Source organism: Dipodomys spectabilis, unplaced genomic scaffold, assembly GCF_019054845.1.
Source record: "Dipodomys spectabilis isolate Male_0828 unplaced genomic scaffold, ASM1905484v1 ptg000069l, whole genome shotgun sequence".
NCBI classification, from domain to species: Eukaryota; Metazoa; Chordata; class Mammalia; order Rodentia; family Heteromyidae; genus Dipodomys; species Dipodomys spectabilis.
Genome location: NW_024870746.1, coordinates 2981959 through 3122663, shown reverse-complemented (window position 1 = coordinate 3122663; position 140705 = coordinate 2981959). Strand labels below are relative to the sequence as shown.

Genomic DNA, 140705 nt, shown 5'->3' with positions numbered 1-140705 from the left:
TGCATGGGACTCAAGCTGCGTGGGATGGATGGGGAGACGATGAAAGAGAAAAGGACATCTACTTAAATATCTGCAAGCTCAAAGCATGGTGAAGACAGATGCTATCAGAAGTATTTTGTTGACCCTGCAGACCTGTGGCAGAGGCTTAAAAACTGAGCAAGTGTTTTTGCTTACATAATAAGGTCTATGCTAAACTTAGATAGTGAAACAATAGGCTTTACAGGTTCATTGTGGTGAGAAGGTAATCTTTCATCAATTGTTGGAACAGAGAAGTTAGTTGAGTTGATATTGTAGAAGTTGAACTTAGCTATTAAGATGAGTAAATGTAAGGGAAGAAATACAGGGTAAGGGAAACTGTGGGGGATTGGAGTGGAGTGTGCCGATTGCTGATACAGTACCTAAAATATTTGTGTGTAGGTAGGTATATAAGGGTGATATCCTCAGGAATTGCAAAAGGAGGAGAGAGCAGAGGTATACTGTAAGCTCTATACTCCAGGTACAAGTATGATTAGGGCAGTCAAAAGAAGCTACAAGTCATGGTAGGAATGAGAGTCATGCTTTATTCATAAGCTCTTAACAGAATCCTCACTAGATAAACATGGCAGTTGACCTCAAGGTGACATGAATAAACTGAATCACAGGACTTTGGAAGCACAGTGCCAGGGCCCTCCAGAAATTCTACTGAGGGAGACTATTTACTGACCACTGCTTCAGCATTTCTTACCACACAATCCATACATCAGCCATTGGCAAGGAGGAATGACCCCTGAACCCACCCACCACTGTATCAGTACAAACTACAGCAACATGCTACCAAGAGACAGGCCCTTCTCCCTAAGCAGCCAGCAATTAATGCTAAGAGGACCCTAAATTGACTCATACATCTTCCTGGGCCATAATAAGCAGATCTGGGGCCATGTGGTCTTGCAATGATACATTCTGCATTTGATAAACTTCATGCAATGAGGTCAGTGTCTGGTGGTATTATGTGCACTGAATGTTCCCTTCAAGATCTACAACCCATCCTCAAGGCCTAGGGGAAAATAAAACTTGCAACATGGCAGCCGGGGGTAGAAGGAGGGGTCAAGCTCCTGTTACCCAAGAGGTAACCTGTAAGTCCATTTCTAAGTATTTTATTTAAGGGGCTATTAGTGCCACCTTTCACATATGGGGCACTTTAACTTTCCAGGCCTGTGTCCATGTGGATCTGTAGCTTCAAGACATTCCATCTAGGCTTAGCAATAAGAGTTTCAAAAGGATAACTTTAGTTGTTGCTTGAAGCTGGATGAGAACTTCAGTACAATGCAGCACAGCTTTCACCAAACAAAGCCTCCATTTTGGTCTTTCAGTTAGGGCACACATCACCGGTCATAGGTGCTTTGTCCATCTCTTCATTGATGGAGGACACATGGCAACCCACAGTTCCTGTTTCAGCAATATATTCTACCATTCTATCATCCCTGCTGCTTAGAAATGATAGAGCACATGCAATTTCTATTCAGTCTGCAACTGCTTAGTCAAGTCTTCTTACCCAGTGAAGTGTGTCCCTTGATTACTTTTTATCACTAGGGACTGCCAATACCGAGTCAGCATACTGAGTCTGAACCATAGCCTTTTGATTAACAACTTGACAGGTAAAGACAAAAACAATGCAGTAGCCATATATAAATGACTGTAAGTGCCTACCCAGTACCATTGGCCTGGAATGGGTTCCACTATAATCTTCCTGACAGCAGGTCAGTGAGATTCACTCCCTAGTGATCTGACCCTCCTCCACTCCCATGCTCATAGGAGCAAACAGTACACTTCTTGCAAACCTCCTTCCTGTATAGCTTCCCAAGTAGTGGGCATTCTCCAGGTTTTCATAGTAGGCCACATGGTCTTTACTCCAGCATGGATTAATTGGCAGTGTAACCACATGGCCACATCTGTAGAAAAAGCCTTCTCCAACCACTGAACTCTCACAACCATACCCACCTTATTCTTTACCTGGACTAGCTTAAAGCACATACCCTGTCATATATGCATCACAGTTATTATCTTCTGGTGTCCGAACACTCATAGATCTTGTCACAAGGCTTGTCCCTATAAGGAACAATATCATACTGTCCAATTGCCTAGTTTCTATGAGGCTATCCACATGGTAAGACCTTAATCTACAGCTCAAAGATCTGCATGAATTGTCAAAAGGCGTTTCTCATTCAAGGAAAGTATACAACTCAGTTTATCAGCTGCTTTGTCCTTGTCCAGTATCATACCAGATAGTGTCTGTGGAAGGCTGGATTGTAGCAGCTGTCCAGTGCACCATAGTACCTGAGCTAGTCCCAGCTCTACCAAGCATCAGCAGGTCCTGGAGGTGTCCCATCCCTAAATGGAAAGGCTTCTGGTTCCCCATTTGTGTTCATATGGAGGGAAAGGGCAGCATTACCTGCTATATACCGTACAGGTCCTAAGGCTTATTTCAACAACTGTGGCAATGGACTGGCAAGAGTGCTTTTCTCTATTTCAAGTATGTTCCATTTAGTTGGAGTGGGGGGTCTAGGTCACCACTGTGTAAGTTGCCTTGGTCCCATTTGGTATCCATCCCACTATGGGGTAGGTGGTCCTTTAGCAAAAATAAATTGTTTCTTACTCTCAGGAGACGGGTTTGGAGAAGAAAGGATTCGCCAAGTCTCAAACATAGTGGTAAGTTTCCAACCTTTAGGTAGCTTTCTCCATCAAGTCATGTACCAGGAATAGCACACTGTGGAGCAAAGGTGACTCTTCAATCAATTCTCAAGAACCCACTGTCATTCTCCAAGTGGCATTTTTGTTTCTGTATGACTTTTTCATCAGTCACACTGGGGAGTTGCGCAGGCACAGATAATACTGACCTTCAACTCACAGACAGCCACTGATAGTCCTTCATGTCTGAAGGGCAGTTGGTACAACGTTACTGTAACTGTCAACTACAGTGTGGGTACTACCTGGGGCCGCAGCTTAGCATACCTCTGTGCCTGGCTTGCACTACCCACACTCATGGGCAGAAATCTCTAACCATCATGGCAGCCACTGTCCCTGGTATACATTGATATCTTCAGCATATGTTCAGGTATAGGAAATACATACACAGTGTATTTTATATAGGTTTTTTATTGTAAAAATACTGTAGAGAGGGGTTATAGTTACATGAGCAAGGTAATATTTCCTATCAAGCATTGTTACTTCCTCCTTTGTTTTTCCTCTACCATCTCTTCCCTCCCACCACCTCCACAACTACATTCACCCTGCTTCCCCACCTAAATTGTAAAGTTCATTTTTCAACATACTGTCTTGTATATCTCATTGTTACAATGGGTCAACCTGTATCCTTATTTAAACATTTTGCTTTTTCCTTCCTCTCCCCAAATTAGAAAAATTTATATACAAGATTCAGGGCACCAGAATCAAATACAGTGAAAACAGGGATTATACCATGGAGGAAGAACATACAAGAGAAATAAAACAAATCACATAGTACATAAGTACATTAAAAACAACAACAAAAAAGGTAAAACCTCTTGTGTCCCTATCTTGAGGTTCATTTCACTTAACATCATTTTATATGGTCATATATACGTAGCTTTTGACCTTGTCTGCTTGTCCCAGACATATACTAATTATTGCAAATAAAGGAAACCATGGGACCTATGTTTCTTTAGGCCTGGCTTACTTCACTTAATATAATTTTTTCCAAGTCTTTCCATTTCCTACCAAATGGGGCAGTGTCATTCTTTCTGATGGAGGAACAGAATTCTTGATTCATTCGTCTACTGAGGTGTATCTGGATTGGTTCTATATCTTAGCTATGGTAAATAATGCTGCAATAAACATAGTTGTGCTGGTAGCTTTAGTATTGCCTTATTTGTGATCATTTGGGTAGAAGCCCAAAAGTGGGATTGCTGGGTCAGAGGGGAGCTCTATGTGGAGTCTTTTGAGGAACCTCCATACTACTTTCCAAAGTGGTTGAACAAGTTTACACTCACACCAACAATGCAGTAGGGTTCCCTTGTGGCTACATCCCCTCCAGCATTTGTTGTTATTAGAGTTCTTGATTATAGCCATTCTAACTGGGGTTAATGTTGTTCTGATTTGAATTTCTAGAGAGGTTGAGCATTTCTTCATATGTCTATTGGCCATTCGTATTTCCTCTTCAGAGAAGTTTCTTTTAAGTCTTTAGCTCACTTATTTATCGGGCAGTTGTTTCTTTGAGGATTTGTTGCTGGGGGAGTTAACTTTTTTGAGTTCAAGTATATTTTAGGTATGAGACCCTTATCCATTACATGGCTAGTAAAGATTATTGCCCAATCTGTGGGCTTTCTATTCATCTTTCTAGCTATGTCTTTCCCATGCAAAAGCTCTGCAGCTTCATGAAATCCCATTTGTGCAACCTTTCTTTTATTTGTTGTGTTTCTGGGTCTGTATTAAGAAAATTTCATCCTGTGCCAAGGAGACCTAGAGTTTCTCCTACTCCTTCCTGTACTGTTTTCAGGGTATCTGCTTTGACTCCGAAGTCTTTGATCCATTTGGAATTGATTCTGGTGCAAGATGTTATAGATGGATCTAGCTTTATTTTCTACAGGTTGATTAACCTGATTTCTATGGCTTTGTAGTAGAGTTTGAAATTTGGTATTGATATTCCTCCAGCACTATTCTTTCTGTTAAGGATCATTTTTGCTATTTGGGGTCTTTTATTGTTCCGTATGAAATTTTGGATTGCTTCTTCTATTTCCTTGAAGAATGAGGCTGGAATATTTATAGGTATTGCATTGAATTTGTAGATAACTTTGATACTATTGCCATTTTCACGATGTTAATCCTCCCAATCCAGGAGCATGGGAGGTTTTCCTACTTCCTAAGTCCTGCTTTGATTTCCTTTTTCAGGTTTTAAAATTTTCATCATAGAGGTCCTTCACTTCTTTAGTTAAATTAACTCCTAGGTATTTTATTTTTTATGAGGCTATTACAAAAGGAGTTGCTTTTCTGATTTCAGCCACACTTTTCTCATTGTTGGCATACAGAAAAACCATTGTTTTTTGAGGGTTAATTTTATACCCTGCTACTTTGCCAAGGTTTCAAATCAACTTGAGTAATTTGGGAGTGGAACCCATGGGATTCTTTAAATACAAGATCATGTCATCTGCAAAGAGGGGGAATTTTACTTCATCTTTTCCCTATTTGGATCCCCTTTATGTTTGCATCTTGTCTTATTGCTGTAGCTAGGCATTCTAATACTAAATTGAAGAGAAGTAGAGAGTGGACATCCTTGTCTCATTCCTGAGTTAAGAGGAAATGGCACCATTAAGTATAATGCTGCTGTAGGTTTGTCATATACAGCCTTTATTGTATTGAGGAATGTTCCATGGATTCCTAGTTTTTCCAGAACTTTCATTGTAAAGGGGTGTGGGATCTTGTCAAATGCTTTTTCTGCATCTATTGAGATAATCGTGTGGTTCTTGTCCTTGCTCTTGTTGATATGATGAATTATATTAATTGATTTTCATATATTGAACCAGCTTGGCATCCCTGAAATGAATCCTGTTTGATTATAGTTTATGATTTTTTGATGAATTGTTGAAGTCTATTGGCCGAAATTTTGTTGAGAAGTTTTGCATTGATGTTCATCAAAGAAATGGGCCCATAGTTCTCTTTCTTTGATGAGTGCCTGCCTGGTTTTGGGATGAGGGTTATAATGGCTTCATAGAAGGAGTTCAGCAGTGAACTTTCTCTTTCAATTCCATTGAAGAGTTGGAGAAGTATTGGCCTGAGTTCTGCTTTAACGGCCTTGTAGAATTCCACTGTAAATCCATCCAGTCCTGGGCTTTTCTTAGGTGGGAAGTCTCTTATTGCTGTTTCTATTTTGATGCTTGATATTGGTCTGTTAAGTTGGTTTAACTCATCTTGGTTTAGTTTCAGCATGTCAATATTTGCTAAAAAATTGTCCATTTCTTCCAGATTCTCAAATGTATTACCACAAAGGTTTGAGAAGTATTCCCTTATAATGTTCTGAATCTTGGTTGTTTCTGGGTGATGTTTCCATTCTCATCTCTGACACAGTGTATTTTCATGGGGTCAGATGTCCAATATCCAATGGTATTGGACTTGCTTTCACTTTGATGAACTGTTCTCTATATTCATCAATACAAGCATGAGGTCCCACAAATTTCTTCAGATTGCCAAAAAAATTAGACTTCACTCAGCCCTGTGTCCCCTATGCCAACGTGTGTTGAATGTTTTCAAGGAATTAATAGATTGGCAACTCCCTATCCAGCCTCCAGTCCCTGCTGTCCTCTGCTAGGTCTTCAGCACCCTTGGACACAGGTTTAGTCAAATTTAGACAAAAAATCTTCCTCCCGGGCAGAGGCCATGTGGTCCCCTGGACATGTTGCTCATACTGCAGAGGTGGACTATTTGGAGTCTTTGGTGTGCTTCTCCTCTGGCCTCAATTGATTCCATAGTTCTATTGAGAATGCACTGGCTTGTCAGTTGGTCTTTGCCTGGTCTACTCAGCTGCCTTCAGGTCCTGATGTATCTGGGCCCAGGCCACCCACTAGGGGCCTAGTCAAGGCTTCCTTTGCTCTCCCCTTTGCAATCCTTTTACTACATGTATTCCCTTCCATTGCCTCAAACTTCAGCCTCACTTAGGCTTGCCACCATGTTGTTTATTTCATTTACGGGGGGCCACACAGCTAAAATGGCTTTTAACCACCCCAAAGATGACACAGAGGCATTTTGCTATACTAGATCTCTTATGCTTCCTGTGAAATGCTCACCCATTGAGCTTTCAAATATTTGGATTGAACACAGTCTTCCAAACACACCCAACTCATGGGGCACTCACTCCAGATTGGCATATGACTAGCATTTACATGCAGTCTATGGTATTTCCCCTGCATCTGTCTACACTGCTCAGAGTTACCCCAACAGATAGTGGATGCCCTGCCCATGGCTCCAACTATTCTGCACCCCCTGCCACAGTGAGGGATACAAGATGAGAAAGGCTAAAGTTTCCATTTATTGTGGAGTACAGCAGCACTTTGAGTCTACTTCTAGATCCATAGACATAATAACGTTGCAGCCATGGTTCTGCTTCTGGTGGGATTGCTTTCTTAGGCCCACCAAATCAGTCTATCTATGTGGCCACCATACTGTAAATTCAGTCACACACACATGCCCAATAAGGTTCCCTCTGGGGACTGTGTATGTTTTATTTTATGTATGTCATTATGTTTATATATGTATTTATATATTATTTATATTATATAATATAATTACAATATAATATTATATAATATCTATATTATTATGTGGATGTTTATGTATTATTTTCTGATGTGTTCCTAGCTATGTATTTAAGGGTTGGACTTCACCTTCATCTTCTCAAGTAGCTGACCCATGCATGGAAAAAAAAAAGAGGTAGCCATTGTAGAAATTTAGGTGGAAATTTTACAAATAATAGCTAGCTCATATGGCATACTTACTATTTTGTGTGCTTTTCTCACTCATCTCTCACCAGAATGCTTTGCAAAACATTTGATTGTCCTCATTTTGTGGATGGGAAAGACAAAAAGCAGGAAGATTAAATGAATAAGTCATGGACTTTCAGAAAAATTAGTAATACAAAAAGTGACTAAGCCAAGGAGACAGGTCTCAAAGTGATGTGTAAGCATTTTGCAGTTCATGTCTGGCATAAAAAGACAGTGCTACGTAGAAAACGGCAGCAGACATTTTGCATTTTTTTTGTGTATATATGCAGAACTCAGAGCCTGGCTTGAACTCAGAGCCTGGGTGCTGTTTCTTAGCTTTTTCCCTCAAGGCTGGCCCTCTCCCACTTGAGCCACAGCTTTAATTCTGGGCATTTTGTGGGGAGGGGCAGGGGTTAATTGGAGATAAGAGTCTCATGGACTTTCCTACCTGACCTGGCTTTGAATTCTGAGCCTCAAATCTCAGCCTCCTATTATAGGTGTGACCTACTGGCAAGCAAATAATGGCATGTTTTGTTTTCTTTAATTATTTTAGGACTATGAAGTTCATCCTTTTTTTTTTAATATAGGAAAACAAATCGTCAAAAATATATAAGTTTTAAATACATTAGAAACAATAGCAAGAAAGAAAAAACCACTGTGTCCCTATCTTGGGGTTCATTTCACTTAACATTATCTTATATGGTCATATGTACATAGCTTTTGACTTTTTCTGCTTGTCCCAAACTTATACTAGTTATTGCAAATAAGGGAAACCATGGGACCTATGTTTCTTTGGGCCTGGCTTACTTCACTTAATATAATTTTTCGAAGTCTTTCCATTTCCTAACAAGTGGGGCAGTGTCATTCTTTCTGATGGAGAAATAGAATTCCATTGTGTGTGTGTGTGTGTGTGTGTGTGTGTGTGTGTGTGTGTGTATACACATTTTCTTGATCCATTCATCTACTGAGGTGCATCTGGGTTGGTTCCATATCTTAGCTATGGTAAATAATGCTGCAATAAACATAGTTGTGCTGGTAGCTTTAGTATTTCCTTGTTTGTGATCATTTGAGTAAATGCCCAAAAGTGGGATTGCTGGGTCATAGAGGAGCTCTATGTAGAATCTTTTGATGAACCTCCATACTACTTTCCAAAGTGGTTGAACAAGTTTACACTCCTACCAACAATGCAGTAAGGTTCCCTTTTGGCCACATCCCCTCCAGCATTTGTTGTTATTAGAGTTCTTGATGATAGTTGTTCTGACTGGAGTGAGGTGGAATCTCAATGTTGTTCTGATTTGCATTTCTTTTTTTTAATTTTTTTTTATTGTGAAAATACTGTACAGAGGGGTTACAATTACATGGGCAAGATAGTGAGTACATTTCTTATCAAGCATTGTAGCCTCCTCCTTTGTTTCTCCTTCCCATCCCTTCCCATCCTTCCCTCACCCCCCTACCCAATTCTCCCCGCCCCCCACCAAAGTTGTAAAGTTCGTTTTCGACATAACAACTTGTGCTTCTCATTGTTGAGCATTTCTTCATGTGTCTATTGGCCATTCATATTTCCTTTTCAGAGAAGTTTCTCTTTAAGTCTTTAGCCCACTTATTTACCATGCAGTTTGTTTCTTTGAGGATTTGTTGTTGGGGGATTTGGTTTTCTGAGTTCTAAGTATATTTTAGATAGGAGACTTTTGTCCATTGTATGGCTAGTGAAGATCTTCTCCCAATCTGTGGGCTCTCTATTGGTCTTGCTAGCTATGTCCTTTGCTATGTAGAAGCTTTGCAGTTTCATTCAATCCCATTTGTCAAACCTATCTCCAATTTGTTGTGTTTCTTGGTCTTTATTAAGAAAATTTTGGCCTGTGCCAAGGAGCCCAAGAGTTTCTCCTATTCCTTCTTGTAATGTTTTCAGGGTGTGTACTTTGACTTCCAGGTCTTTGATCTATTTGGAGTTGTTCTTCCCCCACGATATAACCCTGTTTTCACTGTATTTGATGTCAGTGCCCTGAAACTTGTATATACATTTTTCTAATTTGAGGAGGGGAAGGGAAACAACAAAATGCTGAAATAAAGATACAAGTTTGACCCATTGTAACAATGAGATGTACAAGACAGTATGTTGAAGACGAACTTTACAACTCTGTGGCAGGGAGGGAGGGGTTGAGGAGGTGCAGAGGGAAGGGATGGTAGGGGAAAATCAGAGGAGGAGGTAACAATGCTCGATAGGAAACGTATTCATTACCTTACTCATGTAATTGTAACCCCTTTGTACAGTATTTTTACTCTCTCTCTCTCTCTCTCTCTCTATATATATATATATATATATATAAATAGACTAAGTTTTGTTCAGAATTGCAGAACTAAAAGGTGACAAAACTTGGATGTGGGAAAATGTATTTTCCTATTCTCTTTAGGGTATTCAGATTTCACCCATCTGGGCCTAATGCAGACACTTCTTTCTTTGTTGTAATTGTAAACTTGAAGTTGCTTAAGCTGGAAGGAATGCGGGAATTTCCTCCAGTAGTTTACTTTGCAGACAAAAAAACACTAAGGAAGTCCTGATAAGGTCACACAGCTAGCTGGACTGGATTAGACAATGATTCCACATCTCTTTGTAGCAAGCAGAATTATTTTATATGTACTATAGCCAAGCTGAGATAGTTCTCTCTTGAAAGAATGCATAATGACTATAAATATATTTTTCAAAATGATAGTTACTACTATAAATCAGAAAAAACAACAATTGATTATTGAACAAATATATAACACTTTTTATAAAGAGGGGTCAAGATTTGCAATGGTCATCTGTCTCTGTCAAGCTTTAGTAGGTTTTAGCACTAATAAACTGTGCATCCTTTGGCAAGGCCTCCTAATTCTCCCTCATCTCACCCATCAGACAAGCAGAGAGAGGAACTAAATTATTTCAGTAGAGAAACTAGAGGGTGAGCCAGGAAAGAAAGGAAAACATGGACAAGGTTAGGGCTTCAAGTTCCCATTCATACTTTCTATTTGTTTCCTTTCTGCATTGCACTTGCCTATTGTATATCTATTATTCTTCTAATGTTTGCTTATGTGTCTGTTGGTCAAGTTTGGATAATTTCCAAGATGTCTTTCTGTCTACCTCCTGCAAGGGATCACAATCTGCTTCTTGCTATGGCTATGTCATAATAGCTGAACCAATGTGAAGAAAAAACATTCATGGTTTCGGGAGATCTGTAACTTATGCTAGCACGGATATGTGTGCGCTCTGCAAAGGTTTCCCTTTGAAAAGAATTAACAAGACTCAAGCTAAGGGGCTAAGGCTCTGAACCCCAAGGCTTGGAGATGACCTGGCTTAAAAACCCTTGTTAGTGGCAGAAGGCAATACATTTAGAAATTGTTTGGCTCTGACAATTTCTGGGTCTAGTATCTTTAATTGAATCTCCCACTTATTGCCTTGTATATGTCTTCTTTACCATCCACTCTGGGTCATTAGTAATTATAACATAACTTTTTCCATTTTGTTGATCTGGAATGTGCTTCTATTCTAATCACCCATGCTTAAACACTAGATTGATTCTTTGCTCTGTGATCTTAGACTGATCACATAGCCTTTCTGAGTCTTGGTTTCTTTCATAATTATAACCACCTTAGTGGACACAATAAATAAAATTACTATTACTGTATAGTTATTGCTGGTAAATATATAGATACTGAGTTAAACTCCTGATGGTTGGTCTGAATGGGCTGAAAGATGGGTAATTTTGGATACTATTTTACCTAATCTTAATTGAGAAAGGCTTACAAGCCCCCTTTATTCTCTGGTATAGGTAAGCTAGGCCTTTATTTGGGAAAAAATGGGGAACATTAACCTGTGCCCTGTCCTGTCTTGCCTCGCTGAAGAGGTTTCACTAAAACATGGTGTTTGTTGTAAGTAATGAAAAGCTGCAGCAATGTATATAGGTCCTGTAGAAATTCCGTACATGGGGAGGAGAGACCAGAGGCATGGACCCCTCTGCTCAAAGGCTCAACAGACTGGGAATCTTTGTTCAGTCTTAAAATTTTCTTCCTTCTCAGATCTCAGGAAGTTGCATAGAACTTCACCTAATCAGTTATTTCCTTTTGGCCAAGAAGACAAATCACTAAACTATCCCTGGGGCACATATCCTCTGTGTCTCACAAGGGAGCAGGAGACCCAGACTTACACATCTAAGGAAATCCAGTCACAAAACTTTATTTCTGAGCAAGTCAGGGGAACCAGAGCTAAGTCTAAGAAGTTTGCTAATGAGAAGGCAAACAAGTTGCTTAATTGAGCTGGGGAAGCCAAACAGAAAGGCAAGGGAACTGTTCCCAGGAGGGAGCTTGGGCCTTACTTAATGACACACAGCCTCAACTTCAGCAATTACCAACATTTTCTCTTCGGAGACCACCGCGTTCTTGAGTTATGAGCGGGGAGCTTGGGGAGTTTAGTTTTCTCCAATTGCCTCTTTCAATTAACACTAATTGGGAACATGGGAACACAGACTAAAATGTCAAAGACATTTGTTCTAAATAGAGAGCTTGTAGGTGTTTCTTCCTGGGCCTGGTCAGAAGACTGCTGGACCATGCATTCATTTCCTGTACCCATAGAAGGCATTGCAGAAACTCCTTTGGACTCAGACTTAAGCCTGGGTTTAACTGTGGCTCTACCACTGATCTGGTACACAGTGATGTACAAACTCTGTTTTAAGCTTTTAATATGCAAAATAATAAGATTACATTTCATGAACTTCATGATTTCCATGATCTGTACTTTTTATGAACTTTGAGAAATGATATAGAATAGGACATAAGCTAAGTTAAAATGATGTTTTTTAATATCAGAGTAATAGAATCAAAGGAGGCAAACCAAGTGTAGTAGATTGAATCCTGCTTTTAAAAAAAAATCATTAAGCCGGGCACCGGTGGCTCACGCCTGTAATCCTAGCTACTCAGGAGGCTGAGATCTGAGAATCGCGGTTCAAAGCCAGCCCGGGCAGAAAAGACCGTGAGACTCCTATCTCCAATAAACCACTAGAAAACCGGAAGTGGCGCTGTAGCTCAAGTGGTAGAGCGCTCGCCTTGAGCTGAAGAGCTGAGGGACAGCGCCCAGGCCCAGAGTTCAAGCCCCATGACTGACAAAAAAAAAAAAAAAAATCATTAAGGGAAAAACTGGGAGAACAAGGGAAGAGGTGACATTGTTAAAAAAAAGAAATGTACTTTTAATCTAACTTATATAACTGTAACTCCTCTGTATAGCATATTTACAATGACAATTTTAAAAATACATAAAAAACAAATAAATATAAAGACTACACACACACAAAAAGAGGAGTATAACTGTTGTTGGTGGGAATGTAAACTTGTTTAACCACTCTGTAAAGCAGTATGGAAGTTCCTCAAAAGCCTAAATATAGAGCTTCCCGATGATCCAGCAATCCCACTCCTGAGCATTTACCCAAATGCCCAAAAACAAGACCACACTAAAGCTACCAGCACAACTATGTTCATTGCAGCATTATTTGCCATAGCTAAGATATGGAATCAGCCCAGAGTAGATGAATGAATCAAGAAAGTGAATTGAATTCTGTTTCCATCAGAAAGAATAATAACACCCCATTTGCAAGGATATGGAAAAACTTGGAAAAAATCATATTAAGTGAAGTAAGCCAGACCCAAAGAAGCATAGGGTCCATGATTTTCTTCATTTGTAATAATAAGTATATGTCTAGAATAGGTCTAGCAGAGGATCACAATAGCTCAATATATATGTACATATAGCAATATAAAATGATGCCAATAGAAATGAACTCCAAGATATGGAAACAAGAGGAGTTTTTAGTGTACTGTCTGCAATTATGTTTTTCTTTCATTTTTTTTCTACGGTTTATCCCCTGTTGTCACTGTATGTTGAAAATGAACTTTATGAGGAGGGGAATCTAGGGGAGGAAAAGCGGGAGAAAATAAGGGAGGGGATAACACTGTTCAACAAGAAATGTGTTCATTTCCTTATTTAAATAACCATAAGCCCTCTGTACATGATTTTTACAATAAAATAAAATTTTTTAAAGATGGTATATACTATGTGAATTCAGACAATTATTTCCATAATCATTTGTTCTTTAAGAACATGTAAACTATCATTTTTTAGGGAAACAAAACTTTAAAAAATCTGCCTATATATATTTCACACACACACACACACACACACACACACACACACACACACACACACACACACACACACACAGTACTGTTTCTCATGACTCTCATTACTACCAAAGACTAAAATCCACAAGCACAAATTTCAATGTAATAATAATATAACAGAGCATGAAGCTGAAAATAAAACCTTGGATTTTGATTCTAATCTCACAAATTGTAAAACTTACTTAATTTTCTTAATGCTTTATGTCTGATTTTGAGTAGACTGGGTAACTTTTTTTTTTTTTTTTTTTTGGTCAACCGTGGGCCTGAATGCTGGTCCTGGGTGCTGTCCCTCAGCTCTTCAGCTCAAGGTTAGCACTCTGCCACTTGAGCCACAACACCACTTCTGGCTTTTTCTGCTTATGTGGTGCTGAGGAATCGAACCCAGGGTCTCATGTATGTAAGGCAAGCACTCTACCACTGAGCCACCTTGCCAACCTCAACTGGCTAACTTTTTACATTTACATTTAACTGTGGGTAGTGTTACAGGGAACCTCATAATAGACATATGTGATTGACTCCACTTAGCATCATATTCCTACTTTCACTTGAAATACATGTACCAACACTCACAGAAGTCTGCAATTTGGGTAAAAGGCCACTTTGTATCTTGCTCATTCACTGTCTTGAGTTAATTGTGCGTGAGAGAGACAACATGAGGCCTGCCAGAGAATCACAACACAGAAACAAGAATGTACACGAGTATAGCAGAGATTACCAGAAAGGACATGTCTACAATCTTTGATGTCCAATCATTTACCAAATGGAGTGCATGTTAGAAATAACAGCCAACCACTAGAGTAGGAACTATCACAAACCCATTCTTCAAAAAGCTGCCTCTATCATAAGTCAGAATTTGAGTCCTATGATTTAAGTGGGATCAGGAATATTTCTTTGTTGCTTTGTATGTCCCTCCTCCACCGCATAACCCCTGTTTTTGTTGTATTTGATGTTGGTATAATTTGTGGAGGGGAAGGGAAAAAACAACTTTAAATAGGGATACAGGTGGACCCATTGAAACAATGAGATGTACACGTCATTATGTCGAAAAACAAACTTTACAACTTTGGCGCGAGGGTGGGGAAGGTGCAGGGAGCTGGGTGGGAGATGGGAAGGGATGGGAAGGGGAAACAAAGGAGGAGGCAACAATGCTTGATAAGAAATGTACTCATTATCTTGCCCATGTAATTGTAACCCCTCTGTATGGTATTTTCACAATAAAAAAAAAAAAAGAATGCGTCTTGGTATCTACACAAATATTATGACTGCACAAAGTCTAAAATACAGGCCTGACATGAGTCAAATAAAAAGTCCAAGTTAGACTGGTGCCAAAACTGGCCAAAATAACTTGACCAACTTAATGGAGTTTCAATAATGCACAAATGAGCCAGGTGCCTGTGGCTCATGCCTGTAATCCAAGCTACTCAGGAGGCTGAGATCTGAGGATCGCGGTTCAAAGCCAGCCTGGGCAGAAAAGTCTGCTCTTATCTCCAATAAACCACCAGAAAACTGGAAGTGGCACTGCAGCTCAAGTGGTAGAGTGCTATCCTTGAGCTGAAGAGCTGAGAGACAGCGCTCAGGCTCAGAGTTCAAGGCCCATGACCGACAAAAAAAAAATGCACAAATGCATTATTCAAATTAGGTGAAATCCCAACATTAAATGATGAATATCACCCATCAATTACCACAGTTAGATGTTTAAAGCTTCTCATTCAATATTTATAGAAAGAACAACAAAAAAAAAGTTAATCCTAAATAATCTTCATACCACCTTCAAACAGTATGACCTAGTTGTCTGTTTTAGAACACTATGCAAACATCTGAGGACAGCATGCTTCCCACTAGAACACACAGAATGCTCATCAAAGTGAAGTCAAAGCAGCAGCCTTCAGTAAGTTTCAGTAAAGTTCTTATCTAAAATTTTAGCATAGATTGCAGAACTATATGCTCAGTTTGAATTCAATGCTAAAATTTAAGAGAATTCTCAAATAGTTAAAATTATGTAGAACATCAAAATTATATATTCTTTAAAATGCAGGGCAAGGGCCATTACAGACAATTAACATATACCTCGCAAAAGAAAACAGCCTGGCACTGGTGGCTCACGCCTGTAATTCTAGCACAGAGATCTGAGGATCACGGTTCAAAGCCAGATGGGGCAGGTAGATCTGTGAGACTCTTAACTCCACTGAAACACCAAAAAAGTCTGGAAATTGAGTTGTGGCTCAAAGAGGTAGACTGCTAGCCTTGAGTGAAAAAGCTCAGGGAGAGTGCCCAGGCTCTGAGTTCAAACCTCACAAGTGAAAACAAAACAAAACAAAAAAACACATAACAAAACTTACAGAACATAGGAAACAGGAAACAATAATGTCTATAGGAGAATTAGCTTTAAGTGTCTATGCTAAAAGAATAAAGCAATTAGTGGTAGACATATAAATTAACATTTCATGAGTAAAGAAGATGAGAACAATCAGAAGATAGTATACTCAAATAAAGCTGTGAGCAAAAATCCATACCTAGAAAACCTGTCACAAATATGAAGGAAACAAATAGACTCAAAGTTGATCTTTGTAAAAGATAGAGGTAATTTGGTCAAAGTGCAAATCAACTGGTGAACTCTGGCTCACATACTAATAGATTTTGTTCTGGGGCTTAGACAAAGAAAGCAAGCATGGGTTTGGTTTAGATTATTCCCATTATACTCTATCTTCCGTTTTCTTCTCTGACAATATAGAGCACAACTCTCTGCTTTTCTCCCTGGTCTCATACATACATTAAAAGATTTGACTCCCATTTTTAAAATATCTTTTACTTATGAGTACAATGCATTTTAATCAATGTTATCCCTTTCATCATTATCTTCCCTCTGCCCCTGCCCTACCAATCCCCTCAATTTCCTCATTTCTTTTTTAAAATTAATTTTATTTAATTATTTATTTATTTTGTGGATATGGTTCCAAGGCCTCGTGCATGCTAGGCAAGCACTGTACTATTAGGCCACATCCCCAGCCCCAATTATCTTATTTCTTGATGTAATTGCTCTACATGGTGCAATCATTGTTTTTCTGCAGCTGTCCTCTTAGAAGACTCCAAGTGTCTTCTGGAATAAAGACACAGGATATCACAATGGGAATTCTTCACTGAGGACTTCAAGAGATCTGCTGGAAAGGAACTGGAGTAAATAGGAGATCATGAAAGTTGCCTTTTGTTTTTCAAACGTTTGTCCAATCTTAAGAGCTCTCTCTTTTCTTAGCTGCTAGCAAATCATCTGCACTATTTTAACAACAAAGACTTGCAAACCGTGGGAGAATATGGAGCCTCTAGAAATTATGGTGACGCAAATCACTCATTGTTTGGTTACTGCCTAAGAGTCTGGGGAAAAAAATCATTTAGTTTTTGTTTGGCCTTTTTATAAAAATCCTAACTTCGTAGTGTGAATTTTAAGGATACCATTCTGAGATCATTATTTTTTTGGGTTTCAGAAATATGAGTGTTATATCCTAGAGAACCAAGAGAAAAATATTTCCCTAAGTGGCTTTCTGAGAGAGGGGGAGGAGGAGAGGAAAGTGGGGGAGAGGTAGATAGAGAGACACAGGTCTGTGCATAGGGATCCTCTCTGATTTCCTTAAACCCTTACCTTTTAAAATAGCTAGATTAATCCACATAAGCAATAATGAAGTCGACTATAATTATGAAAACCACAGTCACTCCAGATCCTCCTTGATTTCCCTGACTTAATCCTCTATGGTCAAACAGTGTTAGAATCTAGATTTCAACATTCCCCTCTATGAATCTAGTTTCAGGTAACCCTTTCCAGTTTCCTTCTTCTCTTCAGATGAACTCAGATCATCTACTAATACTCTTCTTCCATTCATGACTTTATTGTTCCAGATCAACCAGTGGGTTGCCATAACATAATCTGCTGATGGACTCCATTTATTTGACATTGAGGTATGCTTATCTAAGATGGATCTATCATATTAAATAGTAACATATAATCCACAAACATACTTCCTGGGCTCTCAATCTTCCTAGATTTTCAGTGTTTTTTTTTCAAGAATTAAATAATGCAAGTTATATTGATATTTCTGTTCTGCGAGAATAATTCTAAGAGGTAGAAATATACATGAAATTAAGCCAGAGAAATAATGGATCTTAATCACAGATGAGAGAAAAGCTGAAAAGAATTTTCATATAAATAATAATTTTGCGCCTCTGTTATATGAACTGTGAATAATGACATAAACACCACATACTAGCTAATAGCAAAACAGCTGCACAGAAGACTTTTCTGCAATAAAGAGCTACAGTTAAGTTCTGTGAGTATGACACTTCTCTACCCAGAGCCCCTCCCAATCCTACTAACACTCACTCCATGGACAGCAAAGAGGGAGATATGACTGCATGAACTGTTTCCTTTCTCTGATTTTTTTCATCCTCATTTCAGTAAGTTATGTGTCTAATAAGTTATATATAGATCTATTGGATAAGCAAACTCTTATGTTGGAACTTCTCTTCTCTGTTAAGGTTTATAGAAAAAAAGATTTAAGTTTAACACAGCTCTAACTTTCCTTGGCAATGAGGATGTGGCAGGAAGGAAACTGTTCAGTTGCTACAGCTGGGGAAATTGAAAGCTATGAACAGGACCGGAAGGAGCCCATGATGTTACAGCACCCTTCTTCCCTTGGCAGATGACCAGCACTGCTCAAGTTTACTGATTCAACCTACTGTCATTTTTTTTCTTAACATTCCAGGAGATTCCAAAGCTCTGTTCAGATTCTGAAGTTATCTTCCCACTCAAACAAAACCAGTCCTGTTCCTACAGAGTGCAAGGTCTCAGGATCCTGACACTGCTGAAGATATCTCCAGAGAGGTGAGTCCTTCTGACATCTCAAAACCCACAAGGTCAACAAGGAAAATAAGCATTAATTCCTTAGATGATGGGAGCGGGGAGCAGGGTTCACATCAGCTGTACTGCCAGCTGTGAGTTACCCAGGATAGAAAAAGATCTCGTTTTCATAAACACAGTTATTCTAATATATAGTATCTTAATACTTTCATACCATAGGTGAACTTTGATGTGAGAGTTCATAAAAAAGAGGTAGTTAAAATCAATTAAATAAATATATCCATATATTAAATATGTATGTAGACTACATATAAATATTCAAAACAGTAGGTATAGATTATACCAAAATGTTAGGTTTAGATTTAACTGATTTAAATATATTGAATGCATTATAGTGAGTGTGTGTGTGTGTGTGTGTGTGTGTGTGTGTGTGTACACATATAAGAGTATGTATTGCCAGGCCTTAGGCTTGAACTCAGAGGCTGAGTGCTATCCCTGAGCATTTTTCTCAAGATTAGTGCTTTAACACTTGGACCACAGCTCCACTTTCAGCTTTTTGTTAGTTAATTTAAGGGTCTCATGGACTTTTCTGCCTAGGCTGACTTTGAACCACAATCCTCAGATCTTCTGAGTAGCTAGGATTACAAGCATGAGCCAACCAATGCCTGACAAATGCCTTTATCCCAGAGAAAATGAGAACCCAACAATTTCAGACAGGCTAGAAATGTGGAATATAGAGAGATAATTGACTTTATGAAAATAACTTGTTAGAGAAATTAAGCCTAGATGGAAGAAAGCTGAACAACGATTGAAAAGATTCAATCAACAAATGCTTTAATTCTGAATTAGGGCATAGCTCAGAATCTTGCAAAAAGACAGCTATATGGGCATTAAAAACATGAAAAAAGAGGCATTCGTGGCACCATGGCACTGTGGTAGAAGGTTATTTCTTACAAAGTGAGAAGCTGCAGCCCGTTTTTCACGTATCCCACCTAAGTCAAGATGTGGGAAGTTAGGAACTAACAAGGAAACATTTGAGCAAAGGCTCCAGGTCCCTAGAGGAAGGGAAGAGCAGCAGAGCACTTTGGCACACAATACAATCCATATTCTAAATACAACAATTGCCTATTTCCAGGCCTTCTTTCACCACACCCACCACTGACCCAGTCCAACAACCATCCTTAATAGGGAAGAATTTTTATTTTATTCCTAATGAAGCAATTCTCAAGAGTGATGACACTCCCAATTGGTCACAAGCACACTTGTGAACAATACTTGGACACAAGCCTTTCACTTCCATCAGGAGACATCCCCTTAACAAAAACTTTCTTTAGTCATGTGTAACACTGTATGCTGATTTTTCTCTTGTAGACTCATCAACAACTGGAGAGATGGTGAATAAATACAAGAAAATTGTTCTGCTGAAAGGATTAGAGGCCATCAATTATTATCATTTTAGCTTATTCAAGTCTTTACTGGTCGGTGATTTAAGACTGACTAGAAAAAGGCTAGTTAAATGTGACAGAATTGAGATTGCTGACTTGATGGAGGATGAATTCCAAAATGATGCTGGAGTGGGCAAACTGATAGCATTGTTCAAAGAGATACCGGACCTGAGAGAACTTGCTGAAACTCTTCGGAAAGAGAAGTTAAAAGGTAACAGGGAATAAAGAATAGCTCTCTCTGACACTATATTAGCCCTTCTATGCCCTTCCTAACCTTGAACTTCTCCTTTGTAATAGCTGATGCATTTTAATGTATTCCTCAGTGTCTATGACATCATGACATCTTTGTACTAGTTAAAGACACTACAGGTACCAATAAGATGTCGACTTGGAGTGTTCACCTACCAGTGGACAAGTGAATTGTTTTATATATATAGAACATGTATGTTTATTTAGTGTTTATTATTATGTATGTTTACATATATAAATATATAACATCATATATTATATATAGTTTTAAATATACATATTTATATATTTTGTGTGTGGCATATCTACAAATGATGAAAAGATGCGGCTTCAGGTACAATCTGGATTTTGTAAAATAACAAATAAAAATGACAGTGTACGGTTTTTACATTAAATGTAACCCATAGCCAACTGTTTTAACTATTCAATTAAGACTATACCTCTAGTAACAAAGACAAGGGAATACTTAAATGAAAACCCCTCTCAAAAAGGCAAGAAGGTCTTCCTCCCCAGTAAAATTACTGAATTAACAAAAAGTTTTAAAGATTCAAGATCAACAATCACCTATTTATGTGCCCACAAATCTATGCAATTTTCCTTTTCACAGGCTGCTATCATTATAATGCATCATATAGAAGACACAGCCAACCAATGACCATCATGAAAATCTTAGATTGTTAAAGAGGATGATGGGAAATAGGGGTGGGAGAAGACTCAACATGGGATTCAGAGGACAGGGAGGATTTGCTCACTCGTGGAGGTTAGGGAGGAAAAGCACAGAGGAACATGGAACGGTGTAGACACCAGCATAGTTACTCACACCCAAAACTGAAAAGAAATAGTACTGGAACTGCTTTAGCCCTTCTGGAGTCTGTGTGTTTTCTATTGATGTGTTCCTTTTCACTCTATTATGATAAAAACTAAACCCACCTCAGCAAAAAGGAAAAACTCCAGCAAAAAAATCCAAGCAAGGACAAGTAGGTTGTTCATCCATACCAACTGCCAGCAACACTCTCACATCTGAAGTGGCGGGCACTCCCAAGCCTCAGGTAAGCCTGAGGAAGACAAGCAAATAGGCGTTCATTCTACCATGGCTCTTCCCATCGCTGTCTCTATCAGGCATTTACTCCTCCATCAGTGTCCCTTCTGTGTGTGTGTGTGTGTGTGTGTGTGTGTGTGTGTGTGTACATGCTCACGTGTGTGCACACGCATGTGCACAGCTGCTCCTGGGGCTTGAACTCAGTGCCTGGGCTCAGTCTCTGAGCTTCTCTTGCTCAAAGCTACCACTTGAGTCACAGCTGTACTTCTGGCTTATTTTTTGTAGTTTACTGGAGATAAGAGTCTCATAGACTTTCCTGCTTGACTAGCTTCAAACCAGGATCTCCAAATATCAACTTCCAGAGTAGCTAGGGCTACAGTTGTGAGCCACCAGCCCTTAGCTCCCATCAGTTTTAGACTTAGCACACTGCATGAGAATTGATCAGATGACATAATTATATCTTCATTCATAATAAAGAGGTTATTGACTTGAGAATCAGATTTTTAAAAATCCTTTGCCCATATTTATTAGAACCTGTTTTTCCCAATTCTAAATCAGCCACACTTTGTCACAGAGACAACTACAGCATAACCATATGTGTAACAATTTCCTGCCTATATTTTTAATGAAGCTATTTGTGCCCACATCTTGCAACTGGCCAGGGAACAGGCACTACTCCTTAAAGTTTCCAACCTGTGTGTGTAAAATAAACCTGCAAGCAAATAATTAAGATGTGCTCTACTTCATTTCATACTGAGAAGCATTAACCAGACAATTAAACTACTTTCAGAAAAGATAAAGCACAAATAAAGGGAAGACTGTAACCAAAAAGAGAAAGGTGCTAGAGGAGCTGGCTCTCCCTCTAGGTCTTGAAGGAGCTGCAGATCCACCGCTACCAGGGGTGACTCCCTAGCTCCTCAGGAGCTCTGTTCCACCCAGCACTCCCTCTGCTCAGGTACCAGCTTCCTATTCTGTTTTACACTGATTCTTCAATCCAAATGGAGGAATCAGACCTTGAAATTCTGAGCTTTTCCTTAACTTGAAGGTAGTACCAGTAGTTACAATCAGGCAGACAGACACATATACATCCATATATATGGATGTGGTTGGGGGAGGAGTCACTGTATCTTAACATTTTGCTTCTATAGAATATTTAATGAGCATGAGATTACTACATTTTTTTTTTGTCAATCCACACATGGGCTTGAACTCAGGGCCTGGGCGCTGTCCCTGAGTTCTTTTGCTCAAGGTAGTGCTCTACTATTTTGAGCCACAGCTCCACTTGTGGTTTTCTGTGGTTAATTAGAGATCTCATGAACTCTCCTGTCTTGGCTGGCTTGGAACCATGATCCTCTAATCTCAGCCTCCTGAGTAGCTAGGATTATAGGTGTGAGCCAATGGCACCTGGTTTATTACATTATTTCTGACAGTAGAAAGTTCTTTGTCCTGTTCTGACCCCAGAGAGGCGGGAAGAGGTGTAGCATCCAGCATACACAGGTACAAACAGCAGTAGATTTGCTTTTGCTGATCCAAACTCTTTCACATCTCTTCCCTTTAGCGGACTAACCACACAGCATATTCTTTTCTTCTTCAGGGTTTTCACACATGATATATTATCTGTACTTGGAACACACTTAAGAGTTCAAGGGATTCCACCATCTGAATCCCATGGCTGAGAGAAAAAGAATCAGCATAACTCAGTCATTCAGAAATATCTGGGCATTAGGAAACATTTCTCTTCAAGCTGCAGATGAGGAATAGTGATTCAAAATAGAAAAACACAATATGGCAAATGAGGGAATGAAAATGGATAGGTTTGAGAAGGGACAGCGTCAGGTCCATAAGACCAAAAGATAATCATGACTAAAGGGAACAGTGTTGTTCTCTCCATTGTTGAGATCTCATGGTGTCTTTCTTACCTTTCTTTCAAGGTGGTCAAGGGTAAGAAGAAACCAGCCAGTTACTTCAAAATCTGGAAGTTGAGTTAAGAACTGCCCTCCAAATCAACTCACTGTCTTCAACAGTGATTCTATTAAAAAAGAGACGTATATAAATCATAGTGGGCATTATGCTTCTTTGTTTTATGAAAAATTCTTTTTCCTCCTCCTCCTCCTCCCTTCTTGTCTAAGATTATCATATTTGGATTTATGCTATTTATAATGCACTCAAACTTCAGTATATATCTTACAAAATTAAGGAAAGTAAGAGAAGGGATGTGTTGGGAGGGGTGGGTGGGAATGTTAAAAGGATTGACATTGATCAAGGCACATTGTATTCATAAACTGCTTTGTGAAGTGGCAGCTCCTTTGTACAGCTACTTAGAGATAATAAAAATATTTTTAAAATTCTGTTTTTAAAAGGATTTCATTCCCCCAAAGTGTCAGACATGTTTTGTTAAATCCAGTAGTGAGCTGAGGAGATGGCTGATTTGTGCAGTGTGAGGCACACAGGTGGAGGGCCTCAGGAACATTGTGTTCAACCTTCTGATTGATTCCTGGAGAGCAAGATCATATCAGGGTTGTTCCCCAAGTCTATACAGGCTGCTCAAGCCTATTGAAGAGTTTTGTTGGTCAAGAGAAAAGAATTTCTCTTTTGTAATCAAATGTTCTCCCCCCAATTATAGTAACTCAGTGATAGAAATTCAATATTTAAAGCCACTGTTTAAAATATTCAAAATGAGACTATATCACATTTACATATTAGATTTTTTTTGGGGGGGTCCGGTCATGGGGCCTGAACTCTGGGCCTGGGCGCTGTCCCTCAGCTCTTCAGCTCAAAGCTAGCATTCTACCACTTGAGCCACAGTGCCACTTCCAGCTTTTCTCTTTTTTGCTTATGTGGTGCTGAGGAATCAAACCCAGGGCCTCATGCATGCAAGGCAAGCGCTCTACCACTGAGCTACCTTCCCAGCCCTACATATTAGATATTTGACAATGGTTTTCTGTGATCCAAAGACCAGCACATGCATGATAAGCGGTTAAAAAAAATTATGAGAGTTTTCAATACTTGGAACAATAAGCAGCTTAGAATCCTTGTGAGGTGACAAATTCACAAAGCAAGCTATACAACTGTCCCAGAAACCTGAGTTGATTTTCAGATTGCCAAATAGTGTAAACTTTTCACCTTATGGCAGTCACCGTGAGCCTAGAGGGCAAGCAACACACTTCATGACACTTCTACAAAACAGCTGGATTCTTACGAGAAAGAAGATGCACCAAGATGGCCTCATTCATTAGCTGAATTCTTTTTTTTTTTTTTTTTGGGTCCGGTCGTGGGGCCTGAACTCTGGGCCTGGGCGCTGTCCCTCAGCTCTTCAGCTCAAGGCTAGCACTCTACCACTTGAGCCACAGCGCCACTTCCAGCTTTTTTCTTTTTGCTTATGTGGTGCTAAGGAATCGAACCCAGGGCCTCAGGCATGCAAGGCAAGCACTCTACCACTGAGCCACCTTCCCAGCCCTCATTAGCTGAATTCTTAAGGGAGACGAGGAAGCAGGAGACCCACAGAGAGCACTGCTTAGAGGTAAAAGAAAGAAAACAGTGCTGAGAATATTTATGTTATAGGATAGTAATCTACCTTTTAAACCATAGGTGTCTAAGTAAACAGGAAAGTGATAGCCTGAAGAATTAAGACCATGCAGTAGACAAATAGCTCATGTAAGCCTTTCCTAACAAAGCCTGAAACCCAGCCGCAATCATTTCTAAATTATGCTGTGATAATTGAGCAAGAGGATTTTCTTTAAGATTTAGATCAGCTCATCATTGAAAGAAAATTCCCAGAGTCATGGCACCTGCCCTGCAAAAAAAAAAAAAAGGTTTAAAACAAAAAACAAACAAATAAAACCAAAGTTTGACAATTGAGTAAGGGAAGAAGTGACATTGTGTAAAAAGAAATGTTCTCATTATCTGGCTAATGTAACTGTAACCCTCTCTACATCATCTTTATAATAGTAGCAGCAAGCCGGGCGCTGGTGCATGCCTGTAATCCTAGCTACTCAGGAGGCTGAGATCTGAGGATCGCGGCTCAAAGCCAGCCCGGGCAAGAGAGACCGTGAGACTCCTATCTCCAATAAACCATCAGAAAACTGGAAGTGGCGCTGTAGCTCAAGTGGTAGAGCGCTTGCCTTGAGCTGAAGAGCTGAGGGACAGCGCCCAGGCCCAGAGTTCAAGCCCCACAACCGACAAAAAAAAAAAAAAAAAAAGAAAATATAATAGTAGCAGCAAAAATTAAACATTTTTGAAGTCATAATTTTCCCCAGCTACAAAGGCCTAGGCAAGGGCTGACCCAGACTCCAGAGCCAGCTCTTTCGTTTCTATCATGATGTATCACTGTTGTCATTACTTCTTCTCTTCTCTTTTTGTTGCCATCTGGGCCTTCTCTTCTACTGATGAAGATCAAAAATAAGCAAGAAAAGACCACTCCAGAGAAAGAAGCCTTTTACTGGGCCTAATGTGACCTCACCAGTGCGTAGCACAGAAGAGTGAACAAAGTGAACTAAACAGTCTGCTTACTTACCCAGATCACAAGTGACAGGATTTCAGTGCCAACTACAGGAATTCCTTTCTGCAAATGCAGGACTGTGGTTCCACAAATTAATGGGTCTGGGGAGAAAAAACTTCAGTTTTCTGGAGTTCCCCAAGGCCAAACTGCTCATTTCTCTGAATCTCAGTAGTAAAGTCTTCTCAGGAAAAATCTTGTTTGAACGTATAGTACTTTTTCATTTCTGTTGAAAACTGTAATTCGTTAAGTAATAATTCTCTTCCCACTCTGAACACTTTAAAAATTGAAGTAATCTTTCTGCCATTTAAACTAATTTGTGCAATTGGCCAACTGACTACCTACCTCAGATAACACTTTCAATAAATTCAATATACCAAGGAAAGAATGAATAACAAGCATGAAGGTCAGAACTTACAGATGAAGTCAAACATGAATCATTGTTATTTAATTTTAAAAGGGATATTATAAATTGAGTTCAATTGTCTACTAACATATGCACAGAAAATACGACAGAAAAAAATAGGAGCATTAAAAGGTTTAAGGAAGTCCAGACAGAGGAAGACAGGATAGCAACACCCAGATCTACGAATCTCTGATTTTCCTTAGTATTAACATGCTATTTATATATATTTTTTACTATTTTATTTGCTCTTTTTAACTGTATTATAATCTTTCATGACTTTTATTGACATTGATCTTGGCTTTGATCTCTTGGCTTCTTTTTCCAAGCTGAAATGTTCTCTTTCTATTTATTGCTCTCTTCCACCTGCTTATAGACTCTACTCTTCCACCTTCCATGAAGTAAGGTCATGAGATGACCAGTATATACAGTATAGTACCACACTGTACATACTCACAACGGTTACGAGGAAAGAGCTCTCAACAGGGAATGTAAGATGAAACACACACACACACACACACACACACACACACACACACACACACACACAAGTGATTCCATACTGTATGGTTAGCATGAGACATAATTGAATTTACTATACCCAATGGAGGGCAGGATATAGGAGACCTGTAATGGAATTTTAGAACTAGAATGTAATGTATGGCAATGATGGCATCTTTGGTACACTACATGTAGTTACTGCCACCTCGTGTCCATCTCTGGAAACTACACTTTCTAGTCAGCTATCCAAGGGGGGAAAGGAGGTTGCTGGGGAGAATCTTTTTTTTTTTTTCTTTTTTTTTTTTTTCTTTTCTTTTCTTTTATTTGAAAACATACTGTACAGAGGGGTTACAATTACATGGGCAGGAAAATGCATACATTTCTTACCAAGCATTGCAGCCTCCTCCTTTGTTTACCCTTCACCTCCCTTCCCAGCCTCCCCCCTCCCCCCCACCCAATCATACCCCCCCTCCCTCCCCCCCACCGACATTGTAAAGCTGGTTTTGACATGACATTTTGTACTTCTCATTGTTGCAACAGGTCCAGCTGGGGAGAATCTTAAGAGTTGATCTTAAGATCTTGAAAGTGTTGTGTTTGGGGCCTTCATTTGGGAGAGTTCTTAAGTGAAATGCTACTTTGTTAACCAATTTTAATCATTCACAGAGAAAGTCAAAACTATCATTCTTGGGGGGGGGGGGGGAGTTTTGGAGCTTAAACAAAATTCAGGTACAAAGGAGATATTCAATAATATGAAAAAGATTTCTGTTTTGGGCAACTTAGAATGTCCTAAGTGTAGGGACATAGGAGACGGGAGATTCCCAGGACTACAAGGCAAGGGTCTTCCCCCTGAAGAAACGCAGACTGTCTGGGACTATGGCAGATTGCTACAGGAGTGGTCTGTCTTCAAGGTAAGCAAAAAGGGATGGAAGAAAAGACTTTCCAAAACTCAACATATGATGCCAAATATAACCAAAATATGAAACTTGGGATCTTCTTTACCCAGAAGGTGGGGGGAAGGAAGAGGAAATAGAAAGATAAAGGGGGACCAAATTGTGCATGGATGGAATTGCCGCAATAACCCCCCCCCCCCACACACACACAGAGACTCCTGTTGTTAAAGTATGCTAACTCAAAACTTAAAAATACTAAAAGATTACCACATTTCTTCCTCCTTCCTCCTTGTGTATCACTTCAGATCACCTGTCTGTCTTAGCTGCCTTGTGAGGGTCCCTTTCCAAGAACATCATCATATTTCTTGCACAGTAGCTGATAGGCTGATCATCCATTGACTGATGCCATTTCAATGTTTTTTTAAAAAGTTATTTTCAAGCACCTGACCTTTCTACAAGTCCAGTGCTGTTCCACAATTCTCTAGGCTTCAATGTTGTCTGGATATGAGCCAGCTTCCTGTGTGTGTCTACAAATAATTCAGGAAGCCTGAGAAATTGTGGCTTTAATGATTGAGGTAGAATAGCTTAGCTATGACTGATTTTCTTTCTATCTCTTTGATGCTGGAGCCATATGTTTGTATAACATTATGCTTTGACACATCCCAGGTTTGCTAACTATCAGCAATGTGTGGATCCTTCAAGAAATCACTTGCAGTGGTTTCATGGCCCACTTCCCCATTCTGTACTGCCTATCTCTACAAGGAAAAGGGAGAAAAGACTAAGGTGACCTGTTTCTCTCTTTAGATAAAATAGTTTCATTCAAAGGAATGTAGGCTTTTGAATTACCCACACGCTGTCTGTTGGACATGAAAGCTCTAATGTTAGAACTTCTTTTATGTGTGGTGATTTATAAGAAGGGAAAAAAAAACCTAAGTGTAACACATACTCTTGCCTTTTATTTGTGATCAGGATGTTACAGGAAGGAAACTGTTCAGCATCTACAGTTGGGGAAATCGAAAGCTATGAGTCTTTCTGGGAGGAGTCCAGTGTTACAACACCCTGCCCAGGCTCACAGAACAATGAAAGCTAAACATCCCTCTTGAATTATTAAGTGACCCAAATCAGTGCTCTTTTTGTTTTGAGTTTCAAGATATCTTCAGATATACATTCCAGGAGATTGCAACTGTCCTGTGGTTCATATTCTGAGAGATTGGCCGAGTTCTCTCTCTCCTCGCACCTAACCAACCCAGATTCATTGTACAGCTGAAGATCGAAGCATCAGGGCATTGCTGAAGAAATCTCCAGAGAGGTGAGTCCTGGCTATGTTTTCTGTACAGAAGATTTTTGACACTTCCTGGGAAAATCCACAAAATCATCCTGGGGAAAACCAGTGTTGGTTCTTTGGATGGAGAGGGGAAGGGAGGAGGCCTGGTATCAGTTGCCTTTGGAGATGTGAAAACTGCAATAGCCTGATTCTGTTGTTTCATGGAGGAAGATAACAAACACACACTGGTATTCTTCCACCACTGAGGCCTGGGCAAGGAAAATGCAGGTTGTCAGATATATTCTCTGGCTATGAATTGGCCCAAGTTGATAGTTATAGAAAGATTTTGGTTATCTCAGCTAAAGAGAGTATAAGAAGTTAGATGACTAGAGTAAAGGGCCTCAGGAAAAGAAAAGGCAGGATTGTGAAAAAAATCTTGAAATATTATTTCGTTAAAAAGTGTATCTTACAATGGAATTCTATGCCTCCATCAGAAAGAATGACATTGCCCCATTTGTTAGGAAATGGAAAGGCTTGGAAAAAATTATATTAAGTGAAGTAACCCAGGTCCAAAGAAACATAGGTCCCATGGTTTCCCTTATTTGCAATATCTAGTATATGTCTGAGTCAAGCAGAAAAGGTCAGATAAGTTGATGTTAGGGAAATGAACCCTAAGATATGTATTCAAATGTTTTTTTTCTTTCATGCGATTGTTTCTAATGCATTTATAAGATTATTTCTTTGTTGCTTTGTATGTCCCTCCCCCACGGTATAACCCCTGCTTTCACTGTATTTGATGTCGGCATAATTTGTGGAGGGGAAGGGGAAAAACAAGTCATTTAAATAAGGATACAGGTGGACCCATTGCAACAATGAGATGTACAAGTCGTTATGTTGAAAATGAACTTTACAACTTTGATGGGGGGCGGGGGCGGGGAGGATTGGGGAGGGGGGAGGATGAGAAGGGATGGGAAGGGGAAACAAAGGAGGAGGCTACAATGCTTGATAAGAAATGTACTCATTATCTTGCCCATGTAATTGTAACCCCTCTGTACAGTATTTTCACAATAAAAAATGAATACAAATTTAAAAAAAAATAAAAATAAAAAAGTATATCTTGACACAGGCCTGTATTTCATAGTATTATTCAAGTTTTGTAAAACATGAGAAAAAACTCACATACATAGTAAAAAACAAAAACAAAAACAAAAAAACCTTGCATTTTCCGCAAAACACTCTATTCACATAAAACTGTATTCACAAACTGTATTCACAAATACAGTTTTTCAAATATGTGGTGTTGTAATATTTTCCTAAGTACATTTAAATTTTTCATTAGCTCCACACTACATCAGATGGTAGATAAAGATATCACTTTGGGATCATGTTTGTCATCCTGAAAGTTATTTTAACATTTTTTTTATGGTAAAGATACTGTACAGAGGGGTTACAGTTGCATGAGTAGGGTAATGAGTAGGGTAACGAGCGTTGTTACCCCCTCCTTTGTTTTTCCCCTACCATCCCTTCCCTCCCCACCTCCCCAGCTCCTCCCTCCCCCCTCCAAAGTTGTAAAGTTCGTTTTTGACATAGTGTCTGTACATCTCATATTCAAAGAGCAAGAAATTTGGTTAAAGAAATTGCAGAAGAATTGAGCCACAGAACTTATAGAGAGAAAACTGGCTCTATGAATAAATAAGTGTTTAAGGTAATCACATCTAAAAGGAAAATAGTTAAGCAGTGAATGCCGGAAATCTAGCCAATAATCACTATGATTACACTAGACAACACCATGTGGGTGTTCAGCAAAGTGACAGGAATAGGGGCACAGGAGGATATGGAGGAAAGTGAGATGGCGATGCTAATAAGAGCATTAGGGAAGAGTCGAGCTGACAAGGTTTAGTGACACAGCATGCGGCAGACTGTCATTTATGTATAGGGTGAGATGGCGAGTTGATTTACACATAGGCCACTTCAGTCCTAAGAAATGTGAGATACATCAAGAACCCATTTGCCCTAGGCAAATGTCTAGGGCTAGGCTTCAGCAGCAAGAGGGATGGAAAGAATCCAGCACTGTACAGCTTGTATTTTATACTCTGCAACAATTGCCCATCTCCAGACCTTCTCCCACCACCCCTACCACTGACCCAACTGATCTACCATCATCCATAGGTAAGGATACGCTCCATATAGCAGTTCTCCTAGTGACCTATTTGGGTAATTAAGTTCCTCTTTTGCATACCTACACCTGTGAGCAAGCTTAGCCTGAGTCACCCACTCACATAGGAACATCCTGTTTTTGAAATAGACTATATATGTAATAGCCTATGCGGGTTTTCTTTTGTAGGCTCAGACCATTACTGGAGATATGGCAAATAACTACAAGAAAATTGTTCTGCTGAAAGGATTAGAAGGTATCAGTGAATATCATTTTAAATTAATTAAGTCTTTACTGACCAAAGAATTAAAACTGAATAGAAAAACACAGGAGAATTGTGATAGAATTACAATGGCAGACTTGCTGGAAGAAAAGTTCCCAAGTGATTCTGGAGTGGGCAGACTGATTGAATTGTTCAAAGATATACCAGGACTTGAAGATCTCGCTCAAACTCTTAAAAAAGAAAAGTCAAAAGGTAAGGAAGAAGCCCTTCCTAATTCCTAATTCCTTCATCACAGCTGACATGTGCCTGTCCCATTGTAATGACAGCAGTGAGGGTATCTCTGATGCCAGTAAGTTAACAGCTTAGCACCTTCCTATAGTGACTTCCGATCTGTGGCTGGAGGTGTTGGGGGGACGGAGGTATCTTTTAGGGGTGGTGGTAAAGGAAAAAGCAGAAGTTGTTGTGAAGAATAAGAACTTGTAATATATTGGCAAGATCAGAAAAATGACAATCTAAAATTAGAGAAAAGGGCATTTTAAAGATATTTAAGGGGACTGGGAAGGTGGCTCAGTGGTAGAGCACTTGTATTGCATGCATGAGGCCCTGGGTTCGATTCCTCAGCACCACATAAGCAAAAAGAAAAAAGCCAGAAGTGGCACTGTGGCTCAAGTGGTAGAGCGCTAGCCTTGAGCTGAAGAGCTGAGGGACAGCACCCAGACCCAGAGCTCAGGCCCCACTACCAGACCCCCCCCCAAAAAAAAATTTAAGGCCGGGTGCCAGTGGCTCACGCCTATAATCCTAGTTACTCAGGAGGCTGAGATCTGAGGATCACGGTTCAAAGCCAGCCTGGACAGGTAAGCCTGAGATACTCATCTCCAATTAACCACTAGAAAACCAGAAGTGGAGCTATGGCTCAAGCAGTAGAGTGCTCGCCTTGAGCTGAAGAGCTGAGGGACAGTGCCCAGGCCAAGAGTTCAAGCCCCCCAACTCACAAACTAAATAAATAAATAAATCGCTGGGCACCAGTAAGGTCATGCCTGTAACCCTAGCTACGCAGGAGGCTGAGATCTGAGGATCTCAGTTCAAACGCAGTCCATGAGACTCTTTGTTTTTTTTTTCCCATGAGACTCTTATCTCCAATTAACCACCGGAAAACCAGAAGTGGTGCTGTGGCTCAAAGTGGTAGAGCACTAGCCTTGAGCTGACGAGCTCAGGGACAGCACCCAGGCCAGAGTTCAAACCCCATAACTGACAAAAAAAATTAAGCCAATGAATATTACTGCTTCCTGAGGATATAGATTTCATTATTATTTTCCTCTCTGGGCCATACATATGAGACAGCATTTAAATTAAAAAGCCTCCTTTTAGAGATGTGAAGGGAATCACTCGGCTGTACCTAGGCCTGACTTGCTACTGCTAACTACAGATGCACAAACTGAGTAGAAATAATCCTGAAACTGCTTCAGCTCTCTTGGACCGATTCATCTGGACTTGTGTGTGTGTGTGTGTGTGTGTGTGTGTGTGTGTGTGTGTGTGTGTGTGTTTTCTTCACTATAATAGTTCAAAGGAAGTCAAAAGGGAAAGAAACCACTTCAGGACAAAAAAAGAAGCAGAATGAACCCAGTGGTACCCAATCTACACCTGCCAAAAATGGAGATTTGAAACCAAAGGTAATGTGACTAAGCTCCCATTGGCAAAGCTCCCTCTACCATCACTACTTCTTGTTATTTTCACGTACATACTTGGTCCTTTGTCCAGTTCAAGAATGTAATGAGATGGAGGTTCAGAATTAGCAAATCTATGGTTACTGTTCAGTTGTTTTGTTTTTGTTTTAGGACTCCTATGAACTTTATTGTATATAATTCCTTATCAGTATCCTTTCTTTAGACATGAACTAAACTAAGGATCAGCTTAGGAAAATGGCTTCTCAAAGCATGTTTAGAATCAAAATCCAAAACTGAACCTTTTAAATCCACATCTACTGCTCATCTATCACCACAGAACTGAGTAAAAGAATGACATGTATAAAGTGCCTGTACTCTTTTTTTACAAGGCAATTGTATGTGTCTACTTCTTGTCTTAGGGTAATTTATTTTTCAGAGAATGGACTGTAACTCCTGGAGCTTCTAAGGACATAAATGTAACTAGAATCTAGTACCAAAATGTAGATTTTTCTCAGTATTGAAAAATACCATATTTCATCTATGATTTAAAAAGTAGCCATTACCAAGGGCTGGGGATGTAGTTCAGTAGTAAAGCACCTTTGTAGCACACACAGTCCTGTGGGTTATATCCATAGCACTAGAAATAATAATATTTTTCTTTTAGAAAGCCAAAGCTATAAAAACTATAGACTCTGAAAGAATTAAGGAGCAGAGTCAGAATCCGGAACCTTCAATGACTGGCACACAGAAAACCCAAGGCTCTTCCCAGACTTCTCTGCCTCTTCCACCAAAATGCAGCTCCTCAATCAAGGTGCCAATTTCCTGTCCCAGTACTTGCCTCCACATCACAAAGTATCACAAGTACTGCCTTACAATTCTACAATATAGAATTAAATCACTCATCAAAAACATCTATCAAGACCACAGTCTTCTTGCTTATTTTGCTCTTTACAAGGTCTGCATATAGGAAACAATTTATAATCTAATTTCTAGGACTACTTTCAGGGCATGGCCAGACAAGCAGGCATAAAGCTAAGAGAATATTCATTACCCATATGTCAATTTGTTCTCATCCCTTTTGCCTTTCTCACCAAACTTGTAAGGTTACATTCCGTTTTCTAGGATCCTTCTATGCTGGATGTTTTGAAATTCATTATTTCATTATTCGTTATTCCTATCTCTTCCCCAGCCAAATGCACTGAACATTCAGGTGACAATATGAACCCTGTCCTCAAATAGGGCCTCATCAAAGTGCCCTCCCCAGAAGAGCAGATAAGGACATTCAACAATTTCACCATACCTGGATGTCTTTCTTCTCTACTAGACAATAAGTTCTGAAAATCTGTGGGCTTTCTTGAGGGGTTGAGAATACAAAGGTAGAACAGTGAATCCACAATTCTACTTATCAACTCCGATCATAATATGACTTGTTTTGACTTATTTTTTTTCTGCCTTGATGGGATTACCAGCAACCTGATGCTGTGCCATCTGTGTCTGGGGTAAAAGAGCAAGGAAAAGCTAGTCCACATCCACAAACGGTGAAGGTAGGAGCAAAGTGAATTTGCTATTCTCTAATGTCATTTCTAACTCAAGACCCAAGCTGTACTTTCCCCCCAGGCTACATCCACATCTCCAGCCCTCACACACTGGTGGAAGACAGAGTTGCTACACAAAGGGACTATCAATGTTTTCTTCTCCTTTTTTGTTATTGTTACTATTGTTTCTAATAATCCTTACTTCCTCCAATAACGTCTCCTAAAAGATCAGCTAAATGCTTGTTTTATTTTGTGGTACTGAGCATTGACATCAGGATATCCTGTTCTTGAGCCCTGATTCTAGCCTTTTTCGATTTTGTTTGTTTTTGATAAGGCTTTGTGTTTTTTTCCAGGCTGGCCTTAAACCATATTCTTCTTTCTCTCTTTTTTTTCTTTCTTCCTTTCTTTCTTTCTTTCTTTCTTTCTTTCTTTCTTTCTTTCTTTCTTTCTTTCTTTCTTTCTTTCTTTCTTTCTTTCTTTCTCTCTCTCTCTCTTTCTTTCCTTCCTTCCTTCTTTCTTTCTTTCTCTCTTTCTCTCTTTCTCTTTCTTTCCTTCCTTCCTTCCTTCCTTCTTTCTTTCTTTCTTCCTTTCTTCCTTTCTTTCTTTTTTTTTTTTTTTGCAAGTCTGGGGCTTGAACTCTGGGCCTGGACATTGTCCCTGAACTTCTTTTTTTTTTTTTTTTGGTCGGTCATGGGGCTTGAACTTTGGGCCTGGGCGCTGTCCCTCAGCTCTTCAGCTCAAGGCGAGCGCTCTACCACTTGAGCTACAGCGCCACTTCCGGTTTCCTGGTGGTTTATTGGAGATAGGAGTCTCACGGTCTCTCCTGCCCGGGCTGGCTTTGAACCGCGATCCTCAGATCTCAGCCTCCTGAGTAGCTAGGATTACAGGCGTGAGCCACTAGCGCCCGGCTGTCCCTGAACTTCTGTTCCTCAAGGTTACCACTCTAATCAATTGAGTCACAGTGATACTTCAAGATTTTTCTGAGTGGTCTCTTGGACTTTCCTGCCCAGGGTGGCTTCAAACCTGAGTTCTTAGATCTCAGCCTCCAGAGTAGCTGGAATTAAAAGGTGTGAGCCACCAGCACCTAGATCATAATCTTTCTACTTCTGTCTTCAAAGTACGTGGATTACAGCTGTGAACCACAGATTGTGGTTTTAATTTTTTTTTTTAATTTGAGACAGCATCTTGCTAACTTTATCCAGGCTGGCTTTAAATCATGAGTCTCCTATTTTCACTTCTAAAATGAATAATTGAGATCATAAGTGAATACCACCATGCCGGGCTTCCCCCAACCTACCCCCATCGCCCCGCTTTTTTTTTGTTTGGTAATGAGACTAGAATTTAGGGCCTAGATACTGTCCTTGAGCTTTCTAAATTCTTAGCCACAACTCTACTTCTAGTTTTATGGAGTGGTTAATTGAAGATAAGAGTCTTCTGGATTTCCCTGCCCGGGCTGGCTTTAAGCTACTATCCTCAGAACTTAGCCTCCTGAGTAACTAGGATTATAAGCATGAGCCACCAGCCCTGGCATCCAGCCCCTTTTGTTGTTGTATGCTTGTTTGGGGTTTATTTTTAGAGAACATTCTTCAGGAACTAATTTGTACATTTTCATGATAAGAAAGGCTAAAAAGCATAACAAAACCAGAGTTTGTTCTGGGATTTGCTTTTATTATAGGATGACACTATTGTTTACCAAAAATAAATAAATAACCCTAAATTTTGTGCTTGGCCAAGGTGTCATAATGCAATGAGCAGCACATGCAGAACCCCAATTTCACCCAAGCCGTGGAAATTTTAGATTGGCTTTTAGTATTTACAAAATGAGATTTTTTAATCCAAGTATGGGAGGAAAATAGCTGGTGAAAATATCTAAATGGGTGTCGCCATTCTTGAGAAAGTTGGAAGGAGCCATACTACCTGAAAAGCAATGAAGGAGGAATAGTGACATTCTATGTGATTTTGAAAATTATTATCCTGGGATAAAGGGGAAAAAATCTGCTTTCTTTTTTTTTTTTCAGAAAAAGGAAAAAACCACCAAAGTGAAAGACGGGGAACAAAACCTGCAATTTCAGAGGGAGATCTCGCTTCCAGGAACTTCAGCCACCAGCACACACTCAGCAAAGGCTCAGCCTCAGACCTCTCCCAAACTTCCTCCCCCTCCTCCCAGCAGTTCCACAGCCAAGGTACCAACTCTCCCTTCCCATCTTTTTTCTCCTTCTTCATAATTACAGCGCTCAAAATCTTGAAAGGAACACACATGTGGGCTGGGAAGGTGGCTCAGTGGTAGAGCGCTTGCCTTGCATGCCTGAGGCCCTGGGTTCGATTCCTTAGCACCACATACTGCAAAAAGAAAAAACCCGGAAGTGGCGCTGTGGCTCAAGTGGTAGAGTGCTAGCCTTGAGCTGAAGAGCTGAGGGACAGTGCCCAGGCCCAGAGTTCATGCCCCACTACTGGACCCCTACCCCTCCAAAAAAAGAAACACACATGTAATGCCCACTCATTTAAGTATTCATTGTCATAATTCATTTGCCAGACCCTGCTAGTTTTTAACTCCTTTGCCATGTGCAGTGTATGTGCTTATACAATAACCTCTGACTCAGGAGGACCACTGCCTTGTGTTGCTTTGAAAGAGAACAGGAGGGTGACCAGACATAGAAGATGAATAGGCATGGACTCATGGCTCTCATTCCCTCTTCTCCCTCCCCTTTGTTCTGGGCCCTCCTATAGGGCTCTTCTTATATTCCATGCTGTTTTCCCAGGTCAGAGATCATGGTGTGTGTTCTTTGTTCAGAATCATTTCCCCAGTGATTTAAATACTCTCAACCTCCAGGTACAATTCTTTTCTATATCCTATTCTAAGATGCATCAGACCTTCCTATTGTTTTCTTCCTTGGGTCTTGGTATGTTTCTCTGTTTGTAGTTACCGTTGTATTATGTCAATACATTAGATTATGCAATATTACCTTATGTTTATATTACACTGTTACACTATTTGTTTGCCTTTCTTTCAAACTAGACAAGAGTTCAGATATAGGTGCCCTGAGCAAGTGAATGAAAAGTAGAAGAAGAAAAATGAGTACATGCTGTAGATATTAACTCCTGTTCCAACTTGTCCCTTCTTCTGTCCATAAATGACCCTGTGCTCTGAGCTACAATGCCTATTTTGGCTGTGACTTCACCAGGGAGTCGACCGGAGCATGAGGCAAAAGCAGAAATTCTAATCATACTCTTTTAACCCAGTCTGCAGCCTCCAACACCCTACTTTATGAAGATAGATTTTCTTCTTTGGATTTGTCTGTTTCTTAAATTAGGTACATAGCTATTGTTACTAACTCTAATGACTCCTAACTCCTTCAGTAGGCTTTATTGATGGCACTGAGCTAGCAACATGTTTCGCTTTGCATCTTGGTTCTGCTGGTCATCACTGAAGCCTCAGCATGGTCATTGAATGTAGACTCAAACCCACTGTCACTTTGTCACTACAAAGATACATGAGAACATTTCACAACCCTCTCTTTAATTTTTTTTTTTAGGGATCCATGCTTGGAAGTGGTCCTTTCTATGGTCCCATTTGCTTAAATATGTTAAGCTGTTTATGCTAGTATGCTTCCCGGAATCACGATGAGTCATAGGATAAAAAGTTGATTCATCTGCTTCCTTGGACTCAGACATTTAAACACACCATGCAGGCATTCCATAACATTTCTTCCCAGAAAGGTTCCCTAGTCATTGTATGGCCTGCCATGGGAACAAATCATCCTTGCTTTTCTACAGCGTAACATTTCAAATACATTCCTTACCCTGTGATTTCTTTCACTTTCTGGAATCAAACCAGGAAGTAAATTACTGTTATCTTTGATGCATTGCTGCTACATTTCCCTGAAACAAGCAGCCTAAACTGGCATGAATCATGAAGAGGGCAGGATGGGGAAGTATCACAACCTGTGCTGTCATTCTGGAGAAAGCTGGAAAGTCATGATCCTGCATGAGAAGAAATAAGGAAAACATTGTGGTGCTCTCTGTGACTTTGAGAATCATTATCCCAAAATAATAAATGGAGAAAAAAAAGGGTTGGGGCAAATGTAGCCATAATATCACAATACTTCATGCGTATCCCATGAAATTAGGAAAACTGAAGGAATGGGGGAGACTGATGAAAGGTGTGATATTGATCCATCCACAAATATGTTGATTTGTAATTCCTTAGTACAACTACTCAAAGATAATAAAAATAGAATTTAAAAAAATCGATTTTTCTTCAAAGGGAAAAAGACCCACCAAAATGGATGACTGGGAAAGAAACTTGCTATCCAAGAGGAAGCTCTGGCTAGAAGAACCTTCAGCCACCAGCACACAGCCAGCACAGGCTCAGCCTCAGACCCCTCCCAACCGTCTTCCCCCCACTTCCAGCAGTTCCACAGCCAAGGTACCAACTCTCCCTTCCCATCCCTTCTCCCTCTTCACATAATTACAACATTCAAAATCTTGAAAATTTTTTTTGGCTCTTTGTATGTTTCTCCCCCATGGTATAACCTCTGTTTTCACTGTACTTGATGTTGGTGCCCCAAATCTTGTATATACACTTCTCTAATTCAGGGAAGGGAATGGAAAAAACAAAATGCTTAAATAAGGATACAGGTTGACCCATTGTACAATGAGATGTACAAAACATTATGTTGAAAACGAACTTTACAGCATTGGTGGGGGTGAGGGGGGATAGTTGTGAAGGTAGGAGGGAAGGGATGGCAGGGGGAAAACAAAGGAGGAAGCAACAATGCTCAATAGGAAATGTACTCATTACCTTGCTCGTGTAACTGGAACCCCTCTGTACAGCATTTTTACAATAAAAAATGTACAATAAATAAATATATGTATAGGAAACCAGAAGTTCAGAAATCATAATATTGCTTATTCCATTTCAGTTTCAACATTCAATACATAAACGAAAAATATTCTCAAAACAAATCTTGAAAGAAACATTCATGTAATCCCCACTCATTTAATTATTCATTGTCATAATTCATCTACCAGGTGTGTATTTTTAGATCCTGCTAGTTTTTAACTCCTTTGCCATGTGCAGTGTATGTGCTTATACAATAACCTCTGACTCAGGAAGACCACTGCCTTGTGTTGCTTTGAAAGAGAGCAGGAGGGTGACCAGACATAGAAGATGAATAGGCATGGACTCATGGCTCTCATTCCCTCTCCTCCCTCCCCTTTGTTCTGGGCCCTCCTATAGGGCTCTTCTTATATTCCATGCTGTTTTCCCAGGTCAGAGATCATGGTGTGTGTTCTTTGTTCAGAATCATTTCCCCATTAATTTAATTACTCTCAACCTCCATGTACAATTCTTATCTATATCCCATTCCAAGATGCATCAGACATTCCTGCTCTTTTCTTCCTTGGGTTGTTTTCTTGTTAGCACTTACAATTATATCATATTCATCCATTCCATTCCATTTCAGTGTACCACGGCATTGCATAACATATTACATTATACAACACAACATTATATACAAATGTAGTATATGTATGTCTTTCTTCCTGACTAGGAAATGTTGAGTTGCAGGAGAACTTAAGTACCATGCACCAGTCCATGAAAAGGTAGAGGCAGAAACATATGTTCCCACCATAGGTATCAACTCCTTTGATCTCACTGATTTTGAAAGATGTATGTGATGCCTTCACCAGTGAGATTAAAGTGGTTTGTGTTGCAGAAAAGAAGACAATGTTCTTTAGTGAAATATTTCTCATACTTCCTGTATCTGAGATTTCCTAGACGTACTCACTGACTTTATGATGACCAAAGTGTCACCATAAAGCAGTGATCATCTATGAGTCAGAAGGGAAACACAAATCTCCAAAGAGACCTCAAAATAACAATGCCCAGATTGGTATTTCTGTGCTGAGCATTTTGTGGTAAATTCTGAAGCCTGGCTCTTCAGAAACATAGTCTCATTTATCTCTACAACAAACATCACACCTATTCTAGTTCATGTGTCAGGAAAATGGCTTTCATTGACTAAATATTTTGTCCAAGATTGTGTACATTATAAGTGTTAAGAAACTGAATCCAGCATTACTGAACTCTGAAATTTGAGTGCTTGATAATGCAAATTGATTTCTCCCTAATCAAAGGTGAGATGTTTATAACATATATAAAATATAGATGTTATTATATATGGATGTTATATATTAACTATAGATGTTACATATATGTTATCTGTAATTTATGTTCATTAAATTTGTGAATAGTGTTATGTTTTGGATTTGTTTCCATTATTAAGTTCCATAAGGCTTTTCCAGATGAGCGAGGTGGTGTGTAACCATGTTGACATTCCTAATTTGTGCATCTATTTTTTATGATTTTTTTATTTTTATTTTTTTATTGTGAAAATACTGTACAGAGGGGTTACAATTACATGGGCAAGATAATGAGTACATTTCTTATCAAGCTTTGTAGCCTCCTCCTTTGTTTCCCCTTCCCATCCTCCCCCCCCCCCAATTGCATTTCTTTGTTTGTTATTAAATTCTTCCCCATCAGTGCTGGGCAGATTCTCTCTGAGTAGATCATATCTTCCCATTATTGGTCTTCTAGTGTCCTTTAACTACTTCATTAACACTTTGTATTGCAACTGGAATTAACATATGTCCTTTTTTATTAGACAACGAACTCAAATTATAGATTTCCCCCTGTTCCAGGGGAAGACAGGAGAAGAATGAATAGAATAGTGAGTTCACACTTGTGCTGCCAGCTTGTACCCAGCTTGGCTTTCTGTGTGACCCTGGTGGGTTCCTGTGTGTTCTGAAGCCAGTATAGGAGTTGTCAGAAATGACCATCCCACAGCAGCTTGGAGTATAGGATGTTAAAGTCAGTGTTCTCTGATGTGGTTCTCATCTAAACTTGAAGTTGTCTTGGACAGACTTTCTACACATAGATTTTCTAAACTTGTAAAATTATTCTTGCTGTTGTTAACTCTGAAAATTGGCATTTCCCTTTAGATTTCTTATTTGGTTATTTGGGAGTAAAGCGAGTTGCCTCTCCTTCTAGTCATTGTAGAGAATACTAGATTTGGATAAAGCCCTTGTTTAGACATTGTCACCTCAGGCCCTTGTGTCACTATGACTACAATGACAGTTTTGCTTTTATTTATCAGAGCTTCTCTTAAGCATTGTTCTTCATGTTATGAGTTCTTTCTGTGCTTTGTGTATGTGTGTGTGAGAGAGACAGAGAGTTAGGGGCATTCAAAACCTGAAACAGACTGTTCCCTTTGGTTTCTGTATGTGTGTGTATATCAACAAAACAGAACAGCATGAGTCATGAATAGGGCAGAGCGGTAGAGGATTTACTGGAACAGGAAATAAACTGCTGACAATTCAGAAATAACTGGGCAAAGATTACAATTTCAGTGTCAAACTCCTGCTATGGCAGTGAGAGCTTAAGATTTTAGATTTATTTCTAAAAGATAACAACAGCTCAAAACTGTCTCAACGAAATTGCATTGTTACACGTGGCAGACCTAAATTGAGGAGGGTTTCTTTTATGTGCTTCCTATGTGAGATTTCCATCAAGGGACCATTATAAATCATGAATCATCTATTCATCCAAACAGACATACTCTAAAACTATTTTTAAAAGGATGTTTCCTAATTGAGCATTTACTTAGTTTTTGGATTCAGAAACATATTTATATACATGTTTTTATAATGCCAAATGCAAGTGCTATTGTTTGTCTCAATCCACATATGAAACAATTGAAGATCATAGAAGGTAAAGACTCTCCCACATTTACACACACACGCACACACACACACACAGAGGTAACTGATATTAGAGCCAGGATTTAAGTCCAGCCTTGATGAGCTTTAAAACCTGAACATTTCATGGGCATAGAGTTTGAATCCAAGAAGTGTACAGATGCTAAAATGTCTGCAAGTCATCTTAAACCATTTGGAGCAGACAATGCTATGTTTGGGATTTGTTTTCATGGACAAAGTGGTGAACAGTTAAAGTACCGAATGCCTGAAGTGGTAAACAAGCTGTCCAAATGTGAGGAGTATTTAATGAATTTCACGAGTGCAATGAAGCCAATCGGCGTACATAATTTTAGAGTATTCCCCAGCTTACTTGGCAATGCTGTACAAGGCATATAAAGATAATGCTTTAGGTAGGATAGGAGCCATTGTGAATACAGTCAAGAACCTTAGAGAGATCCTGTGTTAAGCACTCCACAAAATTCTGTTTGAGAAGCTGTGGGGTTGAGACAGCTATCAGAGAACTCACCTCTGGTGAGATCATTAGAAGTTTCTTACCCACAGTAACCACTTCTCATTCCTACGATAGAGTGACAGGGATTGACACAAGGATCAGAAGAGCTTTCCATGAATCTTTTCCTTTTCAGGGCTTAAATTCAGGGCCTCATGCTCTTGCTCACTTGCTCATTCATGGTTGGTACTCTACCAACTGAGTTACTCCTCCAGTCTAGCCTTTTGCTGGTTAATTAGAGACTGAGTCTTGAAAACTTTTCTGTCCTGGTTGACTCCAAATCTCAATCCTCAATCTTCTGAGTAGTTACGATTTACAGGCCTGAGCCACTGGCCACCAGCTATAATCTTTTATTAATAAGTCACTCATCTTTTATTACTTGTATAGCAATCAGATATAAATTTAATCTTTTTTGTCCATTGTGGTGCTTGAACTCAGGGTCTGGGCACTGTCCCTGAGCTTTTTCACTCAACGCTAGTTCTCTACCACTTTGAGCCACATCTCCACTTCTGGTTTTCTGGTGGTTAACTGGAGATAAGATTCTCATGGACTTTCCTTCCCAGATTGGCTTTGAACCATGATCCTCAGATCTCAGCCTCCTTAGTAGCTAGGATTATAGGCATGAGCCACTAGTGCCCATCTATAAATTTAAATTTTAACTTTTATTATACTCTGCTCCATTTATATAATCAAGAGGTATAATTAGACATTTGCTTATTTAATGTTTAATTACCTTTAGTTGTACAAAAGGGTTTCCGCTCAACATGTCACATTGTGAGTACAATGCATCTTGATCAGTGCCACCTTTTTCATCCTTTTCCCTCATCTCTCTCAGCCTTAACCTTCCTCTCAATTTTCCTAGTTCTGTTTTCACATGTGTTCATAGAACATTATGATGGCATTTATCTGCCTGTGATTTTTCCATTTTGTTTTTCTTTCACTGAACTATGAAGGTAATATTGTAGCGTTAAAAATAGAGTGTAGAAATATAGAGCCAAACAGAATCCATCGCTAATTCTTTCTCCTTCTTTTTTTAACTAGACCAAGAACATCATTTTAGAAAATTTTGGAAAGGTAGATACAGACACCAAAACTCTCTGGAATCTCTCTTGTATCAAATGCCACATATCTGATTAAATTCCATTGGTAGTGTGCTTCCTCATGGAAGAAAGCATTTAGCTATATTGATAAGTCAGAAGTAAGCCCCACCACACACATGTCTTGATCTGTATGGTTCAGGTTGGATCCCATGAGCATTCTCCTGGTCTGTAGCTGCCTCCATGGATTCTTATGATTGACTTCATACTTCCTCCTCCACATTACCCACTGTTTCTCCAAAGTGTACTTCTGGAATTTAAAAATAATGCTGAAGACAAGTGTTCAAAATGGTACATATCTAACTTTCCAAATTCACCAACTCAATGAATGCTGTTCTGCAAACCAATAGAACCTTTGTTGTTGTTGGTGGTGGTGGTGATGGGGCGTGAACTCAGGACCTGGGCACTATCCCTGAGCTCTTTTGGTCAAGGCTAGCACTCTCCCACTTTAAACTACAGCTCCACTTCTGGTTTTTGAGTGGTTAATTGGAGATAAGAGTCTCACAGGCACTTTTTTTTTTTTTGCCTGGGCTAGCTTTGACTCACGATCCTCAGATCTCAGTCTCCTAAGTAGTTAGGATTATAGGCTTGAGCCACCAGTGCCCATCAGCAAAGAACCTTTATTTAACTTGAATCTGTTCAAATAATAAAGCTCTTAGGGGTTATTCCTGTGGCTACCCTACTAATTGTGTGTGTGTGTGTGTGTGTGTGTGTGTGTGTGTGTGTGTGTGTGTGTACTTTGATTTGTTGAAAGGGCTTTATCATTTGCTTCTTTAACATATCTCTGTCCACCATTAGTGCTAACTGAAATTACTAACTAAATCTTCTCTTCTTCATGAACTAGGTTATACCATGCAGCTGTTTTTTAGATCCCCCCTCCCAACAATTCTACTTTAGATCAACATTGAGCCTGTGAGGGCTCTCATTAGATAGTGACCCATCCCCTTATCAGTTTTACTAATGCCTGCCTTTTCCCTGTGTTCACTCTGAGTAGAAACAAAAGCTGCCGACTTTACCTAAGGAACCTTCCAGTGAACAGGGCTACCAGACGGAGCCCAAAGAAGTGATGGTGCTGAAAGTCACTCCGCTGTTTGTGTACCAAGGGGAGAAAACCATGTTCCATGCAACAGTGGCTACTGAGAGCGAATTCTTCCGTGTGAAGGTGTTTGATGTCAAGTTGCAGGTGACGTTCATCCCAAACAGGATCATTATCATCACAGAATATTTTGGCCACAATGGGTTCCTGGAGATATACAGCAACACTGGGGTGTCTCCTGGGCACCCCGAGCAGAAGCTGAACATCCCAACTACACTGAGGCACAACGCCAGTGCAACACCAAAAATCAATTACCTTTGCTCACTATGTCCAGGGAAATATGTGAATGGGACATTTTTGGTGTATAAGGTAAGATCAAGCATTATGTTGAAGAATTTCTTCTGCAGTCCCAGACTTTAGAAGTCTTAACTTACCAACTGGTTGACTTGAGTGGAGTCTTCCCATTTCATTCCTCAGCAAGCTCCTTCTCAGCACTTGTTCCAAGTGTAGTTCTCTTCTCTTGTGTAGTTCTGTTCTCTCGTGTGTAGGTCTCCCCACATGTACTGCTTTCTGCTTGCTCTGTTTAAATGACCACAATGTATGTTGCTGTAGAATTAATGAATACAATGAGATACAACCTGACATGGCAGGACTAGATCACATGGATTTAACATTTGAATAGTTTAGAATAGAGTAAATAAATGGCAGACAGAAGTCATATATTGAGAATATAATCCACTTATACAAGCATTGCAATAGACATCCTCAGGCTCACAATGAGCCATAATTGGCCTTTCTCCTCTGCTATTAATGAGATATAAAAGGAACCTCCAAAAACTAATCCCAAGGCTATCTGTTCACACTCCTTAAGAAATTTCAGCTGTGAGTCAGGCACAGTGACACTCAATCCTAACTCCCCAGGAAGCTGAGATGGAAAAGATCATGTTTTGAGGCCAGCCTGGACAAAAAAATGTTCACAACACTTTATTTCAACCAATAAAAAGTTGATTATGGTGGTATATGCCTACCACCCCTGCTATGCAGTAAATATAAATAGGAGAACCCCAATCCAGTCCAACCCCAACAAAAAGTAAGATCATGTTAAAAAAAATAAGAGAGAGCAGAAAGGACTGGAGTATGGCCCGAGTGTCAGAGTACCTGCTAGCAAATACAAGGTCCTGAGATCAAACTGGGATTTCAATAGAAAATGAAAAAGAAAGAGAAAGAAAAAAAGGGAGAGAGAGAGAGAGAGAGAGAGGGAGGGAGAGGGAGAGGGAGAGAGAGAGATGGAGAGAGGCAGGGAAGGAGGAAGGGAGGAAAAAAGAAAGAGAGGAAGGAAGGAAAGAAAGAAAGAAAGAACGAAAGAAAGAAAGAAAGAAAGAAAGAAAGAAAGAAAGAAAGAAAGAAAGAAAGAAAGGAAGGAAGGAAGGAAGGAAGGAAGGAAGGAAGAAAAAAGGGAAGGAAGGAAGGAATAAAAAGAAAGGGAGGAAAGAAAGAAAGAAAAAAGGAAGGAATGTAGTAGTGCTAAAAACTGGGGAAAGAATCCACATTTCTGGAAAACACATGCACAGAAAGACCTTAAATAAGGAAAGCTTGAGAGGTTTCAAAAGAACTGCTGATCAAAAGAGCTTTAAGGCATTTGACACCTGTAATTTCATTCAACCTTGTCCAGATGGAAGTTGCTACCAATGCTCCTTTTTTCTCATAGAAGTGAGAATTTGAATTTTCTTTTCAGAAAACTGTGAGGAATGAGTGCACTTATTATGAAATACAAGATAACACAGGGAAGATGGAAGTAGTGGTGTTTGGAAGACTGACTCGTGTTGACTGTGAGGAAGGTGATAAAATCAAACTCGTCTGCTTTGAACTGGGCTTGAGCATGGACAAGTGGCAGCTGAGATCCGTCATTCACAGTTACATGGAGGTGGGTCCTCCATTGGGAGCATTATTCTTCCAAGGGAACAAGTTACTTTTTATGCAGTACCCTAAAAAATTTGGCTCCTATTACACAGAGCCCAACAGGTGGAGTGACAAGTGAGCTTTGCCCACTGTATATTTAAATGTTCTGTGCATCATTTTTTTAAGGAAAGTTTGGTCACAGTAAAGAAAGGAAATTCAAGGATTTTCAGTGGATGTTGTTACTCCAAATGAAATGAGAAAGAATTGTTGATTTTATCAAAGCTGAGAGAAAACTGAATAAAAATTTGTGTTTTCATGGGGCAAAACATCATCTATAAAAGAGGGAACTATTTCCCACCACAGTGGATCATCAATAAAGCTCACACAGGGCTCCAGAGTTGATGTTCTTTGTCACACTGACCAACTGTCATATTCATGTAGGATTATAAAGATTGGAATGCACCTGGAAACACAAATGCTCTTGGATTTGCCAGTTTGGGGGGGCCATCAAACATCCCCAAACTTTCCTTCCAACACTTGTATCACTTTTGTATCCCCCTCCCACCCTCCTGCCAATTGAGATCCATCCAACTCTTGCCATTGGGTGTACCAGCCCTTTCTCTTTCCCCCAGGGGAAAGAGAGCTTGAGCTCTGCTCACGCCAGATGGAAAGTGAAGTAAGTGCTCATGTCATGGTCACCACTGACAAGAGTAATTAACTCAAGCGCAGAAACTCTTTAAAGGAGAGAGGGAAAAGTGAATAGAGAGGTCTAATTGGCCATGGAGAAGAGACCATGGATGAAATGTGTGACCAGCTGTATCTAACTTATACCATTTTTTTCTTTAAGGTGATTAAAACCAGGAAAGACAAGACACATGCTCCCAACCCTGATTCAAATAAAGATACATCCGAACAGTCCTCCCTTCCGAACTACTGGAATTTCGCTAAGTAGGAAGACACTCGCCTAGCAGATGCTAAGGTTTGATCTTCTGCACCTTAGAAAATAAGTCAATAAAACAAAAGTCTTGTGGATGTCACCAATGATGATGTTTCTATTGATAGAAAAATATAAATGTGTGTGAATGTGTAGTTAGAACAGTCAATAAAGAAACCAGTTTGTAATTCTAGGGAATGGAATTTTAGAGGCACTTTTTCCTTTGTTTTTATGTACTTTAATGTCTTCCAAATTCCCTATTTTGCATAATCTGAAGTAAACAATTTTTTTAAAGAAATGCTAATCCAGCAGTCTTTTCAGTCTATTTTTGAAGTGCTTTAAAACTAATAGTTTATGGTGTGCAGATAAGGTCAGGATGTCCAGGCTTCAAGCATGATTTAGATTTATACTGTCAGGTGGGTCTTCAAGGCCTTTGCCCATATCATGAAGAATAGACTCAGCCAGGCTCCAGGGGTGGCTCACATCTGTAATCCTAGCTACTCAAGAGGCTGAGATCTAAGGATTGCGGTTCAACGCCAGCCCAGGCAGAAAAATCCATGAAACAAGCCAGAAATAGTGTTGTGGCTCAAGTGGTAGAGAACTGGCCTTGAGCACAAAAGCTAAGGGACAGTGTCCAGGCCCAGAGTTCAAGCCCTAGAAATGAAAAATCAAATTTATAAAAACTTCATACTCTCTCTCTGAAAGATTGGTAATTGCTTTGTTTTTATCTCTTTATGACATGATAAAAAAAAAAAAACAACCTGAAGGAAAACAAAAACAAACAAAAAAAAAACCACCAGCTTTCCTAATGACACTTAGATGCTAAGTTATGCTTGAGTTAGACTTCAGGCTGTTCTTCCATCTTGAGGTGGGTGCATTTTGCAGAGTATTGACATGAGGTAGAAGTTCTGAAGGATAGAATGAGGATTGTTACTGCCTACCCTAAAGGTCCAAGGCTGTTGATGCCCAATAAATGAAATAAAAGAGTCATTAAAGTTCTAAGGAATAATAATGTATTGTTTTAGCCTGGACTGTTTCCTTTCTGGTTATGTCTTTTATTATAATAGGCTTACATGATGATTAGACTTTTTTTATTTCCTTATCTAACAAAATTCTAGTAACCATTCTTCTGTGTGTATCCACATGCACCCATCAGTGACATACAAATGCACACATGTGTTCTTATATAACTATGTAGGTTAATGTTTATGTATACATTGATTTCTTTTAAACAATGATGCTGATCAAGGTGGAGAACTAGATTCTGAAGGAATCTCATTTTCTTATCTGCAGTGAAATAATTGAATTTCACAGAGATTCAGTGGTCAGAGTCAGAATGTTACTTAAGTATAGAGGAACTGACTTCATTCTGAGATGTCACATTACTGAAGCTTCCTCCAAACTCAAACTTAATTTACAATACTAAGGAGAAAGACTACTTCTTATACAGATGAGGATAGTATTCTTAGTTACAGCAATACTTCAAAAAGTTAACTTGTAGAAAGTTTATTTTAGGTAAACTTAAAATTGAGTCTTCTTGAGCATGTAGAGGATGGTGGTTAAGAGAAGTCATTTAGTTCATCACATCAACAAGAGCAAGGATAAGGACCACATGGTTATCTCAATACACAGAGAAAAAGCATTTGACAAGATCCAACACCCCTTTATGATGAAGGTTCTGGAAAAACTAGGAATCCAGGGAACATTCCTCAATACAATAAAGGCTGTATATGACAAACCTATAGCCAGCATGATACTTAATGGTGAAAAACTAAAGCCATTTCCTCTTAAGTCAGGAACGAGACAAGGATGTCCACTCTCTCTACGTCTCTTCAATTTAGTATTAGAATGCCTAGCTACAGCAATAAGACAAGATGCAAACATAAAAGGGATCCAAATAAGGAAAGATGAAGTAAAACTCTCCCTCTTTGCAGATGACATAATCTTGTATTTAAAGAATCCCATGGACTCCACTCCCAAATTACTCAAGCTGATTCAAAACTTTGGCAAAGTAGCAGGGTATAAAATTAACCCTCAAAAATCAATGGCTTTTCTGTATGCCAACAATGAAAAATGCATGGCTGAAATCAGGAAAGAAACTCCATTCGTAGTAGCCCCATGAAAAATAAAATACCTAGGAATTAACTTAACCAAAGAAGTGAAGGACCTCTACGATGAAAACTTCAAAAACCTGAAAAAGGAAATCAACACAGAAGTTAGAAAGTGGCAAAACCTCCCATGTTCCTGGATTGGAAGGATCAACATCGTGAAAATGGCAATACTTCCCAAGGCCATCTACAAATTCAATGTGATAGCTATCAGTATTCCAGCCTCATTCTTCAAGGAAATAGAAGAGGCAATCCAAACATTCATACGGAACAATAAAAGACTCTGAATAGCAAAAACGATCCTTAACAGAAAGATCAGTACTGGAGGAATATCAATACGAACTCTATTACAAAGCCATAGTAATCAAAACAGCTCAGCACTGGCACGAGAGCAGACCTCAGGACCAATGGAATAGAATTGAAAACCCAGAAATGAACCTACAGACCTATAGCCATGTAATCTTCGATAAGGGAGCTAAAAAAAAATAGAATGGAAGAAAGACAACCTCTTCAGTAAATGGTGCTGGCAAAATTGGTTAATCGCTTGTAGAAAACTAAAGCTAGATCCTTTTATATCACCCTGCACCAGAATCAACTCCAAATGGATCAAAGACCTCGGAGTCAAAGCAGACACTCTGAAAACATAACAGGATGGAATAGCAGAAACCCTAGGTCTCCTTGGATGAAATTTTCTTAATAGAGACCCAGAAACACAACAAATCAAAGAAAGGTTGGACAAATGGGATTGCATGAAATTGCAGAGCTTCTGCACAGCAAAGGACACAGCTAGCAAGATCAATAGAAAGCCCACAGATTGGAAGAAGATCTTCATTAGCCATACAATGGACAAGGGTCTCATATCTAAAATATACCTGGAACTCAAAAAATTAAATCCCCCAACAACAAATCCTCAAAGAAACAACTGCCTAATAAATAAGTGGGCTAAAGATTTTAGGAGAAACTTCTCTGAAGAGGAAAGAAGGATAGCCAATAGACACATGAAGAAATGCTCAGCCTCTCTAGCCATAAAAGAAATGCAAATCAAAACAACATTGTGATTCCACCTCATCCCAGTTAGAATGGCTATAATCAAGAACTCTAATAACAAAAGACGCTGGGGGGGATGTGGACAGAAGGGAATCTTACTGCATTGTTGGTGGGAGTGTAAACTTGTTCAACCACTTTGGAAAGTAGTATGGAGGTTCCTCACAAGACTCTACATAGAGCTCCCCTATGACCCAGCAATCCCACTTTTGGACATTTACCCAAATGATCACAAACAAGACCATACTAAAGCTACCAGCACAATTATGTTTAGTGCAGCATTATTTACCATAGCTAAGATATGGAACCAACCCAGATGCCCCTCAGTAGATGAATGGATCAAGAAAATGTGGTATATATACACAATGGAATTCTATGCCTCCATCAGAAAGAATGACATTGCCCCATTTGTTAGGAAATGGAAAGACTTGGGAAAAAAATATATTAAGTGAAGTAAGCCAGGCCCAAAGAAACATAGGTCCCATGGTTTCCCTTATTTGCAATAACTAGTGTATGTCTGAGACAAGCAAAAAAATTCAGATAAGTTGATGTTAGGTGAAATGAACCCAAAGTTAAGGATACAAATGTTTCTTCTTTCTTGCGATTGTTTCTAACATATTTATAAGATGATTTCTTTGTTGCTTTGTATGTCCTTCCCCCATGGTATAACCCTTGCTTTCGCTGTATTTGATATTGGTATAATTTGTGTAGGGGAAGGGAAAAAACAAATTGTTTAAATAGGGATACAAGTGGACCCATTGCAACAATGAGATGCACAAGTCGTTATGTCGAAAAACTAACTTTACAACTTTGGCCTGGAGGAGTGGGGATTGCGGGGTGGGGGGGGGGGGGAGATAGGAAGGGATGGGAAGGGAAAACAAAGGAGGAGACAACAAAGCTTAATAAGAAATGTACTCATTACCTTGCCCATGTAATTGTAACCCTTCTCTACGGTATTTTCACAATAAAAATTACTAATTAATAAAAAAAAAGAGAAGTCACTTAGGTGACTGGCATGGTGTCTGCTTTATTATCATCTGAAGCATTCCCCTGTGGATGTATAATGAATGATAATGAGTCTTTATAGGAGAAAAGCAAGAAATAACATTTACCCAAAATACTTTGCCTCATTTATTCCATTCCTGTAGGTGGTTTCAATTTGTAATTCTACTACAGTCCCCGCCCTGTCTCACTTTCTTGTGCCATATCATATATCAGAGTTCCTCTTTGGGACCAAAATACATAGTTGAGAAGCTGAAAACACCAGTAGCTATATTTGAAGTACATGCAAGAGAAGGACAACACATTTAGTTCATAGAGAAATGAATCTGTGATCACAGACATCTTATAGATTAGGTTTCCCCAAATGGTTTTAAGGAATGCAAGAGGCTAATAAAGTTCACTGAGAGGATTTCAAGAGGACTAGAAGATGATGAAGATGAAGATGAAGATGAGGAGAAAAAGAACACCCAACATTTCCTTCTTTATTTGTGAGCATAAGCCCAGTTGTGGCCCATTACAGGGAAGGAGGAATAACTGGACTTGGGGCAGGAAGAGTCTTTTTGGCAACTGGGTAGGGGAGAACATAATGGACAGTTTAGGTGTAACCAGTCAGAGGCTACTATAAATACAAATAACAGGTAACAAAGGCAAGTCTGTAACTTTCTATCCAGTTAGAAGGTAGACAGGTATGGATATTAGATGGGCAAGCAACCATTTCTCTTGATCTCCCAGCTCTGATTAATTTTGAAAGGGCAAGTGAAGTAGGCCCTGAGAGGAGACTCAAGCTGGTACAGCTTCTTTCCAGGCTTTGCCTTTGTTTTAGGGATTTAAAAAAAAAAAAAAAACTTTAAACAAGGTTAACTAGACCTTGGCTCCAACCAGCCTAGTTCCTGGAATGGAAAGAATGCCTCTAGGTCCCCCTCCTCATAACAACCTAACCCACCTTGATTGTTGAGTTAAAGACTGGCCCATAAAACAGATAGGTTGTAATCTGGGTCCTAATGGCAACACCTCTTGCTTTTGATAAACCCTGCCTTTTGCACATGCTTACGGTAAATCTGCCTATTGGCTGGCCACCTGTGTGTGGGCTGGTATGACTGTACAATCCTTTGTGTGTGTTATGATCCCATTAGTCACCTGCACATGACCAGGATCCACCTCATGGATTTTGCCTTTAAAAAACAAAAGAATGGGGGCTGCTCAGGGTCACAGTATCAGCTCCCAAGCCTGTGCTGTGGCCCTGACCAGTCAGTGTAGGAACCTTCTCAATAAAGTTGCTTCTTTGTTAACAATTTTGTTGCGGTGGGCTCTGTCACTCCAGACGACTAGGTGGGCTTGCCTGCCTGAGTAAAGGTCTTCTTACTACATAAGTGTAAAGTGACTCCAGTTAGAATGTTATTTCCTCTTACTCCTCTCCATGGTTTTTGTTTTCAGGACTGACCTCATCTGGGGGAGTCTCAGTGTTCATTGCTGGAATAGCTTGTCCCAGTTGACATTCACAGGGTATGAACTCAAGGCTAGATAGACATGGGCATTAGAAAAGCATGCTTATGAACTACCTCCCCATGACCTCCAGGCTCTGATCAATTTTGAAGAGCCAAGACTAAGTGACTCCAGGATCTGACACCATTTGTGCCATCCAAGCAGTGACTTGTAATGGCCTCTGGATGTTCCATCATTGCCAAGGTCCCAGGAGTGTCTTTGTCCAGCTTTCTTGGTCAGTCACTGAACTTGAACTCAGGGCCTGAGTGCTGTCCCCCAGCTCAAGGCTAGCACTAAGTCACTTTGAAGTCCAAGCAACTCCACTTTTCAGCACTCTGCTGACAGATTAGAGATGACAATCTCAGAGGGAGTTTCTCTGTCCAGGCTGGCTTTGAGCCACAGTTCTCAAATCAACAAGTCTTTACAAATGGCCACTTTGCTTCAATTAAAAGCAACAAATATGGTCATTAGAAGTAGTTTTATAAGCATGGTCTTACCTGGAACTTATTAAGGACCAAAGTTACATTGACAAACTTGTAAGAATCCTGTCCTTGGCTGTGGGCCTGCTGAAAACTATGACCAAAAACTTTTAAGGAAAAACTGGAATAAATCATTTTGGTAATCCTAATTATATTTTTCACTTTGAAATAAACATTTAGGACAATTTTATCTTTAAATTTTTCTTTGGGAGGCCAGCCACTTCCCAAATTTTTACAAAGGGGATGCCATTTTTAATTCCTTTTCCTAAAGTGACTTTAATTTGCATTTAAATGCCCCATTGAAACATTGGGTAACACCCATTACCTACCTCTTGGGCAAAGGTTTAAACTGACCACTTTTTCTCTGCAGTCAGTTACCTTTAGGAAATTAGCAGTTTTTCTTAATGCAAGAATTACAAACACTAGCACTGTACCAAGAATCTAGACTTAACATCTCTTTTCCTTCAGAAATATATCCAATTGCAAAATAGCATAGAAGTCAAAATACATCCTTTTCTCAGACACCCCTTATGGTCTAACTTGTGGGGATTAACATTACCAGTGGAAGGGAACAGAAACAAATATCTGAAATGGTGTGTGTGTGTGTGTGTGTGTGTGTGTGTGTGTGTGTGTGTTTACCCCCAAATCAACAGGCTTTGATCATGTGTGATGGAACAAGGCCAGGGTCTGGGCTAGGCTGTGGCATCTCCCAGAGTGTATGGCTTGTCACACTTCTGGTTAAAGACCTTGCTTACACTGGCTTTTGTAGGTTGGTGCCACTGGTTTAGGCAGTATGACAACTTTGTTCTGTTTCCTGGGCATTTCCCATGCACAGGAACAAACTGCATCCTGAGTCACTCTGGTCCCTTGATCTTAAAGGAAGTTGATAGGTGCACAGGAGAGAAAATGGAGAAACAAAACGTGAGCCTTACTATATTTAACTTTTAGGATAGATAGACATAAGTGTTAGGTTTTTAAAGAGAGGTAGCTGAGTAAGAACAGCACTACTCACGTGGTATTCAGGTAAGGGGTAGGTTTATTCATCATTCCAGCTGACACCAGGCCATGTTGGCACTCCACGGGGCTGGGAAAGGCCTGAGAAAGAGCTGGGAAAGAAGGCATCTGGACCTGAGCTAGGCCTTATCTGGGGTATGGGTGGAGAAAGGTGTGGCCACATCAAATTCAGATGCAGATGCAGATGTGACCTCTTCCAGGTGTGCCAGTTGCCTAGGTAATTCATGTACTGGGCGGAGACTTTGCTGCTAGGAGGGTGGAGTCTGTTTGCCATCCAGGAGCGGACTTTACATTCCAGACTTTTAATAACTATGAAATAGGGTGCAGATTCTCTTTGGCTACTTCCTGCTGACAAGGGACGTCGACAATAGGGGTAAAAGGCTGGAATTTGGTCCCCTCCTAGAGAAGGCAGTGAGCAGCAGCTGTCCCTTGGTGGTGTGAGTCCTTAGATAAAGTCTGGAGGAGGCAAGTCTCTTGGATGAAGTCTGGAGAAAGTCTCATGAGGCATTGAGGGGCTGGAAAAAAATACTAGAGAGCAAATAAATGGCAAGAGGAAGGACTTGGGGCTGAAAAATGTTGGTAAAAATGTCCCCATCTGATGACAAGGTAGAGGAGAAGTCAGGTAACAAAGGCAAGAATGTAAATTCCTGTCCAGTTAATAGGTAGACAGGTATGGACACTAGATAGGCAGGCTTCTTACTTCTATTGACCTCCCAGCTCTGGTTAATTTTGAAAGGGCAGGCACAAAGTGGCTGATATGACATCATCTCCTCTTATTCCTCTCCATGGTCCCTTGTTCCCCAGACTAGCTGAGTCTAGGTGCTCATTGCTGGGATGGCTTTCCCAGTTGGTATTCAAGGAGGTTTGAACTCAAGGCTGGGCACTATCCCTGAGCACTTCTGCTAAAGGCTAGTGCTCTACCACTTTGAGTCACAGTATCACTTCCAGTGTTTGCTGGTTAATTAGAGATAAGAGTCTTGAGACACACTTCCAGCCTGGCTCTTTGCAGGTTACTTGGGAGATGGAGTCTTAGGGATTTTTTGGCCCAGGCTGTCTTTGAACTGCAATCTTTGCCATAAAAACCCTTTATTATTTCCAATTAAAGCAACAAGGAGATCAAATAGAATAAGTAGAGCTTACCTGGTCCTTATCAAGAATGAGCAACAAATATACTGCAATGACAAAATTCATTAGCTGTGATGAGAATCTTAGCACAGTTATGCCCACTATTTTAGAACCACATAGTATAGAATACACAACACACAAAAAAAGGCAAAACTCAAAACCTAAAATTTTTGACAACAATGTTTAGACATCTTTGCTAACAAAGCACATCAGATGGTTGGGCCTCAGTTACCAAGGTCTGTGAAAAGAACAACTTGTTAGCAGGACACCTTAGAATAGATGGATGGAGTAGTAAGCTTGGTGGAAGATTAAGGGTCAGATGGGGCCAAACCCTTAACCCACATGTGGCCAAGATGGAGAACTTCTGAAAAAATGCAAAGAAAGCCTTAACAAATAGATCAAGCCTAGAATGGCTAGCCTTTGAGAGGGAACCTAGAAGGGGGTCCCTGGGATCCAGCCTGCATCGCACTCTTCAAGGCACAAGCCAAAATGTTGTAGAAAAGAGAAAGGGAGAGATGTAGAAAGTTGGACATGATTAGCAGAGAGCAAAGAAAGCCTGAAAGTAAACAGACTTCTGCCCATTTACCATTGCAGAGGCAAAAATTGTCTAAATCTGAGAATGGCATAAAAAATTAGGCTCTCTGGCTTTCCAGGGAGCACAGGAAGCATTTCAAAGGGGTTTCACAGTTCGCAGCACCCCATTAAAGGCAAGGAGAGAAAAAAATCAGTGAGTGAAGGAGGGCTTATCGGATGGAAGAGGTGTCCTGACTTACCACAGAGCCCTCTAGAGAGGAGTGGCCAAGAAACCAGAGTCAAGCATCCTGGGCTCCAGAGGTGACCGGCCTTTCGATTAAAGGCCTAGTAGGTTCTCTGGTATGGTCCCACATTTAGAGAGAGACTGAGTGACAGATAACCCTTAGCGAGTAGTTCACTCACCAAAATGTAGAAGAGTGGAGGTGGATGCAGAGGCCAGCAATGGTATTGATGCGCTGTGCCCACAGCAGACTGGTTTGCAAAAGGCCTTCAGAACTGTGGGTATTCCTTAGAGCAAAAAAGGAAAAAACAAAAGAAAAAATGGAGAGGAATCCCACCTATTCTGACTTTAAGCCCTTCCCAGGTTCAAATGGCACCATTTATGTCAGGTTTTTAAAGAGAGGCCAAGTAAGAACAGCACATGGTATTCAGGTAAGGGGTAGGTTTATTCATGGTTCCCGCTGGCACCAGGCCATGTTGGCACTCCACGCGGCTGGGAGAGACCTGGGAAAGACCTGGGAAAGAGGGTGTGTGGGTCTGGACTAGCCCTTATCTAGGGTATGGGTGGAGAAAAGTGTGGCCACATCAAATTCAGATGTGACCTCAGCAGATGCAGATGTGACCTCTTCCAGGTGTGTCAGTTGCCTAGGTAATGCATGTACTGGGCGGAGATCTTGCTTTGAGGAGGGTAGAGTCTGCTCACCTTCCAGGAGTGGACCTTATAATAAGGAGTGATGTAAATCACAGCCAACTTAACTACCAACTTCATTTACTTTGCAAAGGAAACCATCTTTTCTAACTCCTTTCCTAAGGCCTTTAAAGCTGCCTGTTTATTCTTTGGTTTGTCATCAGGTCTCAAAATTTTTAAAGAAACTCAGCTTCAATCACAGCTTCCATTAACAAAGATTTTTTTAGCAAGCAGAATACTTGGTAACTTTGAAACCATAATCGTTTACATATGTTACGTATAGACCAATAGACAGACAGACATGTTTGTGCACAGATCATAAAGCACGCTTAGACTTTAAAATTGGCTGTTCAAGTATTTTTAATTTTAGCAATATTATTTTGTTTAATTATGATGGAACCACATGGTCAGTTTAAAACAGGCTTGATATGGCCTGGCATAACGGTGCCTGGGCTGGTCAGGTGAGGGGGGATTCACAGAACCAAGTTGAGTGGCGTGAAATCAAGGTGGCATGAATGGTGCATGCACCACATGGCCAGTGCTAGACAGAACTCAAGCTTTAACAGAATTTAACAATCTCCATGCTTAACAAGAAAACCTTTTAGCTAAAGTTCCTCTTTAAAACAATGCAGTAATCTTTTGAAACTTTTGGTAACATTTAAACCTCCATTTTTTTACATCGTGATGACAGTTTTAACAAGTTTATACTTCTTGTGTGCAAAGATATTAAAGTATGCAGAATGAATACCAGCCTACATTTTCCTGAAATTTTAGTGGCAAGATATATATATATATATATATATTTTTTATTTTTATTTTTTTGCCAATCTCACTAATATAAACTTTTAACCAAATTACTCTGGCTAGGCAAAAATTTTCCAGGGCTTGCTTGCTAGCAGGTATATTAGCATAGCAAGTACTTTTTGTTGAAGAACATGGAAGTTAAATTCATCTGACTCCCCCCCCCCCCCCACCTTTAGTTGGAAGAAGGGAGAGCTAATTTTAGCCCTTATTAGCAAGGGAGACTGGGAGAGGAAAGGGGAGAGGAGAAGGGAGAGGGGGAGGGGGAGGGGGAGGGAGAGGAAAGGGGGAGGGGAAGGGGGAGGGAGTTTTATCTGCCTGAGTGCTCACAGGAGTGGAGTTTTAAATTGGGGGCCAAAGTTGACTGCGAAGAAATTTAGTTGTGTCCTTTCCATGGTAAGTGACCTGGAACTAAAAGCTGCTTTTGGTTTTACAACAGGCCAATTGAGGAAGTCCCCCATTCCTGGTTCCCTCAACCACAGGACACCACAGTGGTGAGATCCAGGTACTTGGCCAAGATTTTGCTCAGATGGGGGGTGGAGGTGGGGGATTGGGGGTGGGGGGGTGGGGGGGAGGTGGGGCTCAGTAGCCCAAGGCCCAGGTGACCTTACTATGGAAATCAGAAACCCATATCTCCAGTCAACTGGTCCTTACCTGGGGGTAGGACTTAACTAGCCGGTGTTGGATGGGCAGCAGGTAGAGTGCTCAGTCAATGAGAAAATTCCATTGGTGTTCCTCTGGCGACAGGAGTGTAGGACCACAGGCTAGGTCCTGGGGCAGTTGGTGGGACCCCCATCCAAAGTGGAGGGTGGAGTAAATCCACTGGGGAATCTATCCCAGGTTTTGACACCAAATGAAAAGATCCTTCACATCCATTCCAGGGGACCACCCAAAGGCAAGCAGGCACAAGACAAAGATTATTAGAAGATTTATTAGAGGGGCCATATTTCCCAGGAGAGGGAACACATAGAACCTGTCCCTATCCAGGTAGCAGGAGGGTCTGGGGAGCAGGAAGTGAGGCAGGTGCATGCTCAGGTGGGTCTGGGCAAAGAGGGGGAGTGGTCAGCTGTGTGGCAGGAACTCCAGGGCAGGGAGACGCTCAGGTCTGGGTGGAGCTGAGGGCCAAAGGTGGGCATAATACTAACACTGAACAGCCTTATCAGCACTTGCTATGATGAATATTTTTAATTTTTACTATCCTAATAAGTATACAAAGGCATTTCATTGTACTTTACATTTGTATTTCCCTCTTGATGACTGTTATCTCTTTAAGTGCTTGTTTTCCAATTGAGAACACACACACACACACACACACACACACACACACACACATCCATTTAAGTTAGTTGTTTATGACTGAAATTTGTGTTCTCTATAAATTCCAGATGGGAGGTCTGAAAGAGGCTATGTGGCTAGCAAATTTTCATCATCATTTCATGACTCAGCTTTTGATATTCTCAACATTTTTTTGAAAATTGGTTCATTTTGATAAAATGCAAATTTTCACAAACAATCTATTTATAAATGTGCTCTCATGTGACAAAGAAAAAGTCATTTTCTTTTTCTTTTAGACTTTTTGCTATCCTTAAGCAAATGTACAAAGAAGTTTCAATTCAACATGTCAGCTTGTGCGAACAATGGATCTTGATTAAAGTCATCCTTTTATCATTTACCTATTCCATTTTCACATATGTACATTGAATATTATGACATATAAAAAATAATTACCTAATCAGGGTCACAGAGTTTGTTTCCTCTGAAAGTTTTATAGTTACAGTGTGTGTGTGTGTGTGTGTGTGTGTGTGTGTTTATGTGTGTGTGTGTCTGTGTGTCTGTGTGTTTATGTGTATGTACTAGAGCTTGAACTCAGGGAGTCATGATCTCATTTGGCTTTGTCATTCAAAGCTTTTTATCCTCTACCATTTTAGCCACAAAGCTTTTGGTTTTATGCTGGACAATTGGAGATAAGAGTGTCATGGACTTTTCTCTCCAGGCTGGCTTTGAATCATGATGCTCAAATCTTAGCGTCCTGGGTAGCTAAGATTACCAGCCTGAGCCACCAGAGCCAGGCTATAGTTAAAGTATTTTTAATTTTTCTTTATTTTTTTATTGTAAAAGTGATGCACAGAGAGTTTACAGTTATATATGTCAGGCAATTAGTACTTTTTTTTTTAACAGTGTCACCCTCTCCCTCACTTTCTCCTAGTTTTATACTCCCAACTCCTCTCCCCCAAAATTTGTATAGTTTATTTCCAATGTGTGGCTCATGCATATCACTGTTAAATTGGTTCACTCTTTGTCCCACCATTTCTAGGCTTCCCCATCTCCTCCTCAAATCAGATAAACATATACAAGACAAAGGGTACTGAAATAAAAAACAGTGACAAAAAGGAAATAAGCCAAAGAAAAAAATTTTATTGTGAAAATACTGTACAGAGGGGTTACAATTACGTGGGCAAGATAATGAGTACATTTCTTATCAAGCATTGTAGCCTCCTCCTTTGTTTCCCCTTCCTATCTCTTTCCCCCACACACCATTCCACTACCACCACCACCATCCCCTCCCCCCCCACCTAAGTTGAAGAGTTCGATTTTTGACGTAATGTCTTGTACATCCACTGTTGCAATGGGTCCACCTGTATCCCTATTTAAACAATTTGTTTTTTCCCTTCCCCTCCACAATTATACCAGCATCAAATACAGTGAAAGCAGGGGTTATACCATGGGGGAAGGACATGCAAAGCAACAAAGAAATCATCTTATAAATATGTTAGAAACAATCACAAGAAAGAAGAAACATTTGAATCCTTAACTTAGGGTTCATTTCGCCTAACGTCAACTTAGAAAAAAAAATTTTTTAAGTACCTCAAACAGTAAAATTAAAAACCCCTCTTGTTTCCATTCCTTAAAGCTCATTTAGATAAACATCATTTTATATGATCATATGCACGTTGCTATTGAGCCTTTGTGATCATCTCCTAAGAATATCCTCCTTTGGTCTCACTATGTGAATGTTTCAGATATAGGCTTATATATGTAATAGTTTTCAAATCACTATCAATTGTTCCAATACTATTTGCAGAAAATTATTCTTCATGGTTTTGTCTTCATAAATTTGTACAAAAAAATAAACACAATAGAATTGTATGTGTGGAGCTGCTTGCCATCCATTTTCCCATAGGTCTACCTTTTTTTTTCCAACATCACAAAGTCATCTTATTATTTACATCACCTTTAAAATATTTAATCATTGGTCTAGATCGAGCTATCTATCTATCTATCTATCTATCTATCTATCTATCTATCCTACTGCTGCTATATATTTTATTTTAATTTTTTTTTTGTAGGTTGTGGGGCTTGAACTCTGGGCTTGGGTACTGTCCCTGTGCTCTTGAGCTCAAGGCGAACCCAATACTGCTTGAGCCACAGTGCCACTTCCGGTTTTCTAGTGGTTTATTGAGTCTCAATGACTTTCCTGCCCGGGCTGGCTTTGAACTGTGATCCTCAGATTTCAGCCTCCTAAGTAGCTAGGATTACAGGCATGAAACACCAGCACCTGGCTATATATTTTATTTTTAAATAGTCTATAATCAGACAATTCATTGCTGATAACTTTATTTGAGGCCAGGAATGGGCAAACTGACACTGGGTCCAGTTTTTCCTGTTGCTTATTTTTGTATAGCGTACAACACATTTTTGAATAGGCAAAAAAACTTGAGCTTATTTTTTTAATATTTGGAGAAAGTCAAAGGGATAACCTTATGTGACACATGAAAATCAAATGCATTTTAAATTTTGGTGTTTATAGTTTTGTTGGGACACAAACATTGTGATTTCATTTATAGATTGCCTGTGGCCTTGTGGGAGAAGAGCGTGTACTTTCTGCTCTCAGGTAATACCATCTGCTTGAACAGACTTCATCAGGGATTTGTCAACAAAATACTGCCTGGAGGAGTAGGCTTCAATTGGTCTTCTTCATCTCATTTTCCTTGTTTATTTTAGCCTTTATAACCTGGATAGAGAAAAACACAAACAGACACAGCTGATCAATTCCCATCTCTTCTGCTTACAATGAGTATGTGAACCTTTGTTATATAACCTCCTTCCCCTCTTTATACTACATTATTCATTCTTAGATCACTCCCTCAAATCATGTCTGCTCTGAGATACCCATTCCTACTTAACCAGGGCACATAGGCAGATCCTTCAAGTCTCCACACCATTCTTACAAAGAGAGAAGAGAGAGAGAGACCCAGAGAGAGAGAGAGACAGAGACAGAGACAGAGAGACAGAACAAAGCTGAATCATAGGGCTGAGATGATTTGGCAGCAAAGTACCAGCAGTACTGTGGGCATGAGGGTGCAAGGGCCGCATAGGAGCCGGGACTGTGATAGATGAAGGGCTGGTTGGACTGGCTCAGAAATGTGTCTTCACAGAAATGTGACAATGGTCTGTCTATTTCAATGTACAACTGTCAGAAAGCTGTCTGCAGTATATCCATGGTGTTTGTAAGATTTCTTCATGAGGCTCTGTGAGAACAAGTGTGTGTGTGTGTGTGTGTGTGTGTGTGTGTGTGTGTGTGTGTGTGTGTGTGTGTGTGTGTTCCTTGTATAGAGGATGTCATCTTAATTGTGTCCAGGCTGTATATTTTCTATAAGGGAGGCTCCTAGTTCTGTGAGATTATAATAAGCACAATTACATTTGGTATAAATATATCAGGAAGATCCTGATATTTCCTGATCAGAAAGTACCTATTTCTTTTGAGAGAAAATACAAAAGTCATCCCATTGAAGAATTGGCTTTCTTCCATGCAGTTCCTACCGTAATTTGGCTATGAGCTCCAGATATCAACTGTAGATTTCTTCTATATTTTGACAGCTCAAAGAATGTAAGTCTGAGCTTATCTCCTTTCTCACATTTTATTTTGTTCTGACTTTTAAGCACCAATACGTTCATAGTGCCTGTGTCATCGTTGAGGCCAAATAATGTACCATTTTCTTTTTCTGTTTTCTGTAGAAGAAAAACAATACTCAGTCTCTGATAAGCTGATTAAGGAAAATCATATTAAGCAGCTATTAAGATGTGCCGGAAGCAGCCTCTAAAAAAATATATAAGGAAAAATTCTAACTTCAAAACTAGCAGTCTGCCAGATACATGGCAATTCAGATAAAAGAGGTAGATGTGTCTTACTGAGAATTTGCTGCTTCTTATGTCCATCTTCCTCATCCCAATCTCCCTTCTTTTGGGAGACCAACCCCTAGAGGGATAGAGAAGTTGAAGATTCTCTAGAGCCAGTGACCAGAAGACAGAAGAAAGAAAGAGTCTGGAGGTTAGAAGTGACTCATTTAAAGTATTAAGTCCAGGAGAGACATAAGCCCATGAAGACCAAGAAAAGAACCTAATTAAGAGTAAGTAATTGAAGAAAAAAATCATCTTTGATTAATTCTGGGTCAAAAGGAAACAGGATGTACATTGGTTACTTGGAAGAGTCTGGCAATATTTGAGATTTAAAAAGACTTTTTGGACTAAATGAACCCATATTAGTGGATGGTTGGCTAAACAGAAAGCTCAGAACAGAGAAAGAATGATGATTTCCTATCATTTTATACTTCCATTTTATAGGATATCTCTTGCCTATCAGCTCCTCTGAAACTAACCCAGATCAGGCCCTGAGTGTAATTAATGGGGTCTTTCTTTGTGGCTTTTCAGGTCTTGACCTAGCCTGTGCTGACACATGGCTAGTACCTAGATTCTCTCCATGCTTCCTCATTTCTAGTAAATTTCTTCACACTAACTCTTGTATTTCCTTCTGGAAGTCGCTTCTTTAACCTAGCCTTGCTTATTAATCTTCCATGCCAATTAAACCCAAAACCTTGGTTTATTACTCAATGAAGGTTTTCTTTTTTGAATTTATAATGATAATCATTTAAAATACAGACGGTATGTATAAAACACAAAAACAACACTGTAGATAAAATTTATGGCAATCCTTTTTCAGGATCTACAGCATAAAAAGAAATTTCAATATGGGCCATTCCTAGTGGTTCATGTCTGTAATCCTAGTTACTTCAGAGGTAGAGATTATGGGATTCACATTTAATACTAGTCTAGGCAAAAAGCCAGCAAGATGCTCCCATCTCAACAAATGAACCAGAAAGTGGCAGTACATAGCTGTAATACTGACTACACAAGAGGGTATAGGAGGAGGATCACAGTTCATGGCCAACCCTAAGTAAAACACAAGAATGGATCTGAAAAATAACCAAAGAAAAAAAGGACTGGGAGCTTGGCTCAAGTGGTAGAGCACCTGCCTAGCAAGCAAGAGGCACCTGCCTAGCAAGCAAGAGGCCTTGAGCTCAAACCTAAGCACCACAGGAAAAGAAAGAAGGACAGAAGGAAGGAAGGACAGAAGGAAAGCAATGCTCAGAGTAGAGATTATGTTATTCTGATTAACAATATATAATTATAGATAGGATTTTACCTCCTGGACCATAAATACTCCATTCACAATTGTTCCAAGGGGCCGAGTTTGAAGATCCCTTATCTTGGGAGTTTCACCAGCTTTCCTAATTATGTTGTTTGGAACATTGACCTTTTGGTCAGCTTCAGCATCCAACACAACTGAAGAAGTATTCACCTCTAGGAAAGTATTGTGCCAATAATATTTTGATATTATTATTATTTTCTTTCGGCAGAATTTATCTGTAAGTCGTGTATCGAAGACTTTTACAAAGTAGAAATCTCTGTCGGTAGCCACTGTAGCATGAAACATCTCTTGCTGCCCCCTCTGGGTCTCAAACTTGAAGGGCTTCATTGCTTTCAGCACCATGACTGTCATCGGGCCTTCCTGCAAGCCTTCTTGCCTCACAGCTTCCTGCTGGGCTACCACCTGCTTCTGTTTAGGCTGGAGACAACAGAAGGAAGATGTGAGCTGTGACTCGAGCCTCCCGTCACTCAATGTCACACTTCAGGAAGCCAGGCAAAGACAGATGGAATCAGAAGGAAAGATGAAGAGAGGTTAGGAAGACATTTGAGACTTAGAATTATCTAGATTTTAGGAGGGGATTTAGAAGGACTACTTCAAGTCCAGAATTCAAATGAGGCAAGATAGCACGTTTTGGAGGCAGACTCCTTGAATCTGAACACTTGCTTTGCCATCTGATAGAATAATTTAATAGTCTGTGCAATATGACATGGTATATTATATTGCAATAATATATAATATACATGCTAGGTGAGGTAATATATTACAAATGATAACATATATTATTAATATGCATCAAATCCCTGAAACATTATTAAAGCACAGGGATTAAATGCTCTTTTAAAAAATCAATTATATTACAATGCACATTAATCTCTCCAATAATATCCTGTGTATGCATTTTAGTCTCGAATAGAGGTAAGGGATCTCAGTAGGCTGCATGGGGCTCATTAACTCTCTAGACATCCCTCTATGCCTAATAAAAAAGTGCACATGAAGATAAATTTGAGCGAAGGAAGGGATCTGGGAAAGGGATACTACAAATGAATGATGTGGGGGGGGGGTTATAATGGAGAATAAATGGCAACTTTATGAATTTTCCTTTAGAAATAATTAGCTATATACTAAGGTATATATGAGAAATTGTATCTTGTTATTTGTATTATATTTTGATACTTTTACTTCCAAATAATTGAAATGATTTAAATAGAAAAATGGAGATTAAAGAAATATTAGACTAGATTATGAGGCAAATATTAAACATGCTTTAGATTCTGTTATAACTGATCTAGTAAAGGACAGATCCTAAACATAGTATATAATCTGTTTATAGATAAATCATCAGATATGAGACACAAATACATTAGAAAGACGTTTAACAATGTCAAATATTATTTTCTTTAGATTATATAATTATAGATCATTTTATCCTCATCTTTTTTTCCCTCCTAAATTAAGAGCTATGAGACATGCCTTTTGTCTATTTTTGAAGCAAATAGTACTTCTTAAAAGGCAATTTACTGTGCAGAATAAAAGGGAACTATGAGGGAAAAACAAGTCTGTAAGCTGAATTGTGTTTCTGAATTGGATCTCTCCAGGGGAAATAGAATGTGGATTCAGGACACTGGAGGGGTAGAACAAGACTAAATTAGCACTGAAGCAGGGAAATGTCAACTTCACTGAGGCCCTGTGCAACATTCTCACTGAGGCTGAGAGAATAACTATATCTAACTCCTTCACCTCACCTTGGTCAGTGCAGATATATAGAGAGCCTCCCCCTCATCCAAATTATGACAACTCCAGGGGACATTCTTAGCTCCTGGGTGACCATGGCATGGGCAGATGCTTTCATTGCAAATGCATTGAACTTGAAAGTCCTTCTATCCTCCTACTTCTTTTACTTCCTCAGGGGTAGTAATCCTGACAGTTCTCTAAACTGTATTTCCGGAAAACAACAGGTCATGTCAGAGTTTTCTTCTAATCAAATAGAACCCAGATGTAATGATGTGATACTATGTTGGGGCCATGGCAGAGATTCCATAGGAGTTTGCCCATGATTTGGAGTTCATTTTTTTCCTTCTAAATTAGTCTAAATTAGTCAGGTTATGGGGTAGAATCTTGCTCGCATACTGTGAGATAAAGACCAGAAAGCCCTAATGGGCATAATGATAGGAACCAAGACTAGAGGATACTCTGCCAAGGACTAAGCCCACTCCACGCAGCTCCTCCTACCTTAGCTGGAGGAGAGACTGCTGGGGCAGCTGGTTGAGCAGTGGCCCCATCTCCACTGGCTACATGCTCAGCAGAACTTGTCTTAGTGTCACTTTTCTTCCTTACTAACTTCGTTTCATTTTTCTTTTCATTCTCGGTGTATCTTTTATCAACTGTTTGTTTAGAAAGAAAAATGACATATTAACCCAGAAGATATGAACAAGGGTGACCGAAAACTTAAAATGCTGTATCTCAAAGAACAAAACCATGATACCAGACAAAGGCCAGAACAGGAGTCCCAGACCTTCTCACAGGAATCCAACTAGCAGCTAGGCACAGACAAGAATCCATTGATAAATAACTCAGCATGAATCAGAGACACCGTTCAGGGCCACAGAATGAAGACAGCTACTAGCTAGGAGGTAATAGGAATGTTTTGCTTTTGTTCGTCATCTGACAGAGCTGACACAGTGTCACACAGGGACAATTCTCTTGGGCCCACAGTTCCCACATTAAGCAGGGAGAGCTGAAGGTGAACATTTCAGCTTCACATGCTGAGGTATTTTGGAGGATTATTTATGTTTTTCCCCATGAGAAACATTAAACAGACTAGCAGGGCCAGACCACTGGGGATCAGTTAGAAACAAAGAAAAAGTTCTGTCTTGGCTGGGCACAGGTGGCTTACTTCTATAATCCTAGCTACTCAGGAGGCTGAGATCTGAGATCCTGGTTTGAAGCCAGCCCAGGTAGAAAAGTTCCTGTGAGACTCCTATCTCCAATTATTCCCTCAAAAACTGGAAGTGGAACTGTGGCTCGAAGTGGTAGAGCATAATCCTTGAGCAAAATTGCTCAGGGACAGTGGCCAGGCCCTGAGTTCAAGCCAGAGAAAAAAGAAAAGAGACGAAAAGAAAAAGGCCAGCCTTAATGTGACTAGGGCACAGATCTTGGTGATTTTTTACGTTCTGGCCAATGGAGACTCCCAGCCCAAACGACTTCCCAATAGCATTGTGTTGTTAGAACGCATGATCAACAGGTTCCACGCTTGCTGGCATCAGATCCCTGGCCAAATCCCCACTCAGACTTCGTGCTCTGTTTATGGCTTGCCCAGTCTGGTAAGTAGGTGTATGTGTATGCCTATCAGTAGAGGGTATCCTCTGAACTTGGCTGACTGGTGACCCCACCCAACCTCAGAGCTCCTCTCCCTAAGGCTTTCGCAAGTAGAAAAGCAAGCTCACTTCCATCAATATTTTTGAAGGGTGGAGAAGTGATGTAACCTAGTTTTGGCACCCATCCTACAGGCTTTGCTTGGGGCCCTAGATAGGAAACAAGCTCAAGGGTGTACATTTGTGTCGGGTATGCCTCCCATCCTGCTCAGGGTGAGTTGCCTAGCAGCAACCTCAAAGACCTTGACCCGCTTCAGAACCCAGTGTGCAGCTCATCCACAATACAGATTCCATACAGAAGTAGTGTCCATCCAGGGACTGCAGTCCACAGCTCTGTCCAATGAAAGATGATCAAAGAGCCCAGTCAACATCAGCACGTGGTTGTAGTATCCAGCCAGGGATTTCACTGGACCATAGAGCAAGCAACCACATTCAACCTTGGAGCAGAGTCAATAGCCCAGCCCAACTTTAGAACCTGACAGAAAAGTATTTACCTAAGGTTGATTTCAGATGGTTCCTACAAAATGTCCACCTGGGCTAAATAGTGACTATCCTATCCTGGCCATAAAGCACTTATAAAGGCCTGGATAGGCCAGAAAAAGTCATTGCTTTCTCAGTTGAGCAGATACCAATGCAAGGGTATGAAGACCACAAAGCATCAGGGAAATAAATAGAACACTACTAAAAAAATAGGTGTATGTTCACATGGAAACCTGATGGACAGGTTTGGACTAAATTTAGACTCGGGAAAATGTCCTGTATTTCCCTCATTGAGGTTTACCACAAAGTTTCTCATCTGTGCTCCTGGGTGTCTTTAAAATGAAAATAGACCTTAAAGAAACAGACATCTATGATTTGAATTTTTTAAAAAAAGAATTCAGAATAAATGCCTTAAAGATGACAGGAGAACTACATGAAAATATAAACCATGTAAAGAAATTTGGAAAGTGATTCTCAACCAAAGTGAGAAGTGTGACAAGAACATAAAAATAATACTTTAAATAAAACAGAAACTCTAGAGCATACAGACGCTGACCTGGAAAATTCAGTAGTAAGATACAAGCTCAGATCAAAAGATAAAACATAGTTAAGTGATTTACAAGACAAATAAACAAAGAATAAGCAACTACATGCTGACTACAAAATGCTTACTTTCTTACAGGGTAGAAATATACAAAAAGTGAAGGGATAGAAAAGATATTTTATGCAAATATGTTAGAAAAGAGCAAAATCTATACTTCTATCAGGCTTTAAAACACTGAGCAAAGAAGCAATTCCTGTAACTATAAACCCATAAATGAGTCAATAAATCAAACAACATAACAACTATGACTATATATTCATCCCCTAGTAGAATATATATATGTATGTGTGCATATTAATATATATTATCATCTGAAGGGAGAAATAGACTGCAATATAATAATAGGAGACTTCAGTGCCATAGTTTCAACAATGGGTAAATCATCTAGATAGAAAATTGGTAAGGGAACATTAGGATTGATCTACCCTTTGGAATAAATGAACTTAACAGACATATATAGAGCATTCATCCAAGAAGATAATGCACAGTCTTCTCAAGTACACACAACACTTTCCAGAAAGGAGCACATTTTAGATCACAAAACAAATCTTAAAATGTATTGAATGTCTCAAGCATAACAACCTGAAACTAGAAGTCAATAACAAACAAACAAAAAAATGGGAAATTTACAAATAGATAGAAGTTAAATGACATGTTCTTGAAAATGAATAGCATAACCAAAATTTAAATTTAACTCCCTGCTTCATGACCAGAACCTTGATAATTATTAAGAATCAGTCAAGCTAGATACTGGTGGCTCACACCTATAGTGAACTGAGGATTGCAGCCCAAAGCTGCAGAAAAGTCTAGGCAGAAAAATCCATGAAACTCTTCCTTCAAATTAACCACCAAAAAGCTGAAAATAGACCTGTGGTTCAACTGGTAGAGCACTAGCCTTGGCAAAAAAGCTAAGTGACTGCACCCAAGTCCTGAGCTCAAGTTCCCCATACCAGAACAAAACAATAATAAAATAGAATAAAATGAAACTAACCTTCCCACGGTAAGTTAGTTCTATAAGGTTACTTTCAGAGCAGTACAGAGATTAAAATGTCCTTTCTATATTGAAACAAAATAAGCTAAAGGAGGCAAAGAGATTTTACCACATCATTCCATACCATCCCATCAACTAGTTCTTGTCTGGTAGAGAATGGTGCCAAGGGAATGTTTGGAAGAGAGTATCATCCTACCATAAATCCCTTAATAATCAGATGCATAATTTCTTTTGCTTTTTGATTTATCATCCCAATTATTTTAACTTTACAGGACATTCACAGACTTTGATCAGATTCTCTTAGCTTCCTTCTTGGCTTGCCTCTGGGCCTTAATATTTTTATATCTTCCTACAGCAGCCTCTCTCATGTACTGACCATTGACTCTGTTGTAATTAAAGATTCCTTCAGATTTCTCCCAAAATTCATGAGAAGAGCAGCATGCAAACATACATGAGAAAAGGAATTTGCATCAAAAATCCAAGATGAAACTTAAACAAAACAAAACAAAAACTGATTTCTTAGGAAATAGCTAGGAGGACCATGGCACAAATAAACTTGCTAAATACCAAGAAGGCTTCAAAATAACGTTGGGTGGGATTTTCATTTCTTGTACAGCATACAAAGCTTGATGAGTGCCCAATCTGGTCCTAACACTGAATCACTTTTAGTTAATCAGCATGATTAAATTCTAGAATCATTAGAATAGCAAAATGGAAGAAAGATTTCACTCAGGGAAACTTGGTATTAGTCAGAAGCAGGGAGGAGGAGGGGAAGAGGAGGGAGAGAAACGGAAGGAGGGAGAGGAAGAAGGGAGTGAGGGGATAAGGAAGGTGAGAGAGAGGGGGAGGGGGAGGAGGAAATCTTATTTAAGAAATTCCTGAGAATCTTAAGCCTGTTTGCCAACACTCCTAGATAAAACTTAGAATAATTATGTGTAGTTACTGACACTCTGTGGCCAGATCTAGGAAGTACATCTTCTAACTTCTCCCTAAGCCAATGAAAATAGTGCTTAGCACTTAAGTCTGAGGTAAGTACTTTGCATATTAAGCAATACTTAATATTTCTGTGAAATTATGTGCATATGTCTCCACTTAAATTATCTAGTTTGTCTTTAACTTTCTTAGAAATCACTTATGGGACTCTGTGTATTCGCATTGTATAAACACAAATACTCTGCAATAGTTATTATTATTTTGGACTTAAAATTATCTTTAAGTAGTTGTACAAAGGGGTTTTAATTCAGTCCAATTTATGAGTATAATGCACCTGGCGCACTGTCACTCCTGCCTTTACTGTTTCAGTTTTATTTAAAAATCTTAAGCCTATTTAAGTTGGAGTCTCTCACTTTGGGATTTCCTGGGGAAAGACATTATTTCCTTGGCTCTTTGTAGTGACTGTGATACAAAGCCAGGATATGTAGATTGTTCTTAGGGATAAAAAAAAAACCCCAGAAGCTTATGCAAAATGTAGATAATATGTTGAGATTGATCTGTGGTTGATAAAATAATGTAAAACATGGGCATCATGTCCTAGGAAACATATACTGTCATCTACATGGGAGATAAAGAGATATGGAGAAAATCCATGAACTGGAAGGCAAAGGTATTCCATGAAGAAAGGCAGGCTCTCTGGAACTGAGGCAGACTGGCACCGGAGGAAAGTAGGCAGTCTGTGAGGAGGCAAAGGTGCCTCCTACTCCAGGTTATGACTTTTCAGTGTCATAATTTCTTTGTGTAAGTGTGTGTGTGTTCCTAGGTTTCAAACTCAGAGTCCTGTGCTTGCTAGGTAGGTGCTCTACCACTTGTCCCACGCCCCCAGTCCATTTTGCTTTACTTAGTTTTCAGGTGGGAGGGTCTCACTTTTGTGCCTTGCTGGTCTCAACCATAATCCTTATACCTATGCTGTCCAGGTACTCGGGATAAAAGGCATGTGTAACAAGCACCAGGCCTAGCTGTTATATTTTACTTATTTTTTCTTTGTTTTTTTAAATGTTCTATAGAGAGTCCATCTGTGGAAAGTTTATGTTTGCATTAACATATATGTATAATAATAGGGAGATTCACTGTGGTATTTCCATACATGCAACACAGTGCAGTTTCAACAGCTTTTTCATTAAGATGGAGACTCAGTAATTTTTTGCACTTTCTAGTCTAAAGCAGTAATACTCCTGATTTCCACTTCCTGAGTAGCTGGAAATATAGGAAAGAGTCACCATGTTCAGCTCAGTGCTGTAATTTATTTGTGACCTTTTAAGTCTTTGGTGTATAAATGGTACCTTGAGCACTAACAATGCCAGTGGCCTGGAGACAAAGACCAGCCAAGAGAAGAGGTGACGAGATGGACAGTGAAGGCCTGAGGATGGGAACAGGTGGTGGAAACTAATATGGGTTTGTATCAAACACTTTCCCAGCCATTCCCAGTTAAGGCAGGCAAAGGAGCAGGTGACTCCCTTAGCAAACAAATTCCCACCCCTTGCACTGAGGATCTTATCCTGATGTCATGGGCAGTGGGATTCTCCCATATACCTTTCTCCTTTTCCTCCTGAAGACATTTTGCCAAGTTCATGCATTTCAACTTCTTGAGAATACTGATGGTCTTCGTCAGAGCAGACACTTCACCCTCACTCTGGATCATCAGTTTCACTAAGTTCGTCCTGTTTGCAGCCTCTAGTCTGCCCTTAGGGATGTTAAATTCATCCGGAAGGAAGAACTTAAACCTATCCAGTTCCTCATCGTCGAGATTATCCATGCCTTCGAGTAACAGAATTTTCTTGTATTCACTCTCCATCTCAAAGCTTTGGGGTCAACCTGGAAAAAATCCAAACTATGGGACACTGCACCACCTGAAAACAGTTTCACAAGCAAAATAATCATGGTGAATGGTTAGATGCATCTTTAGAGGGAAAACACACCATATGTTTGCAGTACATAAAGAAGATTTTTGTGAAACTTAAGAACACACTTTCTAGGCTCAGCAAGGATATCTTTGGAGGTTGGAGACAACACTTGGATGACAGAATAGGTCCATTCTCCTATCCTTGAAAGGTGGATTCGTGTGTTGAGGCATGTGACGTGCTACCCAGTGCCTGTATTCAAGCACACAATTTGGAAAATCTGACATATGTCTATAGTAAACAGTTTTTCATGGATCACATTCACATTTAGTTGTTTTTCCAAACTCAGTATCAGACTTTCTTCCACACTGATGTCTATAATTTCATAGTTTGGACTTTTAATATTCCTACTTCTGATCTATTTTTAGTTGTTTTGTATATGGTGTGAGGTGCAATTCTGACTTGATGTTTTTCGCAATGGATCTGCCCTTCTCATAAGCATGTGTTGCCAAAACAAGCCTTCCTCCACTTACTTGCCTTTGCACCAGTCTCATCAATCAGCTGTCCAGATATTAATGGGTCCACTTCTGGATTTTTTTTTCTGCTCCATTGGTCCTCATTCACCTGAAAATATGTGTTCTTAATGAGAAGATTCAATAAAATGAAGTAAGCACCAGGTCGAATTAATCCATGCAAAACTTCCAAGGGCTTTCCACAGAACTTCTCAGAATGAACCTAAAACCTGCTTGAAAGGATAAAGGCAAAAATGTGCAAAATAAGTCAAAATGTTTATTAAGAAATAGCATTCTTAGTAGATGTCAATACTTGTTATAAATTTAGAATAATTACAGCAATGTGACAATGGAATAGGATAAGGTCAACTAATAAAATGTGGAAATAGTACATATTAAAAACATGGTATAAGCCAGGCACCAGTGGCTCACACCTGTAATTCTAGCTACTCAGGAGGCTAAGATCTGAGGATCCCTGTTCAAAGTCAGCCTGGGCAGGGAAGTCCCCATGAGACTCTTATCTCCAATTAACCACTCAAAAACTTGAAGTGGTGCTGTTGCTCAAAGTGGTAGAGCACAAGCCTTGAGCAAAAAAGAGCTCAGGGACAGCGCCCAGGCCCTGAGTTCAAGTCCCACACTGATCAAATAACAAACAAACAAATGAAAACACATGGTGTATAGCAGGCCACCAGTAGCTCATGCCTGTAATCCTAACTATTCAAAGCCAGCCTGGGCAGTAAAGTTCATGAGAGTCTTATCTCCAGTAAACTACTCAGAAAAAGCCAGAAGTGGTACTATGGCTCAAATGGTAGAACACTGGCCTTGAGCACAGAAAGGCTCAAGGACAGAGCCCTGAGTTCAAGCCCTAAGACAGGCAAACAAAACATGGTGTATAGTCCAAGTGACACTGTAAATCACAAGGGAAACATAGGTACTTATGAGAGTGTTCAGAAAAATAGATGGAAAATGTTGTATCTTTATCTCAGAGCATACATAAGATATATGTTTATGGGGATTAAATATCAAAGTAAATAAGACTGGGCACCAGCTCGTGCCTATAATCCTAGGTACTGTGCAGGCTGAGATCTGAGGATCATAGTTTGAAGCAAACCTGGACAGGAAAGTCCATGAGACTCTCATCACCAATTAAGCACTGGGTCTGTACCCAGACACAGTCCAAGCTCCAAGACTAGCACACACACACACACACACACACACACACACACACACACACACACACACACACACACACACACACACACACATACACACACACAGTAAAGTTGCTGAAGAAAAAATGGAGAACTTCTCATATGGAGTGAAAGGGAAGTTTATTTTACTGTATTTTTATTAGCACATATTAATTGTACATGTGTGAAATTTCATTGTCATGTTTCCATACATACTTAGAATACACTCTGATCATATTTACCCCTCTATTACTAATTCTTATCCCATATTCCCATGCACCTCCTTTCTTGTCATTGTAAAACATTAGTTTATAGCCTTTCCATACAAGCATACAGCATACTTCAGTCATGTTTTCCCCCTCCTTCTCTCTTTCCTGCCTCCCAACTTTTGTGGGTTCACCTGAAGTAGGCCTGAATTTACATTCATGTCCATTCGTTTCTTTAAGATCTAGCTTCCACATGCACTTAAAAATATGTGATATTTATCTTTCTGAGTCCAGCTTAATTTGATTCTTGTGATGTTTTCCAGTTTTATCTATGTTCCTACAAATGTTTTATTCTTCTCTATGGTTGAATATTACTTCTTAGTCTGTATATAGTATACTTTCTATATCCATCCATCTGTTGATATGCAATTTGGCTGATTTCATAACTTGCCTCTTGTGAATAGACCTGCAATAAACATGGTTTCACAGATTATCTGTATTTTGTGCTGAATTTTATTCCTTCACATATATGCCTATGAAGGGTAGGTTATATGGTAGTTCTATTTTACTTTTCTTGAGGAACCTCCATACTGCTTTCCATGGTGGCTGCACTAATTTGCATTCCCATCAAAAGTGCATTTGTTTCCTTGATGTCTATCAGTCTCATTGGGGCAAGATGAAATCTCAGTGCAATTTCAATTTGCTTAAGAATGTTGATCAGTTCCTCATGAGATCATTTGCCATTCATCATAATTCTTTTAAGAAGTATGTCTGTTCATTTCCCATTTATGAGTCGCACAATTTTTATTTTGTTTAATTTTTGAGCTCTATAAATTCTGGATATTAACTCACTGCCATCTTTTCATTCTGGTCATTGTTTTCCTTGACGTGCAAGAGGCAATTGCTTCCTTTGAAGCAATGCCATTTGTCAATGCTTGCTCTTTTCCCGATGTATTGGAGCTCTATGCATTGGAGTCATTGCTTGTGTCTGTACCTGCCGGTGTTTTTCCTAAGTTTTCCTGTAGTAGTCTCAAAGGTTCAGGTCTTACATAAAAGTCTTTGATCCATTTTACATAGGTTTTTGTACAGGGCAAGAGATAGGGATTTACTTCAGTTTTCTACATGTAGATATTCCATTTTCCCAGCATTTGTTACAGAGGCTGTTTTCCACATATGTTTGGGGCACCTCTGATGGGAAATTGATGGTTATAGTGGTGTATGTTTATTTACGGAGTCTGTGTACCATTAGCCTATGTGCTGGATTTTGTGATGTGCTATTTTTATGACTATGGCTCTGTAGTACAAATTGAAGTCAGGCATTGTGATACTTGAAAGTATTGCTCTTCTTAACTCAGGATTGCTTCTGTTTCTGGGGTCTTTCATGCCTCTATATAAATCTTAGCATTTTCCTATCTATTTCTGTGAAAAATAACATTGTAACTTGATATGGGAATCTCTACTATAGCCATTTTCGTAATATTTCTGTTGATCTATTGACAAGAGAGGTCCTTCCATTGTCTAATGTCTTACTCAATTTCTTTTTTTTCAGTGCTTTATAGTTTTCATTGTAGAGGTCTGTCATCTCTTCGTGAAGTTTGTTCCAAAGTGTTTTTTTAAAGATTATAATGAATGACATTTCTCTATAATTTCTTTCTTGGCCTATTTGCTATTCATACATATAAAAGGTGTTGAGTTTTGTATCAACAACAGAAATTCTGCTTTTACTGAAGGTGTTTGTCAGCTCTAAGATGGTTCTGATGCCAAATCTAGGGTCTTTTTAGTTTAGGAAAATATCATCTGCAAAAGTTAATCATTTGTGTTCCTTTTATTTTTTCCCCCTTGTGTTATTACTCTGGCTAAAAATTTGAGTACCACATTAAGAGTAGGGAGAGTGGACAATTTTCTCTTATTCTTGACTTCAGGCCAAGTGTGTAAAGATTTATTCCAATTTAAAATGATTTTAGCTATAGGTTTGTCATAGTCATTATTTTTGTGTGTGTGCTGGTCTTGGATCTTGAACTCAGGGCCTGGAAGCTGTCCTGGAGATCAGTGTCCTACAACTTGAGCCACAGCACCAATCTAAGTTTTTTGGAAGTTTGTTGGAGATAAGAGTCTCATAGATTTTCCTACCTGTGCTGGCTTCAAACCATGATCTTCAGATAGCTAGGATCTTAGGCATAAGCTACCAGTACCCAGCTTACATAGCTGTTAGTTATGTTGAGGTATGCTTTGTCCATTTCTACAGGACATTTTTGTTGAGGTATGCTTTGTCCATTTCTTCTTTAGTTCATGAAGAGTGATTAAATATTATCAAATTAATTATTTGAGATCTCCAATTTTTAATATAAATGCTCATAGCTACAAACTTTTCTTTTAGAACTACCTTGTATCTCAAATGTGATACTTTTGTTTACATTTTTCATTCTAATTTAGTCTCCATATATTTCGAATATTTTCTGTAGCTTATTTGCCTGTTAATATCTACTTTTATTCCATTATTATCTGATAAAATACAGGAAGTTATACTGATTTTCTTCCATTTGTTAAGACTTGTTTTATGTTCTAAAGTATGATTTACTCTGGAAAAAGCTGAAAGGGCTTCTGAGGAGAATGTGCATTCTCTATTATGTTGAACATTTTGTAGATGTCTATTAAGTCCATTTTTATTCACTTTACTAAGCATTTCATTTCCAAAATTTTATTCAATTTTTTTTAGGATTTCTACACCTTTATTGAAGTATTCCTTTGTATCTTGCATTGTCTTCCTTATTTTGTTCAGCTGTTTATTTGTATTCTCTTTGAATTCATTTGGGTGTTTTTATGTGTCCTCTTTAATTTCATTGATCTTTTTAAATCAGTCTTTTGACTTGTTTGCTTGAGATTTCAACTTCACTGCCATTTGACTGTCTTTTTAAGATGTTGTTTTTCTGGAAAAGTAACGTTATCTTTTTTTCCTTCTTCATATTTCTTGTGCACCTGCACTGGGATCCCTGCTCCTTAAACTTCTCTGCAGACCTTCATCAGATCCTCCCCTGCTCCAAGTTCACCTTGTGTGGCCATCTCCACCAGACCCTGCAGGATGACCTCCCAGGACACCCTCGTCCTGATTGTTCTTTTTGTTTCAGACCTTGAAGTAGTTCAGTCTTAAACAAAAGGCTCCCTCTTAAGATAATTCCTTGTTATAGATCTTCTAAGATATGACGAGCAAAAACATACCTTCTCTTGTCTTCTCAGGAGAATTCACTGTCACATTAAACACTCACAATGGGTTTAAGGCTACTATTATAGGCATTTGCTAGTCTGTTTGTCACAAGGCTGCCTGGCTTACCTGTGGTAGAAGTTTCAGCTCCCCAGCCCTGCCTTCCCTCCTTGCAAGAAGCTGAGGATGAAGCTGCACATTCTTTTTAAATTTGCCTTTTGTTACCATTCTCCTTCTTCATACTTTTCAGTTCTTCAATCTCTTGTAGTTTGCAATGATCCTACCTCACCCCTTCCTCTCTTCAGAATATAGTCTCTCCTTGTTACTTTGACTCTTCTCTTTCACAGGGTCAAATGGAGAAAGCTTCTACTCAGCCATCTTGCCTGGACTTTTTGCAAGCTTCTCAAATAGTACACAAAAAGACATGTCAGAGAGGAGAATTATGTCAAACTTGAGTGTGTACATGTTCTAAATGTTTTTGTAGAAAATGCACACACAGTAAATAGAGGAAAATACAAGTTAAAATCTGAGAAAATACTGTCTATAACTAATAGAGGATTTTCTTTCAGAATATACAGAACATGGTGTATCAGTAAGAAAAACACAAATGATTTTGTAAAAGCTGGACAAAAAATATAAGTGAACAATTTACTAGTATACCCAATAAACATACATCAGAAAAGATGTTTGACATAATCAATTAATGTCTTCTAGAGTAGCAACACGTGACCCAGGAGTCATAGACAAAGATCTGAGATGGGACACTAATGAGAGGAAAATAATTGATTGTGAATTTTAGAAAAGCTTGATGACCCCAATCAACAGAATGAATGTTAATAATTCCAAACTATTACTAATATCACTTTCCTTATAAGTTGATTCCTAACAACTAGAGAAACTCTACTTACTTTCTGAGAGATAATCAAAAATATTATCAGCACCATTTTCAGAATAAAGAATATACTTGAAATACCTAGAGTGACAGATCTTCCCAGTGGACTATCAGGAAGGAAAACAAAGAAGGAAGCTAACTTTGTTTGAGTATCTGTAATATGATAAAGAATCGAATTGGCATCCTTCCTTTTTGCAATATGAAATTAATCTTCCTATAATCCTCTTATATGATAACATAATCATGTTTTATATATGATAAAATTAAGATTGCTGTTTCTCTGAAGTTTTGTTTTAATCTTATTAGTGCAAAACTTCCAGTTTACTCCATTAGTAGTTGGTTTAAAGGCTTAAAAACTGGGCTAAGGATAGAGCACAATGGTAAAACACTTAGCTAGCATGCATGAGACTTGAGTTCAACCACTATTACCACACACACACACACACACACACACAAGTTTGGTTACAGGGAAAATTTTATATGCAAAGAAAATGCATTCAGATCTATTTGGTGGTTTCATGACTCAAAAAACATAGAACTATAATTTGAAGTGTATGGTAATGTACCATGAAAAATAGCTGATCACTGGATAATATTTCACAATTTACAAAGTGCTTTTAGAAGAAGTTGGAATATGAAAAATAATACTTTTTACACAGTATACGTTTTTGTCTGAAATAGGAAAATTTCTACCCCAAGTGTAAGGAGCCAGCATGATAGATCTGAAAAAGCACATTTCCATTTATTATAATTCCTCAAGGGTACTATAATAAATGGGTACTCCTTGAGTACTCAAGAGAGGAAATGGCCTACTGGAGGTCACATGACTAATATAAGGTAATTAGGAAGTCTGGCCCCAAGTCTTCTAAATCCAGGCCCTCAGCTCCTTGCTAAATGTTTTCTTAAAGGCAATGTTATTGGCTGTGATTTGGAAGGTACATGCTTCTCCAATACCTATCCCTGCCATAAATAAAATAAAAAGATAATAGCAGTTATTTTTCTTTGCCTAAAACAGTTATCTCTCTTTACACATAATCCTCTTACTCTTAGATTTCTGCTCAGTTATCCCTTTTTAAGATTAAACTTCCCTGGACATGTGTCCCTATTCCTCTCCATTATGGAGATCTTCCAAAGAACTGGACACCTGGGTCCAGTGTTTGACCTGTGTCACTATCAGATGTGGTGTGGCTGAGGTGAACCCAGGATAAGTGACTTTACCAAAGGATGAAATATGGAAACAAGAAGACCATGCTGACCTTCTGGTCACTCCAAAGAAAAAGGAAGTTATCTACTTAACAATATACTATTTTACACTGTTGCTCTTTACTTTTTCATTGTTGCTCTATAGTGGGATAGAAGTGGCTTGTGGGAAAAGATTTTACTGCTCATTTCTGTATTCCTACCTCCTAAAATAGTATCTGGAACACAATAGATATTAAATAAACGCTTACCAAATAAATAAACATCCACGGAGTTATACTTGTGATACTTGTGGCTCTTGGACATCTCTACTTCCAAGGCTCTTTGAATCCAATTGGTTAGATAAAACAACCCAAAATCCAGAGTTTCAAGGAAGTATAACAAGATGGCAGATGGGTAAAACCCTCCAGTGATTATATTTGACAAGTTTGAACAGTCATATACCAAATTACCTTCGTAGCAGCCAAGTAAACCAGTTTCAAGAACATAGTGTAGGCTTGGTATCATAATAGGAAAAGTCACATTACAGAGCTCAGGAAGGAAAAGATGGCCCATATTTAACTCTCCTCCAGCTCAAAGCAGTATGGAGAGAAGGGAAGAAAGGAAGGATGAAACCCAGTGTATGGCAAAACCCATAACCTCTGCCCCAGACCAGAGAGACCAGTTGGAACTGCAATAGCCAGGCCACTGTCAACCTCCACTGCTCCTCCCTCAACCTGGTACAACAGAGAGGGGAGCAAAAATCTATTCACTAGGAAGCAGGGTCAAAAGCTAACAGAAGACTTTGTTGGTCTTGCAGTGGTAAGATCTGGCAGCAGGCAGAACCAAAGGCCTCTGTCCAGGTCAGAACTCACAGACAAAGCCTCGACCTCCTTCCTCTGGCATCAGACTGCTATCTGCATGCTGATGGGACAGACTCAAGTTTGGCTTGCATTATTGGCAGCTTGATACCCTGCCACCCTCCACCAGGACTACATGTTCCCTATAGCTGTCAGACTGTATATGATCCACTGTAGTATCACCCTATCCTCAGCTCCCCATCCTCAGCCAGCACAGCTATCTTTAGACTCTTGTGCTAGATAGAGCTTCTAGACTTGCCATGGTACCAGGCAGAGACCTGTGTCCAGTAGGATAGGCTGATGTTTGACCTATGTCATTGCCAAGTGTGGTGTGGATTGGAGTGCACCTAGGATGAGTGACTTCACCACAGGAGGAGATGCAGAAAGAAACAAGAAGGTCAAGCTACTGACCTTCTGACCACTCTAATGGCTATCGGTGAGGGGTACATAGTGACTAGCCTTAGACCAGCCTGGTAAAGGAAGTAGAAAACAAGGAGAGAGAGTGTAGAAAACAAGAAAAGATGATATTCTAGAAGCTAGGAGATAACTATTAAGGACATAACTGTGGCATGCATTTGATAATGCTAGCTAAGATGAGTACCACAGAAATGGCATAGAATTCACAAGGTAGGTTTACTGAAGACATTGATGACTCTAGTTCTGATGAAAAATGGTGGATGAAAATATTTAGTGTCAGTCAACGGACAGAAAAAGGACAATGCAAGGAAAATCCAACTAATTTTCTCTAAAAAGGCCAGAGAAATGTGATAGGAGGTGGAATGAAGTATGGGATTGAAAGAAGTTCTTTTAGTTTGTTTGTTTCTTTGCTTGCTCTTCTAACATGGGAGAAATTACAGGCTGTTGTCATGCTGAAAAGAATGACCTGGGAGAAGGAAAACTGGTGATACGGAAGAATGAAAGGAACATTGCTTAGACAGGGAAATATAGAGTAAGTTCTCTGAAGACTCCCAGTATGAAGCAAGGGAAGCCCAGTTAACATTTCCTATATATGACATCTACTCTAAAGGAATGGCGCCAACTTTCCTCATGCCAGTACTTCTGAAAAGCTGGCGTTTTTCCCACTGTTTTAACTCACTGCCTGTGGCTGACAACTATATAACCAGATAGACACAGACTCAAATCCTGAGTCTTACATTTACTAGCTATGTGACAGCTGGTAAATTACAACCCTTTAAAGTATCCATATCCTCAAATGTGCAATGGGGAAAATGTGATCTTCTCCATTAAGTGACTGTTATGATAATATGATTCCAGGCAAGCCAAGAAGTTAGAACCACACAGAGTCATCAGTCAAGTCAGTTATTAGTATTAAACATGATAGATGTAACCTAGAACAAATCATATCAAGTGAAGTAAGCCAAGCACAGAGACATAAGTGACACATGTTTTCTCTTGTACATGGAAGCTAGATTTAAAATATACTGGGTCATATTAAATTATACAGATCTCTAGGCATTCATACACAGTGAGACCAAAGGACGCTATCTTAGGAGAAAAGCACAAAGGTGTAATGTCCATGTGCAACTGATCATATAATAAATATTAAAAAGAACTCCAGGAAATGGAAGCAAGAGGTTATTTTCCTTTGTTGCTGTTGTTGCTTTCTTTTCTTTTTGTGTTGGTTGTTTGTTTGTCTTTGATAGTAAAAGGGAAGGACAGAAATGTTGGACAAAGGGTGAACTAATGCAGCAGTGGTACTCACTGGACACTATGTTGAAAATGAACTATACAACTTGTGGGTGGGGATGGGGAGGAAAAAACAAGGAGAGAATGAGAGAAGGAGTGACATTGTCCAAAAAGAAATGTACTCTTTACCAAACATATGTAGCTATAACCCCTTTGTATATCACCTTTATAAGAACAATAAAAAATTAGAAATTAAGTTAAAAAGTGATAGATGTAGCTATAGAATAGTGATTTAACAAATAACAGTTTTACCTGGGATATGAAGAGGTGAGTCGTATTTGAGACTGAGAAAAGAAGATGAATTGATATTGTTTTAAACTGTGTTAAAAATAAACAGATAGGGATGAGAACAAAGAAGTGGGTGGTGCAAGGTTGGAATGGAGATGTTTTCATGGCTAAGATGGGTCAGGATGTAAAATAAAGGGCTCCTTATGAATCTCACCAGAGCATCCAATTTTGGCTAGACTAGGGGCTCCAAGAGATGGTTGGGTCATAAAACAAAACCTTAGACTGTGAAGAGAGATATGTTTGTTTTTGTTGGTTGTGGACTTGAACTCAGGGCCTGAGCACTGTCCCTGAACTCTCTTGCTTAAGGCTAGTGCTCTACCACTCTGAGCAACAGCACCACTTCCAGTTTTTGAGTGGTTAATTGGAGATAAGAGTCTCATGGGGACTTTTCTGCCTGGGCTGGTTTTGAACCGGAATCCTCAGATCTTAGCCTCCTGAGTAGCTAGGATTACAGGCATGAGCCACTGGCACCCAGTTAAGAGATGAGTTCTTTACTCAAAGATTCCAAGTGTTATGAGGGGCTTAGGTGAATACGTGGACCACTGCTCTGAGAGGTATCTTGTGTGACCCTGAAAGAGGGATTGTGGCATAAAGGTCAGCTTTACAAACAAGCTGGTACAAACAGGCTGGCAGAGAAGCTTCAAGAAAGGCTGAAGCTTAAGAGAAAAGATACCAGCTCAGAGGTACCAGCAGACAGAGATTCAGTGACAGTAAAAGTGAATGCTTCCTTTTAGATCTGACATCATTTGCTCAGGTTCAAGTCCTTAGGGGTGAACATCATAAATCTTTCCATCATCATCCTCTCCTATGGAGAAGTCACTGTCTCTTCTTTAGCTTTGGTCATCTGTGCTATTTTGATTCTGATTCTTGGAATCCCAGCCGTCTCTTTGGAGAGCTTAAAAGGAAAATTAAGGGGAGTACAGCCACATAAATCTGGTGTCTTGGAAAGCTGTGGAGACTGGCATATCCTACAGCTTCTCAATACTTTCTGGATAATATCTTTAGATCTCAGACTGGTGAAAATGGTTTTGTGTCCCTTTCATTCCTATGAAAAAAGTTTTTGTAGAAATTTACAGTTGATCCATAGCACACATCTACGTTGATTCAAAGAAGGGAGTGGTCAAGACATTATGAAAACAAAACAAAGCAAAAAAAGATACTCTGATGGAGTGACTTTTTCTGGTATTAATAGTCACATTGATGTGAGAGGGCCATTCAAGCACATATGTATTCCTGCGAAACTCAGACTCCGAACTCCAACTTTGGAGCTTTGGAGCCTGATTCTATGCGGACATCAACTTGCGTATCTCATCTCTCATTCACTGGATCAACAATGGTGTTCTGAATATTTAATACGATGCATTCGATTGTGAGAACAGAAAAGTAAATGAAGACAAGGTTCCAGATGTTGAGTGACTATGCCAAGTCATGGAAATAGACATGCAACTGAATAATTACAATAACAGCTCTAACAAACACATGGTCCAGATGCTATGGGACAAAGGAAGAGCATCCACTACACCCAGGGAATCAGACAAGAACTGCAGACCTCCATCTCCTGCGGCAAGGCCCTGTCCCCCATTCCGCAGATGGCAGCTCAGGTAAGATCTTATCAGTCAGGCCTCCATGACCACTGTTGAATATTAAGAGTTCTTTGTATGTTTTAAATACTACTGTTTTAACAAGCATGTCTTTTGCAAATGTTGCCTAGCAATCTGTAGTCATTTGGCTATTCATTCTCTTGAAAGTGTCTTTGACAGAGCAGTGCATTCTAATTTCAACAAAGCCAGGTTATTGATTCTTTCTTTCACAGTTGTGCCTTTGTAGTTGCAGTTAAAGTCATCATTACATCCAGATTATCTGGATCTTCTCATATTACCTCCTGAGAATTTTTATATTTTATATTTAGGCATGTGGGTCTGCTTTGAGGTAACTGTTGTAAAGTGTGAAAGGTTTGTGTTAATGGTATTATTTCCCCTGTATTGGGATGCTTTGTCTGGCATTATTTGCTGAAGACATTTATTTTCTGTTATATTGTTTATTCTCTTTTCTCAAAAGTCCTAGAAAGCCCTAAATACGACACCTGACCATTAAAAAACTCACTTAAGAGTTATGGAGAGCTGGGCACTAGTGGCTCACATGTATAATCCTAGCTACTCAATGGACCGAGTTCTGAGGAACCCAGTTCAATGCTAGACAGGAAAGTCTCTGGACTCTAATCTCCAATTAACCACCAAAAAGCTACAGTGGTGGTGTGGCTCAAATTGTAGAGCACCAGCCTTGAGCAAAAAAGCTAAGGGATAGTTCCCAAGCCCTGAGTTCAAGCCCCAGTACTGGCACAAAAGAGAAACAAAAACAAATAGTAATGAAGATTAGAGAACTACTATCTGATTTCTGAGTCAGGAAAGCAAATGACTGATGGTGTCATTAAAGAGATAGGGACCCTGAAGGAAGAGAAGATCAGAATAGGTGAGAAGATTGTAGGTTTAATGCTGGAAGTATTGAGTTTGAAGTACTCATGAGGTATGTAAATAAAGATATTTAATTGAATCTATGAGCCTGGTGTGTAGATGAAAGGTCAGAACTCTGGCTAATACTATGGATGTCAACAGAATACAGATGGCAGGAGATACTCTGACTGGGCTGAGAATGTCAGAAAAGGGCACATTGAGTAAGAAGGAGGCAGGTCTTGGAACCACACAGAGCTCAGGCAGTACAAAGCTGAGCAGAAGAAGGAGAGTGAAGAAGGAAGACTTACAAAGAAAGGTCAGAACACCAAAGAAAAGAAGCAAGAGTTGGGGAGGTCCTGGGAGACAAGGTAGAAAGTATTTCAAAGAATATGGGGATCTGTGAGGTAGTATATCCGTGAAAACTGCCAGAGGATGGTGTGTGTTCTCACCATGCCCTCATAGCAAAAGGATACTACGCAAGGAGCTGCGTAAGTGAATGTCTAAATAGTAATCATTTCACATGGTACACATTAGTGAAGCCATCGCATTATTTCCTATATACAATTCAGTTCTATCTGTCCATCATATCTCAATAAAATTTGAGGAGAAAAGCATAACATTTGGATCTCACCAATTCTATTTCAGATCTAGGAAACTTGCCACTCTTTTCCTCCAGCTGGGACCCTTCATTCCGTGACTTTGACCCCAGTGTCTCTGAGTATCTGGGTACACAATATACTGAAACAGAGATTAAATGAAAAGTCAAAGCAAAAATCAAAGCTCAAGTAGATCCTAAAGCTTTGCCAGATTCTTAGCTACATTGCTCATCTCCTCCTCTCTCTATCTCGTGAATGTGTGTGTCTTGTGAATGAGCAGGGTGAATAAGCAGTATGAATGAGTGGGTTTTCTCTCATCTCCTGCCAGGCTCCTCCATGTCCCTCTTTCCCATCCACTTCACTCCAGTTGCCCTGAAGATGCCTTGTCATTCATGTCACCTTCTTCCTTTAGGGAGATACGATTCACTTCTATTCCCTCTTTACTTTCTCTGAAATTATTTCCCAACTTTCCCACCTTGAGCCTGTGTGGGTCCAGTGTTCTACTGTTTGCTCTAAGGGTACCTGTAACTTTTCATCAAAGCAACATAACACACAGAAGTTCAGGAGATCTAGCATCATATTACACAAGTAATATACCTTCTCCAGCACTTTGTGTAACCTTGAGAAAGTCCCTTCACCTACTGAAGTATCTGATCCATGATAGTACCTAATAGGACCCAGCAGTACCTAATCCATAGGGCTATATCATAAAAATTATTTTTTTGCATTTAAAACACTAAACAAAGTAATATAAAAATAGGAAACACTCAGAAAACACTGTCTAATATCATTAATGTCAACACCATCAGGTGATTTTTGACATAGTTTTGTGTTACCTCTGCCTTTTTCATCAAAATGTAAACTCCATAGCAAAATTGTAAAAATAGCACCAGAAGGATGCAAATATAGATATTCAAATATAGAAAGACCTCAGTGCATGTTTATTCAAGAGATGATACTCATGCTAAGCCCAAATCTCCACAACCCACAGCCCTAAAACTCAAAATGTTCATTCAAAATGTCTAGCCATTTTCTACCCAAATATATAATGAAAAACTCAAACTCAGAACATCCTAAATCAGTGACTCTCCAGATATAAATAACTTCTTGTTCTGACTTCCCTTTTACTGTTAATAGAACCACAAGTCTCCCAATGACCGGGGCCCAAAATTTATAGTCTAATTCCAAGTTTTCCCTTGATCCCTGCATCTGTCACTCATGCTGATGACACTTTGGCCAGGCTGTGTCAAGTAGTTGGTAAGAGATGATGGCAGACTGCTGAGGTTACAGTAAAATAAAGGATGCTCATCATACCTGAGACTAAGTTAACCTTTAAATATCAATAAGAAGCCTGGCTGAAGGGACCATCCTTTTACAAAAATGCAAAACAATATCTGAAGACATGAACAAGTTTGCTTTTTAAATTTGTATCCAGATGTTTGTATTAATGGTGTGTTGAAGAACTTCTAATGATAATAATCTATCATGCCAATTGTGTCTTGCAAAAGGCCACTTCAGGTTTTTCTTTCATTCTAGCAAATTGATTTTTTAACTTAACAGTGATAAATAGCAGAGCTATTTATACTGTAGATTTCTACAGTGAATCAACAGTAGTTCTTTGACCCCTAGGTTGTTTTTTTTTTTTTTTTCATTATTAGAACTTTCCTATTTCACTCTTACTTCTTTCCTATTTTTCACTGACCTAAGTAGAATCCAGCTTAAGAAAATACTCAGCTCTTCATTTATGTTCACAAACACTGTTACTTTTAAGGAAAGTGCAAGAATACAGCCAGGAACCTGTGGCTCATGCCTATAATCCTCACTACTCAAGAGGCTGAGATCTGAGGATCACAGTTTGAAGCCAGACTGGACAGTAAAAGTCCATGAGACTCTTATCTCCAATAAACTACCCGCCAACCTCCCAAAACCCAGAAGTAGAGCTATGGCTCAAGTGGTAGAGTGCTAGTTTTGAGCAAAAGAAGTTCAGGGACAGCACTTAGACCCTGAGTTCAAACATCAGGACCCACACACACAACAAAGAATGCAGTGTAAACAAAGATATATACCAGAGAACATATGGATATAAAGTTTAGAAATATACCAAAGGTTAAAATACATAAATTACAAATGTTAGATTGAGCCCTCCCTGTATACTGTTAGAAGTATGCAATTTGCTTCACATTTCATAACTATGTCAATTTTTATTGTCATTGTGACAATTCAATGACTCTCTCTGTAGTTTTATTTGTTATTTATTTTTAATCTTTAAAAGGAGAAGTTTCATTAAATACTTTCTATGGCAACTTCAGACAGAATCTAAAATTTTACTTAAACGTTTACTGTGAAGTTGTACTATTTTCCTTACTCTGAAGATTGCTTGTTGTTTTTCCTTTACCTTGAGCTGTTCATAGAGTTAAGTCAAGAGACAAAGATCTTTATGTGAATGTCAGCATCAAATGTGCTCAAGTCATGGTTCAACTGAAGGAGATTGTTGGGAGCAGTAATTTTTATATCTGCCTTTGGGGTAAAATTCTATTTTAATCTGATGCTAAAAACTTTCTATAAGGGAAAACCCTAACTGCATTAACATGAAGTACATCAAACTCAAAGACTCAAATTCAAATGGCTCCCTTGCTTTCAGCACAACTTTTCCTCCTGTGACTCCTTTTCCCAAATAACTCCCCATTGACCTTCCTCCTCATTTAATCTTTTCTTGCAACGAAAACAATGGGATAAAGATACAGTCTGGAAACTGAAAAGATGAATGATTGTTAAATGAAACATCTCAATCTTAATGTTAAATTTCTAGAACTTGGCTGTGTGATTCCAAGAAAGGGAAAATAATTAAGTTACTTAAAGAATAAATTGTTAAATAATACAGCTAGAAAAGAGAACAGTGATCTCTGCATGGCATGGTGGTATATGCCTGTAATACTAGTACTTGGGAGGCTAGGGCAAGAGGATCAGGAGTTCTAAACCTGTCTGTGCTTCATTGGGAGAACTTTTTTCAAAACCAAACGAAACAAAAGAAAGAGGGACAGAAAGAGAGAGAGAATGTGTGTGCATATCTGGGAGAAAGGAAGGAAAGAAAAAAGGAAGGGAAGAAGGGAAAGAGGAAGGGAGGGAGAGAGAAGGTAGGAAGGGAGGAAGGAAGGAAGGAAAGAAGAAAGAAAGGAAAGAAGAAAGGAAGAAGAGGAGAGGAAGAAAAAAGGAAGGAGGGAGGGGGAAAAGGAAAGAACAAAGGAACAAAGAAACACAGAAGAGAAAAAAGGAACGAAAGAAAGATAAAAGAAAGAAATGAAAGAGAAAGGAAGGAAGGAAGGAAGGAAGGAAGGAAGGAAGGAAGGAAGGAAGGAAGGAAGGAAGGAAGGAAAAGAAACAATGGAAGCAAAGAAGGAAGAGCAATAGGGTCAGATAAAAGGTATCTATACCTATCCATTCTTGGTCTTACAAATATAGAATACAATAAATTTATCTTTAATTAATACTTCAATCCCATGTGTGGCTATGTGACCACTGAAGGAAGTTGTTTAGAGTCAGGACACATGACGTGTTTGTCATGATGCTCTAGGCTGGTTCTCTTTCCTTTTGCTTGTTATAGACTGGCCTCCTCTTCAACTACTCAGATCAGGGAAGGGGATGATACAATCCTGTGATTTCCAAAGACCTAATAAAAGAACTATCTTACATTTCTGAAGATTAAAAAAATGTAACTAATGACAATGAATACGATTATATACTTATAAAAATACAATCAGTACACATGCCTTAATCAGGGCATTATCTCTATATTGGGAGCAATCTAAAATCAGATCAATGTAGGCAATCAGCCTCAGATAGCCTCTCTGGGTGTTATTTTATTTGGAGAGTAACTGACGATGCTGAATTATAAAATACGTTCTAATCAATGGAGGGAAGTGCGTGTGTGCATGTCCATCGGTAATTGCCAGAAAATGAGGTAGCTCTGCCCCTCTCCATGGAGAATATCCTCCTTAAGAGATGGTCATTAGTGTCATATGTAAGAATGCTCAGATGTGAGGGGGCCTCCAAGGACACCTGGAACCTTGTATAAATGGTCCCACCTGGGCTCAGGCAATGTACCAGGTCCATAGGAAGCAAAAGTGATAAAGATCCAACAGGACACATGGATCCTAATGTCAGCACAATTTCTAGGCACAACTTAGGGAAGAAAAGGACTAAAATGAAACCTTAGATCTGTATTCTTACAGTCAACTAGAGGTTCTTGGAGAAAAAGCAGTTTTATTTCCTGGTTCTTACCAGGGAAATAGTTATATGAACACGGGTGGAAATAAATGGCGTATCTGTCCTGTTGCAACAAAAGTAAAATGTGAAAAAATTGTCTGAGCATGCAAAAATTAACAGATTACCAAGATGATGCAGAAACGTGGTTCACCATGCTGCATCTGCTGAAAGCACTTGTTGCTATATAACGTGCACAAGATGACCCAAACTTCATGGCTGTGCCAGCAGCAGCAGTCTGTGACAGCAAACACCAGTAGAAGCCATAAATATGCATAAACTAATCCTCCCCACAAACACACCGAAAAATTACACAGACCAGAGACTGCCTTGCATTCACTGTCAGTCTGCCAACTGTAGACTGAAGCTGGCTGATGTTCTTATTGTGAGGGAGGAGGCCACAGAGGAAGATGAGGAGGGGAGAGAAATACATATCTCCCTGTGTCAGCCAGCTGAGAGGGGGAAGGTGAACGCTCATGTCTCCAGTGTATCTCCAGGCCCAACTGGGATCACAGGGTTAGGAACAGTTGTTGTATTCCTGCTCAGATTGGAAGGCCCAGATATGAACCCTAGATTATATGCCCAAGATTATAAAAATCTAAATACAGGAATCAGGATGTAAGCCCAGGTAATTTGATACCAGAGCCTGAACTTGCAACCACATGCCAATTTATTTCTGTATAAATATAATATTGAAGGAATGTTAACAGATCCCACACACATATTTTCACATACATACTTTCGTGACATTTACAAACAGAAAAATGAATAACATCTTATGAGAGAGAGCAAGCGAACAAGAGAGAGAGTAAAATGGGCAAATTAATTATAGTTTATTCATGTAGAAGTATATTGTACAGCTGTATGATAGAGTTAGCATAAGTGGGTCTCAACAAGCTATAGAAGAATGCACATAATTTGATTCTACTTCAGAATTATAAAATGGATAAAAATAAGTACTATTTTTAGTGATTTGAAAACAGATAGCAAATAATAGCAGCATACAAAACTCAGTAGGTACTTCAGAGAAGAAGAAAGTGGATTATCCTAGAAGAGGACACAATGGCTTCACAAGTATTGGTGTGTGTGTGTGTGTGTGTGTTGTGTGATAGTCATATTGGTATTTGAATTCAGGATCTTTTACTTGATAGGCATGTGTTCTACCACTTAGCCCACTATTCTAGTTCTTAAATCTGGTAGTAGGTACATAGCTATTTCTTCTATTGTTATGCCATTACATCTTACACATGTACTTATCAATATTATTTTGTGTATCTAAGCAGTGTACAACAACGTTAAGGAATCCAATGTTCTTATGAGGAATTTTTTAAATATTGGTAACTTTGCAAACTATGCAGCTCTTTTGGAACTGTTAAATAAAAGTTTACATTTTAAACTCAACTTTTCTTCTTGCTTTTTATCTCTAATTGCTTTTCATTTAATTATTATTTTAGGTTGCTTATGCCAGAAAAAAGTAAAATAAATAAGTGTAGAAAATTATACTATTTCACTGTTTATTTTATTAAGCTCATTTGTTCTTGCCTTTGTTGTTCCAAAAGCAATTTAAATCATTACTCAAAAATTAGAAAATTTAGTCAAATAAGAGCAGAAAAGAAACAACACACATAATTCCGCCATTCAGTGTGAAAATCCTTTTAAGTGTTTTGCATTGCTGTCTGAATTAACATAACTATGGGGAAAGTGGTTATTTTTGTGATACACATTCTATTCTGTAATCTACAATAACTTGTTTAATCTAAATCAAGAGGAGGGAAACTATGAAATGTGCCCCCCTCAGTCATTACCTCAAAGCAGGAGAAAAGTAGTCTAGATGGAATTTGGGAGTGTCAACTCTTACCCATTGGATTGGTTGTGTGAGCTCTATTTTTGAGGTGCTTTGTGAGAAGGGTTCAGTAGGCCATGAGTGTATGGATTTAAGGAGACTGCCATTGAGAACAAGTCTCAAATGCTCAGTACTGTACTGTAGATGCTTCATTCATTTCTCCCACAATATAGCCCAACTTTGAACAAATATTATTTTACTTTATCACTTAAACAAATGGATTCGGAGGATCACCATGTCTTTGAGCACCATTTTGAGCATCCTTTGATTTGGAGGGAGAAGACCGATTTTTCACAAAAGAACATAGTAGATCACCAAAGATTTAAACACACAACACAACAGCACTGAGAGAGAGCTTCTCTGAGGCAACTGAGCTATGTTACACAGATATTGGAGGTTAAACTGTCACTGAAATTGTCTCTTAATTTTTTTTTAATTAAGTTGCTTTTTGACTGTATTTGGTTGAAACTGCATGTAATAAATCAGCAAATAAGGTAGAAGCAAGCATGTACAAAAGGCTCAGGAGAGGAGAGGGAAGGAGAAGGGAGGGAAAGAGAGAGAAAAAGGGGAGGGAGAGAGAGCAAGAGACAAGGCAAGAACACTGGACCCTTGTATGACCATCCCAGCCTCCAGGGCCTCTGCTTTTGAAATGGCTCCCACTGATAACTCTAGTTCACTGGCTACATGTTCTAGAACATAGAGCTTAGACCAAAAGTTGTGTAAATCACTCCACCCAATACATCAAGTTCATATCACTTGAGATCTTTCAGGTACCATGGTTGTATTTGAAAAAGCCTATCCTTAAAAACATCATAGTAGATATCATGAAGTCAGTAATGGCTAGAAGTATTCAAAATTTTAATTGCTTTATGGACAATATTGTACATTATAAGAATCTCAATGTTCTTACTTCCTTAGTTAAGAACATTGCAAAGGAAGGTACCCAAATCTCCATTCAATACCTGACGCAGCAATAGGAAATGTGCTCATTCTCTTACTCATGTAACTATAACCCCTCCGTACAGTATCTTTACAATAAAAAATATATATTACAAAAATACCTGATGCAGGTGACTATGAATGTTCATTACCATGTCAGGGCTAAGCTTGTGATAAAAAAGTGATAAAGTAGAGAAGCAACAGAAGTTAGAGAATTGGATTAGAATCTCATAGACTAAATCACCAGAGTTGACATGTCATATCTCAGTTGTCTCTTGTGTTACCAAAGGCAGATTATCCATCATATTGAAGGAGTAGGTTTGGACTCTGGGAAAGGCTCCACTACAAAAGATACGGGGCTGTATCCTGAAGTAACACACATTTCCTTTTGAAGCTAATGTGTAATTCTGATGTTATCCATCCCTGATGCTACATGCTGAACAGATCCTCCTTTTATCCATTAGCTCCCCAAGCCTTCTTATTAACACTTCAAGAGAAGCAACCTTGTGTAGTAGAAAAAGCAGGGACTTTACCATGTCCCTACATCTCCAAATTCTGGTTTTTCCATTCCCTAGCTACTTGTCTTTGGGCATGTTGATGCCTTTCTGATTCTTGTCTATGAAAAAGAGACAATAAAACCTACCTTGCAGGGATATCTTATAGAGAAACAGAAAATCATGTGACTACCACCTACCAGAATGGCTAGTTTAGACTGAGTTCAGTAAATGTCCCCGGGCTAGGAGAAAAATAATCCAGGATTTCACAACTGAGTTGCTATTTGTTTCTACATGAAAGGAATTAAAAAAAACGAATTTGGAATCAAAGAAAGATTAGACAAATGGGATTGCATGAAACTGCAGACCTTCTTTCTACATGGCAAAGGACATGGCTAGCAAGGTCAATAGAAAGCCCACAGATTGGGAGAAGATCTTCACTAGCAATACAACAGACAAGGGTCTCATATCTAAAATATACCTGGAACTCAAAAAATTAAATCCCCCAACAACAAATCCTCAAAGAAACAACTGCCCCATTAATAAGTGGGCTAAAGACTTAAAGAGAAACTTCTCTGAGGAGGAAAGAAGGATGGCCAAAAGACACATGAAGAAATGCTCAACTTCTCTAGCCATAAAAGAAATGCAAATCAAAACAACATGGAGATACCACCTCACCCCAGTTAGAACGGCTATAATCAAGAAATCCAATAACAACAGATGCTGGGGGGATGTAGCCAAAAGGGAACCCTACTGCGTTGTTGGTGGGAGTGTAAACTTGATCAACCACTCTGGAAAGCAGTGTGGAGGTTCCTCAAAACACTCCACATAGAGCTCCAGCAATCCCACTTTTGGGTATTTACCCAAATGATCACAAACAAGGCAATACTGAAGCTACCAGTACAACTATGTTTATTGCAGCATTATTTACCATAAGTGAAGATATGGAATCAACCCAGATGCCCTTCAGTAGATGAACAGATCAAGAAAATGTGAATTCTGTGCCTCCATCAGAAAGAATGACATTGCTCCATTTGTTAGGAAATGGAAAGACTTGGAAAAAAATTATACTAAGTTAAGTAAGCCAGGGCCAAAGAAATATAGGTCCCATAGATTCTCTTATTTGCAATAACTAGTATAAGTTTAGGACAAGCAGAAAAGGTCAAAAGCTAGGTGCATATGACCATATAAGATGATCTTAAGAGAAATGAACCCCAAGATAGGGACACAAGAGGTTCTACCCTTCATGTTGTTGTTTTTAATGTACTTAAAATATACTATGTGATTTTTTTTTTGTTTCTCTTGTGTGTTCTTCCTGCATGGTATAATCCCTGTTTTCACTGTATTTGATTCTGGTGCCCTGAATCTTGTATATACATTTTTCTAATTTAGGGAGGAGAAGGGGAATATCAAAAGCTGAAATAAGGACACAGGTTGACCCATTGTAACAATGGGTTATACAAGACATTATATTGAAAAAGAACTTTACAACTTGGGGAGGGGGGTGCAAGAAGGAGTCTGGGAGGTTGGGAGGGAAGGGATAGTAGGAGAAAAACAAAGGAGGAGGTAAAAATGCTTGATAAGACATGTACTCATAACCTTACTCATGTAACTGTAACCCTTCTGTACAGACTCTTTACAATAAAATAATAATAAATCAATTGGGGTGTTACTTTCCAATCTTCTCCTTGTCCAGCTTTAAAAGATAATTACTTCTTCACAAGACTGCCTCACTAAACATTTCCTAATTCTTCTGGCCATGAGCCCTTTATGATCCAGAGCCAGAGGGGCCAACAGTGCTCTCAGGCAAGATATAGTACAGCCTGAGGTGGAACTGGAGGGAGCTATAGAAGAGAAAGCTGGCTGCTTCTGTGCTGTGGGCAGCCATGAGAGCAGAGGTGTAACCTGGGCTGCTTCAAGGCATGAGGAAATATCCACATCAAGGGGAAAAGGACAAGTAGGGAGATGCAGAGGTTGAAGTGCCCCTTTCATCCTTACACCATTCACTTCCTTGTGATCTGGTTGATTTCCTAGAACCCGAGTTGTTCTGGAATTGAAGCAACTGCAAGGCACAAATATCTGGAAGTGTAAAGAAGATTAAGTGAGGGGACTGAGGAAGCCCCGACCTCCTCTCTCATTCTACAGAATGGTCATAAATTCTTAAAGGAAGACTTTTTCCACAAATTCAGGCAAAACAACCATGTTCTGTAATTGTGAATTCTCTGAAAATGACATCCATTAATGTGGAGTCTCGGGAAGTCCCCCTCCCCACACGCACATCAGTTAGGATGAAATCCTCTGTATTTTATGGAGTCCTGTTACATATGCAATCTTGATAAGCAAATGAGGTGAGCAGTATCTCCTTAAACTTCCTAAGTCAGCAAACAAAGGTCTCTAATCCCAAGACAAATTGTTTTTCTACTGCTGCAAAGCTATTTCCCCCACTCACATTCATTGTTTATTTCAATCCCCTGACTCTAACCTTTCATCTCAAACATCACCTGCAGGAACTTCTCACCACACAACACACTCAACAACTGTCCAGCCACAGCAAGCCAGTGACGACAGGCATGGAGGGATGATTACCAGTAATTGTCTGAGGCAATAAGAGCGAAAAGGAACTTGGTACCAGAATGTCTGAATTCAAATCCTCATCTCAGGTAAGAAGCCATGTCAGGTTTGTTTTGTATTATAGCCTATAACTACCTGTGAGATAGTTATAATAATAGTAGTTACTTCAAAAGTTGTGGGAAAGGTCATATAAGGTCACAAGCATGGTCAGATGGCTTTGATTAGTGCTTGGTACATGTTTAGCACAAACTACAAGTGTTAGCTCACATCTCTAACTTGGCACAGCTGTTTTCTAACTCAAGAATTACAACCTCTGTAAGCACTCAAGTCACAAAGGAGAAATAAAGAAATCCCCACTTCATTCTGAAGTAGTATTTTGTTCCCTGGAGGGATCTCTTTCTTTTTTCTCATTTATACATCTTCAGACAATTTATGAAAATACAGTTTTAAAAAATCTCTATGGCATAACTGAGACTGAAGGCAAAATAAGAAACTTCTAATAGAAATTCAGGTACGTTAAGCCAAGCAGTGGTTCCTAGCTCACAGTTAAGATTTTTCACACATTCAATAATAAAAATTTAAATCTCTTTAATTCATCAGCAAAGATATCCAAATCCTTCTCAAACAGACTTTCCTAACATTCAGCCTTCATACTACAGAAAAGATCAACTGCTAAGAGACATAATCTACAGATTACTCATCCAACTTTCATGATATTGCATGCCTCCCATCAACCAGGCACAGTGCCAGCCCTGAGAAATTTCATAGAAAACTGTACAGACATGGCCCTGTACTCTCAGAGCTTGAAAATCTAGAGTTATGTGTGTTGTCGAGTACAGATTCCACTAACAATATGTGGCTATTTTAATGTAGATTTCATTAAAATTAAAAGTAAAGTTTTTTTCAGTCAACTAGCCACATTTCAGGTTTTTCCTATTCACACCTAGGGGCAACCTCAGCTGGCCAGTGCCCATAAGGGATATTTCTAACTCTGTGAAAAGTTCTGTTGGGTATTGCTGGTCTACAGAAAGCTACATGTAAGGGAACAAAGAGACTAGGATGTGTGTCAGTTTCTGTTACTGTAACAAAACAAAAGCCTGTGAAAAGTCAACATACAAGGGGGAAAGGTTTGTTTCAGATCACAATTTTGAATGTTTCAGAGTTTGTGATCAACTGGCCCCATTGTTTTTGGATCTAAAGTGACACAATATGTTACAGTGAGTATATGTGGAGGAGGTAGCTCATTTACCTCATTTCAGAAAGGAGAGAGAGAAAGAGAGGTGGGGGAGGGAGGGAGGAAGAAAGAGAGAGGGGGAGAGAAAGAGAGAGAGGGAAAGAGAGAGAGAGAGAGAGAGAGAGAGAGAGAGAGAGAGAGAGAGAGAGAGAGAGAGAAGTCAGTCTTGGGAAATGACAACTTGTTCCCAGATCTTAGAGATTGCATCACTTCTCAACCATAGTAATAAATTATTGTCTGGTGAGCAAGCTTTTTTTTTTTTTTTAACACATGGGCTTTCAGTTCCATTTATCCAAATCCACCATTTGGAAATTCTACAATGGAGAAAAACAAGTGCTAAGGGGAAAACCTCTGACTCCACCTTGAAAGAAGAGCTTAGGAAAAAAATTTTCTTAGTGAAAGTGAAACTGTGCCACCAAGTGGCAACTTCCTCTTTCTTAAAAGCTAAGCAAGCTGTTTCCAGGATGCAAGCATAAGACCCTAAAATGACCTTGAGAACTTGGTGGTACCAAAAGTCTTTGAGGAGTAGAACCTGGAGAATGAATGGCAGGACCTCAAGGGCCTAAATGGGAGGAGAAGGCCGTTGCTAACTGCTGGAATGAGCCATAATCATTCAGAAGTTCTACTCAAATATCACGTGTAGACTGCACATGAAGGCTACAGTCCATCAGATCTCTATTTCCCCTTACTCTGCTACCAGCCAAGAGGGAAGACAGATTTGAGCATGGCTCCTGTCTTCTCATCATTGTACACCTTCAATAATATTCTTCAATTTTGCAAACAAAAACAAAAACACAGTGCTATAGTACTGACTTCTATGTATGTCAGGCAGTGGTGGGCCTGATTAACTCGTTTAACAAACATCTTCTGAGTATTTAATAAGTAGCACCTACCATGTGCCATGTGCGAGATTAGTACAAAGAAAGGTTCTTCCTCAAATGAACCCTTAGATATGTATTTAAATGTTTTTTTTCTTTCATGCATTTGTTCCTAATGCATTTATAAGATTATCTCTGTTGCTTTGTATGTCCCTCCCCCACAGTATAACCCCTGTTTTCACTATATTTGATGTCAGTATAACTTGTGGAGGAGATGGGGAAAAACAAGTCGTTTAAGGATATAGGTGGACCTGTTGCAACAATGAGAAGTACAAGTTGTCATGTCGAAAACGAGCTTTACAACGTTGGTGGGGGGGGGGGGAGTGAACTGGGTGGGGGGGGTGGGGGGAGGCTGGGAAGGGATGTGAAGGGTAAACAAAGGAGGAGGCTGCAATGCTTGATAAGAAATGTATGCATTATCCTGCCCATGTAATTGTAACCCCTCTGTACAGTATGTTCACAAAAAATAAATAAATAAAATAAAATAAAAAAAGAAAGGTTCTTCCTCACCGTGTATCTCAGTAATGGAAGATAATAAACAAACACACATTTACGGTAATTTCTGGTTAGGATGGGTGTATTGAGGAAAATCATAGGTAACAAGGAGAGGCTACTTTAGTCCGGACTTGCTTAAGTTGGGAATCTTGAAAATTTATGGATATGGCTGAGTGATTTTTTTCCATCTGTGTTCAGGAACCCTGGAGAAGGTTCAAAGAAAGCGGACAGATGGTCCCTTGTAACAGATGAATGATCTAACCACAGAAGAAAGGAGACAGAGAAGTGTTAAGGTTCTGGACACTGTAAACAGTGTGTTAACAGAAGAGACAATAAAGGCAAGTTGTATGTATACATCAAAAAATCACAAGTTAAAACTGCAGATCTGAGGAAGGCAAATGGAGACAAAAGGCAGGGGTAACTGAGGGACAGAACTGACAGGAGCACCAGAGAATCTGGTAGGGTATAGTCAGAAGAGTAAAATGTTCAACTCTGCTTGTTCAGAAAAAAAAAATGTAAAAAAAATAAAATAAAATAAAAAGTAAAATAAATTAATTAATTAAATAAATAAAAACTCCTCAGCTGTTACTTGAAAAAAAAGAGTTCCTGGGAGTGAGCATAGGACTGGGTGGGAAAAGCAGACAAGCAGAGTTGCTAGCCAAGTGAAGGCACCCAGGATGTGACTCACTCCTGCAGTACACAGCTCAGGATGCCTTCCACAGGTAAATCTTGCTTCACAGTTGTATTATGTTCCTCCTGCAGAAAGGCAGCCATATCCTACCACTTCCTGCCCTATTCTTGGAAAAAGCTCCTGTTACAAGTCCTCTGCTTGAACTGAGTGCGCTCCCACAGCCACAGGGCTCAGATTAACATTCAAGGATTACACTTTCTGGCTAGAATGTGCTCCATGATGCTTCCTGACCTTCCTGAGCTCTGGGATCCATCCTGGATGAGATAAGGCCATTTCATCTCAAGCTCCAGGTCTGTCCCTGGAAACAAAAACAAGTTGATACAAGCTGCAGGGTGGAAGGGGGATGATGTAAGGAACAATGAAGACATTCCTGAACCTTCCCATCCCCAGCAGTGTTAACGTTTACGCTGGGCCTTGAACTCAGGGCCTTCAATCACATCTTCACTTCTGGCTTTTTTTTTTTTTTGGTTAATTAGAGATAAGAATCTCATGGACATTCCTTCCCAGGCTGGCTTTGACCAGCGATCTTCAGATTTCAGTCATAACTTCTCATTTTAGCTTCCACCATTGGAAGCACTTGTCTTTCAGTTTAGGCTCCCTAGCTTGCAATTAAGGTACATATCCTGAAAGCTCACTTCAATAGGGAAAAGAGTGAATTAGGAGCTAAAAGGTAGTATGTATCATAAGGAGTAAACTATTTACAAAGCACGGTCTGTCCTTTGCCTTCCTTGTAAGGACTAGGAAACCCCTACTCTCTCGACAGGCCCCACTCACTGGGCTCCCCATAGTAACAAAGCCATCCTCCACCTTTGCCTCCTTCCCTCATAAAGCACTCTCTCCTCCGGGACACTACTATTTCTCTTCTGAAACTTTTCCTTTAAAACAAAATCTATCTAGCTTCCTAATGAAGCCATTTTTCCTTGACACAAAGAACAATGTTTTATTCATCCTGGTTGCCTTGATACACATTGTAATACATAATACATAGGATGCATATAATGCATGATGGAGGAAGGAAAGGTAAGATAGAGAAAAAAATGGAAAGAAAGGAGACATACATAAAATCAGAAAGGAGAGAGACAGTGAGTCAGCAGGAGAAACTTTGATGAAATCATAAACGTTACTATTTTTTACCTTTATAAGAACAGTGTGACTCGGGGTGAAGGGGCTGAGGTCAAAGGCTCCTGCCTGGCTTTGTGACTAGCTGTCTCTGTGTGTCCCCAGATATCGGTGTCCTCTCCTGTAATATCACACTAACCATGTCTACTTTGGGTCTTTCTCAGGAGACTCAAGTGAGATTTTCAAGGGAAACTCTTTGGGAAATCTAAAGGGCAGTGTACCTAGATGCAATCATGTCATGGGGGTTTTCTCCATTTGGCTTCTCCCAGGTTGGAGTGTGTTTGGCTATGATTGAGTACTGTCTCACCTGCATAGATAAGCTGGAGGAAATCACACTTACATGTGAGTTTCCACAGTTTTCTGGTTTATTTTACTCGTCAACTGTGCCAATATTGGTTCTCCATAAATGTCAGCAGAGTATTCATCTCAGAAATGCTGTCAATAACAGCTACAAAGCCTATCCCAAATCAGTTTGGGGAGGGAACTGCCTCTTCTCTGCACTTAACCAAGGAAGGACTGAGAGGGAGGAAAGATGGAGGGAAGTTTTCATAGACCTCAGTTCATTATTTTTAGGTCTTATCCTGGTATGTGTGCATAAGGTGCCCACAATGATCCTTTCCTCTCTTTTTAAGTCAGTATTTATCATTGTCTGAATGTAATAGAACATGAACTCATTCTCAAATCGTCCCTTTCTTTGTTATCCTACAGAGCCCAACAAAATGCTTGTTTTTTCTTCTGTAGAGCTCCTAAATAACTTTAAAATCAGTTCTAGAATCGCTGCATCCTTCTACTTTCTTACAAATAATTTCTGTCTCCCAAAGATTCCAATTAAAAAGTAGAAGGTGAGAGGATTTCAAAAACAATTGCAGATGCTTATTTAGAGCCTTACTAAGCAATGAGGTCATCAAATCCACCTCATCTCAGGTTTTCTTATATATTCATCATTGCTGACAGGGAAAATCCACATGATTGATTTTAACTTAGTTTTATTTTGCAAAAACTTTTGGCTTGCTCCAAGTAAGTGTTAGGGCCTATGCAGATTAGGATATTTCTTTGTTAATACAGAATGGGAGGAGGAAGTGCCAATATTATGCACTGAATGTCAAATTATCTCTAACACCCAGAAGATGTAAAGGGATTGCTCCAGAACTGAGAAACTGGAGTAGTTCAAAGTGACAAGAGGGTTTCTTCTCATGGTTACAGATGAGTCCACTGGGGCCACACAACCTAGAGTGGCGTTTACAAGCCAGATACCAAGCTGGCTTCAAACTGAGATTCTCAGATCTCAGCTTCCTGAATAGTTAGGTTTACAGGAATAAGCCCCTGGAATCCAACTTTGAAATATATGGTATGTGTGTATGTGTGTGTGTGTGTGTGTGTGTGTGTGTGTGTGTGTGTGTGTATGTCATGAATAATTCATGACATTAGTGTGCTCAATATATGCATACATATTTACATACACAAACTGAATAAAAACCTGAATATAAAAACTAAGCATGATAGGAATCATAACTATACAGACCAATTTTTGCAACTGTATATTTTATGAAGCTAAATATAAATTAAATATCTCCAAATACAATGTATCAGATGTGCTATTGAAGACAATACCAAAGAACATCAAAAACCTGTTTTTTGTGGTGATTATATGTTGATGTATCAATATTTTGGCTATATTGACTTAAATTGACCATATTATTTTTGTTTTAATTTTTGTCTGTGCCCTCCTCCCAGCTGCCCTCCTATGTGCACATGTATTACTACCATATTATTAAACTGATTTCATGCATTTCTCTTTAGTTTTTTAGTATAGTTATTTGGAATATCTGAGACTAAACACAAGCTCACATTACGTTTACATTGGACAGTTAAACACGGACATCCATGGATTTATTTCCATTTCTGTCCTCCCTAGCTGTGAAGTGGGCTCAAAATATTTCTAGGTCTTTCATGAAAAAAAGGTCTGATAGTGCCTACTATATAGATTTGATGAGAACTACAACTGAACTATATGTAATTCAAGTCGTGCATTCATAGTTCACGAACCCAGTATGCTCAATATGTGCTATGACTATACTCTTACGATTACAATTGTCACATATGAGGACAGCAAGAAACTGGGAAATATCATGCAATGCTGGAAGTAAAGAGTTTATTTCTTTTCCTTGTATCAAATGTCCATTTGGATGCGTGTGACGGACCTATGGCCTTATTCCCAAGATGTGCAGCTATGTATTAGAACCCCAGTAATATTCCCTCACACCTCATCAACCAGTGCTTGCTGTTGATTGAATAGTTCCCTATAGGTCTCCAAAAAGCACAACTAACGAAAAGGTGTCCTGAATTAATTCAGGAAGGAGCAGGACTAAAATCTGTGGCACTGAGCCAGGAATATAAAGGGGCTCTGATGCTGAACTAGCCTTTATACTTTTCAGGAAGTCATTAGCTTCTCTAGGATCTGTTTCTCAATCAATTAAGTAAGGATAATAGAAAATGCTATCATGAGGATTAAATAAGTGAAAGACAGAGAAGAGAAAGGGAAACCCTTTAGCTACCCAGCACTATGCCAGTGCCAGTATCAATGCTTTACTTTTACAACCATCACTGCAGGATTAGCTTTATTCACAGACAGAACATACCATTCCTTCTCCTTCTGTGGCATTATTTCTAAGGATCCCTATCCTGTTCTTCTAAATCTCCCTAAACTGTTATCTTAAACTGTCTGTGATAAGATTCAATTCCTATGCTGTAAAAAATTACAATTTTCCTTTAGAAAATATATAAACAGGCGCTGCTGCTCATGCCTGTAATCCTCAGTACTCAGGAGGCAGAGATCTGAGGATTGCAGTTCAAAGCCAGCCTAGGCAGGAAAGTCTGTGAGACTCTCATTTCCAATAAATTACTCTTGGAAGTAAAGCTGTGGCTCAAGTGGTAGAGTTCTAGCCTTGAGCAAAAGAAACTCAGGGCTAGCACCCAGGCCCTGAGTTCAAGCGCAAGGACCTACATCAAAAAGAAAAAAGAAAAGATATAAAAGATAACCACTTGTGAAATAAACTAGTAACATTACTTCAATTCATTATTCCTACAGAGCCAGTCACCTAGCAAGTCTGAAGAAATGGGCAAAGAACAGATTGAGTTTTCACTCATTTATTCTTATACTCAATCACTTTGACAAAATATGTTACTGAAACAAGAAAGATTAGCAGGTCAAGGCGGGTCAGGATGCAGGGGAAAGCTAGTCATGTGGTTTAGATTACATGATCACCTTGTTCATAACTTTGCTTAAAGGATACCTTCTGAATAAAGTCATGAGCAAGGTGATTATGCAGATATCCAGAAAGAACATTCTAGAAAAAGAAAATAATTCCTTTGAAATCTCTGGGCCAGGAGCACATGCATAATTCCAGGGGACCTTGAAGTTCCCCATGTGGTTACTATAGAACAAGAAATTATTGTAACAGAAGAGAAGGTCAGAGAAGGAACTGGAAGGAGACAGAATGGATCACTTGGGAGCTTAGGGATGGAAACCCACAAATTGTAGTGTCCAAACTGGAACAAATTTGAGAGTGAAAAAAGTGGTTACTAATCATTACACTACAGTAACGGTTATAAACCAGTTTCATGACCCTCTCTAAATAAATGGGGCCTGTGGTTTTTACTTTGAAGCAAACAGGAAATCACACCTAGAATGAGTTCAACTGGTATTCAGAAACTGTGCTAAGTAGTCAGACAGAAAAGTCCTCAAGAAAGAGATACTTGCAGAAGTAATATGTCCTAAGGTTGAAATTGTATATTTAGATTTTTTTAAATCATTAAATAATTGATCCGTTAGGCTATCTGTACTCTATGGTCTTTACTTTTCTTTCCTACAGATTATTTGCCAGGATCTATTGAGATATGGGTAGAGTAGACTGAGAGATGTAGGTAAAGTGACTGAGATGTTTGTTCAGTTTGCCAGTCATAAAAGCAGAAGTGAGTCTGCTGCCTACAGTCAACATCCAGAAAAATTGCTCCCCAGTCCTTCAAAAGATAAACAAGGAAGGTGACCAAGGAGGAACACAGAGAAAGAATGTTTTGTTTTCAATTGTGGTAATAAATATGTATGTATATGTATCATACATACATTTACATATGTAACATATTACTTTAGCCTTTGGCATGTGTATAATTTGGTAGCATTAATCATATTCACAGTGCTGTATGTGTACCATTATATTGCTTACTCTCCAAAGCTGTTATCAACTCTAATTCTCTTTGCATTTTAAAGTGTAGTCTAAGCTTTGACTTATGTTCCAACTTCCATGGTGATGAAATTCTGATGTAGCTATAAGCCCTCTGTACATCATCTTTATAATAACAAGTTAAAAAATAAAAGGAAATTCATGTGGCCAACTGACTTTTCTGATCTGAATTCTATGGTAACTCAAATGTCACCACATACAACTCAATATTTAAATTTTACTTTTTCTTTAACATCCTATGGGATATCCTAAATGGTCTTGAGATTTACTTAGTTTGCAAGCAAACAAAAAGAGGAGAAAAAGAAGCCGCTCCTGTATTCCCCAGCCTTCCTGGCAAGTAGAAAATCCATGTGACACAGTATTAAGCGAGGCCTTATGGGAAGACTTGTTAATGCAAAGAAAAACAATGACATGCTCCATAATACTCATGATATAGACTTTCTGAAACAAAAATCCAAAATACACACATACATACAAATGTTAATGCAAAAAATAGACCCGTTGTCTAAAGGAAGATAATGTGGGAAAAGAAATCTAAAAATAAGTAAGATGGTAACACAATATCCAAATTAGCCTGATTACTTAAATTAGATTCATGGATGTCAAATTGGATTAAAACAGTTTCTATGCCGTTCACAAAAGATGTATAAAGCATACAAATATTCAAGCATTGTGAAGGAAGGAAAGTGATGATTTATATCAGTCAGATGCTAACCAGAAAAGCAGCTAGTATAAGTACATTAATATTAGTCAAAGAAGACTGTGAGACAAATAGTGTCATTCAAGACTGAGTTTCTATACAATGATTAAACGTTAATGTCGTCAAAGCATTATAACAATTCTACATGTATGCACATCATAAAATAGACTCAACAGATATAAATAAAAACTGGTAGACATCCATGAATAAATTGACAATTCTAATCCAACAGTGGGAGATTAGAGTATACTTCCTTCAATAAATTGTAATTTTAGCAAAATACAGAAAAGCCGGGAGCTGGGAAGGTGGCTCAGTGGTAAAATGCTTGCCTTGCATGCATGAGGCCCTAGGTTCGATTCCTCAGCACCATATAAGCAAAAAGAAAAAAAAAGCCAGAAGTGGCACTGTGGCTCAAGTAGTAGAGTGCTAGCCTTGAGCTGAAGAGCTGAGGAACAGCGCCCAGGCCCAGAGTTCAGGTCCCATGACCGGACCCCCCCCAAAAAATACAGAAAAGCTGAACAACATAATTAACATTGATCTGATGAAATACTTAGAAATAAAGCTATTGTTTTATAAAAATGGGTGACCAAAGGTCCAAGAATAGTTATCAAAGGAATCTGATTTGTTCCTTAAGCCCTAAGGGTTTAGCCATATCCATGAGAAATTTAGGGTCTAATCTTGCAATGAACAGAAACAAAATTTTTTATAATCAACTAGAAAAAACAGAAATTAAAATGTATTAGAGGAGTTTTAGAAGCCATACTACTTAAGTACTTGAATCCATGGAATGAGCTCATCTGCTGGGCATTTTTTTTTAACTCAAGGACACGTTATTATAATAGAGTTTTATACTCTGATGCTTTCAAACTAATATATCATAGGCATTTTGTTCTGTAGTTGTTCTTGTCTTTTATCTAGAAACAGCTTCTCAGCCCCTGAGTTTCTCTCTCCTTTAGCCAGAAATCAAAACCCTCTTCTAAATATAAATTCCTTTCAATGGGACACCCGCAGACAAACACACCCAGAAAATCAGAATTCCTTTCAAACTCAGCCCGGGTCAACTCCCTCAACAATGTTTTTTAATTCCTGCTGAAGCCAAATGCATTTCCCTTTGTTACAGTCTCAGTTGTGGTGAAAATAAAAGATGACTTCAGTCAACGAAGGTTTAGAATCGTGACTGCCTACTGTTTTTCCCTTCTGGAAGGTGGTCAGTACTAATGCTTCTTTCACACACATCCATCAACCAGTATTTCCTACTACTTTTCTAATTCCATAAAATCATGAACCTATACCCAGTATTTCCTAGTAATTTTCGAATTAGCCACGAGATCCCATAGCTTTTGCCAGAGAAGTTCCCACAGGTCTTACCCTCACTCAGGTCTCTTTCCATGGAAGTTTAGTCTTAAAGTCAGAACTCAGGACTGAGCACTGGTCTGCTGACACAGAAACACTCATCAGATAGATGTCTTCATTGTCATTCCAGGTGGGACAAGGTGAGAAGAGGATTTGAAAACTAACATGGAGAAAGTACCAATGACTACTTTTTCTTGAAACAGCCCTTGAACAACCTTGCTGTTTATTTAGCTGGCTGCTAAGTCCTGGGGAAAGAACGCAATTATTACAGGATTTTTTTAAGGCTCCACCCTCTATATTTCTAAGCTTTCAGTTTCCTTCTTCAGACAAGCCTGAACAGTTTTTCTCCTATTAGCTTGAGATCTCAAAGATATTTTTAGTATAGGAAACTGAGAGCTAACATATCTCTTCCTTTAGTGTGTAGTCTCCTAATTTTCAGGAGCTACTCTGTAGTAGCCACTGTAGTCTAGGATAGTGGACAAAAGACAGTACAGTGGTCACCTCTTCCTTGTCACTTGCTTTCTGTGATCTCACATCCACACAACAAAAGTACAAATAGATTTGTTTTCCTTTTTCTTGTTTTTTCCTGGTACTGAAGATTGGCCCTGAAGCCTTGTGCATACTAGGCAAGCCACCTGTCACTTGGGCTAGGGTCAGTCATATCCCTTTTGTTTTTCTTTTTTGAGATAAGATCTTGATACTATCTTTGCCCAGACTGGCCTTAGTTTCGAAGTTCTTCTACCCCAACCTCCTTAGTAGCTCACACTAAAGACTGGGCCACCATGTCCAGATTTACATTTTAGGTATTTAGAGGCAGATCGATAGAGAAATATTTGTTAGAATCAGATTAAATTAAACAAATAGAATATTAATTAGACCAAGAAATTTGACTGGGACAAACAAGTCCCAGGTAACCTGAGAAACATAAGTACCCACCCTAGGGATGGGACAAACTGCGGCCTGGCATTTACTGAAATTTGCAAAGTGAGTAAGAATAAGGACAAACTTGAAAGGCGGAATCTCCTTATAGAAACTTCAGGTTAGACATCAAAGGGAAAATTCCAGAGATAAAGGTGTGATGTAAATTGTTATACCGGAATTCGGGGACCCCCAGAAGACCACCAGAGACCACGATCAATGTAAGCAACAAAGAGCCGGTTTATTACAAGCTCGAGCTTGGTCCTCCATGCACATGGTAACTGGTGGTGCTAAGAGGCCCTGAGCATAGAATCAGCACAGTTTTTATAGTATTGAACAACTTTAAGGAACTTTTACATAAGAAATTACCTGATTGCTTAACATTTAAAGCAAGCTAAGCTGGGCAAATATGATTGATTGACCTTTACAAAAAAATGTCCTTGGTCCATAGCTTGACCGAAAGTGGTTATGAGTCACACCTGGACCAACAGAATGCATGGCATGTCTTGCCCTGGGCTCTGAAGAACTGGTTGGTTAGAAACTCTTAGTCCTAGGTGGCTGGGGGGCATCACCATTTGGGGGCTAACACCTGCCTTAAGCAAACGCCATCTATGGCTCCAAGAATTGTGCATGGCTTTCTGTCATAAATTCCTAGCATTGGGGCTAAAGTGGATCACGACTCAAGTCGCAAAACTGAGATGGAGTGTTAAACAAAAATGGAGTTGCGTAGGTTTCTCAAAACATTATATTTCTTCCCCAGGGCCTTACTGCCCCGGCCTCCGGGAGGGGCGTTGCAGCTGTGGGGATAATTCTGAAGACTTTGTGCCCTTGGTCAGGGCTGTAAACCCTTTGAAGTCTTTTACTAAGCAACTCTAGGCTCCCAGGCTGACATTTCACTACTGAGTAACTAAAACCAGTCACAGTTAAAATCATACAAAAACCATAAAATCACCTAGCACAAAGCAATTCGTATAGAAGCAAAAATAAGTGGTTAGTAATCATAACTTCTAATTTCTATTACATTAAGCATTAATGTGACTCCATGACTTTTAATAAATTAATTCAGGGGGTGCTTGCCTACTTTGATGAGGGCAGTCCAGTTTTCTGCCTCTTTCACTGCACTCCTCAAGGTTTTAGCAGAGTTTTTAGCAAGCAAAGGAACAGAAGCGAAAATGGCTGTTAGGTGCTGTCTATATATTTTTACCTTCTTCATAAATTAGTGAGTTAAACACCCAGTTACTGGAATTTGGTAGATAACAGTGAAACTCAGAAAGAGCCAGAAAGCCTGGTTTGATTTGGGAGTGTGATAAGTGAGAAATTTGAAATGTGGTTTTTGCATTGAGGACTTATTACTTTGCTATAGAGACTGTAATTGCTATTTCACTAATTTGTTTCTTTGGTGGGAAGATTTGGGATATGGTCTTTGCCTTGTGACTTACGGCCTTGGCTATTGGAATGACGAACTGTAACTATAATCACCATTTTGTAATTACTAACCGCTAGCTCTGTTTCTGTTAACTTGCTTCTTTGCCGATTGTGAGCCACTGGCCATCTGAGAGTGGCACCCCTCTCCCCTATTGGATCTCGCCTTTAAATACCCTGAGCTATTTGACTTTATTGCTGGTTTTCACTGTCTTGGTATAGTGGATGTCAGACGTCATGGCCACTAAATGATTCCTAGCCCTATTGACTGAGTGTTGGTGACTCCTTTCGCAGATTGCGGGTTCAAGTCCCACCGGCCCCAGGAAGCTGGGATATTTCACATTCAGATAACTTTTATTATAGTGTACTGGTATAATTGTTCTATTTTATTAGTAGTTATGAATCTCTTACTTGACCAAATGTGTAAATTAAGCTTTATGAATACTGTAGCTATGGGTTAAAGCATAGCATAGTAACTATATCACCATTACAATAACAAAAAATAGTATATATAAGATTTGTTTGTATGTGTGATTTCAGGCATTTACTATAGTTTTAGAATATATCCCCCAGGAACAAATGGTATGAAAACTGTAGAACATGGATGAACCAAGTCAATTCTAAGAAAACATCCTGAATACAGGGCCTATATGAGTACTATACAAGGAGTACAGGTATTAAAGAACAGAGCAGAACAAGAGAAAACCATCCAGTATGAAGGGTTTAAAGTGGAGGAAGGAAACTGGGCCTGGAAGAAGGTAGCAACCTGAGCTAATGGAATCACTGCAACTTTGGAAAACAGCCAGTTGTGCTTTGAGAAGACCTATGGGTAACAGGTTGTCCACAGTGACAGGGGTTGGGTTTTCTTCTGAAATTGTAGTCAGGTCCTCTGAATGCATTGGGAAGAAACTTTAAAAAGGAAACAGTACTGAATCTATTACTTTTTAAAAGTGGTAGCAAGAGAGTGATGAATGAAGAAAATAGAAAATTATATTTACCTTTCAGTTGCTCTTTTTGTGATTTTAGTAAAAGTTGCTTCACAAATAAATGAGAATCATGAGTAAGTGGCCAGAAAATGGCAATCACTTACACTAATGGAAGTGAACAGAAATTTAGCTGTCAAGAGAAGAATGCAGGTAGGTCAGCACATCTTGGGAGAGTGCGTAGGTGACAGGAAATGAAGCTATTTATGTATGATAGGGGTGTGTGTGTGTGTGTGTGTGTGTGTGTGTGTGTGTGTACGTGCATGTGTGTGCATAAACATGAAAGGCAGAATATGTGTCCCTGCATCAGGTGGAAAGCCAATAATCAACAAAAGTGGCAGAAAGAGTGAGGCCAAGAGAAGATCACATCAAGATCCTGGGGGCATTAAGAATGGATGACATGCTCTAGAGCAAAGATAAAAATAACCACGGGAGAGAAGAGAAACATTTTTTTCTAAAGCAGAAGAGGTAGGGATTTAAGAAAACTGAAAACATACCCAAGTCCACACTAAGCACTGGTGGCTCATGCTTATAATCCTAATTACTCAGGAGGCTCAGATCTTAGTATGGTGGTTAAAAGACAGCCTGGAAAGACAAATTCAAGTCACTTCTATGTCCAATTAACCAACAAAAATCCAGAAATGGAGGTATAGCTCAAAGCAGAAAAGCTAAAGGAGAGCAAAAGTCCCTGAGTTCAAGCTCAAGTAATGGCACGCCTCCCCTGATTCAAGTTCAACAAACATGATTTTGTGTGAATAGTGATTCTTTTTCCTAAAACTGAGAAGTACCAAGTTATCCAGTAAGATATATTTTCTCCAGGTGTCCACTAAGTCAAGTAAAGTGTGATTATTGATCTCTTCCCCTAAATCAATGCACGGTTCTGTGTGTAAGGAAAATATATGAAGGGTATAGAAGGTCAAGAGCAGTCGTTCAAGCTCACATATCAGATATAAATAGTTCAGATGATGGAAAAGGAAATAAGTCAAGGCCATGTTCATCTTCCTAGACTTACAGCCCAGATGAACATTTTGATTACAGCCTTGATTTCATACCTACAACCTCCCTGACACTCCTACACAGTGCCTTGCTGCATTCTGTGGTCAATGTTTTATTATTAAAAACTCTCAAATTTAAATATGATGAGATAAAATAATGAACATTGATACAGATAACTGTTAGTGTCAAGAAATGCATACTGTTTTGCTTGGCTCACAAATATGTGTATTTATGTCTTTGTATAACTTTATTGCAGAACCATTTGAAACTGGGTTAGATATCACAATATTTTGCAAGAAATATGCCAGAGTACATTTCCTAAACTAAGAATGATCTCCTGTACAGGTTTCTTCATCATACCCTGAAATAGAAAAATACCTCATCTGGAATCATCCAACATTCAGACCATACTTGTTGCTCAAACTGAGTAGCAAATGCCCCTGCTTCTAGTTAGTTTTTTCAGACTAGAAGCCAAATGAGATTGATATATTTCATTTCATCATTTGTATGTATTTTGTTAATTTTAAGCAACAACAGTATAGAGCTTTCTTACCCCAGGCCAAGAGCATTATAAGGAAGCTTGTAAAATTATTACATTTCCTGGCTCGCTTTTTTCTTATGGCATTTTTTTTAAACAAATACCTATGTTTAACACATATGTGTATGTGTGAGTACAAACATGCAAACACACATTTTATATGATTTAGCATGGATGCAACCCTTTAAGGTTCTGCTTCATCTCAGGTAAGTATTAAAGCGCTGCTATTACTTCTTGTTGTGTTGAATCAGCAGGATACAATGTCAGTATCCTCCATGAGGGAGAGACAGTTAGGGAGTAATGTGTGTCTCTTAGTTCAAAGAACACATCTCCCTTAGTAAAGCAGATTGCAAGGCATTACTTAGGTCTTCTGAAAAGATTCTATTTCAAAACAATGTTTCAGCTCACAGTTCCAAAATTCATTGCTAATTCTTGCTATACTCAATGATTTCAGGATTTCTAGTAGAATCATCCCTTCTATATGGAGTGTGTGTGTGTGTGTGTGTGTGCGCGCGCGCGTGTGTGACACTGAAGAACTGAAGGACTAGGCAATTGCTTGCAAGGATACTCTAGCCATTCGTCAATTCCCATTTTTGCCTGGTTATTGTCAAGGTAAGGTTCTCACTTTATGCCCAGGCTTGTGGCTTCCTTCCCCTTGTCACTAGGGGTTCCAGGTATGGTCTACCACACCCTTCCATTAGGTGAGATGGGGTTTTCTGAGCTTTTATGCCACCGCTGGCTTGGAACTGTGAGAGTCCTTGATCTTTATCTTACAAGTAGCTGGTATTACAGGCTTGAGCCATTGAGACTGGCTACAATATTCACAATACTCTTTAAAAAATGGGAAGGTTTCAGAAACTGTGAATGTTTAAGATGGAAATTCTGGTTTGATCATAACAAAACAGATGAATAGCACAAGATATATAGTGGTGTCATCTACATATCATATTGTACATACAGATATCAGTCAGTAAGAGTCTTTTGTTAGCACTGGGGTTAGAGATCAGTCTTCACATTTCCCAGATCAGCATTTTACCACCTGAGTCATGCCACCAGTCCTTTCATGCGGTCTCCTTCCTAGGCTGGTGCCCTTAGATTACAATCTGCCTACTTCTGCCTCCACAGTAGCTAAGGTTACAAGCGTGTGCCACCATGCACAGTCTGTTGATTAAAATTTTTAATGGGCAGATATTTGAGCTAGTTGCCAACATTTTGTGAATAGCTCAAATATTCATTTCCTCACAGAGTATGTAATGGGTACATTAGTCAGCTTCTGCTTTAGCAACAACCCAAAATCTTAGAGTCTGAGAACAGCAAACATTTCTTATTCACAGGTCTGTGATTTTGCTGGTTCTGCTGGGCTCTGTGTCAGTCCTCAAATCAGAACTCCAGGGGGAATGCACTCTTGTTGTCCTGGATGGCAAGAGTGCAAAAGCCAAGTGAAGGTATAAAACACCTCTAAACACTTCTGCGTAGGGCCAGCATGCTGTCATTTCTGCCCACATTGAGCCTGACAATGTGAATCCGTGGAGACAGAAAGAACGCTGTGCCCTGGGAAAGAGCAGAGAAGAAAGTCATTTCTTAAATTTGGGCATGGCTCTAAAACATGCTTGTGCTTGTGCTACTGAAACACAAGTAAACACGTGGCAGGTTTTCTAGTACCTTCCTTGCCACTACCACAGTGGCCAGCCAAATTCCAAATTATTCTGTGTCTTGTTGCATGAGATCAGAGTGCCTGCCAACCCAGGAAAGATGTGAAATGGAAGTCAGGAATGAATTCTAGTTTTTAGAGCAAATGGTATTTTAGTAAAAAAGAAAGAAATAGAAAAACATGAATGAGGAGGGAAACACATGATTTTCAAGATCTTTCACTGGACAGAGTATATGTATTCTCTCTCTCTCTCCTCTTCCTCTGTCTTTTCTTTGCTCATTATCTCTATTGCCTGTCCCTCTCCCCCCACGTCCTCTGATTATATATGTGGATTATATATAACTTTATGTTCATATTGACATTTCTAACTCAGAGTGGACACTATAGTGCTCCTCCTTAATTTCTCGTTTTCTGTATTTTTATGTACTAAGAACCTTGGAACCTAATATGAACCTCTTCACTTTCATGCTTTATTCTAAGAATACACATAAAGTAACTCAGAAATGTCAGCATCAACAATAAAACTACCAAGCTAAGTTTGAGGTTTCCCTGAGCCACCAAAAACTATATGGTCAAAGTTCTGAGTGCAAAAGATGAATAATTCCCCTTACTGTACAGGTACAAGTTATTAGATATCCAACAAAGATAATTTTATGGATTTTAGTTGAAGGGCAAGATGTGTAGAATTTGTCTTCTACAAGGATTTTAGGAGAGCTTGCTCTCCTGTCCTTTTGTAATTGTGTCATTATGACGGCAATTTGTCTTTTTTGCTTCTAAACTAGGCTGTCTTCTCCTATCACAGGGCTTGGTGTAAAACACATTAAACACCAATTTTTTTAAAAAAAGACAAAACACTTTTTTCATTATAGCTCTTAAATCTGATGTATAAGATTGGATGAGCAGTGTAGCACCATCCCTGGGGGAAGACAAGATTCTAACACTGCCAGAATCCAGAGGGAAAAGGGAAAAGGTGAGACCCACAGCTCCAGAGAAAAGATTAGGACCTAGATGATGGGAAGGAAAGGCTGCTTAGACACCTAGAGTGCTGTGAAGACTCCCAGAAAAGGCTGCAGGAAACTGAGGCAGGACCTCAGAGTCCCAAACCAAGGTGGCCCTTCCTGGAAGGCAGAAGAGGCTCAAGCAGGAGGTATGTGTCCCCACAACAGAAAACAACACCGGCCACCACAGATTTCCATTTAGCAGTTACTATCTAATAATTTACTTGTAATAGTTGTCCTCCAACAAGTCTATGTGGTCGATCTATAATTATTTCCATTTTACCAATGAAGAAAATGGCAGAGACAGAGAAAAGACTCAGAACTTAGCTAAAATGTTACTAAGTGTACAAGGTGGCAGAATCAGGATTCAAACCCAAAGATGCTCAGCCCAAAGGCAGCACAGCATATAAAGATGGCTGTGAGAGGTTAAAGGTTATCCAAGACAAGTGAGTTTCTGTGTTGCCTGTATACACTGACGATAGAAATCAGAGGGAATCCTCAGCCATGTTCCCAATTCCAGTTAAGCCACTTAATCCCTAAGTGATTGTGGAGTGATTTTCTCATTTAGCAGCCATAGTCTTATCCACTACCACTCTCGAATGACACACAGTGGCAACTGTTTTTAGTAAAAGCTTTACTTGCTGATAATGTAAGTATCCCTGGGTAGAAAAGAAAAATCGATAGAAACAGGAAAATTATGAGGCACTAGGGATGAGACTGTTGTGCTTTTATAAGCATTTATTTATTTGGTATTATTTTTTACGTTTTCTGCCTGTTCCCTTACTGTGTATGGGTCACAGGACCATCCTTCTACATCAGGGCTCCATTTTTCTCTACTATCCAAAAAAATCTAAACAACCATGGGCTCCAGGTTTGAGGTAAACACAATTCCTGCCTTTCCTGTGCCGATTTCATAAACCAGGTAATGACCTTGCAGTTCTCTGCTAACCACCCCATATTGCAAGGGCGCTCTGCCAACTGGAAAGCAAGAGATGGAAATGAAACAAATCTCATACAAGTGAAGGAGTCAGGAAGCTCCCCCCTCCTCCCCGCCAACTCTCAATTTAAAATCATGTCATTAGAACATATAGCCTTTTACTATCTGTACTGTTTCATTTGCAGCACAGGGATTTAAGCCAAGTGTCTATCAACACAGTAGTAATGGTGCAGTCAAATCAAGCCAAAAAAAAAAAAAAGGAGTTAATAAGATAGTCATTATTCAACTCCATTCTCTTCGCTCTTTGTTGATTTTATTATTTGCTGAAGACATAATTTCAGGGAGAAATTAAAAAAGAAGGTGGGTAGGGAAGGGAAAGTATAAGGGCTACAACTCACACACAAATAAAAGATCATAGTTTGTAGAGAATAGAATCATTCAGGAGAAAATTTGCTAATAGCACTAGTTCTTTCAACCCAAGTGATGTTTGCTGCTATCCCAGAAGAAAAAAAAATAAAAACACTAAAAATTCCCTCAAAACAAAAATAAAAAGCACTACATATAATGACACATGCCTGTAAGCCTAGGAGAAACAGGAGATCACAGTCCAAGATCAGCCTGGGCAAATGTGTGCGAACCTATCTGAAAAATAACCCCCCCACCCAAAAGAAAGGATTGGGAGATATGGCTCAAGTGGTAGAGCACTTGCCTAGCAAACCTGAGCCCCAAGGAGTGCTGGGTTTAAAAAATAAACAAGAAAGGAAAGGAAAAGAGTTTTGCTCACATTCCAGTTGGATATAAGTCCTGGGCTCTGCTCCAAGAAGTGACTCAGATGCACAGTTTTCTTCCATTCATGCAACTATTCTGTCTTTTAAAATCTGGTTGACAGCCTTGCCACTGGAATCAATATCCAATAAACTGACAAAAAAAAAAGAATGGAGAAAGAGTATTGCACATTTGTTTTTCAACCACTTCAGCGTTTGAAAGACACAGATTGCATCTACCCATGCTGCTGGCATCCAGTTCTAACCAAGAGATGAGGGACTCTTCAAAAAGTGACCCCTACAAGGGAAGCATGATTTGTTGGTGCAGAGTTGACCAGTTAGATCTTTGGGCTGTAATAGAGGCAAGACACTATCTTGTGAGCCACTTTTTTGACATGGGGGGGTCAGGGGGGGAGAAAAATGGATTCAAAGCACCAGTTTCAGAGTGCTATCTTTCAAAAATGGTAGATTTGTACAGAATAAAGTAGTCTAGAAAAGACTGTGAAGTAATTTTCAGAAGACCTTTCCTCCTTTCTTTGTGGCTTGCTCCCCACCAATTTCTCATGATAGATATTTAGCATCTTCAAGGTGACCCAAAAGTTCTACTTAGAAGCAATTCTGCTCCATTCTCTCAGGACATTCTTAGGTAATCAACCAGCTAATCACAGGGTTAAGCTAAGCCCTGTATTCAGTAACACCTGCACCTTTGTGTTCATTTAATTTGCTTGAGGACTATAGAAACTTTGGACCCCATGATCATTTTATCACAGACCAATTTATGAGAACTTTGACAGGTAACTTACCCTTTAGAAACTGCAAATCATTGATTGTACACAAAACGTTGTCTGTAATGTGTGATTAAGGTCAAATCACTAAGAAAATTGTAACACAGTCTCTTTCATTATCATAATTATTTATAGCTTACAAGGCACTATAATATATACTTTACAAATAAAAACACCACTGTGAGATAGAAAAGCATACTATCTTTAAGAAATGTAGGCTGGAGTAGGTTAAATTACTTTCTTGAAGCCACAAGGCTAATACACAGTAGGCTAAAGATCAAAGCCAAGATACGTTGACTCCTAATCAAATGCTCTTTCAGAATTCTGAAAGTGCTTTTCTGTAATATCTGATACTTTAAAAGTACTCAAAAAAGTCTGTTTATCATCTTTATTTGGGCAAAAACATTGCCTGTCATCTCTTTTCCAACCTGGTTTTAGGATTGCGATTTGTTTCCTTCAGTTCTCCTAGAGATTTATTACACCTCCATATGCATTCCGATTTTTCTTTTTTTTCCATCTTGCATGTTTTCTGATGGCCAGCTAGCTGAGGATAAAATGTTTCCTGGTTTGATTAGCATTTCATGGCTCATATTATTTATTGAATGCTTCCCAATCCACAGGAAGCTTCCCACAACTCCTGCAGCTCTCCTCCCCACCCATCCTTACCATCCTTCAGTGGGATGTGCGCCATTTTTCCCACCTTTGAAGTTTTTAATCATAATGGCTGATGGAACCAGCAAGCACTAAGCAATCGCATTGGAGAGTGGGAAAAATAAAAGTGAAGGTCTAAGATCTGCCATATATGGTAAAAAGGAGACTAGAATTATGAATCACCAGATAGGAGTAAATTCCTTTTCAAATTCCATTCAAATCAGCAGGGCTGGTGTGTATTTGCCACTAAGAGAAAACCTAACTCGTCATCCATTATCACAGATTTTCAACTGTTTAAGTCAACTTGGTCCTCATTCCATATTCCTTTCTAAGTCCCTAGTTCCTCTCAACCCTTTTTTAACCTTTCCTTCACTCATTTTGTCTTCAAAAAATTCCTTCCTAATTATTCATGCTTGCTTAGTGCTTCATTCCAAAACTTCCCAAATTAAAACTCTAAGGTATTTTTGCCTCCTCTTTATTCCCTTAAATGTGTGAATGATATTATAGAACTGGAGTTGGCAAGCTATAAGCCAAATCCAGCCTATGGCCTAGTTCTGTAAAGAGCCAAGCTGAGAATGACTTTTACATTTACATCAAAGAATGAGATTCTACAGAGACAGAAGGGCTCAGAAAGCCATCAGGTCCTTTATGGAAAATACACGCTAGCCTTTGCTAGCCCTCTTCCCAATCGTGTCTCTGCCTCTGGTGTTTTATACATTGTCAAACTCCATCATCTATTATTCTTTGAAAGTCTCTCTCCTGTCTCCTGTAGGATCTCTAGGACATCGGTTGTAAAAAATGAGGCTAGAGCCTAAAAACCCTCATCTGCTCCTCCGTGTGCTGCATGAGGAGCTGTGAAGTCCACTGAGTCACAGAGACCAGCTCAGCAGATCACAGCACTTGCATTGCCAGCACACCAGAGAGATGTCCATTTTAACCTTTCCACCTCTCCCTTCTGTGCAGGGGAAGGACAGGAAATGAGTGAGGGGATAAAATACAGGGGAGGCAGTAAGTAAGAAGGGCATGCAGGAGACAGGTCTGAAAAAAGTCTCCTCCTGGTGCATCCTGGGTGGTGGCAATGGATTCTCCCAAGCCACACATACTCCATTTGCAACCGATCTTGTTGTTTATTCCCGCACTTGAACAATGCCTCCTCTCTGCTCCTGGCTTCCCTGTGAGGAGGATGAGGTGTGCCTGGAGAGGTGAAGAGCCTGAGAGGCAGAGATAGCAGCCTTCCTGGAGAGCAGGGGATTGGCATGCTGGTTGTGCCTCGGAGCCTGACTGCTTCTGAGACAGCTATCAGAGCTGGAGGATGTCATGTGTTGGTAGGAGCGTATCTTGTGAATGCCTCCACTGAAATCCCTGACAAGGATGAGAAGAGGTATACTCTCTGCCAGAAACATAGGATGAAAGCAAAATAACAGATACACTACAAATCGGAACAAGATTTATAGTAGTCACCTACCTTATTGTAGGCACATACTATTTGCAGAACAAGGAGAGAAAATTCATGCTTAACCCAAAGCTGTGAGAGTAGATTTAAGGGAGAAATAAAAAGGCAATCTCAGTAATAGCATGAAGGGGAAAGACCCTTGCAGTGTCACGACAGTGTTTCTAATAGAATGTAAAAGAGTTCATATGGTGAATTTTATTGTTTCATAAATGTTTATTCAAGTGTTTATGTGTGCTGTTATTTTCTAATGTAAAGCTCACAATAAAACACTTGTTCTGGGCTATGTGGTTATAAAGGACAAAACAAAGAATAGAGCATCAGAGAGAGAGAGAGGGAGGGAGGGAGGGAGGGAGGGAGGGAAGGAGAGAGACAGAGACAGAGAAAGAAAGAGAGAAAGAAAGAAAGAAAGAAAGAAAGAAAAGAAGGAAGGAAGGAAGAAAGACAAAGAAAGAAAGGAAGGAAAGAAAGAAAGAAAGAAAGAAAGAAAGAAAGAAAGAAAGAAAGAAAGAAAGAAAGAAAGAAAGAAAGGAAGGAAGGAAGAAAGGAAGAAAGAAAGAAAGAAAGAAAAGAAAGAATCCCCAATGGCATCAGACTGACATGCTGTGGCTCTCAAATCTATAACTCAGAAGCCCTGGGGCAAGCTACTTCGGAAACCTCAGCTTGTACATTCTGAATCCTGGAACAAAATATCCGCAAGAGTCTTTTGAAGATTAAAGGCTCTGTTTCTAATGGGCACGGTTGGTGGTTGGCCATCTAAAGGGAAGAAGTGGCAGAAAGATGCAGAGTTTTCAAGAAGCCTTAGCTTCGTTCAGGAGCAGGACCGACAGAATGTCAGAAACCAACCTTTTGGGCAGTGCTATATCCATATTTCCATATTCTTTGAGCCAAACAACAACAACCACAAAACAAAGGTGGGACACGTGTCTCTCATCATCAGCCACAGACCGTGGCTATAGGGGAATTCCTGCCCGCAAAGAGAAGCATTTCAACTCTGGGGCTAGAAATTTTGATCCATAGATTTGCAAATCATCTCCCTCTCCTTCATTGCGGAAGGGCATTTCAGATCCCCTAAAGAATGTATTGAGTGTCCCCTTCGTCTCTGCCTTTGACTTTGACTCCAATTTTACTTTTGACATTTCAGCTTCCTAGCAGCTTTTTGAACACATTCAAGTGAGAAAAAATATTTCTTATATGAAGACAGGCATTAGGGAAGGAGGAAAGAAAACAGGAAAAGTGCAGTCCCAACATTGCACACAGGTCTTGGCATCTCTACCCATTTCTTCTTCTGTGGCTGTCTCCATGAGAATTTACCAGGTAATTCCTTCACATCCGGTTTGTGAAGTCTCTGGTATTATCAGTAATGAAAATAGGATCTAAAATTGACCAAACATGTTGGAAAGTAATAAAGCACACCCCAGTGAAGTTGAATGGCATATAACCCATGATTTGGCAATCCTAGTCCTAGACATTTAACCTGAAATCACTTGTATCCTAGGAGATACAGGTATATTCCAGCAGCACTGTTCATAATAGAAAAATATTGGAGACAAATCACTTTCCTATCAGAAGCAGAATGTGTTCTAGTTGTACTACAGAGTGCTATATATCAATGAATATAGTTAGAGGATATCCAAGAACGTGAATACATCTCAAAACTACATTAACTACACAAGAGGCCAAGGTCAAGAGGATCATGGTTCCAGGCCAGTCCAAGCAGAAATGTTCTCAAGACCCTGCCAGAAACTGGACATGGAAGAGGCACACATCTGTCATCCCAGCTATAACCAAAAGTGAGAATCAGGAGGATTGCTATCCAGGCATACCCCCAGGCATGAAACAAGACCCTATCTCAAAAATAACCAGTGCAAAACAATAGATTGGTGATGTAGCTCAGGGGTGGAGCACTTGCCTAGTAAGCACAAAGTACTAAGTTCAGACACCAGTACTATCACATAATAGTAATAATATTAATAGTGAAGGGGACAAAACAATTCATGGATGAATGTTTCTCTTAAGATAAGGTTTGCAAATAAGCAAAATAAATTAACAGTGATATGCTATTTAGAGGTAGCTATAAGTGAGATAAAACTATGACTAATTAGTCCTGAGGTATGAAGGGGGTTGGGGGAAGTAAACAAGATTCATCCAGGAGTCTTCAAAGAAACTGAAAATATTAGTCATTTTCTTCTCTGATTCAGGCTGGTATCACTTGAAGCTGGCTGGTAAGATCTTGTAGCATATTGTAAAGGTAATGGAAAGAGGGGTTACAGTTACATAAGTTAGGTAATGAGTACATTTCTTTTTGAACATTTTCTCCCAGGTTTTTCCCTCCTGTGACCCTCCTCCCCTACAAGTTGTGTAGTTCATTTCCAACTTGGAGTCTAATATCACTGCTGAATTTGTCCAGCCTTTGTCCCACTGTTTCTGTGTTCCCCTTTATCCTTCTCAAATCAGACCAACTTACAAACAAGGCAAAATGTACAGAAGTCAAAAACAGTGACAAAAGGGGAAAAACAGAAAAAAACACAAAAAGTAAAATAAAATCATTTCTTGGAGTTCATTTCTATAAGCATCATTTTATATGATCATATACACATAGTTACTGAGCCCTTGTGATCCTCTCCTAAGAATATTTCATTGTGTGAATGTTTACAGTCTTGTTTAATTTATCATGTCTTTTTTTGGGGGCGTGGGGGGCGGTCTGGTCGTGAGGCCTGAACTCTGGGCCTGGGCGCTGTCCCTCAGCTCTTCAGCTCAAGGCTAGCGCTCTACCACTTGAGCCACAGCGCCACTTCCGGCTTTTTTTTCTTTTTGCTTATGTGGTGCTGAGCAATCGAACCCAGGGCCTCATGCATGCAAGGCAAGCGCTCTACCACTGAGCTACCTTCCCAGCCCCTAATTTATCATGTCTAAGTGTAACTTTTTTTGTCTTTTACTATCCCTTGGGTTTACTTGTAGTTTTATAGGCACATTCTAATTGTTACAAATAAGGGGAAACATGCAGTGCCTTTGTTTCTTTGGGCCTGGCTTTCACTTAGTATAATTTTTCTATGTCTTTCCATTTCCTTACAAATGGGGAGATGTCATTCTTTCTGATGGAGGCATAGAATTCCATTGTGTATATATACCACATTTTCTTGATCCATTCATCCACTGAGGGGGTGGGCATGTGAGTTGCTTCCATATCTTAGCTATGGTAAACAATGTTGAGCACTGACTTTTATATTTCTAATTATACTTTATAAATGGTTCCTATGCATTATTTATACCTCTAGATCTGTAATATTTATTTCACAATTTCAAACCATGTAACCTCAATGTGCACTGGGCTCCTTGGGTAGCCCCTGCTCATGCAATTGTAAGGCTTCCCTGAATGCATAAGTTAGACTCCTAGCCCTGAAGGTGATGGCAGTGGGAGATGGGGCCTTTGGGAGATTCAGGTATTTTGTGGGAACGAAAAATAAAAAAAAGCACACTTGATAGAATCACTTCAGAAGGCCACAAAGCATACTCTTGTGAAGCTAAACAGAACTATAAGCCAGGACTCTGCAGCCCTATTCCCTGTTGGCATCCCTAACGGGATTAGTGCTCACAAGAATAAATGAGGCCCAGGAGGGTTTGCCTTCTCCACCTACCACTATCGGGAAAGCAAGGGACACCAGCCAGCCAGAAAACAGGACCCTTAGTCTACCTTGACTTTGGGGTTTCTCAGCCTCCAAAACTGCACGAAATAAATTTCTGCTGTTCATAAACCACTCTGTCTATGTTATACCAGCCTGAATCGATGGAGACAATAACTAATATAAATTTTGTTAAAAGAATTTGCAACATGGAAATGAGTATTATATATCACAAGGCACAGCAAAACTTAAATTTTCCCACTAGTCATCTCCATTCTTCCTTCCCTTCTACATTGTTTTTAAGAAATGCTCTTTCACATATTTCTGTCTCTTCCAGAACCTTTTTTAAACCTCTCTATAAACTATAAAAATATTGAGATTTCCACCTTATATTCTCAGCTGTGGTGACCAGTTCTAGCCTAAAAACATGAACTTGGTACAATTATTGCCCCCCTTTCCCCCCCCCCACATACACACACACAGATTCAGTGCTTTTTAAATCTCATCTAAAAACTACTGACTATGGCAACTGGCTACTTTTGGAAAGGGGAAAAAAGCACCAATGAAGGGAAATCTATCTGTGCCAAATAGAAGGAAAGTTCAAGAAGTACTGACAGACGTAAGATAGGTATTGACTTAGTAATAAGAGAAATTAGTTTCGCTGTCATCAGAAGAAGAATAGATCCAATAACTGTTCACTTGTTCTCAGCTAATGATTTCAACTCAAGTCTCCATGAGAAAGAAGAAGGCATTGCATGTGAAATCCTGCGTCCTGCTCCCCAACCAACATAGTCCTATGCACTCAACCTACTTCCCCTGTGCTGCAAGAGAGAGTGGGAACCCTTCCCAGCACACAGTCAACGCTCCCTCCTCTCCCTTGGGTGCACAACTCCATCTTTTCTCACATTCTACAGGACTTGGAAGCCTGACATTATCCCTTTCCTCCCCTGACTCTCCCTCTCCTTGATTATTAGCATAGTCGACTATAATAGTCTACTATTTCCACTAAGAATACAACAACCTCCATTGACTCACATCTTTACCCAGCCACCGGTTCATTGACCTGCTCTCTTTCATAACCAAGAGTTGGGCTGTTTTCCTGTCATCAAACACAAAAAATCATCTCTCTTTCTAAGTTGTTTTCTCCAGGGTTTTGGACACTAATACATGGCCAGAAGAATTTTCCTCCAAACTCAAGGGTTCAAATACAGCAGCTGCTTATTCTCTCAGAGTTTGGGAGACTAGAAGTACGAAACCAAGGCCAACGTCTGAACAGGATCTCAGTTCCCCCAAATGGGTTCTTTGTGTTGGAGAGCTAAACCTCCATCTTTACATAGTTAGGTCTCAAACCTCCTTTTTCCTTTTGCTTATAAGGACACCTGCCACTTGATTTCAGGCCCACCTGACATACCCAATGTTTTCATCTTTATATCCTTGGGTTATCTTTAGCTCCCTGAGTTAATCATATCAGCAAAGAAGCTTTTTCCAAAAGTGGCTATATTCACAGTATCAAAAATGAACACCCAGGAATATCATTTGAACAGCCCACTATCAAACACACTACATCCAGGAGAGACTAGAAAAGTCTCTATTTACTAGGCTTTATGCGTTCAATGAAATAAGAATGCAAATAAGTTACTGCGTGAGCCCAGACACATAGCAGTATGAGACAATGGGTCAACGTGGAAGGGATTTGTATTCAAAAGTGCAGTAGTTGACTAAGGAAGATAGTTCATGAAGCAATATGGAGAATTCAGACCAAGTCTATTACTTGAATTTATAGTCATGGGGTTTTCTGTTGCAGCAATCAGCAGCTTGGGTACAAACCCAGAGAAAGCTGAGCGTTGAAGAGTTTGGAGTCTAGGATCCAGGTGTGTGAGTGTGAGGGGAACAAGGGCTGCTGGCATCTAGAACACAAGCAGGTAGTTTTCCACAGAAGGTATGGAAGTGAAGCTAGGTGGGCTCAAAGACGAAGTTAGAAGGAAGGCTCATGACTGGCCTCAAAGCAGTTACAACAGTGGGAGGAATTCTGTGGATTAGCTACAAGGATGATACAAAGTTATTCTCCAAGTAAGAAATGTTTGATCATATTGTTTGGGGTTTTGTTTTGTTTTGTTTTTTGTTTTTTGTTGGTCATGGGACCTGAACTCTGGGCCTGGGCGCTGTCCCTGAACTCTTCAGCTCAAGGCTAGTGTTCTACCACTTGAGCCACAGCACCACTTCCTGCATCTTCTGCTTATGTAGTACTGAGGAATTGAACCCAGGGCCTCATGCATGTAAGGCAAACACTCTACCACTTAGCCATCTTCCTAACCTGATCATACTGTTTTGCATAAAGAAAAGAATCTGAATTAGTTGTTGCAGTAGAGGCAAAGAGAAATTTAATGAAGCCAGAAAAGCTGGAAGAAAAGACAAAGGAGAAAGCAAGATTTGGGACAAGTTATCCATGTGAATGCACAGTCAAGCAGAGCAGAACCTGGACTGGAAAATACTGCTAATGTGTGCGTGCACGCGAGCCTGTGTGCATGCATGCGTGTGTGTGTGTGTGTGTGTGTGTGTGTGTGTGTGTGTACATACAGAGAAAGAGAGATTTTAATATGTAAATATGGAGAGGCAGAGAGAGAATTATTCATGTTTATTGATTACAAGGAATGTAATATAAGCAGAGAAGTCCAGGCCCACAGAAGCCAAAGGTGTCTTTCGAGTCTGAGCCTGAAACCTTGAAAACCAGAAGAGCTGATGGTGCACATTCCAGCTCAAGTGTGAGTCTGCAGATTACTGTAAACCAATGCACTGACATAAAGGCAATGGAGAAGAAAGACAACACTGCTGTAAGTGTTCTTGTTGGTGGGCTTCTTTGTTAGTACAGAGGTTTGAACTCAAGGCCTTGAGCCTGATAGACAAGTTCTCTACCAGTTGAGCCATGCCTACCCACCCTTTTGCTTTAGTTCCCTTTTAGACACTTTGTGCTTGGGACTAGTCCTAGACCACAACCTTCCCATATAGTTGGGATGACACACATGCATCACCATGCCCAGCTTGTTTGTTGAGATGGGACATCACTGACTTTTTGTGGGGTCTAACTTTGAACTACAATCCTCCTTATCGATGTATCCTAAGTAGCTGGGATTGCAGGCATGAGCCCTTGCACTCGTCTGATAAATGCTTTATTTGGACTCATGGATTCAGGGAGTTCAGTACATAGTTGATTATCTTCATGCCCTTATCAGAACGTCATGTGGTGATGTTGATCCATGCAGTGATGGAGAGCTTCTTCATACCATGGTGAACAGGAAGCAAAATGCAGGGGACAAAACAGGGACAGGGACAAGCAGCCCCAAGGGCCTGCCTCCCAGTGACTTCCTCCAGCGAGGCCCTACTCCCTCAAGTTTCCAGAACCTTCTAAAACAGCCTAGGAACAAGGATTTAATACATGAATCTGTAAGGAACATTTTATATTCAAGTGATAATATGGAATTTCCTAGTAAGCCAATGACATTCAAGTTGACACTTGCCTGCCCTGTCTGCTTTCTCCAGGCACACTGCAGAGAGAAATTCCTCTCCTTTCAGTGTCCAAGTGGATCGTAGCCAACCATACAAGTCTCAAGCTAGATTCACCACAGTCTTTTTTTTTTTTTGGGTCCGGTCATGAGGCCTGAACTCTGGGCCTGGGCGCTGTCCCTCAGCTCTTCAGCTCAGGGATAGCGCTCTACCACTTGAGCCAGAGTGCCACTTCTGGCTTTTTTCTTTTTGCTTATGTGGTGCTGAGGAATCGAACCCAGGGCCTCCGGCATGCAAGGCAAGCGCTAACTCCTCACTTACTACCTGTTTTTGTTACTCTCTGTGTCTGTCTGCACCTCAGCTTCCTCATTTCAAAAAGCAGGATCATAATCACAATCATAATCATAGACTCTTAAATAAGTTGTGAAGAAATCATTTGGGATAATGCTCTTAGAATGGGTCCTGCATGAAGGACATAATAGTTCATCATCATCATCATCATCATCATCACCATTATCATCTTCGGCTGCCTACTGAAGGCATAACTATTGAATGTCTCTTCCCCAATTCCTCTACCCTTTCTTTATCCCTATCTAAAAAACCAAATATCACTCCCTCCCACTTCACAACCATTTTAATTCTACACATGTCCTCAGCTTCCACTCATTTGCTCTCTGAATTCTACTTCTGTCACTCAAGAGAAAAATCCTCTGACAAGCCACATATTACTAAATTCAAAGGAAAACATCACCCTCGTCCTCAGCCACATTGGATCTTGCTGGCATATGCCCTTTTGAGAAGTTACTTTTCATTGGCTACAACACCGGTCCTCCCCATTTTTACCTACATCTCTGGCCAGTCTCATTTCCTGGCTTCTACTTCCTCTGACAATTTCTTTTTTTGTTTGTTTTTTAAAATATGTTTTTATTGTAAAAATACTGTACAGGGGGTTACAGTTACGTGAGCAAGGCAAGGAATACATTTCCTATCAAGCACTGTTACCTCCTCCTTTGTTTTTCCTCTCCCCTCCCTTCCCTCCAACCTCCATAATTACCCATCTACCCCCCTAAATTGTAAAGTTCATTTTTCAACATAGCAGTCTTGTACATCTCATTGTTACAATGTGTCCACCTGTAACCTTATTTAAGCATTTTGTTTTTTCCCTTCCCCTCCCCAAATAAGAAAAATGTATATACAAGATGAAGGGCACTGAGGTCAGTGAATACAGGGGTTATACCATGGGGAAAGAACACACAAAAGAAACAAAAAAATCACACAGTATATTTTAGATATGTTAAAAACAATAGCAAGAAAGAAAAAACAATAGCAAGAAAGAAAAAAAACAAGTTGTGTCTCTATCTTGGGGTTCATTTCGCTTAACATCATCTTATTTGGTCATATGTACATAGCTTTTGACCTTTTCTACTTGTCCCACACATATACTAGTTATTGTAAATAAGGGAAACCATAGGACCTATGTTTCTTTGGGCCTGGCTTACTTCACTTAATATAATTTTTCCAAGTCTTTCCATTTCCTAACAAATGGGGCAATGTCATTCTTTCTGATGGAGGCATAGAATTCCATTGTATATATATATACCATATTCTTAAATGATGGGTTCCTCAGGGCTTCTTCTTAGCCATTCTTCTTTTCTTGCCCTGCATTTTATAAGATATCAACCACTCTCAAGACATCAATTTACTCACAGCAAGCCTACCTTGTATCTCTGGCCTAGATTTCCCTTCAGAATTCCAGGCTCGTACCCCAGCTACCTCTTCAGAATAGCTACTTGCACATTTTTAGACAAATTCAACATGTCCAAAGTGGGATGTATTTGCTCTCCCAGGCCATTTGGAGAAGATGCCTCTCCCTTCCTTCTTGTCTCATCAAATGGGAATCCCAGCTGCTCAGAAAGCCAGAAGTCTTCCCACTTTTTCCCTCCCATTTCACAGCCAGTTTCTACCAAGTCTTATCCATTCAATATCATTAGATTATCTCAGACTCATTCCTTCTCTCTCTCTCTCTCCACCACCTAATATGAGCCAATGCCAGATGGCACTTACCTTTACATTCATTTAAATTTGTCTCCATCCTGGCTTCCCTCAAACCCTTTTCATACTGTGTCCCCTCCACATATAAAAGCTTTCACTGTTTAATATTTGTTCTTGGGATAAAATAAAAACTCCTTTAAAAGGTTTATCAGTCCCTGCCCATAACCTGTCCCCTAGTCTAGCTGTCAATATTAGGTTCCATTCTCAGAACCTACCTGGTATGTGTTTCCAGTCCCCTTCTGCTACATCTTCCAGAAGAACCTCCATGACTTCGTGGAACTGTGAATTCCCTGTATTAGGGTACCTGAATCGATGTCTGCCTCCCACACTGTACAGCAGACTCAGTAAGGAGCAAGATCTGCTAAACAAGACAAAGTTGGTCTCCACATTCATACTTTACAAATTTATAATCACTAATCTAGTTATGTATACAATTTTAGATAAGCCTGGAATTTGTTTTTTCCTCTTTCACGTCCAGACTGTGGCTGATGCTTAAGGAAAACAAATACATTTAAACAAGTTAGACATGGTTTGTGACCAGAAGACCAAAACCAGTCCAGAAAAGAATGTATTTTGATGTTTCTGCTTTGATCCAAAAGTACAGAAAGAGAGTGCCTACATCAGGTGTGGTGATGCATGCCTGTAATCAGAGCTATGTGGAAATGGGGGCAGGAGTATCTGGTCCACGGAAGACTCTACCTGGAAAACAAACAAAAAAGCAAAATGACTGTAGATGTCCACAGGTGGTGAGGTGCTTAGTGAAGCCATGCCCATTCTCTGCACCACCTCCAAAAAGGAGAAGGATGTGGGGAAAAATGAAACACAATTCTTAAGGGAAATGTAGGCAAGAACAATAAGCTTTCCAAGAAGAATAAGAGTTTAGATTTTACATGGGAAAAACTCAAGTCTGGTAAATATCAACAAGCCTTCCAGCAGGTGGCACCCTGAGCCAATTAATGTATAACCAGTAGCAATGGCCTAAAAACACATCAATATTTTAAGGATTAAAGCCACCTCCCTTTTCTGATATTTATATCCTACCCACACTCTCAGAAGATTGTAAAATGCACTTGTATGCATGCACACAGATGTATTCTTCCACTAGGGAATCCATCTATAAGCCAGACACACTGGCATGTGTGTATTAAGTATGTGAAATGAATGTGTATCTCAGAGCAACCTGCCTCTTCCCAATAAACATTCTACATCTCTCAACTATTATCACCCTCTCACTTTCCACACAAATTAATCCATATATCTGCACTCTTCTCAAACATCCAACCATTCTTTACCCCAGCCCTTCTCCCCATGACCAAGCCATCTATTTTGAAAAAAAAAAAAAAAAAAAAAAGCTTCCACAACTACCATAATCGGATTAAGTATTGTCCAGATGAGAAACCTCCCTCCTCCCACAAGCACTAGGAGCATTGAACCTCTAGTACTCAAATTCCATGCTTTTATTTGTATGTTCCATTCAATGCCCCTTGCACCTTTTCAGAAACCTAGACTGTCATTTATGCTTTTTTCCGGGGGGGAGGGAGGGTTTCTTTCTCTCCTGAATAATCAGACTGTCTCTCCATGATTGCTTTTCCAAATACCTTTCAAATGCATTCATGACTCTCCCACTAAAAATCAAATCAAATAGGTGGAGCTCCAAATGCAACATACTGGCTATGAGTTTATCCTTGGTGAAACCAGGGTTTATAGAAACGATTTTGTCTGTTGACATTTACTTTGGAAACTTGCCTCTAACAGTTACAAGTAAGAAAAATAAAAGATACCCTCATACCTTCCAGTTTGCCACCTTCTTCTCTTCTTGCCTGAACTTCAGAGCATTTCCTGTATGCATTCCCTTGCCTTCCTGACCTCCTGCTCCCTCCACAGTCCCTTCCAATACCATTTTTTTACCCTGAGACTCCACAGAAACTAAAACAGTTCCATCATCAACCTCCATGTCCATTAGTCTGATGGGCATATTTTCATTATCATCCTTTTTGACTTCCCAGTAGCATGTGATGCTCTATCCACTACCTTCTCAAATACTCCCTTTCCCTGGCAGATTATAACTATAAATTATACTATTTTGGCTTCCCTTTCCCACCAGTTCCTCTCTGACTCCTCTCTGCTCTGCTAGAGTTGAAATCCCCATGAGTTCATTCTTTGGCCCTTCCTCTTCTCTCCTTTCACTTTGCCCTAAGTGACCTAATCTGTAATTTGGGCTTCAAATTCTTCCAGAATGCGGACAAGCCTCAAAAAAAAAAACAATCCAGATGCTTTCCTAGATTTCTGCTGCTTAATAGTGCGGTGGATATCACAAAAGCCCCTCAGTACTGAACGTACCATTGTCTTGCTCAAATCTGCCTTCTTCTGTTATTTCCCAACTCTGCAAATGGCATACAAACCAGAATCCTGGCTCCATCCTTGTCAACTCTTTCCCCTTTGTATCATGTTCAACGTCCACCAATCAATACTCCATATATCATCTCTCAAACACTTCTAGAATATTCTATCCCTCTCTCTATCCCATTACTACCCACTGCCACCATTATCACCTTAGTCCAACCGAATCTGGCTTTTGACAACTCCTGGTGGTGACTTCTGACTCAGCTCCAGCGTCTTTCCTGGCAGCCTTCCATGCTGTTCTCAGAGCAGCAGCTGCAGTAATCTTTCTAAAATGCATATCTAATCACATTGTTCTTTGGCTTAAATCCCTCTATGGTTTCCTGGTTTCCCCTTTAGGGGAGATAAAAACAAAACCCCTTGGAAGGCCTGCTGGGATCTTCCTACCTGCTTCCCCTCCCACCTTCAGAGCATAGCACCTTCCTCTTATTCTTCATAGTCAATGCAAACTTGCTTTTCAGTTCATCATCTGTGGCATTTCTCCTCCCACTGCAAGAACTTAGTGGATGCTGTTTCTCTGCCTATGTAGCTCGTTCCTTCATTTTTCCCTCTGGTATTTCCAAACATTTCATTTATATTCAAGTCAAGAGACATGTCCCAAAGCTTCTGCATATTATAGAAAACAATTATCAGAATGTAGAGACCCATAGAATGAGAGGAAATATTTGCCAGCTCTATTGGCTGGATAAAGGATTCATATTTGTAATATACAAAGACTATAAGAATACACCAACAACTCAAAATTCAAACACCAAAACAACAAATAATCAATCCAATCAATAACTGGGTGAGTGAATAGGACAGTTCATAGAAGTACAAATGGTTAAGAGATACTTGGAATGTCTAATATCCTTGGCTGTAAAGAAAATCCAAATCAATACTACACTGACCATCTCACCTCAGCCACAACGGCAATCATGAAGAGAGCAAACAAAAATTGTGGTGAGGAGGTGGGTATGGGGAGAGACCCTTCCTCATCACTATCAGTGGAAATATGAATTCATGTAACCACTGTGGAAGTCTGTATAGAGGTTCAAAACACTAAACATAGATTTACTCGTGACATTCCCACCCCACTCCTGGGCATATACCCATACAAGAGGGTCACCTGTACACACAGGCTTCTCACAACACAGAATCTAGCTTTGCAGCCAGTCTACATGCCCAGAGGCAAATGAATAGAGAAGGAAAAATGTAGGGTATCAGAGTAGTACTCCTCCATAAAGAAGAATGAAACAATGCCATTTGCAGGAAAATAGATGCAATGAAAGATTACTGTTTTACTAGTAGGCAGAATCAAGACCAAACAATGTTGATAATGATGATGATGATGGTGATGAAGACGACAACAACGATGATGATGATGATAATAATAACAGGACAGCTGCATAAAAATGAAATTGTCAAGGTGAACCTGAAGGGGTAGGGGATAACAGGGGTACTGGAAGGTGAACATAATTGTGTGTGTGTGTGTGTGTGTGTGTGTGTGTGTGTGTGTGAAGATAGTGGGAGAAACAGGAGTGTGAAGGGAGTAGGACAGAGGGGGTGAACTTGTTCCAAGTGTATTGTATATATGAATGGAACCAGCCAAATGAAAGTCCTTGTACATGACGAGGAAGATGCACATCCTTGAGGAAGCTTTGCTTGAGCTCCCTGGAAAAGCACACCCTCCCAGGCCCAGACTTTTCTTGCTCCCTAGAGTACTCTTCATTCACAGGTACAATTCGGCATGTATTTGTTGTAGCCGTCTGTGTCCTTTGGCTCATCACCATACCTAGTTCAATGCTTAGCACCCATCAGGTACCAAATTAATATTCGTTAAATGAGTAAATAATTCTTATTCACTGAACCTTGTGGGTTTCTGCCTAGTTAACCTGTCCTGAAACCTACTTCCTTTTATTCTTTGATAGCTATTCAGGGACTATGATCTCATTTTTACATGAAGCTAGCTCTGCTATAGTATCTATTTTGTTATAGAAATGACCTTTATATGTGTAGCATGCAAGGCTCCCATTTTACTCTAAGGGTTGAGACCAGATAACAACATTTGTATCTCCAAAGGACATTTCTAATGAGACACAATCCAAGAAGACTGCTTTTGGCTCAGACCACTTTATTTTTTTATTTAAATTTTATTGTAAAGGTGATTGCAGAGAGGTTACAGTTATATTAGTAAGGTAATGAGTACATTTCTTTTTGAGCAGTCTTACCCCTCCCTCATTTTCCTCCACTCACCCTCTGACCCCCTGATCCTCCTCCCCAGGTTGTAAAGTTCATTTCCAACATAGTGTCTAGTATCACTGTTGAATTGGCTCACCCTTTGTCCCACCGATTCTGTGACTCCTCTTCCCTTTGCCAAATCAGATAAACTTCACAAGACAAAAGACACAGAAATAAAAAATAGTGACAACAGGGAATAAACCAAAGGGAAAAAATAAAAATAAATAACTTTAAACCACACAATGAAAAAAAACTCCAGTCTCCATTTCTTGGAGTTCATTTCAATAAGCATCATTTTATGTGGTCATATGCATATAGCTACTGGCTCAGACCATTTTAGCCTCAGCTTTTTAAAATTGGGTGGTAAGCAGTCAGTTATTCTCCTCTGCCATTAGGGGCACATTTAACTAAAAAAGTAAATAAAGCATTGTCAGAAGTTTGCATGGAATTATTCGAAAAGAAATAACCTTCTTGTTCTCTCCAAATAAGCATAATGAGTTCTAAGCTGCCTGCTCTTTTGGATGGCATATTTCCTCCTGCAAGTGTTCTATAGATGCAGCTAACAGAAGAGAAGATTAGTAGTGTTAGTGATTTCACCAACATGCTCCCCTGAGAGTCAGATCAAGCTGACTCCAAGCAGGGAATTCTCCTAGCAAGGGCCCTGGCCAGGAGTGTGACAGTCACGCCCTAGGCTCCTCTTAGCTCCCCAGATGTTTCATTTTAGCCTAATTCTTTCTCTGAAGACATCTACCTGCCTCCTCAGATAGAATGCACTTGGCCTGCACCCACCCCTTTTCCACAGGGCCTAGAAACCTTTGCTTCCAGGGCTGTACTAAAGGTTGGATTAAAAAGCTGGACTAAAACTTCTCTGTTCACTCCACACTACCACTAACGCACCACACGCACACACACACACACATACAGGAGGGGAGAAAGAGAGAGGGAGAGGGAGAGGGGGAGAGAGGGAGAGAGAGAGAGAGAGAGAGAGAGAGAGACCTCACAATGACTACAGTGGAAGAAAGTGTTCTTGGAATATAACTACCATCATCTAAAATGCATTAAACACATTTTTACTTCCACTAGGACTCCACTGTGTGCAAGTATTTTCAGGGGATATAAGTATCAGGTGCATAGCAATATCTCCTAAGCGCTCACACACAGTCTCCAAGTATCTAACTCGGTATATTGAATATAAAGGAGATCCGTTGAAAGAGACATCGTGAAACCAACAGACTAGCACATGTGTTTGCATTTAATGGGTATCCAACTCTCTAAACATTCTCACACACCTCATCCTTTTTCATTCTAAGTGTGATGTAGATTTCTTGCTAGGTGAGGAAAACAAGGCTCAGAGAGATCTAGAACTTGCCCCAAGTAGACAGCATCACCTGTGCTTCAGACACAGGTCTGTGTCATTCTCATGGGAGGTGCTGCTGCTACTCTGCTCAAGGTTATCGGTTTCCTTAATCACAACCAATTTCTGTGTCTTGCCCTTCTCTCAAAGAGGCATCACAGAACAGTAGCTCTATCACAGGAAGAAAAGGCCCAGCCCATTTGCAAGATGGTCAAAACGATGTTTAAAGACATCCAGTAGGGCTGGGAAGGTGGCTCAGTGGTAGAGCGCTTGCCTTGCATGCATGAGGCCCTGGGTTTAATTCCTCAGCACCATATAAGCAAAAAGAAAAAAGCCAGAAGTGGCGCTGTGGCTCAAGTGGTAGAGCGCTAGCCTTGAGCTGAAGAGCTGAGGGACAGCGCCCAGGCCCAGAGTTCAGGTCCCATGACCGGACCCCCCCCCAAAAAAAAAGACATCCAGTAATAATAATTATAATTTATGGGAGCTACTATGGATATAATCACTGTTTTTAGAGAGTGTATTTGTTACCAATTTTTGAAGCTATTTTATTGTCTTTAAGTAGTTGAACAAAGGAGTTGTCATTCAATAATGCAGTTTATAAATCTTGATCAATGCCATCCCTTTTAACAATGTCACCCAACCCTACCAACCCACACTTTCCCTTATTCTTCTTAATTTTTGTGGTATATACACTGAATTCTTTTTAAAAGTTATAAAGTTTGTTGAGGTAAGTTGACTACAGAACTATTCACCTTTTACTCCCCCAAGAAACTTTTTCTGTTGTGTTGTTGTAGATGGGTCCTGAGACCTTGTGTAAGCCAGGCAAGTGCTCTCTCACTGAGCAACATTCTAAGCCTACCCCTGAGACACTTACATTAATGTCCTGTGAAATTACTGTGGAGTACACACTCCCAGAAAACTCATTTTGGGAGCAAAGAGGATTTGGATGAAACATTTATCATACAATGTTGTTGTAACTAACTATAGATCTCAAGGTCCCAAGAAAAGTATCTTTAAAGTCATCTATCTATCTATCTATCTATCTATCTATCTATCTATCTATCTATCTATCTATCTATCTATCTATCTATCTATCTATCATCTGTCTGTCTGTCTGAAACAGGGTTTCACTACTACAATGAATTCTTGACTTCATTCTTCTCCCTTCCCCCCTTCATTTTAAATCCAAGCAAACAGAACATTTCACCAGTAGGTGACATCCATTGTAATGACAATAAAGAAATAACTCGTTCCCAGGAAAATACAAGCCATGCATTCCAAAACAGTGCTCCACAGACAATGGACACAGCTATCACGCTGGCCATGGAGGCCCTTCCCGGGGAAGCCCCAGAACCACACCAGATCCCTGTAAGGCCCCGTGCCCAGGCCACCAAAACCTTCCTACATCTCCCAGTCTACCCATTAGGGGCATCCCAAATTCACCTGCTAGCCTGCCATCCAGATTCCTCCTTTCCTTTGCTGAAGCCAAGGACTTATGTCTGTTTGTGGTCTCACTAACATGGCCTACGCGCCCCATGTCAGTGGGCTCCAGAGGGGCTGACAGTGACCCTCACACGTGTTTGTGTTTCTGTGATGCATGGGGACTGGCACTCATTGAAGAGAGCCAGGACACCTAGGATTTATGTATCTTACAACCTGCAAAAGCACCTCACACAAACAAGCACCTGTGCTTTTCACTCCTTCAGAATGACCTCTTAAATGCCTATTTGTTGGCATATGAGCTTGGAGCTAAATGTTTTTCACATGTAAACACAGAATTTCCCACACGGTTAATAATCAGGCAGAGTTAGTTATGACAGGGTTGAGAACACTGGCCTCAGGGACAAGCCCAGGATTAAATTTTGAACTTTCCTCTGCCCATCACCTCTTCCACCTCACCATCTCTCCACACCCCACTGAGCTCCAGGCCTCAGTCTCTCCCTTCACAGTTGCTCTCCTTTGGGAGAGCTCATCCAACCATTCCTCACCCAGGTCTTCACTCAGATATCACCTCCTCCAGGAAGTCCTCCCTACACACCACTCTTGCCTGTACTCTCCACTCCTTCCTCCTTGTTACTCCTGCATAGCACCTATCTCCACCTAGATTCCATTGTGAAATCTATTTACCTGTCTGTCATTTGTCTCCATCATAGGCATGTGCACTGGGCAAGGAAACTGGGGCCACTTCAGAGCCAGGGCCTAGAGCAGACAGTAGCATAACGTGAGCACTTAGTGGATATTTGTTAAGTGAATGAATTAATGCGGGAAGATATTGCCTGTGTTCCCAGCTCCCTAAGAGTTATGAGGAATCTTCTTCTCTCTCCTATCTACATAATTTATAGCCAATCTAAACCAGCATTAATTCTTTCAAATATATCCATCAAATGCCTACCATATTTCAGGCACTGAGAATACAATAATAAATAAGACATCTGCCCGCATACAGTACTTTACAATTAATGATCAGCTTCAACACCTCTGAAACATCTGAGTCCTCTAGTAAAGTGACTTTATTTTTTAATCTATTTCTTTTTTGCATTCTGAGTATCTTTAAAATACAGTAATTATGATATTCATACATAAGTTACACTTCACACATTAAGAGAGCATGTTGTTTTGTTTTTCTACCAGTGTGAGCGAGCCTTCCTCCAGTTCCGATGGCATTCTTCTGTAAGCCCCTGAGATGTTATCCTTTAGAGATGGAGCCATGAAGGCAAAACCTGGGTGATGTATCTATGTGGAAGCTTCTAGTTCTCTTAAATGGGTGGCCTGCAGACCTTGCCACCTATCTGACTGAAATAAAAATCCCTCTCTGTGACACAGAAGGACCATCTGTCCTCTGAGGGACCCACCAGCTAGGAAATCCCATCTGTTTTCTTTCTTAGGTGTCCCTAAGCCTATGGAAGCCTATAGCACTCAGCCAGCGTGGAGGTCCAGGCAGGCACGGACGGTGAGACCCTCTCATTTCTCTACTTTCTGTCTGGAAAACAGAGAAGAAAGACAAAAGCAATATGAAAACCAACCAACACAACTGGGCAATGGACTTTCTCTTGCATTTGCAGGACAGTACACTCTTGTGTCTATAAATTAACAAATCAAAGTTGAGATAAATTAACAAATCAAAGTTGAGAAGTTTAGCTGCAAGTCACTCCAAGGTCCTCTCATTCCAGATGAGGGAGTGAGAATGGCAGGCTGCAGTCGGGCTCAGGGAACTATCTGCAGCTTTTAATCCTCATGATTTAGAACTTCTCAGATGGACCTGACAACATCACACCCTGATCAAACACAAACCCCAATGCCATGCCCACTTGGACACAAGTCCCCTCTCTGTTCTTGCTCCCATCCTTATCCTCATGATTCTCTGAAATCTGACCATTATTTCTAGAAAGCATGTAGACATGAGCGAACCTTCGAATGAACACAGATCTTAGACCTGACTTTAAGCAGTACCCGTAGGAACAATCTTCTTTCACAACTCTTAAGAGTTGAGCAGTCCAAACACACTAGCATGAGATAGGGAGCAAAAAGGAACAGTGTGACATCAGGTTTTATGGTTGGAAAATCTGACACATCCCTTCCCTAAACTAACTTACACACACACACACACACACACACACACACACACTTCCCCAGCCTTTCAGGTCTTGGCTTATATCAAGAATGGAACAAAGTTAATAATATATGAGAGGATCCAGGAAAGATTATGGAATTTCTGGACAACATTGGGCTTCCCAGGGTCACATCTGCAGAACTGATGAATGGGGGTTAATATCTAAAATAATTCAGGAAGGAGTTGATTCTTGGCTCTTACTACAAGACTTTTAAGTCTAATGCAAGTAAGACACTTCCAGAGAACTTCAGAAGTTTAAACTTTCTATAAACTGGTAGGTGTTGAAGGAGAAAGCATCAGCCTCGAGTCCTTTCTCTGTCTCATCAGCTCCCCACCCTTGAGCATGGTTTGGTTAAATCCGAATGTGTGTTCTCCCCCTCTTAGCTCAGCTTGCTGGGAGTGCCAGTTCAGGGATGGCTATGTACTCTGGTTCCTCATTGAGAAAGAACTCCAAGTGGGAGGGTGAGAGGGATGCTGATACCCTCCAGCAGCCAGGAGAAGGTGTCTTCTTGGGTTTCCTGGGTTCACCCCAGGTGGAGGTCAGTTCTTGGCAAGGGAAGCTCCTTGAGGCAGCAGTGTATGAGGAAGCCAGTCAGCCCTGCCCAAAATAGAAACCCAAGCTACCTCCAAATCTGACCAAGCTCCCAATCCCACTGAATGTGGCCCATTCCATGAGATGGAGAAAGACAGCAGGAGTGAATTCAAGCTGAAAGGAGAGAAGAAAGCAGCTTGTAGGAAAGTGAGCATTATTTTTTTAATGCCATTCATATGCAACTCTCTATGCTTGCCCTATGAAAACAAAGGGCACTGCAAACTTCACAGTAAAGAGCTTTTAAATAGGAGATCATTAACCTTCCAGGGGCAAAGGCATCCAACTTCATGCTGCCAATTAGTGTGTTGCTGGGTGTTTATTCCACTGAGACAAAGAGCAATGATTGCATGTCACCTTACAGATGAGATCATGAGTGAATGATGAGCTTGAGCCCACAGAGCCCTGGGAATGCAAAAGTATCGCTGACAAAGACATCACAAGCAATTATTCTCTGTGTGACCCAAACCATCTCCCGACTCCAAAAAGAACACCTTGGCTATTACCTTAGAGCCAGCCCTTTGCATATATGTTAATCTGCCCTTTTGTGTTCTCACGGGTAAAAGATGAGGACCATAGTTTGTTCCAAAGCCTGTGACCCAGTACCTTGGTGGCTATGTGACAATTATCCCATCCTGAGGCAAAGGATCCAAAGGCTGTGTCAGTCAGGCTGTGCAGAGAGATGCAGCATACATCCCAGCCTCTACCACACAATGAAAATCAGTGAGACAGGAACACAGAAAGAATGGAGTAAGGGGGAAGTAAAAAGGAGAATCTGGTATTCCTGAGCAAGGAGCTTTCCTTTCTCTCTCCAGAGCCCCCAGGGAGGAATAAATATAATCATCAACCTAGCATGACAGCATGCAGAATAAAAGGAGGAGCTGCAGGTGACCATCTCTGCCGGGACTCGAACCCGGAACCTCTGGATTAGAAGTCCAGCGCGCTCGTCCATTGCGCCACAGAGACCTCACCACACACACAGCATCAGCACCAGAACTGAAAAAGCACATACCTTCTGCATCACCGAGCCATCTCAGCATCCTGCTCTCTGAGCGGTGGGGGGACAGGGACAGCTGGAAAATCTGGAGTGGAGATCCACCAGTGAGCTCTATCAAAGCTTTTCTCAATACAGTGGGGTTCCTAGGATTCTCAGAGGATTGGAGGAATGTGACAGTAGTCATTTTCCTAGTCCCAGAATCCCTGATACCACAGGACAGAGCAAGAGCCTGAGCTCCTTTCCTCGCCATCCCTACGGGAGGACAGGGGAAAATCTCTGTATTCTCATGCTAATGAAGCACAGTACTTCCAGCCAGCCGCGGAGCTTAAGCGAGCCAGCCAGAAGGCTGGAGCCATCTCTACTTCCACCCCCCCATTTCCTCCTCCATGTGGTTTCATCCCAGTCCACTATCCTCACACAGAGGCTGGGCAAAGCTGGGGGATTCCGAGGGAAAAAATGAAAACAAAAACAACCCCAAAACCTCTCTTGATCTCAGAGACAAAGACGATGCTTCTGTGAAGAAACACTGAACAGTGGCAGGGATAGGCTAGAAAGCTAGGCTGCAGGAAACTGGACCAGCTCTGGGCTTTAAATTGCATCTGTCAAGCCCTAAGAAGCACAGGGAGGAGGAGTCTGATGTGAGCTGTCTTCAGCATCTTCAATAGAATTAAGGATGGAAATAAAGACAGAACAGTATAGAGTGTGTGTGTGTGTGTGTGTGTGTGTGTGCGCACGCGTGCATGTGCCCCCCCCCGCCCCGTGTGTGCGTGCATGCATGCATATAGGAAAGAGAGAGAAGGTGGCAGCTCTCTGATGAAATACAGGTGGGCTTCACACAGTCCTCCCTTCCCCCATCCTTCACCAGCCCCAAGTACCTTCCAGTCTTTTCTCCCAGGCCTTCCTAATTTAAAACAGGAGGATTTCTCAGCTATCTGGGCTTGCTAGTGGTGAGCGAGTAAACTAAATTGACCACCGCTGTACAATCACATGTGAAAGACTGCTTAGATGCATAAAAACACTTGCTATTTTCAAAAGTCTCCCAGAGAACAAAATTCTATAATCACTATTGTTTAGAATTTCCCCTCTGCCAGTTCTTCTGAATCCAGGGCTCTCACCTCACTTGCAGCTCATTTTCTCCTATTGGTTGTCAGGCTCATTGGGATGATTGGTCTCTATGACAATAGGTTCACTTAAAAGTCTTGACTCAGTGTTCACCACCCCACTCCCATTGAAAAGATTGCTGTGCAAGCAGGGAGCTGACTCCGACTCCCCTTCTGCCTCCCTCCTGGTATGTTTCCATAGCCCTATGGACAGGGGCTGCAGACTCCAACCATGGCTTAAGATTGGTCTAGCCTGGGAGGCCAGATGACAGACAGGCATGGAGACAAATGACTCCATACAGGAGGAAATGTTTGGACTGGAAGAACTTTAAGGGTCCTTGTAACTCTAGGCCTGTACTTGGGTGTTTCACTTCCTG

General features: G+C 39.8%; 3 protein-coding genes and 1 non-coding gene across 10 annotated transcripts; 2 read left to right on the top strand and 2 right to left on the bottom strand.

Annotated features, from left to right (window-relative positions):
- Positions 1 to 18326: 18326 nt before the first annotated feature.
- On the top strand, positions 18327 to 23326 carry LOC122109412 (pyrin and HIN domain-containing protein 1-like). Its single transcript, XM_042681799.1, has 4 exons — positions 18327 to 18558; positions 19906 to 20190; positions 21168 to 21277; positions 23199 to 23326. Exons 2-4 carry the CDS (start codon positions 19926 to 19928, stop codon positions 23253 to 23255), a joined length of 432 nt encoding a protein of 143 aa, XP_042537733.1. The 5' UTR covers positions 18327 to 18558; positions 19906 to 19925; the 3' UTR covers positions 23256 to 23326.
- A 5258-nt stretch (positions 23327 to 28584) lies between these two features.
- LOC122109411 (interferon-activable protein 203-like) lies at positions 28585 to 47933 on the top strand. Of its 2 annotated transcripts, XM_042681797.1 has the most exons (10): positions 28585 to 28865; positions 31165 to 31450; positions 32759 to 32868; positions 33527 to 33673; positions 34332 to 34406; positions 36416 to 36580; positions 38662 to 38823; positions 44755 to 45165; positions 46532 to 46720; positions 47543 to 47933. In XM_042681797.1, the coding sequence occupies exons 2-10, from the start codon at positions 31186 to 31188 to the stop codon at positions 47645 to 47647; spliced, it is 1629 nt and encodes a 542-aa protein (XP_042537731.1). In that variant the 5' UTR covers positions 28585 to 28865; positions 31165 to 31185; the 3' UTR covers positions 47648 to 47933. The 2 variants fall into 2 exon arrangements, with proteins under 2 accessions (XP_042537731.1, XP_042537732.1); XM_042681798.1 differs by lacking the exon at positions 33527 to 33673 and having other exon boundaries at positions 28586 to 28865.
- Positions 47934 to 61650: 13717 nt separating this feature from the next.
- Aim2 (absent in melanoma 2) lies at positions 61651 to 107032 on the bottom strand. 6 transcript variants are annotated; one of them, XM_042681966.1, is made up of 7 exons: positions 106805 to 107032; positions 73426 to 73637; positions 72585 to 72866; positions 66842 to 66993; positions 64607 to 65029; positions 62947 to 63135; positions 61651 to 62137 (listed from the first exon to the last, which is right to left on the bottom strand). In XM_042681966.1, the coding sequence occupies exons 3-7, from the start codon at positions 72844 to 72846 to the stop codon at positions 62087 to 62089; spliced, it is 1077 nt and encodes a 358-aa protein (XP_042537900.1). In that variant the 5' UTR covers positions 72847 to 72866; positions 73426 to 73637; positions 106805 to 107032; the 3' UTR covers positions 61651 to 62086. The 6 variants fall into 6 exon arrangements, with proteins under 6 accessions (XP_042537900.1, XP_042537903.1, XP_042537898.1 ...); XM_042681969.1 differs by having other exon boundaries at positions 72585 to 72901; positions 73426 to 73634; XM_042681964.1 differs by having other exon boundaries at positions 73426 to 73634.
- A 32091-nt stretch (positions 107033 to 139123) lies between these two features.
- Positions 139124 to 139197, bottom strand: Trnar-ucu. Its single transcript has one exon. It is a non-coding gene; the product is annotated as a tRNA-Arg (tRNA).
- Positions 139198 to 140705: the final 1508 nt, after the last annotated feature.

Coding starts and splice junctions, on each gene's coding strand:
- Aim2 (XM_042681966.1), bottom strand. CDS start 72,846: ATGGAGAGTGAATACAAGAAAATTCTGTTACTCGAAGGCATGGATAAT. Junction 66,994..72,584: donor TCAGGAGGAAAAGGAGAAAG/GTATATGGGAGA, acceptor CTAAACAAACAG/TTGATAAAAGATACACCGAG. Junction 62,138..62,946: donor GAGCTCATAGCCAAATTACG/GTAGGAACTGCA, acceptor TTCTCTATCCAG/GTTATAAAGGCTAAAATAAA.
- LOC122109411 (XM_042681797.1), top strand. CDS start 31,186: ATGGCAAATAACTACAAGAAAATTGTTCTGCTGAAAGGATTAGAAGGT. Junction 32,869..33,526: donor ATGGAGATTTGAAACCAAAG/GTAATGTGACTA, acceptor TTTTTCTTTTAG/AAAGCCAAAGCTATAAAAAC. Junction 33,674..34,331: donor AATGCAGCTCCTCAATCAAG/GTGCCAATTTCC, acceptor TGGGATTACCAG/CAACCTGATGCTGTGCCATC.
- LOC122109412 (XM_042681799.1), top strand. CDS start 19,926: ATGGTGAATAAATACAAGAAAATTGTTCTGCTGAAAGGATTAGAGGCC. Junction 20,191..21,167: donor TCGGAAAGAGAAGTTAAAAG/GTAACAGGGAAT, acceptor CACCTCAGCAAA/AAGGAAAAACTCCAGCAAAA. Junction 21,278..23,198: donor CGGGCACTCCCAAGCCTCAG/GTAAGCCTGAGG, acceptor CTTTCTTTCAAG/GTGGTCAAGGGTAAGAAGAA.